Source organism: Scophthalmus maximus, chromosome 7 (assembly GCF_022379125.1).
Source record: "Scophthalmus maximus strain ysfricsl-2021 chromosome 7, ASM2237912v1, whole genome shotgun sequence".
NCBI classification, from domain to species: Eukaryota; Metazoa; Chordata; class Actinopteri; order Pleuronectiformes; family Scophthalmidae; genus Scophthalmus; species Scophthalmus maximus.
In genome coordinates, this window is record NC_061521.1 from 5,481,228 (window position 1) to 5,583,910 (window position 102,683).

Below are 102,683 nucleotides of genomic sequence, written 5' to 3' on the forward strand. Positions count from 1 at the left end.
GTTCATGAGAAAAGAGTGCAGGAAAGGCTGATGGACAGAGGTGAGGATCTGACGCTAGCAAAAGCCTTGGAAATTCCACAACAATATGAGATGTCACAAATAGATAAGAATAGTCAGAGATGATGTTGCATGCTCTCAAGTGTTTACAGTGACAAGTAAACCAAAGATTTTCAGCCGAAATAAAAAGACACGTCTTCCCAAGTTAGCGCAGCAGAAGCTATCGGCTAACTGTACAAGCCGTAGCAAAAAGTCAGACCACAGGTTGAATAAAGGCAAGTGTCCTGCAATAGGCTCAACGTGTTCTTATTGTTACAAGCCCAATCACTGGATGGCAGTGTGTCGCAAGAGTGCAGTGCACACACTGTGTGTGGAGTCAACTGCAAATGAGCAGTCAGATGAGGAAATTCTGAGCATTAATGTCCACCAAGTTGTTGCTCTAGCACACTCGTTAATTGATGACAAGTGGTCAGTGTGTGTCACCATACAGTCACAGCAGGTCTCATTCAGGATAGACACAGGTGCTTAATGTAACACACTGACACTGAACAGTTATCAGCGACCCTTACACTCAGGTGAACACTGCTACGCTCCTACTCAAATCACAAGCTTAAACCTGTTGGTGCAGTGGATTTAACAGTTCGCTACAAAAAACGTGAGACTACTGCTGAGTTTGAGATTGTGAACATAACACAGAAAAGTGTGCTCAGTGGAAGCACAGCCGGAGCTTTAGGTTTAATAGTCAGGCTTGACTCCCTGCAACAGGCTGCTCAAACACACAAAAGCAGTCTGGCTAAGGACAACACATCCGCAGAGACTGCCCCAGAAAGTTTGAGTGATTTTCCAGAACTGACACGTACTACAGGGACACTGCCAGGAAAATACACTATAAAAATAGAGCCAAATGCTAAAGGCATTGTGCATGCGGTGTGCTGGAAAACTGCCGCACTCAAAGAGAAGATCGTAGAGAAACTACAGGAAATGGAAGAGGACGGCTAAATCACCAAAGTTGAACAGCCCACTGAATGGGTCATCTCGATGGTCACTGTCTCTCGTGAAGGAAAAATGAGGATTTGCATAGATTCCAGCGATCTAAATAAAAGTTCTCAAAAGAGAACACTACCCCATGCACACAGTTAAGGAAGTGGTGTCCTCCATGCCAAGTGCCAAAGTATTCTCTGTCCTGGATGCCAAATCTGGATTTCTCCAGATTGAACTAGATGATGACTCATCGCTCCTCACCACGTTCAACACACCAGTTGGCAGATTCAGGTGGCTCAGGCTATCGTTTGGACTTAAATGTGCCCCAGAGATTTTTCAATGCATCATGGATGGTATGCTGGAAGGCATATCTGGTGCCACGGCCATCATAGATGACATTCTGATAGAAGCTCCTGATATGAAAACCCATGATGTGATACTGCGGAAAGTCATTGAGAAAGCCACAAGCTACAACCTGAAACTGAACTTCAAAAAGTGTCTCATTCGTCAAAGCCAGGTGCCGTACGTTGGACACTTACTGACAGCAGATGGTCTGAAGCCAGATCTGGCTAAGGTTGAAGCGGTCAGGTGCATGGCTCCACCCACCGACAAAAAAGGAGTCTGCCGCTTCCTGGGGTTTGTCATGTATTTGTCTAAGTTCATTCGAAACGTCAGGGAAGAGGACGCACCACTATGTCAGCTTCTCAAAAGCGACGTGGAGTTTTCATGGCAACCGGCTCAGCAAAAAGCCTTTGACAGGCTGAAAGACTTGTGTTCACTTCCACTATTACTGAAGTACTATGATCCAGCAGAGCCTGTACAGATATTTTCTGAAGCAAGCAGCAGTGGATTGGGTGCTGTGCTTCTGCAAGGGAACTGTCCTGTCGCATTTTCCACCAGGTCTCTGACAGATGCTGTAACACGCTATGCACAAATAGAAAAGGAAATGCTCTCTATTGTTCATGCATGCACCAAGTTTCACCATTACATCTTTGGCAAGCAGGTTACTGTCTATAATGACCACAAAACTCTGCTCGCAACCCCCATGCACATACAGAAGATGCGTCTGCGCCTGCAGTGGTACGATTTAACTGTCAGGTACAGAAGAGGTAGGGACATGGAGCTGCCTGACACACTCTCAAGAGCTCAACTCGCCTGCAACACACCAGAGTTAGATGGATTAGAGTGTGTGTCTATGCTAAACTATGTGGCAGTGAGTGAGGAACTGTACAATGAGCTGCAAGAATGCACAAGGAAAGAGCTTAACATCCTACAGTACATAATTCAGCAGGGGTGGCCAGAAGTGCTTTTCAGCCATACTGGGATTCGCGGAGCCAGCTAACAGTATTCGATGGAGTGGTGTACAAAGGACTGCACATAGTGGTGCCACCCACAATGAGACACTGCATGCTAGAGCTCATACATCAGTCCCACCTAGGGATGGTGAAAAGCAAGCAGAAAGCGCGTGAAGTGCTCTACTGGCCAGGTATGAGTGCTGACATAGAGGACATGGTGAGAAACTGTAGTAAGTGCGGAGAGTTCCAAAACAGACTGCCGAGACTGCCTCATAAACCAACAGTAACTCCAGAACTGGGAGGGAAAACACTATGTGGTGCTATTGGAGTCCTACTCAAAGTTCATTGAAGAGGATGTACTGAAAGACCAGCGTAGTCACACTGTCATTGAAACACTGAAAGCTCAGTTTAGCAGACATGGCATGGAGTATGCAGCTGGGGAGATCAAAGACTTTTGTGACAGCTACGGCATCTCATACCGCACGTCATCACCTCACACCCCTCACTCCAACGTAGAGGCAAGCAGTGCAAAAGGTTAAAAGACTGTGGTACAAAGCTCCAGAAAAACACCTAGCATTGTTAGACTACAGAACAATCCCCCTTGAGTCAGTAGGCTTGTCCCCAGCACAACTGCTGATGAGTAGTAGGCCCAAAAACAAACGGCCTACAGCTCAACAGCTGCTCGTCCCAAAGGCCTATGACTCTCTCAAATTAAAGCATCTGCTGGACAGGTCTAAGTCATCCCAGCAGTACTACTATGACAAGTGTAGAGCATCTAAACACCGCCCTCCGCTAACACCTGGAGAAGAGGTCAGAGTGGAATCTTAGCCTGGGAAATCAAGGTGGTCTCCAGCAGTTGTTGTTCAGAAACACAGTGCACCAAGATCGTACATTGTGGACTGTGGCGGCACAGAGCTTCGCCGTAACAGTCAGCATCTTCACAAGAGCACGGCAGTTGCAAAAAAAGTCATGTCACTTATCAAGTGATGAGCCCAGGACTGAGCCAGCTGAGGCTCCATTCAGCCAAGAGGAGTTTCCCCAGTCAGTGGTGAAGCGTCAGATTCACAGGCTGAAAGTCCCTTGGACTATGGCCAAGTTCATACTTCTGGGCATACACCACCAAACGAGGCAGACCCCCTCAAAGACTGGATTTGTGACTGTTGAATACATTAGTTAAACAAGTACTGTAATTGACTTTAAGTAAAGATACAGTAAATTTTACAGCAACAAGTTAAGCTCAGCACTTCCATTGCTTTGTTAATGTGTCAATATAATGTTTTAAGTGGTGGCCTACTTTAAGTTTCTAAGTTCATATAAGCTACTGTTAGCCTTATAATTGAATGTTGTCACATTATTACTCAGTAATTACAGTATGTCCTTTCTATGAAGAAGGGGAGATGTAATGTATTGAGGTAGCGCTGAGGGCGCTATTCTGTATTGAGTCTTTACTCTTAGCCACCGTACCCCGCTGAGCAGTATTGTTGTTGTGTTCGTCTCAGAAGCGGCTCAATAAAGTAACACAGTGCAGTTCACAGTGTGTCAGTTGTTGAATCACGGTATATTACAAAGACAGTTTTGGTAATTTGAATAACTACCCTCATTGCAACTACCTGTCTTTGTGTATGTCCGCATTTGACTCCTGAAATTAATGAACTGTGACAATTCAGGCCCAGAGAAAATAAGCTGGAGAGAGTGGTGTCTGTAGGAAGTGGGACTAAAGACCAAACCAGTGGGTTTTAAAAGTTCAAACTTGTTATTGTTTTTTATCAAGACCCTCTGATATCTCTGTTAGTATGCATTATCACTAAGTGTTGTGGCAGAGGCTTTAGTGACCACTTAAAGTACATCCTCATACTTATTGCCAGGAAGTCTATCCTCTTTAGTCTCCAGGGCAGGATTATACAATGATGACAGCCTGACAGCTTCACCTTTAACCATCACCCCTCCATCATCACCCATAAATATGTAATAGTCACACAAGTCCATCCGTATACACACAGCCATTATCACTCACTGCTGGTATCAAGTACAAATGATTACCCATAATGTCTAACATCAGACCACGCAACGTCAGCCTATCTTCCTTAAAGCTGCACCAGGCTGGTTTCATCGAAAAATAAGCCTGGTTTATCAGCTTAAATCTAAGAATCTATCTTAAATCTAGAGGAGCATGGATTTTGCACACTGATTCGGACACTGTGATATCATTATAATGCAAACATGTTGACTGGTTGGTCATGCTGCACACACTCTTTTTTTGTTTGTACTTTTTCATAATTTGAGGGTAAAAATAAATACACAATGAACGGAGAGTATCAGTTATCTGTCCATTACTTTTGGTTCAGAGCAACAAATTCAGTATTTGCAGATTATTGCAAATTGCTAAAAAATATTCTAGTCTTATGCTGTGTTGACACAGACCGCGTCACGTTATTCGTGCAAGTTTGGTTGCTGGATCATTTGTGCATTTATTTGTGTTATTCATGTGGGAATGAATGCACAAATGATCCAGCAATCCAAGAATATATGCCCATTCTTCCGACAAAACTCCTCTGAACACACACACACGTAAACATCAACTATTGAATGTAAAAAAAAGCAGAGAGGAATGCCGATGGGAAAGCCATAGCAGTTATACTAAACTTCGTGTCCAACTTCCACACTCACTACAAAAATGTGCGTTTACTTGCATTGAATTTGTTTGTGATCTTGTCACGCAAAAAAAATGCGTCACGTTCGGTGTGAATCACACCAGCACAGATTTGTTGTTGTTGTTAAAATGTTAAATTGTGACATAAATAGGTTAGAGAAAAGTATCTCATATTTCAAATAACTATTGAATATAAGGCAAAACCACTGGCTAAGGAGATGCAGAACTACTAATTATTGTCATTTAAAGCTGTGTCACATAATCACAACAATCTGTAAAAACAACACCTGAGTATGATTGAAACTGCTCTTGTACTTTGTTAAAGTGCCGTTTGGTTGGAGTGGAAAGCAAAGGTAGCAGCAGTAGCTGCTGGATGAATGAACAATGTACAGATACAGTACATTATGAGGTTTTTCCTGGCAACAGACTAAATGCTTTACATAGTATTCCACTCTTACCCCCAGTCAGCAGGTTGACCAACTGGACTGCAGCATGTATGTTACAGTACATAAATAGTCTCAGCATTAATCCACTCAAGAACACCTCTCCCTAACCCCTCCTCCTCCATTAGCATTGATGCCTTGGCTATGCTTCTCTTGTGTAATCTGCACATACTGTCTGCATTAATGATGCGCTTTGATGTTTACAGTAAACACTTAATTCCCTTCTATGTGGTCATCAGCCAAAACACTATATTCCCTAATACTGTACATGATTTATACAGAATGTAATTACATACATGTTTTATTATAACATACATAAAACACATATCATACAGTACAACAAAGCTGTTGAGAGAAGCACTACACTAGATTAACATGAATGAATCCAAGATGCTTAAATATTGTATACTCATCTCAGTCATTAGGTATTGCCAAGGACACCCTCTTGTGTCTTTTGAAATTCTATAAAAGCTTCATCCATTTGTATTGACTGTGTGAAAATTGTTTCAATTTAGTGCAAGTGAGTGCTTCATCACGGTTCAAAGAAATCTTGGCATTGCTTGAATTCATTATGGCCTTCAAGGGTGACAACTGAAAGAAAGTCAAGTTCTAATGATCCGCCAGCATGCTCTTATAAAACTGCTGACTTATATGCCGTCTTTGATAAATATTATTTCTTATCAATAACCTAATAACCTTGTAATACAGTACAAAGAGTAGAATGCAAAACTTAATTAGGGCCCGAGCGCCCACCAGCTGGAGGCTGGCGATGGCCCTCTTGTTTTTGGAAGGATTATTAGGGCCCAAGCTCCACTGACAAAGTCAGAGAGAGGACCTATTGTAATTGAGTGAATTATTATTATTATTATTATTATTATTATTATTATTATTCTGTCAAATGAATTGCTAATGTGAGGCACTTAACATGCTCCCACTTACCCAAAAATTTGCACACGCTTCACAACCGGTGAAAAATTTGATAAAATTGACATTTTAGGGGTCTCAGGCATGGGTGTGTCAAAATAGCTCAATGAAGCCCCTTACCACATTCCCCCTTGCTTTACATTGGATGTAGATTAACAAAGTTGCCATTACCTCCGACCAACAGGAAGTTGACCATTTTGATTTTAGTGTGCGAATTTTGACATTTTCCACGTCGTACTTAAATTATTATTATTACTCTCTAAGCACATTGCCCTCATTTTTGACTGCCTAAATGTGAATGTGCACTGACGAAGGCCGTCTGACAAAGGGTCACAGATTACATACATCAAATCATCCTGGACCCCAGGTCTGGAATCACTGCCTTAGGCGACTTTGTGTTGTGAAAGCCCATAAGCAACCTGGAAATATATGATATAGGTATTTAGATGAGTTGCTGTGATTAATTCTGTTTGAAGAGTTTGTTAAAGTATGATGCAGCAAAATGCATATATTTTGCACACAAAGTTAAAAAATGTCCGACATCCAGGTGGGCGGAGCTAATGGCTCTCAGAGGGGTTTTTTTTCGGGGGGGCTGGAGCCAATCCCAGCTGACATTGGGCGAGAGGCGGGGTATACCCTGGACAGGTCGCCAGCCTACCGCAGGGCCACATACAGAGCCGGACAACCATTGACTCTCACATTCACACCTACGGTCAATTTAGAGTCTTCAATTTACCTAACCCCATTCTGCATGTCTTTGGACTTTGGGAGGAAGCCGGAGAACCCGAACAGAACCCACACATACACGGGGAGAACATGCAAACTCCACACAGAAAAGCCCTGGTTGGTTTGAACCGGGACTCGAACCCAGAACTACACCACCGTGCAGCTCACCAAATTTCATTCTTCTACATCAAATTTAAAGGTGGGGGCCTTGATTTTGAAAAGTTATAGGGGGCGCTGGTGAGCCATTTTGCCACAATTAGACTAAAGAGCCATTGTAGACAGGAGAATTCACCCCCCCTCTGCCAAGTTTCAGGTAACTCTAAGCATCCCAATTCCCTCAAACACATTTGTATTTGATGGCGAACTATAGGTCGCCATGGCAACACCGTTTAACACGTCAAACGTTTCATAATATGACATCATCAGCATCTCACAACTTTGCTGACCAAATTTGAGGTGGATCTGGTGAACCTGCAAGGCAGAGGACAGAGAAGTACAAAACGTTTAACTTCCTGTATCCAGTAGGTGACGCTATATCCATGGTTCAATATTGACATGCAGATGTGTTGAAGGTGGGACTGTTATCATGCCTGAGAAATTTGGTAAAGATATGACCACATATGGTGGAGATATGACAGTCTGATGTTCACGGCGGCACATCAATGTTTGCCGCCACGCCATGCGGAGGGTCTGACGAAAGCTCATAGATTTCCATACATCACATCATCTTGGACCCAAGGTTGGGAACCACTGCCTTAGGCGACACTGTGTTGTGAAAGCCCATAAGCAACCTGGAAATGTATGATATAACAAACTAATTCCAGTTACCAGTTTTACTACTACAAACCAAGTGAGCACTAGCGTCAGTACCCCGGCAATCAACAGTCCAGCAGCTGTTTGGGCTAAAAATAATACTCATAAAACTTTTTGTATAAGCACTGTCATACAGTCTTTGCCAGGCAGGCTTCTCACAATAAAAAGAGCAGACAATTGTGAGATGAAGATGAAATCTTTTTTTGTGCTTGACAATTTTAGGAACAATTGTTCTCAACCTCTAATCGATGCCTTCCACCAGTTTGTCACACACCTTGTGTTCGTTGAGAAGCAGATGTCAGATCGGCACTGTGGACCAGTTTCACTGTTGTGTGACTACAAGTCGACATGGCAGTTGAGAAATGAAAATAATTTTCAAAATTGCCATTGCATCATGGCTGGCTCACATAAACGGTTTCTGTTTTACACATGAGAGGATGAATAAAACAGAAAGGAGTTGAGGAAGAATGTTGCTACAGACATCAGGCTTGGGCAGGAAGTTGGCAACACTATCCTCCCCTCTAATTTTAGAGAGTAAGAGAGTAATTACACACCAATTTAAACTCTAACTCCTCCATTGACTCCCTTTTGCGACTCCAACCAACGTCCTCCTGCCTTCTCCTTCTCCTACTCCCCTTCACTGCAACCCAACCCTGTCCTCCTTGTATTACCTCATCAACCACAGTGCACCTTCCCCCTCCTTTCATCTTTTATATATATATGTATCCTCTGCCATGCATTTCCACTCATGGTGGTTTCTTTAAGCAGTGAACATTCACCAATATAAATTAATGCTTGGCACCTACTTAAAATCATAAATGGATCCATCTATGGCACATGTAGCATTTGAACTTTTCTTTCTTTCTTTTCAATGTAGGAAATCAGCAGTAATTAATATTTATAAATTGGATGACTTAACATAACATAGATGACTACATAGTTGATCCACTGGAATCATTCAATTGATAGCTAATACTTGATAATAACAATGAATTTTAATAATGTACAAATGCATGACTCATTAAGTGGCTTTGATCACATCAGACAGTGACAGTGTTTTCCTTTAAAAAAGGTGGCGCTCGACGTTTGGTAACATTGAGTGGCAAAGTGAACTCTGAACTTTCAGGCTCTGTTCCAGAAGAAACATTCATTCTAACTCCCACTGACATTTGTCACATTGCAATTAAAAAAAACATTCTAAAATCACCTTCTGCAAAAGTGGATGTGAATCTGTTTTACAATATAGAGTAAAACACTTTTTCGGAAAGGCTGATGAAAAAAGGCTAAAGGACAGATTCCACTGAGTAAAAGAAGATGGAGTAACAGAAGCTAGTCTGGTTTTGACATCAGGAACATAAAAACGCTAAAAAAGAACAGACACCACCAGTGTGTAAAGAGCTAAAACACTGGATCCACTGAGACCTTTATGGGTCAATATGAGAGCTACACAAATCTAACTTCATTTTGGGGGTTCTAACAGCTGTTTATATGCACTGGTTTTAAAGCACCTTAACTAGGGGGAGTTCCAGTTAACAAAGTGGTGCAGCTATTAAAAAGCCTCAGGTTTGAATCTTAGGTTAGAATATTTACCTCAGTTTTAACAACGTTAAAGTTACTTAAAGAAAAAAGTGTATGTCAGCAAGTTAATAGTGTTTCAGTAGGGACTAGATAGTCAAAGTTGCTGCCTGTTTGAGGCACTGTATTTAGATTTATAATGGCACAACCAGATGTTTGCTATCATAAACCATGTCTACAAAGAAACTATAAGAAAACAAATTTAAAATTGCAGCAAAGATAATGTTTGGATAGACTTGTTTATCTGAAAGAGTCAGAAACTTAGTGCTGGTACCGTTTAAGTGAAACCACAAAGGTGTTGGCCTTGATGAGAAGGAGAGATGCCGGAGAAAGGGGTGTGGGAGCGGAGCTGTAATAGGTGGAACCAGCCTTGTTGCTATATGAAGCCTTCTAATGACAAGGCATCTTGGAGTTTGAAGATATAAATACTTTTTAAAAAACAGTTCCAAGCAAAACCTGGAAGGAGTCCACCATCCCTGCTTAAAATGACAGGGTGGATAGAAAGGGAGTGTGGGTGGGGGTGTGTGTTTGTGTGAGTTAATTCATACATTGGGTGGACAGTTTTACTGTTTAACTTGTTCTTTCTTCCACAGACTGCTACTGTGTCACAGATGTTTCTCATGTTTAGCAGCCATTAAACACACAAGCCTTCACTGTGTAATTGTGATGGATTTACATTTAAAATGTGTTTTCTCACATGTCTTGTAATGAATTACTGCAGTCTCATACACTTTTGAGTTTAGTTTATAATTCAATCTTTTTATCCAGAGATGTTTGCCTTCTGCTGACACAAGACTGGGGAGATGCAGTAAATGGATGAAATAACAAAAAATGCATGCACCCTTTTAGTAAGATAAAAACCCCCTATTGTTTTTTTTGTTTTCTCGATGTGACCAAATCAGTGACACTTTTCACCCAATAGGCTTGCCACTGTAGATGGTGATACTGGTGTTACACAGTGTTCTGGCACATATTGATACTTAACTTGACCAGCGGCTCCACCATCTATTTCTCCACTGAGGTGACACCACAGAGTTGTGGAGTCTTATTCAATTCAATTCAATTTTATTTGTAAAGAGCCAAATCACAACAAACAATATCTCAAGGCACTTTACATACTGTAGTAAGGTCGAGACCTCACAATGTTACAGAGTAACTCCCACAATGAGCAAACACTTGGCAACTGTGGAGGGAAAAAAATCTACCTTTCAACAGGAAGACATTTCTAGCAGAACCGGACTCAGTTGTGGCGGACTATCTGCCGCGACCGGTTGGGGTGAGAGGAGATGTGGGTAGAAAGAGGCAGAGAGAAGCGAGAGAGACAGGGAACATTTGTTTAACCGTTGCTTTATGCTCTGTTTTAATGGTTTGGAAACAACTTTCTCTAAATGTTTTTAAACAAAAAAACATCTTAGATATGTGCCTGTAGTTTTTGGCAAGGAATGAATCATGGTAATTAAAAAAAAAAAAAAGAGGCTGAACCAACTGTGTGTTAAAATTATTTTGGGACACAGCAAGACTCCAGGGAGCTATTAGTGTTCATATATGGAGCAATAGACACAAATACATTTTTAAGGGGCTATATATATATAAAGTGTTGTAAAGAACATCAATTAAGTAGAGAGGAAATAGGCAGTAGTAAGCATATACACTGTACTACATACAGTCAGTGTCCAAACCACTGTGAACCACTCCTGTACAGAAGGCTTTTCAAACCATTTAGGGTCAGTTATGTGCAAAGGCAGAAGACTGAAAGCACTCAGGGAGTGGATCGGCTCAAATACTCTTTAATCTCATAACCTCTAAGAGAGTAGCCCTTGTTAGCTGATGTTGGTCCTTGAAGACAAACTCTATACAATGACAACAGTGGGTGTGGGTTTCTTTTGATTCAACCAGTCTCAGTAAGGGCCAAAGGCAACACAACAATGTAAGTTTAAATTATAAAAATATTAAAGTGAACAGTCTATTAAAATGGAGGGAAAACCAATGATCTTGGGGCATGTCCTACTCTGACTGGAGGAAGGGGAGGCCAGGGCCAAAGGTCAGCTACACCGCAGGTTGGTTGCTCCTCAGTCCTACTCTAACCATACTTCATTCGATGGTGGTCGTTTCCGGACCATACTGGGTTATGGTTAGGGGGGGCTGGCAACACCATCAGCCTAAGTGGAGCCCAACTTCGCCTTTACACAGAGAAGCAACAGTGAATGAGAGAGCTCAATTGAATCTTAATGTAAAAAGCACAAAGAAACAAACAGAGGTGATGAGAACCGGTTTAATAATCACCTATTTACTGGGTAAGTCACATCATGCACAAAGCACATACCGGCAAACAGAGAAGCAACAGAGGCCAGTGTTGGCAGCGGTGGCATATATATCAACTTCCAGAGAGGCACACTAAGACACACCTGCATGCAATTAACCATCAAATCACAGCCATTGGCTCACAGCACGAGTCAAGTCACACGCACACACACAAAACCACTCCCAACTAATAGGCCACCGTGTAGTGTGAATGTCAGTTACTTTTTCCTTTTACAGCACCACGTCAACATACACGGGCAGTCTACAGCAACACGTTAAAATTTTGCATATACTTATGCTGGCACCTGATAAGTTTGACAAATTATTCACTGCCTCTGCTATATAACATAGAAAGTAATTAAACGCATTCCCATCTTCATGCTCCCGTGGAGATTCTCAATCACCCAGGTCATAGTTTTCCACAAGGGTGTTGAATCAGGAGCAACTGGACTTGATTGTCGTTTTGGAGTCACTTTTGTCCAAACAGGTGTTGTTGCCACAAGAGGGTACGTTGTTTTTAAGTCTCCTTGGAAGAGATGATAGGACTAGTACAGAATTATAAGTGGGAGAAAGATGGTGTCCCAGGCCTCCCACCCAGTGGGGGGAGGTGGGTCCAGGGGCTCGCTCCCCCGGAAGAAAATTTGGACATTTCAAAGTTAAATCCATCAATCTGGTTAAGTTTGACAGCAATTTAGGAGGCTATATAAGAACTTTATGCTCTTGTAAACAATTTTGTGCTGTAATTAAGAGTGAATCATAAACACGTATGTTGTATGGATATGAATGATGATCACCACCATTAATATCCTTACAATATGTGTGTTGTATGGACATTGGCGACCCACATAACATTCCAAAAAAGGGGGAAAAGTAGCTTCTTTTGAAAATATCATTCTTTGCAGAAAAACAATTACAGCACAGAACAGTTAACTGTAAAATTAACATGAAAAGTAAACTTGATACCTGCAGGATTGTTTTGTAAAAGTAGTCATTTGTATAAAATTATGAGCAGATTATTTCCTGATGATGATGCATGTAAGACCACTGGGCAAAGATGCTATGGTTAATGTGTTCTGGAAAGCAACATTATATTTGTCTTTTTTTTGTTGTTTTTGTTGATTCAATACGTCACTCAAAAGCCGTGGATCATCCAGTTGATAGTTTTTTTTATAACTTTATTTTCAATTTTGCATTTTTATAAACAAACAAACAAAAGTTGTGTTTTTGATTGATATGTTCGAAAAGTTGTTGTTTGATAGTAGTGTACTACGATGACAACTAACCCTACCCACAACCCTAACCGTAAATGAATTAAACGCTGCATTTAGATGCTTTAAAAATGTAAAATCAAAGAAAATATGTGAGATGCTAAGCCGTTGCCCACCATCTTTTGAATTCCAGGAGATGTGACAACGCGCATACGCAAGCTGTGGATGAGCTCATTTCTTAACTAGCAGTTGGTACCGTGTTCTCGGTCGCAGACTTACCTCCAGTGGAGGTCTGCAGACAGTCACCTCTCAAGATGTGCGCTCCCCTGGCCATTGTAGGTTAGCCACAAACATGTTGAATTATAATATAATTCGATAGCAGAATTTAACAGAATAAAAGAAAACTGAGCCGGAAGTGGAAAAATTTGGTTTGGTTATCAGCACACCAATTTACATGACTTAAATTTGTATTTGAAAATAAATTTAATCTCTTCGTACCAATAGTTCTTGAATGAGACCATTGAATGGAGTCTTTTTAGAGCACTCACCAGTGGCGGCTGGCCAATAAAGGATGCCTCCCACCTTTGAGCCATAAAAAACAGAAACATGATTAATAATCAAAACAACAACAATAAATGATATAATCTGTCAATATTTATGTGTTTGACATGTGGACTCCATCCAGTAATATGTTTAAAATATGATAAAAAATAATCTGTGCATGATGTCTTTGATTCCACGTACCCTCCACATGACTGTATGTCTGAAGTTCACCTCTGGAGAATCTGGAGATTATTTTATCGCCCCAAGTGATTTCTCAATTTTTATGATTGCCAATTTATTTTTTGTAATTTATTATGTTTGCATCCAGCTGTTTTATTGCACACTTTTGTACTGTTGGAAATGCTAAAAAGTTTAAATAAAATAATAATAATAATAATTGAAATGTAATAATATGATATATAAAAAACAGTAACACAATAGCACATGCAGAAAAAAAAATATGATTGTTTTTTCTGGCTGCATCTATATTATGATGATAATGATTCAATTCAATTCAATTTTATTTGTATAGCGCCATATCACAACATACATTGTCTCAAGGCACTTTACATAGTGATGTCAATATTACAATATTACAGGGAAAACCCAACAAATCCCACAATGAGCAAAGCACTTGGCGACGGTGGAGAGAAAAAACTCCCTTTTAACAGGAAGAAATCTCTGACAGAACCAGACTCAGTTGTGGGCGGTCATCTGTCTCGACCGGTTGGGGTGAGGAGAGAGAGGAGGAAGAGAGGAGAGGTGGGCAGAAAGAGGGTGGGAGGCGAGACAGGAGAGAAGAGAGAGAGAGGACAGTTGTACAACCGCCGCTGTAATCTCTACCAGACTGATACTTATAATTAAAAAATACAATTATGTTGTTGTTATTATTAGTGATGATATTAATATTAATAATAGCAATAATAATGACGGGTTTGGGTCCTGCAGCTCTGGGGTCAGAGATACACTAGGAGAGATAGAAAACACAAACAGGGTTAGTGACATGTACTGTAAACATATCGGGGGATGGGGGGGGTAGTATAACAGTTGCTTTAATTTCTACCAGACTGATACTTATAATTAGTGAAAACTGATACTTATAAATACAATGATGTTATTAATAATAATGATAGTAATAATAATAATGACGGGTTTGGATCCTGCAGCTCTGGGGTCAGATCTACTAGGGGAGAGAGAAAACAGAGTTAGTGACATGTAATGTAGATACATGGGGGCAGAGAGAGAGAGAGAGAGAGATTGAAAAAGGTGGGAGAAGGAGAGAGATATAAAGGGAGAGAAAGATGAGAAGGAGAGAACGGGAGAGGGAGAAAGATGCTCATGATATAAGTTCCCCCAGCAGTCTAGGCCTATAACAGCATAATAAAGAAATGGTTTATTAAACACCTGAGCAGTTCTAACTATAAGCTTTATCAAAAAGGAAGGTTTTAAGTTTAACTTTAAATGTAGACAGGGTATCTGCATGCCTGACACAAACTGGGAGCTGGTTCCAGAGGAGAGGAGCCTGGTGGCTGAAGGCTCTGCCTCCCATTCTACTTTTACAGACTCTGGGAACCACAAGTAGTCCTGCATTTACAGAACGAAGTGATCTATTGGGATAATATGAAACTAGGAGCTCTGTAAGATATGATGGAGCTTGATTAATAAGGGCTTTGTAGGTTAGGAGCAGTATTTTGAATTCTATTCTGAATTTTACAGGAAGCCAATGCAGAGATTCTAACACTGGAGAAATATGATCTCTTTTTCTAGTTCCTGTCAGAACTCGAGCTGCGGCATTTTGGATTAGCTGGAGGCTTTTCACAGACTTATTGGGGCATCCTAGCAGTAATGAATTACAGTAGTCCAGTCTAGAAGTAACAAAAGCATGGACTAGTTTTTCAGCATCCTTTTGAGAGAGGATGTTTCTAATGTTCTTGATATTGCGCAGGTGAAAGAAGGCTGTCCTAGAGACTTGTTTTATGTGTGAGTCAAAGGACATGTCCTGGTCAAAGGTAACTCTATGGTTTCTCACAGTAGAGCTGGAGGCCAAGGTAATGCCATCCAAAGTAACTATATGATCAGATAATGTTTCTCTGAGGTGTTTAGGGCCGAGTATAATGACCTCAGTTTTTTCTGAATTTAGAAGTAAAAAATTATAAGTCATCCAGGCCTTTATGTCTTTAAGACAATCCAGAAGTTTGTCTACCTGATTAGTTTCATCTGGCTTTATAGATAAATGCAGCTGGGTATCATCAGCGTAGCAATGGAAATTGATGTGGCGTTTTCTTATAATATTGCCTAAAGGAAGCATATATAGAGTGAAAAGTATCGGTCCCAGTACAGAACCTTGTTGTACTCCATGTCTCATTTTTGTATGAATGGAAGATTTGTTATTAACGTTAACAAACTGAAATCTATCAGATAAGTAGGACTTAAACCATTCTAGTGCTGTTCCTTTAATCCCAATGTGTTCTAGTCTCTGTAACAGAATTTTGTGATCGATGGTATCAAATGCAGCACTAAGATCTAAAAGGACGAGAATAGAAACATATCCACTGTCTGAGGCCATGAGAAGGTCGTTGGTAACCTTCAGTAGTGCTGTTTCTGTACTATGATGTTTTCTAAAACCTGACTGAAAGTCTTCAAGCAGACTATTCCTGTGTAAATAGTCACATAACTGGTTAGCAACAGTTTTTTCAAGGATTTTAGAGATAAAGGGGACGTTTGATATGGGTCTATAGTTAGCTAAGATATCTGGGTCCAGAGTCGGTTTTTTGAGCAGAGGTTTAACTACTGCCACCTTAAAGGCCTTTGGTACATAGCCTGTCAATATAGATAAATTGATCTGATCTAATATGGAATTATTAATTAAAGGTAATACATCCTTAAATAGCCTTGATGGAATAGGATCTAAAAGACAGGTTGATGACTTGGATGAAGTGACAAGTGAAGTCAGCTCAGCCAGATCTATAGGGGAGAAGCATTCTAAATATAAATTAGGCGATACTATTGGTTCAGAACCTACAGTACTGGACAGTGTGTCTGTGCCATTAGTGGGAAGAAGCTGGTAAATTTTTTCTCTGATGGTAATAATCTTAGTAGTAAAGAAACTCATGTAATCATTCCTACTTAGAGTTGGAGGAATAGACTGTTCAGTAGAGCTTTTACTCTCTGTCAGCCTGGCTACAGTGCTGAAGAGGAACCTGGGGTTGTTTTTATTTTCCTCTATTAGTGAAGAAAAATAATTGGTTCTGGCATTTCGGAGGGCTTTCTTATATGTAATTAAACTATTTTTCCAGTCTAGGTGAGAATCATCTAGACTATTGGAACGCCACTTCCTTTCTAACCTACGTGACGTCTGTTTTAAAGCGCGTGTCTGTGCATTAAACCATGGAGCTATCCTCCTCTGTTTGACTGTCTTCTTTTTCAGAGGGGCGACAGTGTCAAGTGTGGAACGTAGTGAGGCTGCTGCACTATCAACAACATCATCAATTTGTATGGGAGTAAAGTTTTGATAACGATCCTGCACTGTATCGATACATGGCAGTAGAGTTAATAACGAAGGAACTGTTTCTTTGAATTTACTAACAGAGTTTTCTGATAGACACCTGCTGTAATAGAACCTTTCTCCAAATTCAGTAAAGTTAATAATGGAGAATTCAAATGTAACTAAGTAGTGATCGGACAGAGGGTTTTGAGGAAATACTATTAGATTGTCAATGTCTATGCCATAGGTCAGAACGAGGTCGAGGGTGTGATTAAAACAGTGAGTGGGTTTGTTTACATGTTGAGTAAAACCAATTGCGTCTATGAGCAAATTAAAGGCAGAACTAAGACTGTCGTTGGCAACATCCACATGAATGTTGAAGTCACCCACTATAATAACTTTATCTGTGCTAAGCACCAACTCAGATAAAAAGTCTGAAAATTCAGATAAAAATTCAGAGTAAGGGCCTGGTGGTCGATGAACAACGACTACATAACTGGTTTTTGACATTTCCAGCTAGGGTGAAGGAGGCTAAGAGTTAGGCTTTCAAATGAGTTAAAACTATGGTTAAGTCGAGCGTTAAGCAATAATTCTGCTTGGTAGATTGCTGCTACTCCTCCTCCTCGGCCTGTGTTCCGAGGAATATGAGTATTATTATAAGAGGGAGGTGTTGATTCATTTAAACTAACATATTCTTCTGGCTGTAGCCAGGTTTCAGTCATACAGAATAAATCAACGTGCTTATCAGTTATCAGATCATTCACTAACAAAGATTTAGATGGGAGTGACCTAATATTAAATAATCCACATTTTATTGTTCTATTCTTAGGTTCATTTATAGGCTTTGTGTTGATCTTTATGAGATTTGTGTGAATTACACCTCTTTTATTTCCCTTTGGATTAGATAGTTGAAGTGGTCGCGGGGCAGAAACAGTTTCTATGGGGTTTTGTGGGGGTGACTGCTGTAATAGAAGCGCAGAGAAGCGTGTAAGACTGCAACTCTGCTTCCTGGTCCCAACTCTGAAAAGTCACGGGTTTGACCGTCTAGGTAACCGAGTCAGGTTTCTACAAATGAGAGCTGCACCATCCAAAGTTGGATGAATGCCGTCTCTCCGCATCAGACCAGGAATTCTCCAAAAGGTGCACCAGTTATCTATGATGAGTCAGGTGATGACAGTGATGGTGGGAATTTGGATAGTGGCAAGTGTGTATAAGACAATAAAGTTAGTTACAAACATGAATAAAACAGTAGAGAAAAAAAACAGCATCTCTGGAAAAACATACTATTTATCTTAACTTTTATAACAAGTCTGCAAGCTAGCAAAGATCATGATAAGGACAAAGATGCTGACATTGAATGTGAAGTGAAGGACACTTAATCAGCAACCGCCATTACTAGTTCAGGTGTTTCGCCATCTGTATTCTGTATCTCCTGTTCTCTCTTCATCCTCTATCCCATCTGGCTCATGTGTAATATTTGTATCAGTAGACACACAAAATAATTACATACATAAATGTGTCTCTATTAAAATAAGTGTCAAATAAGTGCCATGTCATCATGGATATAGATTAGAAAGAGCTGTAGGTCTGAGACACACACACACACTCACACACACAGACATACACAAGCACACTCACATACACATGCAGAGCAGAGGCCACAGCTGATAGAATTAAATGTGCATGAAATAAAGGGAACATTGTCACACCTATTATCCTTATTAAAATTCAACCGTACACGATCTGAATACAAGTTTCTATTTCACCGATCTAAGACCACCTTAATTGCCTTATTTAACTCGTTGTTAAACACACTTCATTCAAACAAATTGACAGAAACAAAATAGCTGACAGTCAAATTGTGTAAATTTGTCCCAGAGAACCGTCATAGAGCCAAATACTGATATGGTAGTGTTGTGCATTGGTAGGAGCAAATTTGGAAATTAGCAAGTTATTAATCATTATCAAAGCCAAATATGAATAGTTGTGGTGGACCTCGATTAAAAAAATTAATCTAATTAATTAGGCTTTGTAATTAATTAATCTCAATTAATCGCATATCAATATTTGACACGAGAAGCAACATTTTTCAATTTAAATGGATGTTGGTATATGACTTAATCAATGAATAGACACATAAATGAGCTTAAACAACAAAATCGTGTTTATTTTCATCAGTGAGTGTTAACATAAAGTGCAATATAATTGCATTGTTCACAATGCACAAACTTAAATTCAAGTTAGCTATATTCAAGGTTTTTCAGGACTTTTTGTAAACTTTCTATGTCTTAAACACATTTGTTTTTGTTTATTAAAATAAAAAACAGCGCTTAGTACTGTATATTCAAGAAAAGTGGAAACCTAACATTGCAAAATAGTTAGAATAATATCCTTGGCATAAAATAAACAGTCCAACAGTTAAACATCAAGTGCCCTTTCTCCCATAAACGGTTTAGAAAAACAACACAGAAACAAAAATGATCCATCAACTAATGACAGTCCCTCCTATTCTGCCATTGTCCTGAGCAAAAAATCTTTAGCCCTTTAACCCATTAGCCTGGCATCACAATACTTCTCCTCCTATTTCTCCCTCTCTTCAGCCAGTTGCTGAGACAAAAAACAAGAATGTTGACATTTTCGGAGCTGAGGGCTGCCCTCTTCTTTTCAACTATGTTACCTGCAAGCGAGAAAAGTCTCTCACAAGGGACAGATGTGGCAGGGCTAGCCAGATACTTGCGGGCCAGGACAGACAGTTGTGGATGGACCCCTGCATGAGTTGACCACCACTGCAGTGGGCAGTCTGTCTCGCTGATTGCGGGTTCTGCTCTGTAGAGGCTCAAGACCCTGTTAGGCCCCACATCATCATCTGAATCAGACTCTGACGCACACAGTAGTAGTCTCTACTTCTTTGCTGGCTCCTCTGTGGGCTGTGGAGTAGCACTTTTGGATTCTGTTTGGAGCAGTGCCTCAAGGCTGGTCAACACCCCTACTCGCTCTCCTTTAGGTAGACACTTTAAGTCCTTGAAGCGTGGGTCGAGTACTGTAGCCAACTTGAGCCATTCATGGTTGAGTGCTGCTTGACGTTGGGATAGATCCTTTGAGAAGGCAGTCTTAAACCTCACCATGTAGGCTGGGTCCTCATCAGAGACCTCCATGGTGCGATCCAGGTGGCGGAGAGCAGGTAACACCACAGAACATGAGACCTGAAGTCTCACCTCCAAGGGCACATATCTGCAATGGACAGTTAAAGAAAGGATTATTTTTTATTACTGTACAAATTCATTAAATACATTTTTTTCCTTTTTGAAATCTTAATCTTAATCTTAAAAACAATAGTCAATTCAAAAAGCTTTTAAAAGGAAAAGATGCCATCTAGTGAAAAATCCTATTAAACAGTTCATGGTGTAGGTGGGTTTTTACCTGCATGGTTCAAGGATGGTCGCAAGCCTCTGTAGTTTGTCCCACTCCGTTGTAGTCAGCATGGTTAGCTTGTGCTTCTGCTTGCAGAGAGTAGCCTTCGCAGCCTCTTGGTTCTTCAGGAGACGAGAGATCATATAGAGCGTCGAAATTCCACCCTGTGGAAACGTCCTGTATAAGTGTCTCTCTTTTTTGCCCCATGCGCCGTTTGCTCCTGGTGTAGTTCCTCTGTATTAGCAGGGCTGTGTTTAAAATGACCCACTACTTTGCGACATTTTGCCAGCGTATCATTAACCCCACTGTCACTGAGGCAAACAGTGATGGTTCTTTGCAAAATGTGAGCAACACAAGGCATCTGCACAAATGGGAGCTGTCTGGCTGCAGCGATCATGGTTCGGGAACTGTCTGTTCAAATTGTGACCTTTTGTTGAGCTCCCCAGGCTTCTGCCACAGAAGCATAGTGCCTGGTGGTCGTCTTCTGCACGGTTAGGGCGAAAGACTTAAGATGCCGTTCCCTGTCAGTGACGTCAATGATGTGTGCAGTCACACCGACGTAATTTGTATTGCTGACCGAGGTCCAATGATCCCCAGTCACAGCAACACACTCGGCTTTCTCCAATAAATCTACTTTCGCTTGCTTTTCAGTGTCATAAAGCCGAGGAATTTTGTTTGAAATTGTCTTTCTGTATGGCAGTTCATAAGTTGGGTCAGATGACGCTATCTGTAGCACCGCTTCTAGCCCCTGATCTTCCACCACCGAGAGTGGCCAACAGTCTACTGTAATCCACTTTGCCAGTGCGTTTGTTAATTTGTCAGTCGTGGACTTACTCATTTTGGCTCTGAACCCTGTCATCTAGTCGAGTGTGGATTGGCGACACTGCCTGCTCGAACTGGGGGCGTTGTTTGTCGTCGAGGTGGTAGCGGAGGCCGGAAGTGCTCCGGTGGAAAGGCAAAGTCTTTCTTGCACAATTTGCACACACCTGTGCTTCTATCCATGTTGCCACTCGGTAGTTGAACTAAAATGTCCGCCCGCTGAACCCAGCAACAACCTCTCATCATGCTTCTCATCGGTTTCCATTTCTCTCGCGTTGTGTCCTGTGCATCAGTATTACGGGCCGGGAACTCGTGCAATGAGCAACGTTCCGTTTGGAGTGCAAAAATAAATTGCAGTTAAATGCGTTATAAATATAATAGAGTGTATTAAACTTCAGCACTACTAATTCACAATCGATAGTACTTAAATAAAACATATATCATCAATCTCAGTTCTAAATTGATAAACAAGAGAAGCTACAACTACAAACATAAACTGTACACAAGAATAATTTGACATCAGTGTGTGTGTGTTTGTGTGTGTGTGTGTGTGTGTGTGCGTGTGTGTGTGCACTAGATAGCATAGACTAGGTGATGTTAGCGACCACTAATCCAACCTGATACTAGGTAATGCTACGTCTTGGCTTCCTTTCTTTGTTGTGATGTTTCTTCAGCAGATCATGTGGCATTCCGGGTTATCATATACCCACAGTGCCCGTGCACAGCATCCATATTACAGTACGTGCAGGCACAGAAGTAAAAATTGTTGAAAAAAAACTGAAGGACAGAATTTTTCACGTTTTCTCTTTGGTCTGTTCTGAAACAACAGACAACAACTGCAGACCAAGTAAACAATTTTATGGTTGGCATCAATGCATATTTTGATAAGAGGGAGGATTCAATGTCTTTGAAAGCCATGCATGCTTTTGCAAGTGGAACTGGAAAAAGGAAACACTGCATCTTAATATGCTGCAAGAATATAAGCTGCTCCGACATTGTACTGTTCTTCAGGCATTTGGCATGAGGTTTCAGGAAATGAAAACTAATTGAAAGGAAATGAACATTATTGGTAAGCTGTTTTATGTGAAACTAGCTGATGTGCCCTGAAGACCTAAAACGTGAAAATCATGGCAATCTCAGAGCTACAGTAAAAAGCTCCCTCTTCTCCAGTTCTATAAACCGTGTCCCATTCTGAGGATGTTTGCATCTCTGTTTAGAACAACCTGCAGTTCTTTTCAAAACTGAGTGTTATTGAAGACTCTGTTCGCTCAAGACTGACTGACCCAAACCTGGAAAACCAGCTGCCATCTGACATCAAACACCTGGGCAGCTAGACACTAAAGCCTGGCTCTGAACAACTGTTTCAGCTTTCTCTCCCATTCTGATGTCACAGTTGGACTCTTTTGGGGGTAACCCTGCCAGCAATCTGAGAACCTCCACTTTTTTGGTGAGGGGCATGGCATTGCCTTCACATTTTGAAATTGTTTGACCAATCACAACAGACTGGGCCAGCTGGCAAATCAGAGCAGACTGGGATTATCGTGAGGGGGAGCTAGAATAAATCCAGGCGTTTTAGAAAGAGGGTGAAAATAGGGGGCTGCAGCAATGCAGCAAGCCGTTGCCTGGATTGAAGCATCATGTTAAATTTACTTTAAAAAAAGAAGAAGATTATTATTTTTAATTTATTCTAAATTATAAAAACTGAAACATTGCTGCAAAAGGAAAAAGGCTCATCACCCTTACTCATTAACGATTTACTAACAATGAAGCCCTTAGTCCAATGATGCTGAGTAAGAATGATCAAAAAGTAATCTAATGAAAAATGAATTGCTCTCTCTCAACAGAGGCGGTCGCTAGGGTAGAGGGCGTGGCGTCGTATCTAGGCAGTGACGTCAGGTGGAGCTGTTCAAAGCGGTGTGGTGCTAAAGAGAAACCTCTCTGCTTAACTCAGTCAGACAGCCGCTCGCTCGCTCCCTCGGCTGGTCCGCGGCTATCAGCTGGTCCACCAACGCTGGATTTCGTTTATTAGCGATCAGCACGGGAGGAACCAGAAGAAGAAAACTGCCCGTACCATTTACATATCACATAAAATCCATGTGGGAGCGATTTCAGACAGGTAAGTAGCCTCGTTTCTTTCTGTCTGTCTAATGTGTCGGATCGGAGAGCAGCGGTAATGGATGTTCATATTTGCTGGCTTAGAAACCCTATTAAATCCTAAGTGATCTCCTGCCCAGTGAGATCAGTTCATTAAGGGCTGTGTAACAGCACAGAGAGCCTATAGCCCTGCTGTCTGTATAACCAGCCCGTGTGTGTCCACTGAGGCAAGTCTTTCAGCCGCGCCTAATCTTACGCCGTGCCTGCCCGGGGTAAAACCTTTGACTCATATTTGCATGATCCAATGGTCAGAGATGCTCCCTTTCCCGTTTTCTCTCTCATTTCTTTCTTCCTCTCTCTCTCTCTCTCTCCCTCTCCCTCGCTCTCTCTCTCTAGCTCTGTCCCTCTTTCACACCCGCGCGAACGCGCTCACACATAGACGTACACACGTGCACAGTTTTTTTTGTATGAATCAGAAAAGCCAGCTAATGCAACTGAAGAAAAATACGTGTTAATATTACCAACATTATTGTTATGCCATATTCTTCTATTTGTGTGTGTTCCTCAGATTCTGAGAATTCTAGACTATAACTGTATCCTCAAATGTATTCAGTTGTGTGGTGTCCAGTCTTTCAGTTTGGAATTTTCCAGACAGTGTCACTATCCATATGTGGTCATTTTACTGGTTGGATTAAAGAGAGACATAGTGGGAGTAGCCAGTTAGTGGTCAGGCTGCTGCTGGGTTTCTTGAAAAACACATACAACATCACAGCTTGTGGGAGAAAGTACAGGAGCTGGTGAATCGGCTGCTGCTTTTTTTGTGTTTTTTACTCTACAGTACATTTAGGTGTGGCCTGGTCACCTATCCCTCCTGAGCCACAGCCGCCCAAACCACATACAAACGTGTACAGATACCCTTATTTCCTTGTATCTGGGACATGAATACTCTAGCCTTATCGAGTCACAGCTCCAACTTTTGACTTGTAGTTTCCAGTGTGGGTCAGAATCCAAAGGTCTGCATCCTACATTTCCCATAAAACAAGTCCGAAACTTAGTGTGTCCAAATCATCTGCTTCTTGTTTGTGATGCAGGCTGATCTGAGACAAATGTGACATAATGTGCCAAAACCCCTTCCTTTTTTTCTAAGACATGGTTGTGATACTGAGGCTGAAAGAGTCCATCGTTTGTGAAGGTCAGCATCATGTACAAAGTCTTTTTCAACTTATCTCCCACCAGATGCACAAAGACTCACTGTGGAGTTAGATCTGCTCACATTTAAGAAATGATCTCTGTTTCAGAGTACTGTAATCATGTTCCTTTACCACACCATGTTTGTATGTGCTTCTGTGAGGTTCCTGATACAGTTTCTGGCTTTAGATCAGTCTGCAAGAGGAAGCACAAGGGTTCACAATATGTCTACATCTTGAACCCTAATCTAGAGACAAACCTTTTTAGTCTGGCTTTCATGATGTCTCCCTGTTTGATTATTTAAAGTTTCCCCTTCTGTTTCATTCTTTGATGAGCGACATTTTTTCAAGTGAGTTTCAGATCTATTATTTTGTGAAATAACAAGCCTGGGGTCTTTATTAAACCTGTGGCTGCTTAGAGCTTTTAGTGAACCTACAGTAAAGGTTTTCATTCAAGTTCAGATTGTGTTGATCACAACACTGTGTGACTGGCACTGAGTGTGGATTGATGGCTGGCCTCTGTTGGTGTCTTTTCATTTTTCCCTGCAAACCAATTACTTTTCCTCAAACCCCCCATAGCCAGTGGCCTCTGAAAAGATCAATCCCTAAACCACCTCTCTAGCCACATCCACCAAAGTGGCTCCTGGGTGTCCAGCCAACTTGCTTTCTGGTCATGACAGCTCAGGCAGGTGGTTGAGTCGAGCTGGCAGGTTAATAGGGAAGGCTGGGGTGGGGGAATAAGGGAGTTGGTTGGAGATCCTGGAGTCCAGTGACACTTGATAGTGCAGGATCTGGTTTCTCTACCTATGTGCAAGCAGGATAAACATCAGTGAAATTCGTTAATACCTAATTGTGTAGAGCGTTGGATGAGATGCAGTAATTGAGGTTCATACCAGTATGAATGCTTGTTTGTGGAGACCGACAACAAGAGGATTCTGTGAGTATGCATGTTCTCCCCTATGTGTGTTAGGGGAGCATTCTACAGCTTGGACTGTAGAATGGACCGCATTCTACAGTCCAAGCACATAGCCTGCGGGTGTGAATGTGAGCGTGAATTTTTGTTTGTCTCTTTATGTTGGCTCTGTGAAGAACGGGCACCTCGTCCAGGGTGTACCCTGCTTCTTGCCCAATGTCAGCTAGGATTGGCTCCATCATCCTCAAAGGATAAGCGGTGTAGCTAAAAGATGCATTGACATTCTTTGTCCCTGTTGATTTTCACAAAAATGTCAGAGCTCAGAGACCACCACATAATCATTCAACAGAGCCTTCACCTGGACTTTTGTAACCTCCAGCAAGGAGGTTATGTAGGTTTATTTGTTTTTTGTTGGCTTGTTTGTCTGTTTGTTTGCCTGTTCGCTTGCTTTCTAGTCTCTCATACAAGACGCCTGATCAAAAGTAACCACACACAGGTAATTCAGACTGCAGCAAATCCATCTTGTTTTTCAAATCTTGTTAAAGCTGAAATCTGTATCTCTCATCTTGTTGTAGTCCTGTGCAGCAGTGGAGTGGAATCATCAGTCATACCAGGGAGCTTATGCTGTCAATTTAAGACTGTGAAATGCCTACCATGTCTGACCCTGTAATTATAACAATAGTATAGTATATCACTGAATAATAATAATAACAACAACAGCAACAACACAGTGTTTATTATAAAACAGTATAAGGAGGTACAAGAAAAGGTCAGAAGCTGAACTCCTACACACTGACTTATTTACTGTTCACGAGTCAATAAGTCTGATTTGCCACTTTGTTTAACTTCATTCATTAAGCCTGACATTGCGTTATTTTCATTATTTGATTTCTTGCTGACTTTTCGTTTTGCTGTGTCACTGTTTTCAGCTGACACATAAGCTGTCTTAACATTTTCTTGGAGCAGAAAACATAACAAGTGTCACACTGCCCAGAGAAACATTAAATTGAGTCTTATAATTTCTGTAAGTCATCTTACAACAACTTGCGCTGCTCCATCAGCTCCAGCTCCATCGCCTGTACAGTTGTCATATTTCTGGACAATTTTGTATTGTTATTTTGTGTGTTTTTATTTATGTTGCTCTGACAGCCATGTAGAGAGATCTGGACGGTTTCTGGTTTCTAACTGAGGGAAACACCAAAGGACACAACTTCAGATGATTATGAGTGTTGAGCTGCCTTTATTCTGCAGACATCACTACCAAGAAAGATGCACACAGCAAGATGTGGTGCACTTTTCATTTTACATATTCATGCAGTTACATGGAAATCTTGCAAAAGCAGATGTGATCACAAAAGATGTAGTATGTGAAAGCATCTACTCCATTAGTAAATGAGGATGACTTGTGTTTGATATTTGTAGGGCTATGCTGTTACATGACATAAACTATTTATCATCAACAAATGTCAATGAAAAATGTTTATTTCAGAGAATAGAAAATGTCGGACAATCTTTATATACAGTCTGTGGTTTGGACAGTGGACTTTGATTTTTCCTGTAGACCCAGCTCTGGGTCCAGAGCAGGAGGCACGCACACAGTCACAAAAATGTACAAACCAAGACACACATTCCCATATGCAACCAAAAATGTATGGTGAAACCACTGTAAATGCTTAATATCCATTACTGACAGGCTGCAATAACTGATCTGTTTCCATCAAATAAAACAGAGTGAAGGTGAGCAGATCAAACAGACAGCCACTCAATGAAAGCCTCTCAGATTAACTAATTCATAGGATTGTCACCCTGATCCTTTGTGTTTTGTTCAGACGGCCTACTTAAGACCACATCTGGTCGGCATGTTGTTGTGCACTGCATAAGAAGTCAGTTAATCTGTCTAAAATGAAGGGTTCTTAAAGTCTCTTTGATTAGGACAGATGTCCTAAATAAAGCTGCTTTAACTAAACATTTGCTTGGAAGGATAGTGCTACAGAAATTTTTATTTCAAATCACTATAACAGCTTATTTCTATGTTGAGTCTCTGTGTCACAGATGTCTCTTGACCTACAGAGTCTCTCTACCCCAGTAAACACATTGAATGTGTCCAGATTGTAGCCTTTTTTTAAAAAGTAGAATCATTTATTATCCCTAACAAGGAGACCAAAGCTAGAAAACACAGACGATATTCAACACTACACACAAAGAAAATTTTGCACACATGAAGTAGCAATTACACAGACTGACTCATACATATACTCTTTCCTTTAGCAGCAGTTTTGAGAAGGTTGGACACAGAATAGGCAGCAGTGATGATCCAGCCAGAACTACATCAACATAATAACAGCAATCATGGAGACCAGGCAAGTGTAGGGCAGCCACTAATCCAGAGCAGCACCGACTCACTTGGATTGTTCTGTTGCCATCTTTCACTCTGCGCCAAACATACATGTAGTGGAACAAGCTGTCCTTCTACAGCACCATCAACTCCCGCCAGTGACATTTTCCCTTCCATCCTTTTGGTGGTCATCCAGAACTGGGCCATCATCCTGGGCCCTCAATATAGCCAGTACTACAGTATCAATATTAGGCAGGTTTACACCAAGTGGCAACCCACCATGACATCACCCATTGGTTGGTGAACTGCTGCTTTAGAGCCTTGTATTACGCATTTTCGACCAGCTCCATGTTGTTGTGTTTTTACCTGGACGTAGAATTGGGGGTGGGTCTGACTGAGAGCTCGTCCACTGCGTGCCCAACTACACCTGCCACCATTCACCGATTGGACGGACAAGCTGTCAATCACGATGTATCCATGCAATTGTGCTTTATCTTCTTTTTTCTTTAAATGAGACCACAAAAACTAATATCATGCAGACTTAGAACAGAGTTTGAGATCATAAACTCCTCAGGAAAATGTTTACTGACCGTATATATATCAAGTTAGAAGTAGAGTCATTTTCTCATAGACTCCTGTAGAAACAGACTTCGTTTTTGCAACCAGTGGAGTCACCCTCTGCTGGTGATTCCAGAGAATACAGGCTTCAGGTACTTCCACATTTGCTTAATTTCCAGAACCAGTGACTTCGTCCTTGTTTATACACAGTCTATGTTTTAGAAAAAATGTAATGCCTGGTATTAATGTTCTTTTAAAACACAATCAAACATTTGTATTGATGTAACTTCTCCCTCAGCTTTGAGCCTCAATCTCCCCACTGCATAATTTAAAAAACTGAGGTAGGGCTAGATGTGAGAGTGACAGACTAGAATTTATCTGTAAACACTATTTCCCCAGTCTCATAATTCATCTGCTCGCAGTTGATTAGAGGGTTTTCATTTTAATATAAACTGTTGACTGAATTGGCCTTGAAAGGTCCAAGATGGTTTGAAACACTTCTGGTGTAATGAACAATGTTCAACCTATGAAGTGTAATTTTTTTATAAATTTGGTAAGATATATTTAATAGATAGAGACATTCAATACCACAAACAATGTGTTTCATCACGGTACAGTAATCATTTAGTTTACAACTCAAAAAAAAATGTAAGTGTGTGGTAATTCTTTAAATGAAGTCAAAAGGAGTTTGGTCGTGACCATGATTTACTGCGTGGAACATAAAAAAATTCTGTGCTGGTGGAAAACTATGTGATGGTGATTCTATGGCTGAATCCAGTTATTATTTAAATTCTGCAATTTTCTTTTCTGAAATTGTAAGTAGCCAGCTAGCTTCAATATTTACCATCACTTTTAAAACTCACTAATTAACTATATTGCACCTCATTTGCTTTATTAATGCATTTATCAATGTAAAAGAAAAAAACAGAGCAACAGAACGTGATGTACAGTCTGCAGTGTGGTCTGAAAGCAGAACCCATGTGGTCACTGACTATGTGGCAAATCACTCTAGCCAGAAATACTACACAGAAAGATAAACAGTTGTTTGTTAAAAATAGCTCCATCACATACGTCCACAAATTCCTTGTGATTCCAGTCTTAATGCTTAGCAAGGCTAAACAAGTCCACATAGATATGGGACTGATATTTATATTCACATGTCACTCTTGGAGAAGACAGTAAATATAATTAGTAATCAAAATGTTGAGCTATTAACTAAGGTAAACCATATCTGTAGCTTTCCTGCAACCATTATTTCTGGATTTCTATGCCAAAAAAAGTATATGACTATGACATATCACTTGTATTGAGCTTTTAATATAAACAGCCCAAATTTTCTTGATACTTTATAAATGTTGCTGCTTCTGTCTTCAAGGTCTCATGCATGAAAACCCCTCTGATACCTGTTTGTGCTGTGTGTAGGACACTTGAGTTTAGAAATCATAGGGCTAGAATACTACTTGATGTGCTGTTAGGTGATGTGATTAAACACACAAATGTAAGAATATTCAACATATAAGCACACAAGAGAAATAACGAGGCTCCAACATTAAATATACAAAATACCACCTGATGCATATAATGATTAGTACTTTGGGCTATGAGAGCTCTGGGGCCACAGGGAATTCGACCACTCTGCCCATTTGTTTTTAAATGATTTGTCTTCCAAATCGGGTACATTCAAGTAAAGCTGTTTGCAGTGATGTAGAATCAACCCAGCCCATCACATAAATCTATCTCAATACAAATAAATAAATAAATAATTCTGGGACAAAGTATGAGGTAAACCGACTTAACAAGATGGATCAGGGTCAGGGATGGCACCCACCCTTAGTGAGTACAGCTATTTTTTACCAGGCAGCATATATATATATATATATACATACATGTATATATAGAGTTTATGATTACAGTACGTGACTTCTTTAGCCCTAATTAGACCCTGTAGAGCTGATTATAGACCAGACCATGTATCAACATCCACTTACAAATTTACCAATCTTCTCTCTTTCATTTCCACTTAGACTGTAGGGGCTTCACCTCCCTTTCATCCTGCCTCCATGTGGGCACAAGTCCTTTACATCTCTCTCTCTCTCCCTCTCTCTCCCCCATCAGTCATGTATGTCTGCCATCCCCCTGTCTTTTCTGTATCCTCAATCTGTCTATCTTTTCTTCTAAATCCATGTTGGCAGGTCCATGTGCCAGCACGGCAGTATGGGAGGATGTCTGCTAAACTGGATTGCTTTCAGTTTTACATTGTCCAAAGAATAGCTGCTGAATGCTAAGAGATGGATACAGCTTGACACCCTGTTCTCATGAGATGTTATTTTTCTGTTGCATCCATCATCATCAAAATGTAGTGCTTTGTGTTAAACTGAAGTTCTTATGAAAAATTGCATTTTGTGTTACATAATTTAATGAACATTCTGCTTATGAGCACTGGCTACTTAGAAAACCTGGATGTTTTTCTTTATTATTTATCATTTATTGGCACACCTATTGTGTTTGGAGACATTAAGCAAATGGCTGAAGGTAGCTGAGTTTGTCAGGCCTGTTAAGATGGAAATGCAATTGATGTATGACTTCATCATTCCAGTTATAAAACATTTATCAGAGCCAGTGATATTTTCACAGCAGAGCAACAATAGCAAGGTCAAGAACACAAATCCCATATGCCATCTTTGTTACAGATTTCAGAAAACAGCTCCATTTAACAAACTTTTCTCGGCCAAGCCTCCATCCATCTCATAGTAAACTCATCGAATGAACAGGTTAAGTTTTTTCTATTTACGTTGTTCTAAAATCTTATTCCAGCCTTGACCAAGGTTTTGTAAGTTCATGAGAGCAAGCCAGTTGCACATTTGTTAACAAACAAAATACAGACCACCCCCTAAAGCTGCATCAATCATTTTTGGACAACTTAGTAGCAGTACTCCACAACATGGTAAAAAAAAATCACATGGCTGAGACGTTAGCTTACAGTCGCTTTACACTTCCATTAACATTCATATTCAGTCATGTTTGGGACCACTTGATGGTTGTTAGTCCAATATTCTCACTCCTTTTAGCATTGTTTTTGTTTTCCACCGCCTCTCAGAACCAGTCGAATCCCTTTATTTATTATTGCAAAAAAATCCCATATCTGATACATCTCATCTTGTTTTTCACTTATTTGAGGCTCTCTCATCTTTTGCTCCTGTTACAGAAAAAAACCCATAATTCTCCAAATGTAATGATGTAAAAATCACACTGATAAGGGAAAACTCAAAGCATTTTAAACAACGGCACTCTACTTCTATTTCGTGAATGGCTCCACATAGAAGTTGCTTTTTTATTCCATAATACTCCACTTTCTGTAGTGGAGAGTTCATCATCACGTCAGTTTTAGAGCCAAGGCGGCAGCACCATCAATGGAAGTGTGGAGTTACAATAACAAGCTCAGAAGAATGGAAGGCAGATCACACCTATATCATATCAAGGTGGTGTGACTATGTCTTTCAAAGGCCGGTTTTTGGAACTGAAGACCATATTAATTTGGAATGACTTGCCCTCCCATATATAAAGTAAACATGTGTGTGTCCTTCCTCAGGCATGTTGTGTTGTAATACCGTGCCATGCTGTTCCTGAACATCATTCATAATATATTGCTGGAGGTTAAGTCCCGTAAACCGGTTTGGATATTTAGGGGGTAGCCTCAACCCTAAACCAATACCACTAACCCTCTTGTGATTTTAGACTGAAGATTAATGAGCCTCACATCTGCAAACATGACAGCTCTCATCTCTGATTTATTGCAGAGAAGAGATGGAGCTTCTCCACCGCAGGCAACTTTTAGGCCAACATCCCAAAATTTTTGCCACATTCTCACAGAAGATGTGTGTACGTCATAAATCAGCAGTGACTCTTCTGCACTGCTGATGGAGGCATACTGATAAAATCGCAGACAGACACATGATTCAAATACAAGAGAGACCCAATGTGATTGTTTGTATAAAAACGACACCTGTTGAGTTTTAAATAATCTTTACTGAGGATAGAATATGCCTGTTGATGACAGTTGATACCATCACAGCAATGTCATTAACCAGACTTATCCTGAAGGTCTCAGTTTTGGAGGCACAACACTTGTACAAGCACTGGTAAGGAAGTGTATGAATGTTATTCCGGGAGCCAGAAAATTGGTAAAGCATTATAATGATTAATGTTAAGTTTGAGGGGAGGGGTTTGCATTTTTTAGTTTGGTTTGTAATTTTCTAATCTATGTATTTTTTTCTTTGAATGATTTTCATGCCTGTCGTGGGTCATAAAATGTGTTATGCCATATTCAGAGGACAACAAGCAAAATTGAAGTGTAATTGTTTTGAAACCAAAAACACAGGGTATACTGTTGTAAAAGGAGAAAAAAAACCCGTTACTTTACTAACATGAAATGGACATGAACATAAATAAATCTTTAAAAAAAATAAGTTTCTGAAAAACCCAAGTGCCCAACTGAACTTCTTTAAAGAGACTTAGTTACAGTTTCTTATCTTATCCACTGGGTAACTAGTTCATGTTCACTAATGTAAACTGAAGGGCCTGAGATTATAGGAACTCAAATTGGGTTTTTTCTGCGGGTGGATTTGGAAAGGGAACCGTTCTTCTTTTTAATCCATCTGAACGAGATGGTCTGAACGATATTTACTCTGGATCATACTCATTTTGTTAAAGTGTGCACATCTCACTAAAGCTACATTTAGAGTGGACAGATGTGCAGTGGCGGGGGTGCATGCTTCGGTACGGGGGGTAGTTTCCCGCCTCCTGCTGTTGGCAGGTCAGTGTGAACAGACTGTGTGAACATGGAGAGATTATGTTTTCACTGCTGGTCCTGTCTTTACCTCTGGTGAAAGGACGCAGATAGCAGGATTTGGGTTTGGTTGAGTTAATCTTCCACTCTGAGGTTTAAATTTGGAAACTGTGTGTGTGTGTGTGTGTGTGTGTGTGTGTGTGTGTGTGTGTGTGTGTGTGTGTTTGTTTTAACAGACTGAATCATAAACATGCACATCATTCAGTCTATTAACCATATTGAGTGATATTCCTTTATAGTTTTTATGTATTCCATGAACTTCAACAGTTCTGTGTCTGTGGTCTGCACATGTTGGCCGCAGATGTAGTTGTGCTGCCATTCTGTCTGCCCCAGAGGTGTCCTCCCTTAATCTACTTCTTGTGTGAGGTCTGAAAGAGGTGCTTTGGGTGGAGTCATGTGTGTGTGTGTGTGTGTGTGTGTGTGTGTGTGTGTGTGTGTGTGTGTGTGTGTGTATGTTGTGTTAAACCACATCTGACGCACACACATCTGGCTTAAGTAACTCAAGGAGAACCAGCCACACACTGATAACAAGAGGAGAAAATTAACACTTACAAGGACATGTGAGGACTGCATGGAGCTACACAAGCAGGCTGTGATTACATGCATGGACTACAGGCCATGTTCTGACCTCGATAAATGTGTAAGTGTGGGAGGTTTAGAGACGGTGAGATAGGAGGAAAGGCAACATTGTGCGGTAATTAGAAAGGTTCTGATGTTAAAGATGGCGACGAGGCAGCATGCGCTGCAGCTCTGCTGCATGTTAACCTGATTTTCAACTTCCTCATTCTCTTTCTATTCTCAACCTCCTGTGTGGTAAATTCTAAGTGTATTTTATGGCTGAGCAGATGCAGCTTGTGCAGCACTGATTAGGCTAAGTAACCATTGGGTGGATTCAGAAAATCTTTCCTAATGTCTTTTCCTACACAGTAAAGAGAATCCGACTCCACTTACACTATACTACATAATTATGCAACGTTATTGACGAGGGTTGGCCACGGCGGAACTACACATTTCCGAAGATGGACTACAAAAGGCGCATATTATGTAGTCTATTTCTCCTCTACTTTCGCATTTTTCCTAAGCATTTAAAGAATTCGAACATCTCTTTTCATGGCTGCTGTTGAAATACCGGGGACTGGAACCACACCGGGTGTTGATTTGCTACCACTCTCCTCCTGATCAGTCTGTCAGGTGTTGGGTTGGGGCTTCTCTGAAGCTCTCTGTGACCTTAGGCTACGAACATACTACTACAGTACATCTTAGTTTTGAAACTCATCACTGTTGATAAATTTAAACCTGCTATCCAGAATAGGATGTTTTCAAGTGCCTAAAACTGAGATTTTTGGAAATGCTGCTGGTTTATACTGGTAAAAATTATAAATATAATAATATATAATATATAAAATTATACTGGGTTTTTTTGCATGACTGGGCATAGGGATGGCTGTTTTACCATTTCCTTTTACAGATTGAGTGATGAACTACTCAGGGAGATTGGTTTATTATGACTTATTCTATTCTCAGGAGGAGCATACAGTATAGGAAAACATTTTGTCAGGAATGGAGCAGCTTGTAGGGTGTGTGACTGAACGAATGGGGGAGTGAGCGGCGGGGGCGAGTATAGCAAGGTCTGGAGAGAACGGAATTGTGAATGTGCAGTGCCATTTCAGTCTGTCTTAATATAAGAAATGCCGCAGAGCTCAAGTTAAAAGAGAAGTCTGTGTGTGTCCTTTGTCATGCTGCTGAGGAAAATAAAGGGGTTGGTCCTGAAATGAGACACCCCTTCTGTGCTCGAGAAAGTGAAACTTATCCCTTGCTTCCCGACTACGGTCTTGAAGCCAAGCAGGAAAAGATCAACCCCAGTGTAGTGACGCTCCAACAGTAAAATGGAAATGCTCTGTCAACATTTAATAATCCGCAATGATCTATCAGTTGTGGGTCTGGGTCAAGATAGTACAGCATCTGGGTCCTGACCTGGACACCGGTCGTAGGCAGTAGCTCGAGTTAACGCGCCTTCAATCGACATCTGACCTAACTTTGGGTTTACTATTTCACCAACGTTACTTGATGTTGTGGAAGCCAATCTTAATCTCAACATTCTTCGTGTTCCATGACATGCTTTCGGTTTAAGTGGTGGAGCGAATTGTTTGTGTTGCCTCCTCCGGCAATAACTTTAGCAGTAAATAGTTATTTTGTCCCCTTTAGACTTTTAAAAACAAAATCCTACAAACTACAGAAACCCTTCCTCTCTTTGGCATAATTTCTTCGTCATCATGGTCTCTTAAACTTTCTGAAACTTCTTTTTCCAACCTGTCTATCATGGTTTCTGCCCAAGAGCTTAAGAATGCCTTGCAGCACTGAAAAGGGTCCTCCCTCGAAGAGGGTCAGAGTGCTCTTTGCCACATTCCAAACATCAGCACCGGTGTTACGGGATAGGAAAAATTCATATCATACGGAAAATAAACACTGATATTCAGCATGAACCCGTATACCGCCCAGCCCTAATTGAGACATTTGGAAACGATGTTGCATTCATCTGCATTTACTTCCTTCTTATCAGTCACGACCAGCGGTGAAGGCAGTAATGTTGTAAACAATTCCTTTCAGTCACGGTTCCACCTCGTTGTCAGTCCAAGAAAAGAAAACCCTGCTTTTTCTTTTCAGAATTTCTGTTTTTAGTTTTATAAAGCTGTTGCAAAAAGAAAACATACTAGTATGGATATAGCCTAAGTGACTTCTGTCGACCAAGAAGTTTGTGTGTTAAAGCTTAAACACAACTCTTAAAGCTGCATAAATCAATACAGTATATACACTCCATTGACAACCAACTCATGGGTACAGTGGAACATGTAGCAGCTGAGAAGACAGAATATTTTTTATATTTTTCTCACAAGTTGGTAACCCAAAACTAGCTAAAATGAGTGGGAATATTGGACTTGAATGAATGCTAATGTTGCTCCATATCAGCTAAATGTGTAAAAAGGCAACTGCTAACAAGTTCTATAAAATTAACACCTTCATGAAGTGATGATATCTTAATGTTTTATTCGTAGCTTCTCCCAAGTGATGCTGCCCCAAAATCAGCAGATATAGGTTAAATGCCACCCATATTTAGCACTACATGTGCAGGTATCGAAAAAATGGTTGCATTACAGTACATTATATCAGACAAGTACCAAATTGCTCAAACATTGCAAACAAAATTATAGCTATTGAATAGTTATAATAACAAGGAGAAGTTCAGGGCAAAAGACCATTTAAATAATCATCCATTTACAATATTTCAACTTGCAAGCAGTTGGGGAGCTACTGTTCCAGAGCTTTATAATGCTAAGTGATTAGAAAAATGAGCTGCCCGTGCTCGCTGCCTCTCATTCTCTGTCAGCTGAAACAAGCCGCTGATATCACATGTGTTAACAGTCATGGGGGAACAAGATAAATACAGGGCACCTTGCAGTAAATCACAGGCAGAACTAACGGGATTATATGTTACATAAACTCCGACATTGACAGCCTTTCATCCAAACCAGTAAACCAAATTCACCACAACCAAAACCTATGCTACGAGCTGCACTGCAGACAGGGAGCACTGCTCATGCAAAAATTAACTTTATTTGACACTGAAATGCATTTCAAGTTAAAACAAGCACTTGTTAAAAAAAACTATTTTATTACAGGGTTGTAATAATAAATATTTATTTGCATAACATTAGCAATTTTAAAAAATGTTTCAAAACTTCTTCTGAAGAAAAACAGCCTTCAGCCAGACTTTTTCTACAGATGTTAAGGGGGTTGTAAGAGGAAAGGCTTTTAGGGATGGTTACTTTTACTTTTAAAATGTATGTAAATACACGCCCTACAATTTGCAAGATACCACACTAGTTTAATTAAAGTGGGTAACATTTTAAATCAGTGTTTCCCATACATTGACTAGACTGTCAATTTGTTGTTGATTTGTTGTGCCATAGACTCATAACAAAAATATTTTTACACTTCTCATAGCAACAAAAGATCTCTAAGGTGCATTCATGTCGAACGCGACACAAATTATTAGTGCGATTAGATTACATACAAAGTCAATGCAAAGACACGACTGGACACAAATTTTTGTTTAGCACCGTTGCTTCAGCAGAGCAGCTTTCAGTCTCTCTTGCTCTGTCACTCAGCAGCGCACTGCTCCTCATGTTGTACGTCAATCATGTACACGCGTGGATAACAGACTGAGGTAGAAGGTGGTAGAGTGCCCCGATGTGTTCTTATTAATGTTTCTAGTGTAGTGATTGTTCTCAACATGTATGTTTAGCCAAGTTGTTGCTGGTTGCACATTTCTTTTTGAAACTGCAAAAAGTGACCTGGAGTAGCCTTATTAAGCCACGGTTACTGACGCCGCACTACTACACAAACATCTGGTTATAATTTTATACAAATTGCTACTTTTACTAAAAGTTCCTGCAGTAATAAGAATCAAGTTCACTATTCATGTTCATTGTTCAGATAATTGTTCTGTGCTGTTATTGGTTTTATGCAAATAATGATATTTTCAAAAGGAGCTACTTTGACCCCTTTTTTTTGTAATCACCATTCATATCCACACAACCTGTGTTTATAATTACATTCTTTACTATGGCACACACTTGTTTACAAGAGCATAAAGTCCTTCATAGATCTAGCTTCCTTTATTACTGTCAAAGTTCACCAGATTGCGGAAAATGGTGCATTTACAGTTCCATAGAACTTTTTTCCCACTGTGTTGCCTTGTGACTAATCTTCCTAAAATAAGAGTGCACCCGAAAAGGCTATTTTGATCTCCTCTGTTTTCCCACAGCATCAAATGGGTAAGAAACAGGAAAACCAATAACATAAGTCTGTAACGCTGCATAGAACAGAAAGCTAGTCAGCATTCCAAAAGGCTGGTTATTTAAATGTTCTTAATTTCATAGTCTGGAAATGTATTGGTGATTTTAAGGCAAATGTTTTTACCTACCACCTTAACATCTCAGTAATTTCAGCTGAAAGCAAAGTTTAAAGAGCATTCCAACATTCATGATTCAAGATCAATTTACAAGGTCTACAGGGAAATTTGTAAGAAATATGAATAAAGTACATACAAATTAAACAGCTTTATTTATAGCTGAAAAGACAGCTAAAAAGACAGAATACAGCCTCTATGCTCTGCGGAGTGCAACATGCAAAGTAGATAATCTTTAAATCTAAAATCAATTCAGAAAGCAACCTTTCTGTATCTAGAGGCAATAGATAAAGATCACTTCAATAGTGTCTTTACTTGTAATGCATAATATTCATAAACACTGCATCATGCTAAAATGTCCCAGAGCCTTTCAACACTCTGAATACTGAGAACTGAAGAATCAGATGAACCTCCTAAAATATAACCAACCACCAATCTTCAACTTATCTAGCCTCTACCCTGTAATATCCAGTACTCACCTCCAGGCCTCAGTATGACATTAGGTCAAGGCTTGAATCTGGAGCTGTTTGGTGAGTCATGCTGTAATTTGAAATACAGTACACTGTAAATTGTTCTGTGCTTGCCAAAATTTAAAATCTAAGATTTGGAAATGTGAGATAATTATCCCAATTTTTTCAAAGTTATTTACTTACTTTCTATCTTTGAATTCATGGCATATTCTTGAATTGATAGTGAACATGTCTGTATGTTGCCCATGGGTTTAAAGTGGACCAGAGTGATCCTGAACACCTTGTTTTAATAAATTAATAAATATTACTTTCACTTGGGCATTTAAGCTGGATGGCCAACCTCCAAAGTACTTCCATTCCACCGTTATTAAGGCCACTGTGTTCCAGGAAACCCTCAAAACTATGGTTTTATACTCTGTCCTGATCTATTCTGCACCACATTTTTTATCACTGAGTTCCTTGAACGCCTTGGTTTGGTATTTGTCCTGACATGTAGTGTGGATTGTGGGACCGAGGGGTCTGAATACTTTCTGAGGCCTCTGTAAATCACTTCATATGGAGTATTGGGCCAAATTTCAGATATACTTGAAGACTATCTTAGATCTGGGGGAGTAGCCAGCTGGTAGAAACCTCGAGGCACACCCTTGTTTAATAAGCTCCAACTCGAGTCTCTTTCAAATATGAATTGAAATGTATGCTGTGCTCTTGTGGGAGTGTGATTGGTTGATTGATTGATTGCCTGATTCATTGTTGTTGTTTGTTTGTTAGGGCATCTGGCAACTTATTACTGTATAATGTAAATGCACAACAACTTTACTTATGGTCTACTATGGTCTTTGTCTATTTGTATTTCATTTTGATGTACCTCCACCCAGAAGATGTGTTTTTTCACAGGCAACCATTTTTTTGCCAGTTTGGCTTTGGTAAATATACATTTTCCCATCACTTTCTGAAAAACCTGAAAAGGAACTCCCATATGGTTCTGTTTCCATTCACAAGTTCACATTCACAACCTGCTGTGGAATTGGAAAAACCACCTGGTTGTCAGTATAAATTCCCCACTATATTTTTTAACTGTGGCAGAACTGATTTATAGTGTTTTCATTTGACATAAAAAAAATGCAACATGATGGTTGCTCTCTCTATTTTCTGGCTGTTTGGGTAAGAGGTCAACCATAATTAAAGTCCTGCTTCATCAGAAACATCAAGCCAGTTGTAAAATTGTTAAAAAGCAGCTTGTGAATGTCAGTGTGTGGCAGCTATTTCCATGGTTCGACTCAGAGTGAAATTGTTTTTGTGTTATTGTGTTTTGACAGTGGATCAGCATGCAGCTGTTAGCTGTAACAAATGTAGAGCAAATCAATGCTGAACAATCTATACTGCTCTGTCTGCAGCCAGGCCACAAATGACGGTGTGTGTGTGTGTGTGTGTGTGTGTGTGTGTGTGTGTGTGTGTGTCTGTGTTTGTGTGTGTGTGTGTGTGTGCATTTGTGTGTGTGTGTGTACAGACTGTAAGGCTGACATGGGGACAGGAGAAAAAGGTCAGAGGTCAACAGGGCAGAGAGACAGAGATTGAAAATGAGAATTAAGAGGGAGGAGGGGTATAAGAGAAATAAGGGGCGAGACAGAAAAAGAGATTATAATATATGTAGAGGCCCATGATTGTGGTTGTTTCTGCACATATTTGTCCAACAGCTGGCCAACACCGTTGCATTACAATTGAGCTTGCAGAATAGGCCTATTGATCGTTGTGCCTGCAGGTCACTGCACTTTTCTTTCGAGGTTATTTGTGTCCCTGCTGAGATAAATGTTATCTAGCAGTGAGTGAACTGCGCCTCCAACACAGAGCAGATGAGAGATTGGAAGCAGCGCGACTGGCAATGATCAATAATAATTATGATCAATTAAAATGATAGAGTTCATTTTCATGTATCATATGATAAGTCAATAATCTTATTATTGTGACAGGCCTAATCAAGATCGCATTTATGTTGCAATATGAAGAGGGAGCCAGGAGACAATTTCTTCTACAGATTTCCTTATGTAAAACAAAATGAAAAATGAAATTAAAGTAAGAAATGCAAGATGAACAATCCTATCTTCACTGTACATATACAGTAGCCTAACAGTAGTTTTTAAAAGCAGATAGTCATAGATCATTGTATGATTAATAAATTGGTGAAAAGGTTGTAAATTACATGAAATATGATTGGCTCCTGGCAGTATATCAGAGCTCCTGTATTCCAGACATCAATGACAGGGACAGTCCTTTATTCAAAGGTGATGAACGTAGTGAATGGTCATGATTGTGATACCTCTTAACACGCCCACTTATAATATAGATTAATATGTTTATTCTGATCCCACCCTCTTTCCAAGCATGCCCCCAGTGCACAGGGCAGGGTGTATTGGACAGCTTCACAAAAAATATTGACCCACTGAATGAGTTTATTTGTCTTTTGTTTTTATGGCTATAACTAATGATGTGGCAAATCAGCTACTGCTTTATATAGCATGTTGTTAGGTTTGAATGAGCAGGATATAAGAGCAAGGCAGGTAGCGAGGATAGGTGAATTTGATAATCAAAAAGGCAGGCCTACAGTCAAAGTAGAATGAGCAGAATGATTGGTAGGTAAACTAAAAGCCCAAAATTCCAAATGTAAAAAAAACAACACAGGGGAAGAACAAGACCAGAAACAAAAGGAACCCGGAGATGAAAATGGGGAACGTGAACAGCAGAGATGAAAAGGAGCGCACAACAGATGAACTGACAAAGACAAAGGGAGGAGACAGGGACAAAGACAGTGGTTCTGTCCAAAATCACCCACTCATTCAATACCCCCTACTCAGTGTCTAGAGAATTAATGTACTTAATAGTGAACTCATCAGCAAAATAAAAAAAACTCTTTTGGATACTACTTGGATTGCACTGGTAATATGTCTTGTCAGAGTAGTATGACGTAACAAAAACGCTGGTCGTTGGACAATCCCATAATGTAATTTAAATATGTTTATTTTACACTTTGTATTAATACTCTTAGGTAAAAAGTTTGAATTGCCTTGTTTGAATGATTTGCAAATGTTTGTTTTGTGATACGCAGCTCTGCTCTTATTATATAATTTTAGTGGCAAAAATCACAGATTTGTCTTGTGCCTGTACAAAACTACAAAACCGCTTAAACCAGTCCGTAAAAATAACAGCGAACATAACCCTCTCTATATTTATTCTCATTATAATTCAAATATTTTTGATAAGAATAAGAAGAAATAGAATCACCAGAGAGAGAAGGCTGAGATGTCCTGCTGTTGCTTAACTAGCAAGTCAAAGCAAGACGTCGCCAAAGTGAAAAGATGAAGACGATGCACGGCCTGTACATTCATATTTAAAATACATATACACGATTTATGTATGTAATTGTGATGCCTATTAGTGTGTGTGTGTGTGTGAGAATGTAGGAGAGAGAGAGAGAGAAGATGCACTGCAATCTCAATTTTCTGGGTTTAGGTTAGGCAACTAACATAATTGTTTATATGGGGAATTTTGCGAACTATCAATTATCATTAATTGCAGTTCCAATTTTCTGGCTAGAATCAAGGCTTTAATGTCACTAAGTTAAAGGACCATCGCAGTGCGATTTACTCCAAACTGGACAAATAGTTAATGTTACAGCACACTAAAAAGCATAATTCAGATTTTTGGATGTTTGATGCTTTTAGCTAAAGCTAGAGTATGCTGCAATTAAACTTCAATGAATTTCATGGTGTTAATGGCCAGAAAAGTCTTCTGACTGACACTCTCATCTTATTTTATGGACATAGCTTTTAAAATGCAAGAAGTTGAAGTTTCAGACATGCAGCAGAGTTTTAAAATAATTGATCAATCTATCTACTATCTCATCACTTGTTCCCTCCTTGAGTCATCCTCATCCCATTTGTTATGAAAGAAGCAATGTTGCTCAAGAGCAGGTGGCAGGAGGTCCTGATCTGATCGAATGACCACACTGATTACATTGTGTCTCATAGTGATGGTATTATATGCTACCACTAACCAAATCATGCAACCACAATTACACAGACAAAGGAGACAGAGAGGCGGCGGAGGAGGAGAAGGGTGTGATCTCTTGATAGCTCAAGATACTTGCTGAATGAAGGAGATGCTGGCAACAAAGAGTGGAAATTCAGACCACGGCCCCTCATTTGCTGAAAATAGTTGCAAATAGAACAGTTTGCACCAACTCCTGGTAGTTGTCATTTTTGCTGTGTTGATGGATAGCTAGAGGCACATGTGTAAGTGGGTTACGGTACAGTGAAAACTAGAAAAAATAATATATTATTAATGATAGGAATATAGTATTTGCAGAGTCTTGCTGAGAAAACAGCTTGTCTCTGGGAAGTTAGTTTACAAAGTATGTCTATGCAATCACTTAAACTACAATTCATATGTTTCTTGTGTTTCTATTGTTACTGTCTACTGACTGATGTAATGTACTGTCTGTTCTGGGGGGTTTTTTGCAACTGCAGCATGGCTGCAAAGACACCATGGACAACAGAGGAAGAGGAAAAGGGACCCAGCCCAGAGGAAGCCCGGGGCCCCCGTCTGGAGCTAGGCCCAGGCGGTGGGCTCGTCGGCGAGCGCCTAGTGGCCGGGTTTGCCACGGAGCCCGGCCGGGCACAGCCCGAAAAAGCTACGTGGCACCTACCTCCTCTCCATCCTGTGGGCCCACCACTCATAGGAAGAACCGCTGGTGTCGGGTGCGCTGCCACACGGGTGGCAGTGGAGGTCGGGGACCTCGACGAACCGGACCTGGGCTGCAGAAGCTGGCTCTGGGGACGTGGAACGTCACATCTCTGTGGGGGAAGGAGCCGGAGCTTGTGCGGGAGGTGGAGCGCTACCAGTTGGATCTGGTGGGGCTTACCTCTATGCACAGTTTCGGTTCTGGAACTGTACTCCTGGATAGGGGTTGGACTCTTTTTTTCTCTGGAGTTGCCCAGGGGGAGAGGCGACGGGCGGGTGTGGGGATACTCACAAACCCCCGGCTGAGCGCCGCTGTGTTGGAGTTTACCCCGGTGGACAAAAGGGTCGCCTCCCTACGCCTTCGGGTGGTGGGGGGGAAAACTCTGACTGTTGTTTGTGCATATGCACCAAACAGGAGTTCAGAGTATTCGGCCTTTTTGGAGACCCTGAATGGAGTCCTGCAAAGGACCCCAGTAGGGGACTCCGTTGTTCTGCTGGGAGACTTCAACGCCCACGTGGGCAATGATGGAGACACCTGGAGAGGCGTGATTGGGAAGAACGGCCTCCCTGATCGGAACCCAAGTGGTTGTTTGTTATTAGACTTCTGTGCTAGCCATGGCTTGTCTATAATGAACACCATGTTCGAACATAAGGATGCTCATAAGTGTACATGGTACCAGAGCACCCTAGGCCAAAGGTCGATGATCGATTTTGTGATCGTTTCATCTGATCTGAGGCCGCATGTTTTGGACACTCGGGTGAAGAGAGGGGCGGAGCTGTCAACTGATCATCATCTGGTGGTGAGTTGGATCCGGGGGTGGGGGAAGACTCTGGATAGACCTGGTAAGCCCAAACGTGTAGTGCGGGTGAACTGGGAACGTCTGGAGGAGGCCCCCATCCAGGAGATTTTCAACTCACACCTCCAGTGGAGCTTTTCTGGCATTCCTGTGGAGGTTGGGGGCATTGAACCCGAGTGGGAAATGTTCAAAGCTTCCATTGCTGAAGCTGCGGCGGTGAGCTGTGGTCTCAAGGTCTTAGGTGCCTCAAGGGGCGGTAACCCTCGAACTCCGTGGTGGACACCGGTGGTCAGGGAAGCTGTCCAACTGAAGAAGGAGTCATTTAGGGATATGTTACCCCAGAGGACTCCGGAAGCAGTTGCAAGGTACCGACGGGCCCGAAGGGCTGCAGCCTCTGCCATGTCAGAGGCAAAACAGCGGATGTGGGAGAAGTTCGGAGAAGTCATTGAGAAGGACTTTAGGTCGGCACCAAGATGCTTCTGGAAAACCATTCGACATCTCAGGAGGGGGAAACGGGGAACCATCCACGCTGTGTACAGTAAGGATGGGACACTGTTGACCTCAACTGAGGAGGTAATCGGGCGGTGGAAGGAGCATTTTGAGGAACTCCTGAATCCGACTAACACGCCCTCTATGGTAGAGGCAGAGCTGGAGGCTGATGGAGGATCATCGTCAATTTCCCTGGCGGAGGTCACTGTGGTAGTCAAACAACTTCACAGTGGCAAAGCCCCAGGGGTTGATGAGATCCGCCCAGAAATGTTGAAAGCTTTGGGTGTGGAGGGGCTGTCTTGGTTGACACGTCTCTGCAACATTGCGTGGAGGTCGGGTACAGTGCCAAACGAGTGGCAGACCGGGGTGGTGGTTCCCCTGTTCAAAAAGGGGGACCAGAGAGTGTGTGCCAATTACAGGGGTATCACACTTCTCAGCCTCCCGGGTAAAGTCTACTCCAAGGTGCTGGAAAGGAGGGTTCGGCCAATAGTCGAACCTCAGATTGAAGAGGAACAATGTGGATTCCGTCCTGGACCTGGAACAACGGACCAGCTCTTTACCCTTGCAAGGATCCTGGAGGGGGCCTGGGAGTATGCCCATCCAGTCTACATGTGCTTTGTGGATTTGGAGAAGGCGTATGACCGGGTCCCCCGGGAGATACTGTGGGAGGTGCTGAGGGAGTATGGGGTGAGGGGGTCACTTCTTGGGGCCATCCAATCCCTGTATACTCAAAGCAATAGCTGTGTCCGGGTTCTCGGCAGTAAGTCGGATTCGTTCCCGGTGGGGGTTGGTCTCCGCCAGGGGTGCGCTTTGTCACCAATCCTGTTTGTGATATTCATGGACAGGATATCGAGGCGTAGTCGTGGTGGGGTGGGGTTGCAGCTCGGTGGCCTGGGGATCTCATCACTGCTTTTTGCAGATGATGTGGTCCTGATGGCACCATCGGTCTGTGATCTTCAGCACTCACTGGATCAGTTCGCAGCCGAGTGTGGAGCGGTTGGGATGAGAATCAGCACCTCAAAATCTGAGGCCATGGTTCTCAGCAGGAAACCGGTGGATTGTCTACTCTGGGTAGGGAATGAGCCCTTACCTCAAGTAAAGGAGTTTAAGTACCTCGGGGTCTTGTTTGCGAGTGAGGGGACAATGGAGCGTGAGATTGGCCGTAGAATTGGAGCAGCGGGGGCGGTATTGCACTCGCTTTGCCGCACCGTTGTGACAAAAAGGGAGCTGAGCCGGAAGGCAAAGCTCTCGATCTACCGGTCAATCTTTGTTCCTACCCTCACCTATGGTCATGAAGGATGGGTCGTGACCGAAAAAACGAGATCGCGAGTACAAGCGGCCGAAATGGGTTTCCTTAGAAAGGTGGCTGGGGTCTCCCTTAGAGATAAGGGTGATAAGCTCAGTCATCCGTGAGGAGCTCGGAGTAGAGCCGCTGCTCCTTTGCGTAGAAAGGAGCCAGTTAAGGTGGTTCGGGCATCTGGTAAGGATGCCCCCTGGGCGCCTCCCCTGGGAGGTGTTCCAGGCACGTCCAGCTGGGAAGAGACCTCGGGGTAGACCCAGGACTAGGTGGAGAGATTATATCTCTACACTGGCCTGGGAACGCCTCGGGATCCCCCAGTCAGACCTGGTTAATGTGGCCCGGGAAAGGGAAGTTTGGGGCCCCCTACTGAAGCTGCTGCCCCCGCGACCCGACCACGGATAAGCAGTTGAAGATGAGATGAGCATGGCTCTAGGATGGTCTACCTAAGAGGCATGAATCCGAAAAAACTGGTGAACCATTGCCTTTGCCTTTATAGCCACCAACTGCTTTATTTATAGTTCAGAGAAGAATAGAGAGAGGTTGTCGACAAACCAGAAGCTCCGTGGTTCTATCCCCTATTCTCCCAGTCCGCATGCTGAAATGTCTGTGGGAAAGACAGTTCTTTGAGAATAAATTCTGATGGTTTTGGGGAACCCTGACTTTTCCTCTTGTGCCACCATCAGGTTAAACTTTATTGTGTCCACGCTTTAGCTTATGATTAAATAGTTGCTAAACTAATTTGACGTTCCCATCAACCTAACGCAGTCATTTGTGTTAAGTACTACATTACTGTAAATAGCAAATGTTAGCATGCTACCATGATGCACTGATGTGGTGAACTTTATACCTGATATGCACTAGTATGTTAACATTGTCATTGTGAGCATCTTAGCATGCTGTCAGCATTTCACGGTACCAGTGTGCTTAAGTATGGCCTCAAGGAGCAGCAGCTTAGCTTTAGACTTGTTTTTTTTTGTCTGAAAGTCTGAAAAGATGTTTTTTTTTTTACTGATATGGTTACATTTACACAATATTGACCTCCATGTATAGATGTCCTCCTGAGACGTGCTATAATGCGGCTATGAAATATTGAGGGTAATCAGCTGCAGGCTTCGGCTGATAAGGAGTAATTTGACAGTTTATCCAGCTGAAAAGCCATGGGACTCGTTCATTTTCACTGTTCCCATAGGCCTGATTTCAGCCCAGATTGCTTTGTTTGTTGATGGAAATGTGAAGCAAGAGCCACAATTCAAAGAGAAAGCAGTCGGGTATAGTTTTGAATATATAGTAGCCCCCCTCTCTGGACCATAAAATATGAACTAAACACCTGACATGCTTCACTGTAGCAGTGCTTGTGTGTGTGTGTGTGTGTGTGTGTGTCACACCACATTACACAAATACCCTGTAAACACTTCATGTGAGAGACACAGCTGTGTCCTAACTGTGCCTGTATGTGCTCTCTGTACACTGACAGGCAGCTACACTGGTACAGTCACTAAGTGCATGTGACTGGGTCACCATGACAACAGCACTCCCTGGAGCATGCTGAGAACAGTGACGTCACTGGCCTTTGCATGTCTATGTGTGTGTGTGTGTGTGTGTGTGTGTGTGTGCATGTTCTGTTCCTGTGTGTGTGTGTGTGGGTGTGTGTGTGTACACATGTGTGTACAGTATGTGGCATTAACTGTGGGTCCTTCAGAATGTACTGGAGTATACTGTGTGAGGGAAAGAGACACAGGAAATTAAAATAGAATAGGAAGAAAGGAAAAAAAAGAGTAAGATAAAGGAGGAGCCAAAGACTGACAAAGGAAAATTAAAAGACATATTAAATGCAGAGTCTGATAATGTAGATCCGATGTTCACTGCGGCATGTTGTTTCTCCCACATTTGTCTTATTACAACTCCCTCGACATTGATTATATGTTTTTTGTGCATGTGTGTGTGTGTGTGTGTGTGTGTGTGTTTTTGTGTGTGTGTGTGTGTGTGTGTGTGTGTGTCACTCAATGGTCAATTCAATCTCCTACACAACATAAAGATAGCATTGATTACTGTTATTATCCATGCAGCCATCAAAAAACAATAAACTGACAAACAAACTCACATGAACAAAGACAAAGGTTTACAAAGGTTTATGCCTCACACAATAAACAAAACATTTACACATATACATGCACAGATATCTTACACACTCAAATACGCTTACAGAGGAAACACACACACAAATGTTGTCCATTATGTTTGGAATTGAGGGAAAGGTCATTTTGAAGTGCTACTGTTTTTGTCTTATCAGGAGACAAACTCCCACACTTCCCTTTGGTTAAAGCAACACTCATTATTCTATTGTATTCATGCTGGGCACCAGCAAGTAATGTAAAACAGAGCCCTCTCTCTGAATTCATTAGCGTTAAAAATTATATTCACAATGACTTAGTTTATCCTTCTGCATCTCTCAGAATGCAATAGAGTAATTCAAATGAAGGTATATTAAATGTGTGATCATAAAAAATACACTGCACATGAACATGGTTGTTGGTTTGCCATATATTGATATAATTAACTGTATTTTATCATATTGTGTTATTTCTAATAGTCACAAGTTACTAGAATTGAAAAGCAGGGACTAACAGCTAATAACTTTTTTCGGCCTGAATCAGATGCTCAAGCCAACAACATTTTACTTGGTAGTCACAAATGGATAATGAGCTACCCTTCACCCCAACATGGGAAGGCCTAAATGTTTTCTTTAAGTGCAATTTGAAAGACTAACATTACTAGACATATATGTTAGTGGTGGCTAGCTAGCTAACATTATGTGAGTAAACTTGCTGATAGAAAGTTGGGCTCATAAAGCTCTGACTAAATGAGTGTATGAAACAACTGTCTGGAGTTGAAACTCAAAGGGGATTTGCACTAAATATCAAGAGTGAAAACAGCTGCAACACGCATCAGCAGTGACACTTTTTTCACCTGCTTTTTATTGGTGATATCAGAAGTCCTTCCTGAGTCTGAAGGTCGGAAAAGATGTTTCATCCTTTGTCTCATGTCTGGGGCATAAACCATGTAGAAATTGATGCTCTGTAATTATCTCTCACTTTTCTTTAGTAATATTTAATTAAAAGTTGCATAAAATGTGTGATCATCACTAAAGATGCATTTGTTAGTTATTTATTTGTAAATGCGAGGGAGCTGATATATGATATATGACAGGGGGCCGCTGTCACCGCATCTGCACAGGTTCCAGATTTTTTGCTTATGTCTCTGTGTGTACTGTGAACGGTATTGCTCGTATCTTAGCATATTTCAGCTCATTGTTTTCGTTTTCAAGCGAGCAAACTTCATTCTCATCAACCTCATTTGAAAGAAGCACAAACCTATTTTCAGTGATTTAAAAAAGACCTGTAAACCCATTGTATGTCAAATAGCTATGAATATAGTAGAGTATTGCACACCTTCAAGGGATAGTTCAGTGATTTTGAAGTGAGGTTGTATGAGGTACTTATGTATAGTTAATATGTTACCTGATGGAGATTGTGATCAGCGCTGTCATTTTACGGATTTTGCGGGAGAAGTGGATGTAGCGAAAGTCAGAGCCCAAGGGTTGCAGATGGGACCACCGAAAAACATATTTTTCTGCACTTTTTTAAATGCTTACCTAAAAAGCCGGAGCTCCGCGGCCAACTGCTAGAGCCAACATGTGTTGTGACCGGTCTTGGCAGGCTTAACCTTGGAGACGTGGAAGGTAGGATGCACTTTCATCGTCATGGGGAGGTGTATTTGGACCGCTGCAGGGTTGACAATCTTTGAGATGGGTTTAAGGGCCAATAAGCCTGGGCGCCAGCTTGTGGGACTCTGGCCGGAGGGGAATGTCCTGAGTGGACAGCCCATACAATAGTGAGGTGCTGGAGTGCGACGTCTGTCCACTACCCTCTTATAGCGGCCTGACGCCTGGAGTAGTGCAGCCCGGGCCTTCTTCCAGGTAAGGTGGCACCGGCGCACTGCTTGAGCAGATGGCACAGCAACCTCACCCGCTTGTTCCGGGAACAGCGGTTCACTGGAAAGGAGAAAGCCCTGTAGCAGAAACAGGCAGAGAGTTGTGAGCATATTCAATCCACTTCAACTGACGTCATAGTTCCTCTCTGCTGGAGAAAACTTTCTGGAAAAGAAAGCACGTGGATGAACTCTGTTGTCTTAAGGGGAGCGCTGAGAGTGGACTGCACCCACCACCACTCCCAAAGCGTCGACCTCGACAATGAACTGGAGCTTGGGATCTGGCAAGGTGAGGACGGGTTTAGAAGCAAACCGTGTTTTAGGGACTTGAAGGCTTCGTCCGCTTGAGGGGTCCACAGAAGTTATGGTGTGAAGAGGGGCAGCCACAGAGTTATAGTTCATGACAAAATGTCTGTAAAAGTTCACAAACCCCCAAATTCTTTGTAACTGCTTGCGATCAGAGGGAACAGGCCAATCTGCACTAACCTAGGCAGGATCCATCTCAATGTTTCCTGGTGAGACAATGAATCCGAGGAAGGACACTCTTTGCTGGTGAAATTCACACTTCTTCGCTTTGACATATAAATGATTCTCCAACAGCTGGTGGAAAACATGCCGAATGTGCTGAGCATGCTCCTTCTCATCCTTGGAAAAAATCTGAATATCATCTAAGTACACAAAAACAAATCAGCCAGAGTTAGGGGTGCGGAGAGAAAGTGTATGACGTCATAGTGTGGCGTCCTAAGGGGAGTGGCTTATAGGGCCCGGACTCAAGTTTAGTCATCACTTTTTTATGTTCTAATTTTTGTTCAGTTATGTTATTAATGACTGTGCTTCAAGTGTCTCAGGGTTTAATTAATAGAGCCTATAGCTACATAACATCTAAAATATAATACTCTGCTGAAATTAATAATTTTTCATGGAAGTGATTGAAGGAAATAATGACTGTGTTACTATACTAATATTATCCATAATCATTATCCAAAACATCCGTGACAGAAACTATATTATTAGGCCGTCTTCATCTCATGCGGCTGTCTGTGAGACGCGCTTGTCAGATCACTTCTCGTGGCTGCTGCTCTGTCCCTCCTCATGACTGCATGTTCATCTCCACTAAAGAAAATGAAATGGGAAAAGACCATTCCCTGACCATTCCGCCACGTGTGAAATACAAAACTCCCTCATTCAGACTTTGCCAAACGCCTTGTGTGCATCTTGTAAGGCAGCAGTCATTCATTCATTGAACCTGCCAAGAAGTGCCCAAACTGTCCGCAGTAGATGACTCTCCCCTCCTTCATTCGGCACTGCCGCTCCTCTGGAGAAAGATATGTGCGTCCAAGCACAGGGGGTGCTGTAGCCTCTGCGATCCCCGCCAAACCGGAAGGCAGGTCAGACGGTGGCGCTTTGCGTGACGGCCTCCGGTGGAGCTGGTTGTTGATCTTAATTGTCAGGGCAACAGGAGAATCAAAGTCAACCGGTAAATCCAGTGGTGCCAACTGATCTTTGATGTCGTCAGAAAGGCTGTGTCAGACAGGGAGCTCAGTTCACTTCACTGTCAGCCACCAGGGTGCGGAAACGAATGGCATGTGCCAACAGACCTCGGGTTGTCTCTCTGCCTGGAGTGTGGTGATCAAAAAACCCTCCTCAGAGCTCCCGAAAAGTCTTTTACAGAGAGGCAAATGGAGGATTGTTTCTTCCACTCAGCTGCAGCTGAGGTGCCCTCCCTATGAGATTGTAAATTATAAAGGCCACCCAGGATCGTTCAGTGGGTAAGACAGGGGCTGGAGCTCAAATGTCAGGGAGAAGAGAGTCAGAAAAGAGCGGCAGGTGGAGGGATTGCCGTGATACCGTTTGATCTTAGGAGCCAGTGGTTCAGGACGAGAAACTGGCTGAGGCTCCGGTGTAGCAGGTTGTGGTTGAGCTGGTGGGGCGGGCTCTGAGGAAGGCTGAGAGGTGAGACTGGCGAGCACCTCTTGTGACTGGGCGGTCAGGTCATGGAGCTGGTATGCCATTGCAGCTTGAAGGGCATCCTCTCTGCAATGAAGCTCTTGGACTCCACCGAGCAGAGGAGTCAGCAACTGCTCATGGTCGTAAAGTCTCTTCCCCTGAGACTGGAGAGCTGCATGGAGAGGACTATCCCGCTGAGTCTGTCATGGCAAGATTGTACTGTGATGTTTTTGGGCAGAACAAAGACTCAAACGCAGAGACAACCAGGGGAAAATAGTCTGTCTGGCTACATCTAAAGGTAACCCAGCAGCTCGCCTAAATTAACATCTTGTTGGTCTATTTCAGGGTTCCCCAACTAGTCTTTCCCGAGGGCCAAATTATGTCACGCATGCAAGCCAAGGGCCAGAATGTTCAGGATTTAACACGCACACACACCCACACATCTTTATATATCTGACTCAAACCAAAAACATTTTTATTTATTTTGCCTCTAGTATCAAAAACAATGACAACAGCAATACATCAAGTAGCATTGCAGCAGGATAGGACTGAATAGCAAAGATAACTGTCAACTTTTCTACATAGTCCTGACATATGTCTGCATAACAAGATTGTTAAACAGCTTTCCACATAGACAGCTATCAGCAGCACATATACAACCACCTCAAGAAGAGAAAAGTGAGACTTTGAGCAGACTGGACACACACACACACTGCTTTGCAGACAGCTGCTTTGCATATCAAGCACCTTGGTTTAGCATTGGCTGGTCTGGTATAATAAAACAAAACGGATCAGTCCAGTCAGATTTGAACTGACTGTTTTCTGGTGAACTTTACGTTCTTTTTAGGTCTTTTCCTGCACGGCGTCCAGAGTCCAGATCGTAGTCGGGACTGGGGAAGCAGGAGAGATGTTTTGTTTCTCCAGGACCGAAGCGCTCTTTCACTTAGGACCAACCCCTTACATTCCACAACAGCGTGGCGAAAGACACACTGATACTTTTGTCACGGGGCGCTGCCACAAACAGATCACAACCTGCGCGTTTGCACACAAAGCACACACACAAAACCACACACACTGCTCCATTCCCGACAGGAGTTACACCAGTCATACAACAACAGTTATTGATTTTCTGAGAATTACTAGTCATGATGCAGGCAGTTTTACCTAGTGGAGGACGATATAGCACGCACGACTTCTGACATCGGCGATTAAATGGTGTGGGATGAGGAAGTACAGCAGTGCACACTTTATTATTAATTATGTTATGACAGATGTGTTAGTGGGTCGGCTAATCTGCCAGACAATCACACATCAAGACAAAAAGCCAGTCAGACAGTGAAACAAAATAGTCTGTCTATAATGCTACTCTGGCCTGGTGAGTCCGCAGGTCATCTCTTGATCTCTTGCCTGCATGGTCAACCAGGACATCAACATGTCAGTTAGTAGCAGGCAGCAAGTCAGTCATATTGCTAAATTACATAAATCATTACAGTACGCAAAGGTTTTGACCGTACTGAAGAAAATTATTCGGATGGAGAAGACAGTGTTATTTTTGTTGTCATAGATTCGCTATTCAGAGGATGAGTCTGTCGAACATATAGTCATATAGAAGAAAAAAGCAGACTGTTATGACAAATGGCTCACGCAGTTGTCTTCAGTTCTGTTTTTTTTTTTTCTTACTCGAAATTTCTTTTTTTTAAACAGGCTATGGAAAACAGTTAATATATGACAGCCTTTGTGTCATCTTTCCCCTGTTTGACAGTGTGGTCACTGTATCACTATGTGCAGTCAAAATGGAGGAGGACAATCTCTCATTTTAATTGACAACTGTTCATTTAGCATAGTTACTCAACAGTGTGACAGGAAACAGTGCGATGGCATGTTTCACTATGCAATGTGCATGTAACAGGTGTTAGCACTTTATGTAATATAGTGAGTTTCAGCTATGGCATTTAATAGATTATCGAGTTGTTTTGTCATTCTGTAGATGATACACTTAATTTGCTTAAAAGCTTGAGGTTGTTGAACCATTGATCTGGTGGTCTCTGTGAGGTCAGCCTCTCTCTGTGCATTTGTGTCAATCCTAGTCGTGACATGAATGAATGAATCTCTTCATTATTTATTCATACTGGTGGAATTGATTCTCTTGTGATGGTGAAAATCAATAAAGGACTATAATTTCTGGTTAAGTCATCTGTGGGCAAGAAGAAAATAAGATGTCCACGATAGTCACACTGATTGCCATGCTCTTGGTTACCATTAATTTTTAACAACTACTGTATTTTTCAAAGCCTGTGTCTTATTTTAAAAAGGGACATTAATTATCAAAACATGGTGGCAGCATAAATTCTTGGATGTAAGGGAATAGCGTTTACTTTACTCGGCAACATCATTATCAACTTTATGCAGTATGGTCTAAGCTAAGATAGCTTAGTTATTGACATTTATCTACACACATCTACGCCTGTTTTATTTACTCCAATGTAACATTAAATGCTAATTAATGAAGCCTTACACCCTTATGTTTTGTTTTGTTTTGTTTGGTTGTTGAGAAGCTTAAACCTAGTTTAAGGAAGAAGTTCTTTTGCTTGTCCAAAGCAAGCAACATTTAATCCTACTAGACTTACAGTATTCTGTTATTTATTTGTGATAATAAAGATGGTTATATTCATGTTTTTAATTAAAACTGAAAGCTAGAATTTTAACATAATGTATAAAAAGCACGAACACATAGTAAAAATCTTGGCTTCCTGCACTAAGTGTATATTTGAATTTAGCTTGTTTTTACTTGCCAATCTGTATCCGTCTGTATTAATAGAGCAGGCAGTGAAGTGTAGCAGACCAGCACTAGATGAATGTGTGTGAAGGGATGACTGTAAACTGTAATATAAAGCACTGTTCTTAAGACTACAATAGCTCTACATAAATGCAGTACATTTACCCTTCTTCTTCTTTACAACAGCCAAATGAAATCCTATCAAGCCCATTGTATTGTATTGTAAGTGAAATGTATAAAAGTATAACATGAGTACAGATAACGTTTTAAACCTTATTTTGAGGCAAAGTCAGCGAACTTTAATGATATTATAGTTGCTGTTTTTTTATTCCCAGTGGCCACTGAAAGTCCCATTGTGGATCTCCATTTATACAGAACCCAGGTCTTATTCACCCATAATAACTGTCCTGGGGAGTTGCAAAGATGGCTGCCAAGTGGCAAAACTTCCGTATAAGAATTTAAGGCCTTTTTGATACACCACACTTGTTGGAAGTATTAAGCAGTCTGTGCGATGTCTGTGTTTCAGTGGACTACATGATATTATTATGAATTCTGATTATATTACAATTAACCATTGTAATGTAATTCATCTCTGGTCAGTTGAATAAGATTTAATTGTATTCATGAAAGATATAGGCAGCATGCCTACATCAGAGCGGGTCAATCACTAATCTGCCTCTTTTGTCTTCCTTCTCTCACTCCTCTGTTTCCTTCCTATATCATTCTACCAATCTGCTCACTTACTCCAGGTCTTCAGGAAATGGTGATGTTTGAGGGCAGCCCCCTCCTAAGGTTGTTCGAGTCCTCGCAGTCATAGATCCGCCGTCAAGGGAAAAGATCTCACCATGGCAACCCCCTACCTCCACTCTATGCTCATTTACCCCTCTTCTAGAGGATGTAACTGCTGACGGAGGGGTAGTGAGACTTGAGCAAGCTTGCCTTTGAAAAAAAAAAATCACACAAACCATGTAGTGTAGCTTCTCCAAGGAGGGGGGAGGGTCTACAATTGAATCTGGTTTGTTGTTTTAATTATTATTTATGTTTCTGCTTGGAACAGATTTGTACTTGTTCAAAAAGTTTATGTGGGTGTGGACAGAGTGTGCAAGGTGACGAGAACGTGACAGAGGAAGAAAGACAGACAGAAAGAAGGAAAGACATGGTCCTCCACACCACCCCTTACTCCAGTGCCTGTCTGCACTTCCTGGATGGCCTGTCATGGAGCTTGGTGTTCCCCTGCTACTGGCTCCTGGACCGGCTCCTGGCCTCATGCGTGGCCACCTCGCTGGAGAAGCGCCAACGATCCCAGGACCCCTGCTCCTTTCTCACCCTGTGTGTCCTGATCTCTGCACCCCTTTACCTGCTCCTCCTCCTCACCTCCCTGCCTTTTGCCCTTCTTGGCTTCATCATCTGGGCTCCCCTGCAGACTGTCCGCCAGCCCTACTTGTACACATACCTCAGGTTAGTGTTGACTGGTGAGGGTGGCACACATGTTTGATTCATTTAACTACAACTGTTTGTTGTTGTCAAGTCATATAAAAATGAGACTTGGTGTTTTTCAAATTTTCAAAATTTCTGCCCTTTAAAGGTAGGTAGGATTTGCAAAAATAACTTTTTGTCATATTTGCTGAAACTGTCATTATATCCTGGTAGTAATATGTGAGACAGAACATATGTGAAAGAATCTAGTTCATTTAGCGACCCCTACTGCCTTTAATGCCATTTGCAAGAATCCACGCGCCCGAAGAAAAATCACCAATCACAGTCAGGGGGTGTCTCTCCGCTCTGTCAATCATCTGGGGTACGAGCTGTGCAGCGCTGACAGTACCTGTGCACATACTCACTCGCTCGGTCAAGATCATGTCTTGGCAACAAGGAGCTAGCAGCAGAAGCGGAGTTAGTTTGAAAATACAATGGCAGAGAACGCCAAGCACCTCCTTTGCCGGTAACTGCATATACGACAAAGACTACGAGCAAAAACAAGCTAAAAAGAAGGATGCAGATCGAGCCAGAGATAAAACCTTCGTATATATTGGAGCGGCGTTCCACAGATGAGAGAGCTGCGAGACCTAAAGGATTCACAAACTATTCTTTCTACTTGACCGGTAATTATCCCTGTTTCATTTATCTTTTATTTTATTTTCCATTTTATTTTAGCACTCTCTAACCACGCCGTTTGCAACTGTGATTTCTTTATTATGCTGCTAGTTGCTAGGTTCAAAGTGCTATGGCGTACTGTTTAGTTAGCATCACTATTTATCACCAAATGTAGCATCCTGTGCTATGCTGAATGCTAAGTAGGTGTCGATATTCCCAGTTTTGACTAGTCACATTCACGTAGGCCTACTGAATTTACAAATGCACTAATCACTGTAGAGCAGACTGTGAAATTATTTAAATTTATATGTCTGAGCACAATGAGTGTTAGAAAATGACTGAGCGAATGTGATTTGAAGCAGAGCTAACTGTAGCAGTACATCGACAGTAGTAGATTTACAGTGCCGTTATTAGTCTGTCAATAGCGCACCAGCGTCTCAAGCCGAAGCTGAAGTTCCCGTGTGTTGTTTACACACTGTTACTTTCACTGTCAAGAAAGTGAAGGCATTTGTCCTGAAGCAAGACTCTACTTTGGCCATGAAGAAAAGTACAATGCACATCTCCCCTGATGTGAACAGCATGTAATTACACATTTTGTTCGACTCAGATAGTCATGACTACAAATGATGTACTTTCCCCTTTTTACAATTTGTGGCAAGTTGGTAACATGCAGCGTATAAAGTGGATGATTTATTCCCCTGATAGTATTTCGATTTGTGATCAATCAATTTGGAATGGAGGAATATTTTTTCCTGGATCATAGTTTCACTAACTCATGTTGCTTTTCTAAAGAGATGATGACTTTGCTGGTTGAGGAAGCTGCAATTCAGGTCCTGGATACAAGGTATGCTATGCTAAGCTATACTAAATGTTCTGATAGATATGAATACCCTGTATGTGTACCAGTAGCGAACCGTGGGGTCTGGCACTGGGCCTTCAACGTCGCAAAGTCCGAATGTTTTTGGGGTATTTTTTAAAGATGTGAACAGCTCTAACATGCTGCACAACAAACTCCGACACACAGCTCCAATACACACACACGCGCACAATCATTGTCACACCACAAGGTAAAAAGCTCCGACACACAGCACACAATGGCACAGACACAGCATTGGCGTGCCTGCACACACACACTCAAACAAACACAGGCACATACAGTAATTGAGTACACCCCTCACATTTTTGTAAATATTTTATTATACCTTTTCATGGGACAACACTGAAGAAATGACACTTTGCTACAATATGTAAAGAAGTCAGTGTACAGCTTGTATAACATTGAAAATTTACTGTCCCCTCAAAATAACTCAACACACAGCCATTAATGTCTAAACCGCTGGCAACAAAAGTGAGTACACCCCTAAGTGAAAATGTCCAAAATGGGCCCAAAGTATCAATATTTGTGCGGCCACCATTATTTTCCAGCACTGCCTTAACTGTCTTTGGCATGGACTTCACTAGAGTTTCACAGGTTGCCACTGGAATCCTCTTCCACTCCTCCATGACGATATCACGGAGCTGGTGGATGTAAGAGACCTTAGGCTCCTCCACCTTCCGTTTGAGGATGCCCCACAGATGATCGATAGGGTTTAGGTCTGGACAAATGCTTGGCCAGTCCATCACCTTTACCATCAGCTTCTTTAGCAAGGCAGTGGTCGTCTTGGAGGTGTGTTTGGGGTCGTTATCATGTTGGAATACTGCCCTGCGGCCCAGTTTCCGAAGGCAGAGGATCATGCTCTGCTTCAGTATGTCACAGTACATGTTGGCATGCACGGTTCCCTCAAGGAACTGTAGCCCCCCAGTGCCGGCAGCACTCATGCAGCCCCAGACCATGACACTCCCACCACCATGCTTGACTGTAGGCAAGACACACTTGTCTTTGTACTCCTCACCTGGTTGCCGCCACACGCTTGACACCATCTGAACCAAATAAGTTTATCTTGGTCTCATCAGACCACAGGACATGGTTCCAGTAATCCATTTCCGTAGTCTGCTTGTCTTCAGCAAACTGTTTGCGGGCTTTCTTGTGCATCATCTTTAGAAGAGGCTTCCTTCTGGGATGACAGCCATGCAGACCAATTTGATGCAGTGTGCGGCGTATGGTCTGAGCACTGACAGGCTTCAACCTCTGCAGCAATGCTGGCTGCACTCATACGTCTATTGTCCAAAGACTACCTCTGGATATGACTGTGAGGATGTGCACTCAACTTCTTTGGTCGACCATGGCGAGGCCTGTTCTGAGTGGAACCTGTCCTGTTAAACCACTGTATGGTCTTGGCCACCGTGCTACAGCTCAGTTTCAGGGTGTTGGCAATCTTCTTGTAGCGTAGGCCATCTTTATTTGGAGCAACAATTCTTTTTTTCAGATCCTCAGAGTTCTTTGCCACAAGGTGCCATGTTGAACTTCCAGTGACCAGTATGAGAGAGTGATAACATCAAATTTAACACACCTGCTCCACATTCACACCTGAGACCTTGTAACACTAAGGAGTCACATGACACCGGGGAGGGAAAATGGCTAATTGGGCCCAATTTGGACATTTTCACTTAGGGGTGTACTCACTTTTGTTGCCAGTGGTTTAGATATTAATGTCTGTGTGTTATTTTGAGGGGGGACAGTAAATTTACACTGTTATACAAGCTCTTCACTGACTACTTTACATTGTATTATTTTGAGGGGGGACAGTAAATTTACATTGTTATACAAGCTCTTCACTGACTACTTTACATTGTAGCAAAGCGTCATTTCTTCAGTGTTGTCCCATGAAAAGATATAATAAAATATTTACAAAAATGTGAGGGGTGTACTCACTTTTGTGGAATACTGTATACACACACAATCATCGCCAGCAATGCATTGCTTCAAACTCCACTAAAATCCCCAAATTCTAAAACATGACACGCCGTTACACTGTGAGTACACACGTGTTAGAACTTCTAAATGATTCACCAGATGCTTTAGCTTCTAAATGTCATTACTACGGTGTCCCTCACGCTTCGCACTCACTGACCCTTCTAGATATCAGTGGCCTTCTGGAAGGCCTAGGGCGATGTTTTTAGTCCGCCCACTAAGATAGCAAAACATGATTGGCTTATTTACCCGTCACTATCTAAAGGAACACACAAGTTCCGGACTTCTGTCCCGATCATTAAGTCCTAACCAATGAGTAGGCAAGCTGTAACCTATTTTCTTCCTAGAGACAACAACAACTACTAAATCTGATTGGATAACTCTATTTTCAAGGTTTTAGGTCACTTAGACTGTCATTTCTGAAGCAAAAGTAGAATTAAAAGGCATAGTTATTATGAATTGAAATATGTTAAATATGACATTTAAAATGCTGATATGTTGGGCCTTCTCTGAAGTCCTAGAAGTCCCTAAGGGGTTCCCCTCTGATGTGTACGGTGTACTTTTACCACACAAATCTGGAATATGTTTCAATAAGAAATGTCTTTCTTCATCTATTTAGTATGTCATCACTGGACATCCATGATGATATTGATGAGGACTTCAATTATAATACAAAACTCTGTTTAAGTATATATATTTTATGTGATATTTAATATGCGGAGTCGCAATGTCTGGAAGGGGCTCAGACAGATCACAAACAACATCCCTAAAGCTCCACACAAGTTGATGTGCAAGGTATTTTTTCAGGCTGCTTTGTGGGGGTTCTGCTTCTTGGGTAGGCCTTTGACGAACCTGTCTAGAATGGAGAGAGTCGTCTCTTTGATGGTGGGGATGTGATGTAAAGACCAGGTTGTCTCCAAAACCCTTCAACTCACTAAAACACTTCAGGTACGGTTATGAATTTGAATTTTCCTTTAGGACCACTTATATTTGTTTGTTAATTGTGATTGTGTAACACAACACGTGCACTTAGACTAAATTATTTTAATAAAAAAGTATTATAACAGTTTACTCTGAATTTGCAGGTCAACTGCAGAGCTGGAGTCCTTCTATAAGCACATCCTGATGTACTGTACGCCAGCAAAAGCTTAAGCATCAGCCCTTCAGGTTATGAAGCCAGAATCTTACTGCGGCTCAAACCACAACCACCACGTCCACAGACCACCCACAAGAAGAACTGAAAGGCTCTGTCCATATTAAAAGGATAAGAAATGTTTGACAAGATTATTGGGATTTTTGATGTTGTAGTTAAATAAGTGAATATTTGCGCATGCTTTGTTTCAGGAAACAAATCCTGAAACTATATTCAAACATTAAATTTGTAAATACAAATACATAAATCTACATGAATATTATAAATATTCAACACACCTACTTTGTATTTTATTCATGTGCAAAATAAAGCTTGACATATTACATCATTGTTCAATTTGATAAACTTCTTATGCTTTTCTTTGAGATATTGCATGTAGTAATGAATCAGTGAATCTGATTACCCTAAATTCACCTTGTTGTTTATTCATGCAATGAGAAACCAATCACTTTCAAACATACACTTTATCGTAAGGCAAATACTGACGTTGCATAAATATTCAAATATAACTTTGAAATAAATGACTGAAATGAAAAAAAATATATTGCACAGCACATTATTTACATCTAGCAAAGGTCACTGAAGCTACACCCTCCTTGGGATGAAACCAGTGCACGCAGCAGGTACCAACTGGCTCATCACATGAAGATCAGCAATGTCCTTGGGTGTCGGACCAACGCGGCGACCTCTGCCCCATCCTCCACGGGCCCTGCCCGGTGTGCCTCGTAGGCGAATCCCTCTTCTGCTCGCTTGTCTACTCGTCAAAGCAGCCGAGGGGGGGGGGGGGGGGGGGGGGGGGGGGGCTCCACATCGGAGTCCAGTGTACAATCACAAACCTCTAATAATGTTATAAAATATAGATAAAAATGTCAATCATCCTGTAAAGCAACAAATGATATATGTGAAGATCAAGCTGCTAATTTACAGGCCTACCATGTAACGTTCTGTAGCTGCTAATCGGAGTCCAGTGTACAATCACAAAGCTCTAATAATGTTATAAAATATAGATAAAAATGTCAATCATCCTGTAAAACAACAAATGATGTATGTGAAGATCAAGCTGCTAATTTACAGGCCTACCATGTAACATTCTGTAGTACCTAATGTGCTAGCTAACGCTATTTATTCAAACAAGCTGATATAAACGAATTAACGGTAGCCTACATTCAAAAACACTGACGATATTATTTACACAAAAAGTCACAGGTAATAATATGAGGCATAGGTAACTAAAACGTGTTATAGTTTAGCAATGTCCACAGTAGTCAGTGTTAGCTTCTTACCGATGCGAATGCCATGTTACGTACCTGGCCTGACTTCAGTTGCCATGGTATCGTGCACGGGCAGGTGGGCTGGGAGGAGCTGTGAAGGAAGAATCATAGTGCAGCGGAGAGGGAGCTTGAGACGCTGGTGCGCTACCGACTGCAGGTTTAATGTCATTATTATCCTTGAATCCAGTGTCCTGTGTATTCAGTCTGCGACGGAGGCATTAAGGGGATTCTGCTGCCCTGATATCAATATGGAGCTCGTTCCACCATTGAGGAACCAGGATGGAAAAAAGAAGGGATTAAGATGAGCGGTGGTTTTTCACCCCTCGCATTGAGGGCGTAGCTAGCCATAGCAGTAGCAGAGAAGAAGGATGGGCTGGGGTGTAAGGTTTGACCATTTTCTGGATATAGGAAGGGCCTAAGCCATTCGCAGCATGGTAGGCAATTACCAGTGCCTTGAATAGGACTCGAGCCAGTGCAGGGTGCGGAGGGCGGTGTGTGAGGATTTTGGTAGGTTGGAGACAAACCAGGCCGCTGCATTCTGGATGAGCTGTAGAGGTCAGATGGCACAGTAGTTGCAGGGGTCAAGGCGTGAGATGACGAGCCAGCACCAATATCTGTCGCCTTTTCGGTGACAAACGGATGTATCCTCCTGATGTTGTTGTGGATGAATTTGCAGGAGCAGGTTGTCACTGCAATGTTGGCTGTGAAGGTCAGCTGTTGTCCAGTGTCAAGAAGTTTCTTGCAGTTTGAGCAGGGGTCACCACAGAGTTCTCAATGGTGATGGAGAGGTGTTTGGTGGGAGACGCCTTTCCTGGGAGGAAAAGCATCTCTGTCTTGCCCAGAGCTTCCACACTGCACATGCATTTAATAATGTACCTGATCTCAGAACAGTGTAAGCAGAGTCATTGTCAGCTTGACAATAACACTTGTCTGTTGCCAATCACCCGTCTAAGATCACAAATTTCATCCGCAATGCACATGTGCAAAAACAAAGCTGCTCTCCCGACCCCTCGACACAATGACCTTGAGCCTTTGTCAATGGGACACAGTAACAACCACAAAAATCACAGAAATGATAGATGCACGGGTTGGAAGTCATGCTTGAAACAATAACCTGCTGTGCCACAGGAGGGTGTGAAAGAAACTTCAGTTCCTTTATGAGACACAGCACTGTTATGAGATCAGATGTAAATAGAGATATCGCTTCAACTTATGTATTGTCTAATTAATAACTATTTTTAGCTTGCTGATTATCTTAGCTTGGTATGTAAAGCTTTGGAAGGTTAGCATGACTCTGACCGTTTCTTAAGTGCTCCAGGAGGGCATTTACAACCAGAAACCTTATAAGTTATTTTTTTGATGTATTAAACATATGCTTTATTCCATGGGATATTGGTGTCAAAATGTCAACAAAAAAACATAATCTCACAATGTTAAAGAAACAGATGTACCATACTTCCACTGGATTTCATGGGAAAAAAAACAACCGACCAACCGCCCAGCAAACAAACTAATGGTTGAAAACATAACCTCTAAGGTGGAGGCAATTAGTGAGCTTTATAGGTGCTTTTACAGGTTAGCTGTTTTCCCACAGCATCCAGCTTTTAATATTAAGCTAACCTTGACCTTAATATTGACCATTTTAATCCTACCTTCAACAAGGAAGTGAAGAAGCACATTTTCCTAAATTGTCAAAGTGCACTTTTTTGTTGTGTTGGGGGTGTTTGGGTACTTCTGAGCTCTGTTTAACTGAATATGATATTTCTTTCTTACTTTGTGCAGACCAGACAAACACCAGGCTGAGCAGGGCCAGGCAGGTCTAGGTGGCGTAGGTATTGGGGAATGGAGGCCACAGGGCAGAAGCTTCTGTTTCTCCAGTGCCAACGTATGCCTGCTGCCCGAATCCCTGGCCAGGTTCAACAACCTGTCAGACACTCATAGGAGAGCCCGTGAGGTTGGGAAAAGGATACGCAATGGTGCCAGTCGGCCTCAAATAAAAATCTACATCGACTCACCTACTAATACTTCAATCAGGTAAGGAGAGCTTTCTTGTGGACTCCTACTGCTTGTGTTCTAGCAGTTGTATATATGTCTTATATATCCAAGCCAAACAAATCTATCTTGAATACTTCTTTCTTTCATTCCATGTATCTTTCTGTTCCATTTATCAGTGCGGCATCCTTCAGTAGCCTTGCCACAGGTTTCCGTCATACCTCCTCTCTGGAACAGCGTTCAGACCAAACACACACCATCAACGGCCCAGCTGACACTGAAACTGAACCTTTCACTGAGTGCCCAATACACCCCTCAGGTGCTGCCGACTGTCCAGTTCACCCTGCTGCAGGAGACCAGGGCTCCACTGGATGCCCGCTTCACACAGATGGAGTAGACACCATGGCAGACTGCCAACTCCACACTGCAGGAGCTAATAACAACTCAGAGTGTCCCATTCACCCCTCAGGAGAGAGTCCAGACTGCCCCATGCATTCTACAGGGCCTCAGAGCGTACCTGGCCATCATGACTGTCCTATACATGGAGAAGGGATCCAGGCAAAATTCTCCACAGACTGCCCACTTCACACCTCAGGGGTTCAAATCAGCATTAGCGCACCAGAACCAGACCCACAGGTGGAGGAGGCAGAAACAGGGAACCATCAACCTGGGGACCAGGCAGGAGGAGACACGAGCAGCATGACTGCTTCCAGGGAGTCCCTTGCTCGTTACCATGGAGTTGACAGCGGAGTAGGGATGACCTCCAACAATACTCTCTCTCATGTTCCGCGCACGTCAGTCTTGAAGCGACCAGGACGAAAACGCCGCCACGGAGATGAGACATTTGACCATGATATCTCTGCCTTTTTCCCTGCCAATTTGGATTTCCTTGCTCTACAGGAGGTGTTTGACCACGGATCGACAACTAGACTGCGGCCGCAATTGCATCGCTACTTTCCCTATGTGCTGAGTGATGTTGGACGGTACGGCTGGAAAGACTGTTGCTCCAGGTTCAAATTCCTGAACAGTGGGCTGATGCTGGCGAGCCGCTACCCTATTCTGGATGCTCGGTATGAGTGCTACCCCAATGGGAGAGGAGAGGATGCACTGGCAGCCAAGGGGGCGCTGTTTGCCAAGGTCAGAGGTTTTACTTTATGGCTCTGTCTCTGTCCTGAAATACCTGTTGACTTCACATTATTATCAGAACTCTGTGAAGACAGGTTTCTAAGCTTTTTTCCACCTCTATAATAAAGTGTGTGTGTGTGTGTGTGTGTGTGTGTGTGTGTGTGAAAAGTGTAGCAAATTAAGTTAAGATATGTTGAAAATGTAAGTGGTATTCAAATTCTAGTCTGCTGTTTGACCCATTCATCTGATGAAAATTTTTCAATGTGTGGACTATTACTCTTTATTCTATCTCACCTGACATCTCAAAGCCTTCCTCTGTGGCTCAGGAGAAAGAGAGGTCATCCACTATCCAGAAGGTCGGGGGTTTGATCCCCACTTTTCTCAGTCTTCATGCCAAGTGTCCTTGGTCACAAACGTGAGGTAAATAGAATTGCCGTATGAATGTGAGTGTTAATAGGCAAATGTGACGTGTCCTGTAAATGCTTTGTGTGGTCAAAAAGACTAGATAAGTGCTATATAATTGCAGTCCATTTACCATTCCTGGTAGCAAGCCTTCATAGACTGTGATAGATGTATAGCAAAAAGACACTCAATACATGTACCTTTTGTTAACAGTGCAAGTAGGGAATTAAAAAGCACCTGGAAGAAAACATTAAATATTTTAGTCCTATCTACATACACTGGGGTAGAGATTGACTTTAGCCTCTTTTTTTCACAAATGAAAAAGAAAGGTCGAAAAATAATAATGATTTTCTTTTTCCATTGGCCTCTCAGGGCTTCTGTACAGATACCTTGAAATTGTGTAATATTTAATAAAGCCTAGTATATTGGTTATAACATTTTTACCTGGTCTCTACAATGACCTTACAACTATTAAACTCATTTGTGAAAACAAGACAAAATAACAACAAGGGTGTTCCCTCAAACTTTATAATGAACTTGATGGAGCACTAATTACATTATTTTATGAAGGCAAAATTGACTTCAACAAAGGTCTACTTTTTGGAGGTTTTGAAATAATAAATTAACCGTATTTATATAGCAATTGTATAGTCTTATTGACCACAAAGAGGGCTTTACAGCCATACAAGCGATATTCACCTAGAAACACACATTCATACAGTGCTGCTATTCACCACACTTTTCTGGCAATTTCTGGTTAGGTGTCTTGCCCAATTGACACATTGGCATGCGAACTGGGGCAAGCAGGGATTAACTTCAGGGAGATATAAGATATGAATATATAAAATATTTTTTTTCACCATCTCATTTCTTTTCAAATTCAGCTGAATTAGAGCTTAATGTCACCATGGGCATAATTGTATGCTTTTCCTGCAGTGGATACAGTCTATGTCTATGCTGTGAAAACTGCTTGGATCTGTTTGCGCCTAAGGCTAATCCTGTCATCTCTGATGCTGCTAACTTTGGCAAGTGGTAATTGAATATGTCCATTAAGTCTATTTTTATGCAATGAATCTATTTTACATTTGTAGAAAAGAGGATAGGAGTGTGAAAGAGTGTGTGACAGAGGGACAGAGAGACAGGTAAAATCACCTGCCAACTGTCGGTATTATTGAGTAGTGTAGGGGAAAGATTTCACTGTCCAAATTCTGACTTTCAGCTCATCGTCAATATTTATCTGCTCTACAGTTACCAAAATGCTGTGAGGAAGGATAATCCACAGTTCAGTCAGGACCACTATAGTCCAAATTAATTCAATCTAATAATCGCGATAAATTGTATTTGGTGCTGCCTGGAAAGGCCAGCATGAGGAGGTAGCTACATAGGAAAAGCCAAGTAGACAAAATTACATGGAATAAAGCAATTAAAACTATACCAACAGCTTTCTAAGGTAACAGCTGAAAATGAACAGAGAAAGCTTGGATATTGGTGTTTATGTTTAGATTCAAGGCTTCTAAAATATGTTATTTAAGTAGTCTGGCTCTAATTTGATGCAACTAATTCATTTCATTATATCTGCGTAACATTAGAATTCTCTATATGGGATTGCACTGCACCTTTTGCATGTATGCCCACTTAATATAAGAATAGGGATAGGAGTAGTAGTATATCTACCGGGTGTCACTGACATGTCTCTTACAAGTTTATCGTTTATATGACATTCTTGTTCAGAAACGTTTAGTGTTTGGCATGTTTGTTTTGACAAGAACAGACGGATATAAAAGTTTAATAAGGTCATTAATTTCTCCAGATCCCCATAATCAGTGTGACCCCCAAAACAACAACCCCAGGAAAACCTAACCTCCCTGCCCTTCCACATGCCTATGTGGAATGCCCGAGGTAAGGGGAGCACATCTCCCTACCCTTTTCTTTAAAGTTCATGGAAAGTGAGGCAGGGATACAACCTAATACAACCATGATTGGCAAACCTAACCCCCATGCCCTTCCATGTGCACACATGGAAGACTTTAAGGAAGGGAGAGCACACCTCCCCACCCTCCATGTGACAACATGGAAAGTCTGGTCCAAGCTCCTCCCCCTGGTTTCCCAGTCGATGCACTCACTGCCAGTCACTACACCCCTCACACTATAGGATTTGGGATTCGCTAACAAGTCCAAATATTCAGCCTCCTATATATCTGGTAGACGTCGGTGAGGCCTCGACAAGTCACTTTGATCGCGTTGTTGGTAGTTCACTCATATTGATCGAGTGCTGATTTGCGAGCCCCAAATCCAAGCTGATTTGCCTCCGATTTGCATCCAGGTCCAGGCGGCAAATAAGCCAAAATATATATGTTGAACCAGTCAAGTCACAGAGCACTCATAGCTTTTCGAGCATCTAAGATAGCCTTAGTTTCACACCGGAGGTAACATTCATAAGTTGTTGAATACCAGCGACCCATAAGACTGAGCGTTGATATGGGAGCTATGTAGGATGCTGTAGTTGCTGCTCCTATGCAGAGTGAATTAGCAGTTTAGTGGACTGATGGCAGCCCTCAATATAAGCAGAGGGGGCAAAGGCAAACCAGGCTCTGAAATATTTATTTATTAATTAATTAATACTGGAGCAGTGACTGCTGTGGTGTGTCTCCCTCACGGCGGCTTCCTGGGAAAGAGCGTAAAGAAGATTAAACAGCTCTCTCTCCATGAATGGATTCCTTTGCTTCAGATCACATATGCTAATAATCTATAATGCAGTCGATCTACCAAGGATCCTCATGGAGGATGGTGAGCAGTAGGGTAAGTTGAAATGCAACATAAATGAAGTGGCGTGCAGTAAATCAAGAGGAGGAGCTACGTTAAAGCAGCTTAAACAGAGTGCACAATATGAGCTTTGCCAATTGAATGCATAGAAGAATATCAGCTGAGCAGCAAGCTGGTATAGAGATCTCTATTTTCCACTGATGTGCTGCATAGTGGCTGAGCTTGACTTCATGGCCTACCTGAACTAACGCTATGCTCAATATTGCAGACAGTGTTTGGCAAATACACTTACTTACACCCACATCCATTCACCTATTACACATCTGTCATTGTGGTGAGTGCATGCAGCACAGTTGCTACAAAGCACTCAACCTTCCACAACTTGTGCTGCTGTGTGAAAAAAGCAAGAATAAAACATAGCATTACATGTTTGTTAGCAAATTTTCAAAATTCACTTGAATATTTTCACACAGTTAGTGTCCCTACCCGGGATTGGACCTCCCAATCAATGCGTCAGAGAACTAACAGAAACAGAGAGTATATTATTTTTTTTAATTTTCATAGATTTTTTATTTGATGTGATTCGTTCTGCATTGTTTTCATTTATTTATTTTGACATTTTACTTGGAGACTGAAAAATGATGCACAAAAAGTCCTTTTTTCAGGATGCCTAACAGCTGTTCCTGTTGTTCAAGTTGTCAGTGGTGATATAGAGATATGTTTCTCATTGCAGTCAAAAGCTGCTGTATAAGGCCTAAATTACAGAGTCCAAGATACACCTTTGGTAGCAAGACAGATCCCATGTAGAGATAGGACATGAAGAGAACACACAGTAGCCCACCTGTTTGGTGAAAAGAAGCAGTAGTACACAGACAACGAGCAATGAAGTGAGTAATGGATGAGTATGTCCTATTGTATGTTCTGTGATGAATGTCGACAGCCTGCGACTTCATTAATCAGCCACCTACTTTGACTGTGAGGATGTGATTCTGGAGCTGATCCAGTTCCTGCTGGGGGCAGATCCGCTTTGTATGACCTGATGTTGATAATGGGCGCTGTATGTGTATGAGCATCTATTTGTTTATGTCTGTACATACCTTTTACACATACCAGATCTCATACACACATACTCCCAACATAGCCTGCATGCAGACAGTTTCATCCTGTTAGCCCCCCTGCCTGCTGCCTGTCAGTGCAGCTTACAAGTATATGTATATATGAGGTCAGTCCAGGTCCCACTGACAAGCTGGCTGTTAGCCAGCTGGTACATACATGTGTCAATGAAAGCTGCTTACACTCCCAACTTTCTGTTGTTGCTCTGGATTTTTATTGCAAATGAGCTCCAACAAAACAATTGACGGAAGGATTTTAACTACCAAGTTTTTTTTTTTAGATCAATGGGTTTCATTAGCCACTGCATGCTTGAGCTGCAGAAGCATGCTTGTGAAATATTTTGATTCTGTTTTTAAAGATACCAAACCTAACTGCGTTGCAAGGGTCAAACTACTCAAAAATGGACACATTTGAGATTAAAATTTGAAAAAACATTGGTTTATTCAAACATCTAGAAACATCTGGTTGAATGAAGAAAGTATATTATCAATATTTATTTAAACCTAATCTAGAGTCAAGATCCACTGACTAGCGTTGGAGATCACATGCTTTAACGCATTGAGTTGCTGAGTTTTTATGGAGAAGGTCATAGTTGTCTGTTAGTTGTGGTCATTTAGTCTTTTGTTGAGTCTTTGCTGTTAAACTGGTGCAGTTTTTCCCCACAGCTTTTAAGAATGAGAATTATTTCTGAAATGTTCCCTGGTTGAATTAACTTTATTATCCAGCCCTGATGCTGAAGCCCTGAATTACAGTGCAGAAAAATTCATCGTTCGGGTTTTTACCAAACATTAAAGCAAGCTAATCAATAATGGCAGAGTTCAAACGGACATTGGGGATGCTTTGATGTGCCCATTGTTCATTCCTCACCCCTCACTGACCTCCAGAGGTCTTGGCAGATTTCCATGGCTGCATCTGGTTGTGAACCCTTGCTCTCTCCTCCATGAGCCTTTGGCCATTCTCACTCATAACGACCAGACACTCCACCTCGCTTTGCCACCAACTGGGATGTCTCATTTCATGTGATGTATACCTGATGTTCCTGATGTACCTGATGTTCACTCTACCAGATACTGTGTTTGTTTTTTCATATCAGCAGTTTCAGCACTTCCTATTTTGCACTTTATTCCCCAAACATAATCCAAAGGACACTCTAAAGTCTTTGTCTGTCTTATGATCACATAAGGTAGTTCTGTTTATTTTAAACACACTGTAGTCATCAACATGCTTTTGTCACAGGATTTGGCTTGATATTAGTACATTTGATCATAAATAAGTTGAGACAGCATCTAACATCTACGAACCCAGAAATCAGAAGAAAATGCACAGTAGAACTTTACACAGATGTAACAGAGAGACGTTTTCATAGTATGTGTGTGTGTGTTTGTAAATAGTCCAAATGCATTACAGATTAGGCCTCAAAACAGCAAGCCAAAGGATCAACCATTTAATGATCAATAAAACATCAGTCTAAGCAGACCAGTGTCCCTGTAGGATGATTTACGCACCTCAATATTTACATTAAATCCCCATGTTCAGTCTTAAAATAAGTTTGTAGTCCTCTTAAATAAAGCATGATCTTCATTTAGTAAATGATGGTCTCATTTAGAGTAACAGATCAAATAAAGCATGCGTGGGGCATGGATACAGTGTGAATGACAGCTAGCCCTGTCAATTACACTGACAGGGCAGGTATTGGTGGACGTGCATTGGACAAGCTCTCAGTCAGACCCATCTACCTCTTGTATGGCCATTATCTTACATTTAAAGGTTTTTGTGAGTATTATTACCATATTTCAGAGCAGTTTTTTGGTTAACATATGAAGCACATGATCTATTTTTTATTAGAATGAACTGATATTTATTTCAGATGAGCCCATGTTGCTGAAAATCCACGTGGAGCCATCTTTTGCTATGATGTCAAGACTGGTGTATTTCAATCGTAACCATGTTAAATGCTGCTCATCTTTTATGACTTCAGTCTCAAATGAAATATCAAATCAAGCTCTAGGCACACACCCATTCTTTTGATCATGTCCCCATGGATTAATTTACCTGAAGAGAGATAGCAGATCAGCAACATAAATCTCAACTGGAAAAGTGTTGCACTTGAGAGAGACGGGGGGGGGGGGGGGGGGGGGCGGGGGGGGGAGATATTAATTAAAAATGCTTCCCTAAAGACAGAACCAGTGCTGGCTCTATAATTAAAGCTTTTCAGTCTCAACATTTATCCCCTCTCATAATTATTTCAAACTGCCAAGTGCATGGGTGAAGTGTGTGTATGTGTGTGTTTGCGTGCGTGTATGTGTGTGTAAATTGTCCAAATGCATTACAGATTAGGCCTCAGAACAGCGACACACTCAAATCTAGGATGAATGAAAAGGAAATCAATGGGAGAATTCCCCCTAATCTACCCCTGGCCAGTAATGACCGGAAGGCCCCTTGGTTCACTATCTGGGTCAGTTTGGTTTGTTCTGACACCAATAGCTTTCCTGTTCACTACCAAAAGGACTTCAATCTGTATTTAAAAGAATCAAATCAAATCAAACAATCACACAGCATGGTTTGTCTTTGTCAGACCAACCAACTATGTTTCTTTTTTTTTCCATTTAGTAATATCAACATGAAAACTCGGGCTGATAATTAGATGTGTTCAAACTGTTCTGGTTGGTGGTCAGTTTCTGTTCATTTCTCTAATACTAACTACTGATACACAGAGCTACGGACAAGAGAGTCAACGTGGGTCAGAATTTTATGTAACAACAAATGGTATAGATTAATTGAAAACATTTAATATGAAGACATAAAATTGCATTTAGAATACAACAATAAAGAGTTTTTCATGTCCTGTTTTAAATAAGTTGACAATAGGTTGTCAAGAAGCTTTCCACAAGTTTGTAGAAAAGAAACTCAAAGCTGCTTCACATTGCTTGATTCTGAGCCAGTGAACAGAAACCTCTGTGTAAACCAAAAGTTACAAATGTAACTATGCGTCTATGAATCCTGGATGACAGCCAGAGGCAGTGCCTAACACGCATGCGCAGGTCGAGTATTAATATCAACAAAGTCTCATGTGACCTTGGATGTCCCCCAGCTCAGGTATAAATTCCCATGTCATCACAAGATCATTTATTAGGGAATTTTCTCACGTGTTGACGAGATTTTTGAGTGACCAAGAACTCTGGCGGTTGTCCAGGAGTCATGAGGATTCCTGAGTATCCACATTCTAAAGATGAAGCAGAGGAACTTGGCTGAAGAACCACAGCCAATGGATGGGGGGTGGCAGCCTTTACACTGTAGTATCTGAAGAATGTACTTGGTGATACTCATGAGCCTGCAGCACATATGACCTCTCTGGATGGCCCATGATGTGGAGACACTCCTGGTAGAGTGGCCTTTCACTCCGGGTGGTTGAGAATGGCCATTTGCCCTGTATGCGCAGGCTATGACGTCCAGGATACAGTGGGACAGGCGCTGTTTCGAGATAGCACTGTCCTCCCTAGGACCATTGTAACAGACAAAAATCTGGTCAGGCTGCCTTATGCATGCAGTAGCGTCTACATAGGCTTTAAGGGCCCACACCGGGCATAGCAGACCCTCTCCTAATGGGGGGTAAAACCGTACCAGTTGGATAGGATGATTGAGGTGCGAGTGTGCAAGCACCTTAGGGAGAAGAGCTGTATTCGGCCATAGAGTAACCCCCGAGCTGTCCGAGTTCCACCTCAAACAAGAAGTGCTCACAGACATGTCATTTAGCTCAACTACATGCATTGCTGAAGTGATGGCAACGATAACAGCACATTTGGCTGACAACCACCTCAGCTCTGCCTGTGCCAAGAGTTAAAAGGGAGGTAAACGTAGGGCATCCAACACCAGGGGCAGATCCCATGCAGGAGCACTTGGTGTGCTAGGGGGACACAATATCAGAGCCCCTTTTAAGAAGATGGACACCAGCCTGTGGCCCCCCACCTGTGCCATTGTCTGTTCTCTCTCTGTTTCTATTTTCTTCAGGGAAAAGTTTATGCCGTGAAACGGTGCAAGGATGCTCTCACCGCTAGGACAGAAGTAGTCCATCCATTCACCAAAGTGTGCTTGTGATAGCGTCCCACCAAGTTGGCCTGAGCGAGAGCACTCTGCTAAACGTAAGAAAATGACACAAAACCATATATAAGGCTAAACCTAGCGAACACGCTCTCGTTAGAGTAACTGAAGGTAACAAAGCAACACTAAGTCATTTCGAGCGAAAACACTGCTAATCAGTAGAAAAACGATATATGCAATGAGAAGGGAGTGCGTACGCACTCTTCACTGACACAATATCAATATCTAGCAGTAACATGTGTTAACCTGCATAAGCAAGATGATGAAAAGGAAACGATCTTATGATGACACCGGAACTTATACCTGAGCCGGGGGACATCCCAGGTCAAGTGACATTGTTGATATTAATACTCAACCTGTTCATGCGCCAGACAGAAGATATTCAGTCTTAGGCACTGCGTCTATCAGTAAGGATTAAATAGAACTGTCTCAGATGACCTGAGTCCAGATGCGTCATAAAATTCAAGTAAATCAGAGATGTATTTAGGCCTGAGACCATTAGTTTAGGGCAGTTTAAAATCTGTCATGGTACAGACAGGGAGCTAGTTTGGTGATTTAGGGATTCTAGCCTGCTGAAAATAAATGCACAACCAAGTTTTTCTGTATCTTGTTGTTTCGACATACTTCCTATCTTGTTAATGTAATTTGAACGATTTAGCACATTGCCAAAAAGTCCCACCCACATTCTTTTGTAGTCTGTTGAGCAGGATTTGATTGTACCTTATAGTAAGTAAATAGCTTCTAATCCTTATATTAACTTTGTAGTGGCTGCAAAAACTTGCATATAGCACCTTTGGGATTTGACTTAAATCTGTCTTAACTGATTTGAGAGTTGGCTCAGACTTTAAAGACCCCCTCCAGTCAAAAAAGTGTTTTCCTTCTGTTTCTGTCCTCCAAAATATCTGACATTGACTATAGGTACTTGTATCTGAGCAAATTGTGTAACTATAGAGGTGTTTTCACATTCCTCTCCTGGAGGATGAGATTTATGTGCACCTCTCTGAAGTTTCAAATCCAAACAAACCTTGGGCAAGCTAGATTTGGCACGTCACAAATAAGACAACCAAATCGCTGTCAAAATATTCAAATGTAGGCAACAGGGACTGCAAGACTTCTTTTTTCGGGTAAACAATGTTAAACAAAATATTAGGCATAGCAGATTACTTTTATTTACTTTAAAACATGCCTGGATGGGGTCTTCCACTGACCTTTAAATTGAGATTTGATTAATATTTTTCTGACCTGACTTAAATCTGGAGTGTCTCATAATTAAAATCCAGTGGAAAGGACATGACTTTGAGGAAAAATTTACATACTCATTAATTGACTGGAACATTGTTCAAATTAGGTAACAAATTGCCTGACAATTGCAGGCAGGATCTAAAGTACCAGACAGGATTTATATCAGCAAAAAACACTTGTCTACACTACAACTCCTAAAGATACTGCTATAAAAATGTCTCTGGGTTGCTCATCTGGAAAGACCCCCACAGATCTTCTGCCAATCTGCTGCTGTCTTCCATCTGTTGGTCATTACAATAAGTTGGCTTCTTGGTGAAGTTAAGTGATCAAACTCATGCGAGTAATGCAGGGTGAAAGCTTGTCTCACCCCTCATCTAATGGTTAAGTTAAGGTAATTAGTTCAGCACCCTTGGAGGTTTCATAATCAGGCTTTTATAACTCAGGTTGTTTTGGTTGGCTTCCAGTGTGAAATCGCCTCTCACAGCTCATTTCACCTCCGCCCAGCTCTGACACAATTGCCTGTAAAGAGAGGAAATCTTGGGCTGCAGTCTAATTGTCAATTTTGCTTAGGAAGGTTCCTAACTTAGTGAAATGACCTGGAAGTTTTTCATCTGCAGCCATGATAAGAGCTGTTAGAATTCTTTATATGCTTAGAAAAGGTGCTTCAATTGTTCCTTTCCTATCTCCTTTAGCATAGGGTTCACTGGACCTATGTGCAAAAGAAAGGAGAAATTGACGGCCCACAAGTAATTGCGGCAGCAATATTAACGTGATGCGTCATGCACAAAATTAAACAATTAAATCCGAAGTACAAGAAGAAGAAGTGTATAACCGAGAAGGGATGCAAGTCATCATGTAAGTTACCATTGCCTATTAAGCATTTCCATCTTATGCCAATGGTGGTCATAAGTTTCAGTTTCATAGTCGATATTATTGTTTTTATTTCAATTCCAACCTTGGTAATGAATAAATATTTTTCACCTTGTTGTCTAAGAATGCACAGGTTGAAGTAGACTACAAGTTGCGCTATTTTTGTAGTCCATCTTCGGAAATATGTAGTTTCACCATGGCAGATGCACGCCAGTAACATTCCCGGTCGCGTAATTACATAGTATAGTGTAAGGGGAGGCAAATTCTCTTAGCACCACTGTTGGCTTTTCTTCTATTTTATGAATCCTCCTTTACACCTTTCCTTGACCTCATTACGTTTTCCATTTAGGTTAAGGAATAGTGGTTAGGAAAAGTCGATGGGAAAGACTTTCCGAATCCACCCTTGGGAAGTTGTAGCATTTACTCCAGGCTTTCCTTCCTCATTACACAGATCATTATCTGAATTCCATCTTCTGCATAGGCCACGGACAATATAAAAACAGTGGAAGTCCATTCGTTCCTGTATACATGACACATTACATTCTCCTCAGGTCTCTAGTCAGTTTCATGGTGCACACACACCTATTGAAGCATAGATAAGCACCTGAAATATTAATACAGAGCGTGGCATGAAGATAGAGAGAAGAACAGATGGGAAACAAGAGGGAGAGAGAGGGAGCAACAAAAAAGGGAAGCAATGAGGACAGAGTCAACGGTACACAAAGAAAGAATGAGGTTATTAGAAGATTTTTTAATGGCCCCTGTGGTAAGATTTACTCAAAATGAGACAAAAAGCTAAGAAGGAATAAAAGCCAAGTAACAGAAACAAACATGGACTTTGATATTATATAATATCAACACATAGTGGTTGGAGCAAACTGACAGGGAATACTCCTAACATGTATGGATTTAATTACAGTTGGTATATTAGCACCAATACTAGCTTATTTGCCTTTTTTCCGCTGAGATTTAGATAAAAATAGAAAAATAGCTTGGCTGGCTCACTACACAGGTAAAATAAAATCAGCCTTTCAACATCTCTAAAGCTTTCTTATTAACAATTTCCTCACTTGACTAGAAATCAATGAGCGCATTTCCCAAAATGTCAAACTTTTCCTTTCAATATGGATTAGTGAAGATCTGACACTTATGCCAATAATGTATACACAGGTTTCTGGTGCAAGGGTCAGGTTATCTAATCACAGCAGCAGTGCACTGCAAAATCTTGTAGATACAGGTCAGCTTGAGTTAATATGCACATAAAACATAAGAATGGATAAACTGTGGTATCACTGAAAATGCTGATTTTAACACTCAAACGTCTTTAGAGTTTGTCTAAGAATGGAGCCAACAAAAAAAAATATCTGGTGAGCAGCAGTTCTGTTGAGAGAAGTCAGAGGAGAATGGTCAGACTAGTTAGAGCCGACAGGCTATGGTCACTCAGATAATTACTCTATATAACTGTGGTGATCAGAAAAAGTAAGAACACATCCAACCTTGAGGAGGTCTGATCACAACTGCAGAGACCATGTCAGGTTCGACTCCTGTCAGCCAAGAACAGAAACCTGAGGCTGCAGTAGACACAGACTCACAAGCACTGGGGACTTGAAGACTGAACAATGTAGCCTGGCAATGTGTTATTGCAACATTTAACCATTTTCTAATGGTGTCACAAAGTAAATGCCGTCACAAACTGGTTTCATGATCATGACGGTGAGTTCAGTGAACTTTAGTGACCTTCCCACTTACCAGATGTGAACCCAGTAGAACCTTTGCAATGTGGTAGAACAGGAGATTGGCAGCATAAATGTACAGCTTACAAATGTGCAAAAATGTGATGCAGTCCTGTCAACATGGAGCAGAGGCTCAGAGGAAATTTTCCAGAGTGGAACAATTCAATTCAATGTTATTTGTAAAGCTCCAAATCACCACATACATTGTCTCAAGGCACTTCACATGGTGAGGTTAATATTACAATATTACAGGGAAAACCCAACAATTCCCACAATGAGCAAGCCCCACAACCGGACTCAGTTGTGGGCGGACATCTCTTACGACCGAGACCCAGTATAAGTGTGGTATTAAGCACTAGTTAAGAGTAAAACTAATTTACAGGGGAAATGTGGTAGCAGCAAATCTCACATTTTTATTGTCTCACATATTCAATTATTAGAAATGTTTAGGCAGGAATATGATAATGCATTCAACAAAAGTGGACACATTTTCCTGCTCTTCTTGCCCACCCCTTCTCACAAAATACTCATTCCATCAAGAGTAATTTAATTAATATCTCAATCTTTAGAGGGAAGTGTATGGCCTCTGCTGTGGGGAGTATTTACTGTGTTTCAGTCTACAGAGATTTGGAAATAAAACCAGTCTAATTAGGCAAATGCTTTATTGTGGCTTTTAAGGATTTTTCATTAGGGGCTGTGGACAGATAACAAGCCAAAACTGTCATCCCATTATTTGCAACCAGTTTCCATTTGTCTAAATGAGTCCTCCACCATGGCCAATTCACCAGAGAATATTTCTTCATTATAAGACATGAATTGATCCTAAATTATACACATTAATTTCACTAATTTCCCTCACCAGCTTCATCACTTTAATGTGGGATGGGTTAAACCAGGGATTGTTCTCTTGGTGCTCAGAGTGCAGGATGTAGATACATTTATTAAACAAAAGACCCACATATTTTGCACTGCACAGCCCATCAGGTTGTGTCTGGTCACGTTTTTTTAAAGGGCCCATATTATGCCCCCTTTTACACAAGTTACATTGGTTTTCAGGTGTGTGCACTACATGTCTTTGCCATTCCATGTCAAAACACCTCAAGGATCAAGCCACACAGCACCCTCCTCTTTCTGTATAAACAGCCCTGTGAGACTATGGTCGATTCCAGCGCTTTCCTGCTCACTCCTCGCCCCCCTCCCTTCGTGTTCCGCCTCGTTCCTCTCCGGGTCTGCTGCGCAACTATGGCGTTGCGCTGCCATGACAACAGTCGCACGTGACAAGGCACATACATGACGTAGAGACCCGGGAGGCACAGCAAACACGTTCTCCATAATTACACAGAGCACAAGGGGCTGGGCGATAGAACGTTAACGACATCCCGGCCGGTGGAGCTCACGGCCGGCCGCGCTACGCCGGCTGGTAGCCGCGAGCTCCGCCGGCAGCCACGAGCTCCGCCGGCAGCCGCTTGTCGTCGTTCGCTTGCGGGGAGAAAATTATGGTGTAGACGCGATCTGTTTTTCCGCACTTCAAGGGGGGAGGTGCTGCTCAGGTTGGGGGCGTGGTCGCCCCAGTAGCAGGAGTCAACTTACGTCACTTGACGCCCGGGCTGTGAACGGCTCGTTTACAGACCATCTGCACGATCAACCCAAACCACGAATCAACGACTCATTGTTTTCTTTTCATTCTCCGTGGGCTGGCAGACACCCCAGATAACCAAATATACGTGGAGGCAGGCTGAAAAGGTGCCCGGAGCATAATATGGCCCCTTTAAGACTACTCAAGGCAACAATTATGCTGTGCAAAGTAACTTTATAAACATCTGAGTCATGTGCTGTTGCACGCTGGATTTCAGAGAGCAAGCTGCACTCACACTTTGCACCACTCACAGCCTAAACAAGTTTTTCAGAGCAGCCAAGAGCTTGACAAACTCAGTCCGACTGGAGGTTGTCACGGCTGAACAGGAAGCAGGACCCAAATGCAAGGGTGATGAAAAGATATTTAATAAAAGAAAACCAACTAAAGGTGTCCACAAAATGCAGCAAACAAAGGCAATCCAAAAACTGGAGCCAGGGGGAAAAAATGCAGAAACAGACAACATTAAAAAACAGACGATCCAACAACAGACAAAGGGAAGCACAGAGACTAAATACACACAAGGAGGGCAGGGCAATTAGAACACAGGTGAGACACATTAGGAACAGGTGCAGACAATCACAGGGGCAGGAGACACAGGAAAAAACAAGACACCAGAAACTAGACAGAGGACAGGAAGTGAAACAACACAATGAAGTAATTCAAAATAAAACAGGAAATGAGAACACAAGATCATGACAGAACCCCCCTCTTAAGGACCGAATTCCAGACGGTCCAAAAAAAAAAAAAAAAATCTACACAGAGCAGGGTGGATGGAAGGGGGCCAGGACGGACTGAAAAAACTGTCACTGGGGAACTGGACAGGGGTTTTGCTGGGGGGTTTCAGCAGGCGTAGCAGTTCTGGGGGAAGGCCCGGTGGCCTTGCAGGCAGGCGTAGCAGTTCTGGGGGAAGGCCCGGTGGCCTTGCAGGCAGGCACGACAGTTCTGGGGGACAACAAGAGGCCTTGCAGGCAGGTACGACAGTTCCGGGGGACCACCGACGAGGGACGCGTCGATCGGCCCACCGACTGGCGAGAAGTAGCAGAGCTCGGCTGGACCACCGACGGGGGACATGGAGCAGGCGCCAGTCGGACCACCGCCGAGGGACGCGTCGTTTGGCCCCCCGACCGGGGATGTGGAGCACGTAACGGTCGGCCCACCGAGCGGGGACGTGGAGCAGGCCTTGGTCGGACCACCGACGAGGGACATGGAGCAGGCGCCGGTCGGACCACCACCGAGGGAACATGTCGATCAGCCCGACGACTGGGGACGAGGAGCAGGCGTCGGCCGGACCACCGACGGGGAAGGTGTCGATTGGTCCTCCGACGGGCGACGAGGAGGAGCAGATGCCGGCCGGACCACCGACGGGGAACGTGTCGATCGGTCCATCGACTGAAGATGAGGCGGAGCAGACGTCAGCCGGACCACCAACGGAGAACATGTCAATCGGTCCATCGACCTGGGACGAGGAGCAGGCGTCGACTGGACCACCAACGAGGAACACGTCAAGCGGTCCATCGACTGGAGACGAGGAACAGACGTCGGCCGGACCACCAACGGATACGTGTCGATCGGTCTATCGACTGAAGACGAGGAACAGACGTCGGCCGGACCACCAACAGAGAACGTGTCGATCGGTCCATCGACGAGGAGGAGCAGACGTCGACCGGACCACCGACGAAGAACGTGTCGAGCGGTCCATGGACTGGCGACGTAGAGGGGCAGAGCTCGGCCGGACCACCGACGAGCGGCGCGTCGATCGGCGACGTAGAGGGGCAGACGTCGACCGGACCACCGATGAGGAACGCGTCGTTCAGTCCACCGACTGCAGACGAGGAGGGGCAGACGTCGACCGGACCACCGACGAGGAACGCGTCGATCGGTCCTTCGACTGCAGATGAGGAGGGTCAGACGTCGACCGGACCACCGACGACGGACGCGTCGATCGGTCCTCCGACGGACGATGAACAGGCGTCGGCCGGACCACCGACGACGGATGCGGCGATTGGCCCACCGACTGGGGACGAGGGGGATTCGGCTGGACCACCGACGGGGAACATGTCGATCGGTCCACTGACCGGGGATGAGGAGCAGACGTTGGTCGGACCACCGACGGGGAACATGTCGATCAGCCCACCGACTGGGGACGAGGAGGGTTCGGCTGGACCACCGACGACTGACGTGTTGATCGGCCCACCGACTGGAGTCTTGGAGCAGACATCGCTCGGATCACCGACGGGGAACGTGTCGATCGACCCACCGACTGGAGACGTGGAGCACGGCTGGAGGCAAGCAAGCCGCAGGCCTGCCGACATTGTTGGCCTGTTCTTAGCTCGAGCCGAATCATCCAAAAATCCCTGGAGTTCTCGTATTATGTCATAAAGCTCCTCAACTGAAATGCCACTCTTTCCCCTACCAACTGAGGACGAGGAGGAGCAGACGTCGGCCGAAACACCGACGGGGAAAGTGTTGATCGGTCCTCCGACTGGCACCGAGGAGGAGCAGACGTCGGCCAAACCAACGACGGGGAACGTGTCGATTGGTCCTCCAAATGACGACGTGGAGACCGGCTGTACCCTCGGATCCCTGATGCTAGCAGGCCTGATGCTAGCCACCTGGAGTGCTGGCTGGATGCTAGCAGGCCTGACGCTAGCCAACTGGGGTGCTGGCTGGATGCTAGCAGGCCTGATGCTAGCCAACTGGGGTGCTGGCTGGATGGCACACTGGGAGGCTGGCTGGATGCTAGCAGGCCTGATTCTAGCCAACTGGGGTGCTGGCTGGATGGCACACTGGGAGGCTGGCTGGATGCTAGCAGGCCTGATGCTAGCCAATTGGGGTGCTGGCTGGATGGCACACTGGGAGGCTGGCTGGATGCTAGCAGGCCTGATGCTAGCCAATTGGGGTGCTGGCTGGATGCTAGCAGGCCTGATGCTAGTCAACTGGGGTGCTGGCTGGATGCTAGCAGGCCTGATGCTAGCCAACTGGGGTGCTGGCTGGAAGGCACACTGGAAGACTGGGTGGGGGTCCGGAGAATTCAAAAAGTCCTTGAGCCAGCCAGGCAACAAACTCCTCAACCAAGGCCTCTGGGAAACTTCCCTGCGTGCCATGCGCAGACACCCTTCCTTGTATTCCCATCCCATGTCTCTATTAAATTGTCCATGAATACAAGTCAGGGTGTAAATTAATTCACGAAGATCTAAATCAAAAAAATCACCTGCTGGGTCCATTTTGTGGTTGGATCATTCTGTCACGGCTGAACAGGAAGCAGGACCCAAATGCAAGGGTGATGAATAGATATTTAATAATAAAAGAAAACCAACTAAAGGCGTCCACAAAATGCAGCAAACAAAGGCAATCCAAACACTGGAGCCAGGGAGAAAAATGCAGAAACAGACCGGGGCAAATAGCAGAAACAGACCGGGGCAAATAGCAGAAACAGACCGGGGCAAATAGCAGGAACAGGCAGGAACAGACCGGGGCAAATAGCAGGAACAGGCAGGAACAGACCGGGCCAGACAACATGAAAAAACAGACGATCCAACAACAGACAAAGGGAAGCACAGAGACTAAATACACACAAGGAGGGCAGGGCAATTAGAACACAGGTGAGACACATTAGGAACAGGTGCAGACAATCACAGGGGCAGGAGACACAGGAAAAAACAAGACACCAGAAACTAGACAGAGGACAGGAAGTGAAACAACACAATGAAGTAATTCAAAATAAAACAGGAAATGAGAACACAAGATCATGACAGAGGTGTACAATTTACCATTTGTTAGGATTCTTTCAAAAATGTTTCTTTTTTTTTAGTGTATGTCGTCTTTAAAATTAGAGCCATATGCCTCAGCCACTAACAAAACCAATTCTTCCTTTTCAGAATTCATTGTTTGATTAGTTTAGTGCTTGTGTGTCAGTCATTCTGTTGCATTTTGACTTTGCGTAGCATCTGTTTACTACACGATCATGGACCTTTTTGCTATCAACATGGTGGCAAATTTCTTTCCCAGTGCAGATGTGACAATATTTTCACAGACTCTGCATGATGAGTGTTTGGTTCTTTTATGGTTGGGCAATAGCAGGAGCCTGCTATCATTCATGGTTTCGTCACTGTGTTCCACAACTCATTGAAACTATCCTCATTGCAGTATTATTAAATCAAGTCAAGTCAATCAGTTAATGCAGATTTTAAGTTGTGACAAAAACTGTCACTCAATAAACATATGTGATGCATTGGCATTGATTTCCTTCATGTAATTTGGATTGTTAAATTTGATGAGACATTTGTCTCAAACCTGCCTGGGTGTCTGACCACTCCCTCTGCATTACTTATTGAACTCTATAGTAGAGCTGTGACGACTGGAGTCACTGAGACCCCTAAGACGGCGTATTAGGATCATTGTAGAAAAAAAAAATACGGGGGGGTAATATTTAGAGAAAAAAACATTTCTGACATTAAAGTCATTTATCAGAAAAAAGTCTGAAAAATGGTGCTTTAATCTGCTTCATTGTTTTATACAACTAATCTGCAATCTATAAAATGGATATTTTATTGTTTTGCATATATTCACCTTGCGTAGAGACAGGGTCTGTTTTTTTCCGCCAGCAGCTACATTTACAAGACTTGGCCAAATTCCAAGATTTGTGTAAAACTAAGAAAAAAAGTATTTTTTTTTCCTACAATGGCCCTAATATGCTGTCGTAGACCCAAAATGTAAAGGTGATGATTAAAAATGATGTTGTCATAACTGGTAGGGATAATGGCAAACACTATACAACGCTACAATACTTTAAATGTAGACACGCTTACCCAAAACACTGGAGCAACATGGAAAACCCCTGCACAGGTTCAACACAAAAAGGGCAAGCTGTTTTTCTGAAATACAGAAATGAAAAAATTACAAAGACTGAAAGGTACTATTGTCCTGTTTGTCAGAGGATTAGTCCTAGACAGCAAGCTTTTCTTGCCAGACAGCAAGCTTTAAGAACAGCAAATATAAAACCTTTCATTAATTTGATAAACAGAATGTTGAAATATTGTTGTGTTGCCGCTGACAAGTCTGGTCTATATAAAAATGATGCAATGTGGTTTCTTACTTAGATTAGGTGGCACATTGATTGCTGATACTATGACTTTGATAAAACCCCTCCCTTGAAAAGGGTGTATTCTTCCTTGTTATATCATGGGCGTATCACTTTGATTTGAAAAGTGTTGGGACACTTTTTTCAGATAAAAAAAACAACTATTATTTTACTTTAGCTGGTCCACAGTTTTTGATCCATGTTTAAGCTAACTTTAACGTCTCTTCTGTCCTTCTTTCACACTGCCGCTATCCAATTCCAATGGTCACATGACCAGTAACATTACTCGCATCACCTCTCTTCAATAAATTGGCAATTGTCATCATTGTCACAATAAACACACACAGCCTGTTAATCTCCTAACGCTGCGGCCACCACAGGATAATCATAAATTATAGTACTTATTAGATTATTATAGTGGTGGGGACAAAATTGGCCATTTCAAAAAGTGATGGGGACATGTCCCCAGCATCCCCAGCGTAAATGACACCTATGCTTGTTATAGATCAGCTCACCCAGACATCTCCCACTTCAAACTAACCACTCCACAATCACCTTCTCCCTTCCCTCTACAGCACTTTATTCCTCCTGCTCCTCGTCAGTCTGCCGCCACCCACCCACACTTCAGAGCTGCCAGCCTTTAACTCACTCAGTATTTTCCCTGTTGCTGCAGCACTAATTAACACTGATGCTAAAGGTCTCTGATTAAATCTTGAGTAATGTTGAGTTCATTGCAGCATTATTTACTCTGCTGCTCAGGGAATGGATAAATTGGGGTCTGGGAGATGTATTGAAAAATGGATAAAGTCAATGACGATGTGTTGAAAAATAATATCTTCTGCTTCGTGTTTTGCTCACACTGAATCACATGACATTCTTGTACATGTAATTTCTAACCCATTTGAAGATGTTTGAGTATTTGGATGCAGCATTACACAGTAATGAAATTGTCATTACTGTTGTTTAAATGCAGAAGCCCTATTCCTCAATTTTGTCTTTTGCTTTACAGTGGTCAGTAACTGACTTTTTACTGATTTAAAAAAAAAGTAACCATGTCCATGGGACCATGGCAGGACATGCAGGGAAGGATACACACTTCTTTCTTTATCACCAAGTTTTTTACTCTTTACTGGCTTAAATCCTGCGTGTTTTTTCAACACAACTAAGTCAGCTAGCCTTGGTAGCACTGTGAGGCTATACTTTGGCATTGTATTTGAGCTAAATGCTAACATCAGCAGGATATCATGCTCTATGCTAACACACAAATCTTGATAACATACAAAGTCATTGCAAAGACGTGACTAGATTGGACTAGATGCGAATTTCACGTCTGTCACGCCGGGAGACAAATTGTGAGAATGGGTGACGCGAATAACCTGAAATTCACATACTGTACTTTGCTTCACTATTCAGGTGATACGTTGTCTCGAAAGCCAATCAGGGTTGTTTCTCCCTACAGTACGCCCCTGAAGTCAGACATCCTTCCGTTTTATCAGAAATGGAGGATAAAACTATTCGCTGTGTGTTGGCACCCCAAGCTTTTTGACATGAGTCAACATTGCAAAGAAGGAGAGGGCTTGGCAGAATGTGAGCAAGGAAGTTGGACACTACGTTTAGCCCCAGTTAACACAACTACTTTGTGTTGGTTTCCCATTGGCATTCCTGTGCAGGACCGGCTCTAGCCATTTTGTTGCCCTAGGCAAGATTATGAGTGGGTGCACCCCCCCTTTTATTTAGACATGATTTAAAAGATATAGTTTTGTCACAGGCGACAGTGTCGTTTCTACAATCCAGTTTTAGTTTTTTAGTCATATGTACAGTACATCTTTGAATTGAAAATAACTGCTTTTTCAAATACATATATAGGACACCCTTATTTAAACATATATATATATATATATATATATATATATATATATATACTGTATAATAAGGGGTGCTATCAAATTGTCAAAGGAAATCACTAGCGCAATACAGATTACTATACATGCCCGATTTAGAATACTGGAATAAATATGGAATAATTAACAAGATTCACAACAGAGGAGGACATGACTGAAAGTGTATGTTTACAATGTCTAGTTTTAACCTTGTTTTTTACTGTACAGAGCTACAGTATATTTTGTGATTAGTAGGTTCATTGGATGTTCAGTGTTACAGTTTATTGCACAGAGATTGTTCTGACAGTTTGACTGTTTTAACTGTTCATTGGGGTGACAGCCTGTGGACAGAAGCTGTTCTTGTGTATGGCTGTTTTGGTGTTCAGTAATCTCTAGCGCCTACCAGAGGGGAGGAGTTGGAACAGGTTGTATTCAGGGTGTGATGAGTCTGCAGCGATGTTTCCTGCACATTTCCTGGCTCTGGACACGTTAAAGTCCTGAATGGAGGGCAGATTGGCACAGATCATTGTCATATCTTAATTATGTAATTGTCATAATGTCATGTTACATAATTATTACATTATAGGGATATTTTAATATGATGGACCTTAATTAAAATCTTTTCTTGTTCTCCAGATTATGAGCTGTTAATTCATACAGATGTCATAATTGCATTGTATAATATCTCATTGTGTTTTTTCACTCAGGTAAATGCATTGTACTTCTATATATTTATTATATGGTACATGTTTTTTTAATATATGTTTTCCCCCCAGGATTCACCTAAACTGCTGTAATGAAATTACAGCTGTAATGTCTCTGTACCCCCAGAGGGATCAGTGGAGGTTCACCTCGCCTTTCATTTAACCCTTGTTAAGTGGGCTTTGATGTGACTCGTTTGAACACAGTGCAGTTACATTAAGTCATGTTTGTCTCTGGTCCCCTGCAGGTTCACGTGGGCACCTCTCATCAGGAGCAAAGGGTTGTGGGATACCTCACGTGTACTCACCTCCATGCCATAGAAGGTACAGTATCATGTTCCGCATCATGTGTTAATTTGCACGTGATATTACCTCTCAGGACTGGAGAACATCAGTTTGTGTGTGTGTGTGTGTCCAGATAGCTAGATAAATGGGTGCATCAAAACCCCTTGCGTGCCTCCTCCTACTGTTCCCATGGCGACTGGTTCAAGCTGTTTAAGGCGTCACAGCCCTATTTAGAGCCTTTGGTTGATGCTCCCCTCATTTTTTACGAAAGATGTCTCCCCTCTCGGCCAGCTATTCTGATCTGCCCCTAAACTGCTCACAGGGCTAAATATAGCAGTGCTTGGGCTGCTTCTAAAAATAGATCAAACATAAAGCAGGGGGGGTTGGGAACGGGGGTCGGGGTTAAATTGTTGAAGAAAAAAGGGGGAGGAGCACAGAGACTGGATTTTTTTTTCTGATAGGAAAGTGCTATATGTGAAGAATCTGTGTGATGTGATTAAAATTAATCTCACAGTGTCTGTCAGTGATGGCACCTTAATCTGACATTACTGTGACAACACTGTCTGTTGTATTCGTCCAGTATCACTGTACTTTTGATGTGTAAGGGTTGTCAGTGTGTCCAGAGTCTCTATATATTTCTGTATATGTAATGTCATAGCAGCTTCTCGTGTGTGTAGAAGGCTTTCTTGACAAAGATGCTGGTAGTGGCATCATTAGCAGCAGACGTAAAAAGTAATTTTTTCTATAGTTTGGGATGTATCATGGCCTCCTGCTCTCTGTGGTAACCTGTGTTTCAATGCAGTCAAATTTACCTCATGGTTGTTCTTGTTTACATCTGTTATCAGACAACTAAACAAGTATGAAATGCGTATTTTATCTAGGCCCACAAACACATGTTAACAAGCAAGCTGCTACTTTGAGGCATTAAAATCCTTCTTTGTCATGATGATGTCTGACAAAACCATAACAGCTCTGCAGTGTGTTTGGCTACATTGGTATTTAGAGGCTTAGGGTTTTCTGCCACACTGCCCCCGCCCTAATTGGGCTGACTTAGGTCGTTCCTTTGGAAAAACTATGTTTACTGTTTACACTGAGACACCACACTGCTGTTTTAGGATATACTGTGCATTCTCCAGGGGCCATTTTGGAAAAAGCTCAATTTGATGGGAGAAAAACATCTATTTACACAGGATGGAGGACTGCAGCTTGATGTGGACATCAAGCTATCCGTATTATATCTGTTCTATGAATGAATCCCCATATGAATTAAAGTGATGTTTTGGAGTGGGTTTTTTTCCATACATTTTTAAACATGCAAATTTCTCACTAGTTATATGTCACTCTAAACAACTTCAGGTTATTTTTAATGTGCAATTTGGTTTGAGATTAATACCTGATCTGTGTTGCTGTAAGATTTGCCAAGTCTACATTTTAGAGCCTGTAATTCAATTCTTAAGCATTTAAATATTTGTATTAAGTACAAATCACTGATTTGTATATGTTTTCTATCTATTTCCCCATGCATACATTAGTAACTGATGTATGGGTGTGATAATTTAAAATAAGATTTTAGAAATATTATGCAATTATAATAGAAATATTGTGTCCCTTTTTTTGTCCTTCAGGGGCCTGATACTCAGATTGCATCTCCATTTCATGTCACATGTTTCTAATCATGTTAGACAATTTTTGTTCGGGAGAGGATGGGATTTGGTTTTTTTCTTCCCTGACCAGTCAGCAGCAACTGGCAGTTATGTCCTGATGGCATTTTTGATGCCATCACGGAAGCATGTGGTCGTGGTTGCCAGGAGCAGTATACATTTGTTATGACCACACCCTTCGCCATTTGGTTTGTTTGGATAGAACAGAGATATTTTTTCTGATTCTGGCCCACACACAGTTCTGATTGGCCAGTTGGTTTTACAACTGTTAGTGGGCACAGCACTGGACCATTGGAACTGGAAAAGCTGTAAAACACGAAAGCAATAATTGAAAACTTAAATGAACTGAAAGGAATTCAGAAGTCTCCTGAAACTGTACTTCCCCAGATTAAACACTGTTGTTACATGTTTCAGTCCTTTACCTGATGTAAGCCAAAACCTGTAGTCCAAATAGAACCAAACAGAAAACTGACACCATGTCATCTTTAGTGGCAACTGAAATTAATAAATGCTGGTTGTAGTTAGGGGGTCTGTGGTCACTGGTAAACAGTTACAGTCTGGCCATCCAGAATTTATAAATTATAATAATAAATACAATTTTGTATTTGATTATTTTCAAAAAGTTATTTCATGCATGCAGCCACAAACACAAGCCAGCTGTGCGTGTAAAACCACACGACTTCATGGAGTTACAGTATGAGACTTTACTCCGCAAGTGTTCCTGTGAATTTTCACACTGACTTCGCCCTTTTCAAAGTACCTCCTTGACGCCCATACAGTGGTCAAGAAACACTACACTTACACGAGTAACTGAAAAACTATGTGAGAGATTTTGACATGAAAGAGGCCATAGACAATTTTGTAAACTCGGCAAACACAAAAGTCCTGAGTGAGGAATCACAGCAAGAAAAAAAAAGCTCAGCCAGGGGAGTCTGGTAATGTAGCGGACACAGCCACAGACCCATTGGCGTCCTATTGAATCAATGTCCACAACCATTCTCGATACAGCATCAGGATGTACGCATCGCTGGTTCCTGCAGCACGGGGAACTTTATTCTGATCTAGTGTGTCTGGATCATCATAATTTCCCTATGATAAAAGCCTACCCCCAATTGGAATACCCCCAAATGCACATCAGAACATAAGTAAATGCGTCCAGCTTTACATTTGATGAAGATGCAACAGTTGAGAATTTACAGTCTCAGTTGTCAAATCTCACCACATACTTGGACAGTCTGAAAAAGTCTCCACTCAGTGAATACACAGTAAGACTGTCACAACCTATTGCCTGTAGCCTACTGTGCTTTAAAGTGGCAGTAAGCCATTTTAAATATTTCCTCACCGTCCGCTAGCTGTCGGTTATGTGTGTGCGAAAACAAAATCCAATTTTTCGGCGCAGTCTCCGGGCACTGGCTGTAGCGATAGATCATGTTGTTTGAGTTTGTCGCAAATTTCTGCATTCTGGTCAGTCTGTATGGTTTTTTGCTTTTTATTTCAACATTGGGTTGGGTTAGTGTTTGGTTTTAAAATAGGACCAGTGTGTGCTGCAAATGCCAGGGACGCTTTTTGATCCCAGTCCATCACTGCTGGTAAATACTTTCAGAGTCTGTGAGCCAACAAAAAGGATCAGCCATGGAAGCCATGTTTGAGCCAAAGCAGCCTGAACATGTTTTGAATCCCTACTTGTGAGCTCACATAGTCATTTTCACACATTATGAAGGGAAGTATCATTTATTTATATTTTTTTACAATTATTTTTGCACTCTCCTGAAACAACTGCTACCAGTTGCCCATCCTAGATAGATAGATAGATAGATAGATAGATAGATAGATAGATAGATAGTTACTTTATTTATCCCAAGCTGGGAAATTCCTGGGTTCAAGTGAAACATCTCAGTTCCTTTGAACTACTGTACTGCCAAATTCCCCACTGGTATTGTGTTTACCATACAAGGACAACTTCCTGGTTGTAAATTCAGAAATTCAGATACTTTTGACTTTTAATATTCTATTTACAACGTTTTGTAATACTGATCAACAGATACACAAGTGGCATCCTCCACAGGGAGACATAAGAAAGCTGCATTACTCAGGTGTATTTTTAATTATTCCACATATTGTCCAGATAGTGGGGGGTAGGACTGTATTGTTTTAGTGTTCTATGTGCACGCACACCTACATGGCCCCCATCTTTGGCTATAAGTGATCCAGTCGCACGAAAAGAAAACAAAAAACACATTTAATGTACTTCAGTTGGAGCTGAGAGTAATAAAGCCAAAGCCACCCACTCACAAACCAATATCTTGACACCTCTTTGTTTCTCACACTCCACTATTCAGCTGTTATTTCTCTCTCACACACTCTCACCCACCACCTCCCACTATAGACACCTCCTTCCGTTGCGCTCCACTTCCAGACAGCAAACGCTGTCAAAGCAAAACAGCTAGAAAAATCCAATAAAATGTGTAACATAACAAATCAACTTGAATACATTTCATCAAGTAAGGAAAAAACATACTGTCAGGGACAGTAGCAGTTTACCAGTTTTGTACAGTGTGTACTTTCATGACGTGACGATGTAGCAAAAATACATACAAGCTATGTGCAGTGAAAAGTGCCAGACAGTATATCGTGAAACATAGCAGCAGACATGAAGCAACATCAGCATGGGGTCATGATTCTGGCCATCGCTCTGTTGTTTGTCTCCACTAACTTCTGTGTGAATTATCTACAGAAGCTTATTTAGCTGCTAAATCCAACTGTTCACCAGCTGATTGCTAACTTTGTCTGTCTACTGTTTGGTGCTGTGCAGGTTCAATGGGTTAATCGTGCCATTTGCACTGAAACAGCTGCCGGAAACAAGATTGAGATTGACAGTCAATTTGTGAATCTTAAAACTAAACTAATGTAATGAAATCACTAAAAACAGTCTGAAGAGCTGCAGAGGAACTAACCCTAATAACCCGACTAACTGTGCATGTCAAATAGTACAGAGTAACTGATTGCCATTATGGAAAAATATTGCCATATGGTGGCATCATATGGCAATTTAATCTCCATATGATTGCCACCATATTGCGATACCAAGTTGACTGATGGCTGTACCTTGGTACTATCACATGCATCTACTATCACATTATATCTTGCAGTTACCTGTTTTCACAAACCATATCAAATTAGTGCTGTTAGTGCAGTGGTGCTTCTCATTTGTGCATTGGTCAGGAAAATTAACAACTTTTAGAGATTTATTTTTGTCATTTTAAATACTGTGTGAGGGAAAATCTTATAATAGATTTCATTCTGTAAAAGAATCATCTGTGGAATAATAAAGTTTTTTTTGTCAGCATGTATTTGAGTAGACTTACATTGTATTGTGTTCTGTTGTGCTGCATTGTGTAGTATTCCACATTGCATCATATCCTGATATATCATGTTGTATGGTTATATATTGTATTATATCTGAACATCAGTTCAGGTCACTTTAACTTTTTTGTATTTATTTGCTTCTTGTCTCACGCTCTCCCTGCTTCCTCCCTCTCTTTACTAAACACACACTGCACCGTCCACCAGGTGACGCGTCTGTACGATGTGAGCAGCTGGACCTGTTGCTCCGGTGGGGTGCAGAGTTTCGCCAGTCCTCATCCCAACCGCCTGATGGAGAGAAGGTGCTGGAAGACCTGGTTGCCTTTGATGTCATCCTGGGAGACCTCAACTTTGACAACTGCTCCTCGGGTATGCAGCATTCACAACTAAACCGCTATATTCTAAATTTACACTTCTTCAGTGTGGAGCGTGCCGGGCCACAAACTGTGAAAAAACACCACCGTGTTGTTTTTTTGTGAGCTGGCTAATTTCTCTCCCACTCTGATGTCACACTTGGACTCTTTTGGGGTAACCTTGCCTGCAATCTGAGAATTCTGGCGTTTTAGACAGAGGGTAAAAAAGCATGTAAACCTTTTCAAGTGGTATCCCAAATTAAAAGTATTAAAGGGATAGTTCAGTGATATTGAAGTGGGGTTGTATGAGTTACTTATGCATAGTTAATATGTTACTTTAAGGAGATGGTGATCAGCAATGTAATTTAACAGAGTTTGGAGGAGAGGTGGAAGTAATGTAAGTTAAGAAAAATGCATCCTTAGATGTACAATTGAACAGATTTTTTTTTTAGGTAAGCATTTAAAAATGTCACGGAAAATACGTTTTTCGGTGGTCCCATTTAAAACAGTGGGACTCTACTTCCATTTCTACTCCAAACTCCATTAAATGACATTGCTGATCACCATCTCCATAAGGTAACATATTAACTATGCGTAAGTAGCCCCACACATACAACCATGATTTAAAATCACTAAGCTATCCCTTTAAGGAGGCTTCCTCTTTCAACATTTCTTCTCCAAGCACAAAATACAAGTCCCTAATGTACAGAATTGATATCACAGTTACTGAATGATAAACCATTGTCTTTCCTGCTACCGCCTCTAAATATGACTGGTGTTAACTGAAAAACCCACCTCATCATTTGATGTCCTGATCAGTTACACTTACTTACTACACCTTTTTCCCAGAGTTTGGTTTGATCTTATCTCATTTGATCTAATTTCGCTGAAATGTGTTTTGCATCACAAGGTGCACGCAGCTTTCCCCCCATGCAACATCTAGCCAGACAACAACAAAAAAAATAAGCACACAAGAGTACACAGCACGTGACGGCTGAGAAAGAAATGTCAGTAATGTGTCGCTCTTTTGCCACATTTGGACCCAAACTGTTACTGTGTGTGATATTGCTGTGTGTGTGTCTTTCCAGAGGACAAGCTGGAACAGCAGCATACACTTTTTACTCAGTACAAGGACCCATGTCGCCTGGGGCCGGGCGAGGACAAACCGTGGGCTCTGGGTAACAACACACACATCCAAATGCACAGACAAACATAGTTCCTCATGCACATAAATACAGTCACAGATGAAAACTGTCAGAGAATGTACATCAATACCACAAACTCATCCTTAAACAAAGATGTTTTGCTGCATTATGATATACAGAAGTTGCTATACATACACATGAACATATATACATAACCTCAGTTGCCCAGGAAATCTTGTGATGTATACAGTGCATGCAGAGCAGAGTATAATCGGGCTCTGTGGCTAAATCAAGATTCAACCACTGTGTGAATTAAAATGTACCCAGTACAGCATGCTGATACATGGGCATTAATGACGTCCAGACTGCAGGGTTTTGGTCCAGATTAATTAGGCCATCGTTATTTGAGGGACAGGTGTGGGCAGGACAGAGTGAAAGGGCTTGTGTATAGATGGACTTGTTTATTTTGACATGGAAATTTGCCAGGGGGCCACATCCAACTAGGTCGCTATTACAGGAGGGGAAGAGGGAGAGCAAGGAAACAGAACAAAATAAATAAAAGAAGAAATGAAGGATGATCCCTGTTCATAAAGCTTATGCAAAGGAGATTTGACCTTAATGAAAACATCAGTGAGCCGAGCAGAGAGGCTGCCAGCTATGCAGTGTGTCGACAGATTTCATGAGAGCAGAGCCTGTGCTGCATTTAAATAACTGAGAACTACGCAAAAAAGAACTTGAAAGTATATCATAGAGTCTTTTGATGGTGCATTCAAGCTCATGTTTAATGGCAGAATAAACATGTCCACCACAAACCCAAACCCCCCAGAAGTGTAGTTTACTGGTGCTTTCTGTGTATTTTAGGAGTTGTGTTATAGAATGGTGTGAATTAACATTTCTCTTGATTCCCACATGTACACAGTATCGGTGGTGATGCAGGGATTGATGAGGAAAAAGATACTGGGCTCATGTTAACCAATTGAAATAGGGAATCTTGGTTGTCATCTGCTCGATCCCAAATGAACTGAGGGTTACACAGCAACCAGACAGCAGTCAGTTTGTGCTTATAGCTGAGTTTGACACCTGACCATCATTGATTCAGTGATCCTAAACATGCTTTCAGATGTGAGAAAAGTGTGGGCTGCACATCAGGCGCCTACTTTTAATTAAAGCTGCCAAAACTACAGTAACTCTTGAGTGATGCTTGCTCAATATGGGCCATTTTAAACACTTTTAAACATTGGCCTCCCATCATCCCATCATTGTTAATTTAAACCCTTTGAAAGTAGACTATGTTCGTTTTGGTAAAAAAAAGTACTCTGTATTAACAGGGAAATATGCATGGCTTTATTTTACAGTCCTAGAACATGTTAAGTACACAAAAAGTAATAATTAAGTACTGTGAAAGAACATTACACTTTTGAATTGATCAAATCCAACCCTTTTAAAGTAGACCATGTAAACTTAGTCAGAAAGTACTCTGTTTTAACAGGGGAATATGCATGTCTTTATTTTACCGTCCTAGTATATGTTTTGTACACAAAAAGTGATATTTAAGTATTGGGAAAGAACATGACACTTTGACAGTTCATTAAGCACCCATGACTCATCATCAAGCCAGAACGTTAAATACCAGGTAATTAGTGGACTATAAAATAAAGGGTTACCAAACACTCTTCATTTGTCATTCCATAGAACTGATAAATCATGGATCTCCACAAAGAGAAAGAATAAGGAGTGCCATCAGTCACACGGTTAAATCTTTAAAAAGACTGGACTATTTAGATGCCCTTTAAGAGTTCTTGCAGTCATTTTTACATAAATCCCGCAAATGACATTATGAGGCTCAGAAAAAGACGAGAAGGGTGACCCTTGTCTTATGAGGGTATTTAGAGAGACACTGAAAATGAGAGATTATTATAAATGAACAGAAATGTGTGTGAATGTTCAACAGGTACTCTACTGGATCCCAGTGGCCTTTATGATGACGAGGTCAGCTCACCTGAAAGTTTACAAAAGTAAGTCACGCACAAATACATGTTTAGTTTTCTTTCGGTTTTTTCCCTAAGGAGAACACTGTATGATTACTACTGAATCATACAGTGAACTACTGAATGATTTGTCCATCAAGATCTGATGTGATTTAAGTGTTCCCTTCATTTTTTTGAGCAGTATTAATACACACACCCACACACCCACACACACACACACACACACACACAAACACACACACATTTGTCATACTATTCTTGTGAGGACTAGCTCATGAAACATGCCTGCTTCTAGCTGCAGGTATAGCACACAGATATAATATTTCTAACCAAAACCCCACTCTATAGAAATCTTGGTTAAGTCTTTAATATTTCACAGCAATATTATACTTATTCATTATCTTAACTGCAGTGTCAATTATTTATTCCTGTATTTTTTTTTTAGGTCTTTAGGTTTCTATGTTGTATCAGGCTATGCTTATCAACACAAGTCACACTCAAATGTAATAACAAATGTAGTAACAAACAGCCACCGTCTATTCATGATCATTTAGTCTCTCTTAGTCGGACAGAGGTCACTGATATCTACGACACAAGTATGTTCCATGTGATGATATCTGGGTTTAAATGTGCCCTATTAAGGACAGCCTTCAAAATTACACAGTGTTGACTTGTACCCTTGTCTCTTCTCCTCCATGCATCAATCAATGAATTGTTTCTGCTAAAGACATCTGGGTCTCCCAAACCTTCTTCCAATAGATTCTCCATCAGTGTTATCTCTTACTCAGGTTATTTATTAGACAGAAGTTGCTTCCACCTGTTCCTCTCATAGATTGTGTATAGAGATGGACAACATTAAAGATCCCCAAGAGTGAAGCCAAATTATTTTGCCCCCTGGTGGCTGGCTGCAGAATAGGTCATAAACCTTGCCTCCTCCATGTTAGTGGATGGGCTATGGACCAAGCTAAAAAGTAAAAAAAAACATTTTCAAATAGGGTTTCTTTAATTTAAGATAGTATCACACTGATGTATGTCCAATTGTTCAAGTTTTTAAGTAAGTTTGGTTTTAATCAATTATTTGATGCTATAAAAATGAGGTGAAACATCATGATTGACAGCTGAGACTGACCCACAATACTGCGGCTCCACACCATGATCACTATTGCGCAGATTGGCTCCAAATAATTTCAAAAGCCCAAGATGGTGGCATCCGCATTCAGGATATTTTAGCTTAATTTTTGTATGACGGAAAGAAGTGGAGTGTGGCCAAACACAACTTACATGACACAGGCATTGCAGTAGTTGTAGTTGCATTCTGCCATGACTGAAAGTGTAGGGATTCAAATCAGTACCTTTCAATGTTCTGCAGGAAATTATGGTGGAAGCCACCAGAATCTAACAGCGCACCCTAATGGAGAAACAGGCAACAGTACAGTCAGTTGCAGCTTTCAGACAGTACGAGGTTTAAAGGAACTATGAAAAGTATTAGTTTACAGTTATATTATATTAAAGTAAAGTCCCAGATAACCTTTGACCTGCATACCATACTTCATGACTTGAGATTCTGCGGTGTGTAATTTTCTTGGTCTTGTTACTTTAATTTCCTTACATTTTTCCTGTATTTGGACTGTGGCTAAATATGCTGAGAGCGACACTGTCTTTCTCTGTATCTGCCTGTCTCTCTGTCCAAACTATACTACATCTATTGATGTGTGTCTGTCAGAGTGATGGAGAACGAGGACGGGAGGAAGGAGTACCTGGTGTTTCCTCCCAGTAAGAGCCAGTGTCCCGCCAGCAGTCAGAAAGGGAGGAAGATCCCACTGAAGGGCAACGGACGCCGGATTGACTACATGCTCTACAGCGATGAGGGCCTGCAGCAGGACTGGAAACTGGTATGATCCAGTGAAAAAGACCACACCCCACATTGATAAAGTCTGTGTATCCAAAGCCTGATATATCTTATTCTTCTGTGCCATAGAGCTCCATTGTTGTATTAGTAACACATGAGTGAACCTCACTGCTGCACTGTGGCATGTTCTTCTTTTACAATATGAACATAAAAAGATACTCCGGCCTTGTCCTTGAAATCATCTGAAATGTAACGCAATTTGTTAGGTACAATTTCCACCATGAAAAATTACAGGTTTCATTTTCATCAAAGACATAAAAGTGTACAGTGTATACAGCAAGTATTGTAGTATATGTGTGACCCCTTTACGTTTACTATACTTTGTCATATTGTAGCCTTGTGCTAAATTAAAAATAATAATAATAATTTCCACTCATCAATCTACACTCAATACCCAATGCAGAAAGCATAATTTATCAAATGCATTTAAAAGAAAATACTGAAATATCACTTGGACACAAGTATTCAGACACCTTGCTATGACAATTTGACTGGTGGCCAACTGTGCTAAATTTATTTGATTGGACAGTTTGGAAATGCACAAGTTAGATTTTCCTATACCACAGAAAACACAAGGATTTAGAAAAATGACTGTCTGTCTGTGAGGATTGCAGTTGATTGGAAAACCAAATTACTCCCTCTGTCTGTCAAACCAAGTGTCAAAATTAACATTCATCACTGACAGATGGATTAGAGCAGTTAAAAGCAGCATATAATGGAATAGGTGACTGAGAGATTCACATTCTGTCTAGATAAGGATATGGTTCTCTTAAGCACTGTTGACAACGAGATTCTTTACTACAATGTTGTGTTTTAAGTGGTGCAAAGAGATCAGTCCATGGGCTGGTACAAGTCTACATTTCAAAATTGGGAAGAAAGATGCAGTTTAGATTGTGGATTGTTCTTGTATTTAAAAAAGATTGGGATATGAATTGTGATATTTTTGAGTGCCCAGACTAATGTCAATCTTTACTTTAACTCCCACTGATGATTTGATGACCATGATTCTTATCTCTGCCCCCAACAGGAAATCGAGGAGTTCAGCTTCGTCACCCAGCTGGCTGGCCTCACCGACCACCTGTCTGTGGCCATGCGATTGGCTGTTTCCACCGGGGAAGAGGAGCCTTAGATTGACCACCTAAGCTTTAAACACTGCCATGGAGGAACAACAGACGACCAGGAGGAGAGAAAGGGTTAAGAATTTACAGATGTGGAGCTCCTTAAAAGAGAATTATGTACGTCTGTGATGCTTGGGAGGAATGAATCAGCAGAGAATTGCTCAGTGGATGAATGGATATACAGCATGAACACAAGAGCAGCAACAAAGTTGTTTTGTATGAGTAGAAAGATTTTGGAGGAAAAGAGCAGGGAATTCAGTCTACAGTAGATAGACAGAGACATTTTCATCTTCCTCAGTAAACCACACACATGTACGCACGCACGCATGCACACACACACACACACACACACACACACACACACACACACACACACACACACACATTCTCACACACACACACACACACACACCAAGATCAACGCTTTGACTGTGGAATATCACCTGGCCTTTTCATTCCTCTCCTTCAACAATCCCTCTTGGATTCAGAGAGATTTATTTAAAGTGAATTGTTTCATGTAGCCATGTTACACATACTTCTTTTGTTGGATCTGTTTTAGCTGTAGTGTGAGTATGATTTTTTTTATGACTACCTTCAGGGACAGTTCGATCCTCCTTTAGTGACTATGTAAAAAAGAAGAAGAAAACATGATTTAAGTGATGAAAGTGAAGTGTACAGCAGCTGACTGGCACTGGCACTGACCATATATCCTTGTGTTCTGCTCTCACTCATTCACCTTACTACTCCCACATCATTCCGAAGAATCTCAACAAGTGTCTTTTTTTTTCAAAAAACAAACAAAACAAAAAATCTAAAAGTAGTCTTTCTGAAAGCAGAAAAATAATATGAAACGATATTTCTATTGTCACCACATTAATTTTATAGTAAGTTTGATGCCTGTTTAATACTATAGTGTATGTTTCTAACAAGAGGTATTGTATAATGGAGTGAAACTGAAGAAGAAAGTTGTTTGATGTAATGCAACACTTATAGCATGTTTTTTCAGCCATGATTGGTGAAAGTTCAAAAAGTAAAGGACATTTTTGGTGTGAACTGAGGATTTGCTGATGCATGGAGGAAACGGTATAGGTTTACAACGTTAATAGCGGCTCGATACACTTGCTTGCTTGAGTTTGAATGCCTGACGAGTCAAGAAGCATCTTGCACATGAAACACGCTATGTATGCCAGAGTGGCATTTGTGCATGTTTGCACAGAAACATACTGAGGATTTATTTAAAGCAGAAAGCACAGCCAGTTGCTCTAGCCATATTGTGATGGCAACTACAAAACCTCATCCTTCAGAAACCTGCTGCACACACTCTATAAAATGTGCCAAGTATATGTATACATTTTATGACTGTCCCAAAACTCAACACTAGCCCACCAACTAATTTTCAGCGCTTTTCTAGTCTTATCGACAATTCAAAGCTCTTAACAGAGACAAGTCACATTCAAACACATTCATACAGTGCTACGCATTTTCTGTCACATTTATATACAGTCAGAAGAGGTAATTTTAGGGTAAAGTGCCCAAGGACACTTCAACATGTGGACTGGGGGAAGTGGGGTTCAAACCGCTGACCTTCTGGTTTATGGACGACTGTCTTTACCTCCTGAGCCACAGCCACACACAAGTCACAACCTTGGGAGTAATTAAATTCATAATCATGCTACTGTAGCATAACATTAGCATGAGCATTCAACTCCCAGAGATGCATTGGCTCCGGTGCTCCCGGTCAACATTATTGAATGTGGAAGCAGGCCTAAACCAGAATTCTGAATAAATCTTAAATGAGGCGAGCTTTAACAGTTCTGTTTAGGGAGAAGTTTAGAAAGATATCAAACTAACTCAATAATGTTCTATATACAGCAAAAATGTAACAAGTTTACTTAAGCCAACACAAACTGTTGTATAGTGTATTACAAACCGGTAATACAAGACCAAATATGGTTGCAGGAAAAACTCTGAGTGAACTAAATGAGTAAGTTTTGTTTTATTTTATTTTATTTTATTTTATTTTATTTTATTTTATTTTATTTTATTTTATTTTATTATTTATTTTTTGGGGGGGGTAGCTTTTAACTTGTAATCAAAATGTTGAGTAATTTCTTTTTCTTGAACATGTACATTTAATTAGTTTGTTTTAGTAATTTTATCCTCCCCATGGCTAAACACATGCTTTCGTGTAAGCAGGTAACTCCAGATCAATACTGTACCAGGAATACATGAGTCATGTTGGTGTTAATGATGTCATCAGTCAACAGCCAAAGTCAGGCTCTACATTTCTTTTAAGGGTGCTATTACTAATAGCCAACATTAGCACTAACAGCTGTTTAGCAGATACATTGCAAGTCCATCATCAAACGACATTTTTATGCCAAAAGCTTTCTCCATAGGCGGAAAGCAACATTGTAAAGTGATGTTTTGCTGCTGTTTCTATCACTTTTTTTTCGTGTACTAAAGCATGCTAACAAGCTAGCCCTGGCCCCAGCCTGTCTCGCAATACCACTTTGCACTGTAGCACAGTGAAGAAGTCGAGCTGCCAAAGATCATTTTTTAACCTCTTGTCTTGCAACGGTGAGACTCATGGCATGTAAACAGCAGTTAATGCTAAGGTTAGCACCTTTTAAGATGCATTTAAAACAAAATAAAAATGACAAATGTAGAATCCTGTTGAATAAAAACATGCATTACACCAACAGTTAAGAGTTTCAGATACAATTGGATTTTCCATATCTGCTTGGTGATCAATGTTTACAACAGTTTTTGTTTTCTTTTTGACTCATTATGATTATTCTTATTACAAGTGTTTTTATCTATCCTTTTACAATTCAAACTTCACCATGTTTTTTTATGTTGAGTCTGTCAGATGTTTGCTTCTTGTGTGAAGGTGAATTTCAGATGAGATCAAATTCTAGGATATGTTGTTTATTTGATAAATAATAATGTAAATAGACAATAAGTCTAAATTTCTGTAAATGAGTTACAGAAAGTTGCTAACAGTTTCTCTGAGAATATTCTCTTAGTGCAAATAATAGGGTATTGTTTGGGGGGTACAGCAGTAAGAAATATACGTTTATTAATAATATTTGCATTTGTCCTCTTCTATGACAACATCTGTACACTGCCGAACAGTTCATTAAGAGATACTTACTTGTAAAGCAAGCACCCAGTAGGAGTTGTGCTACATTTTCATGATGAAACTTCACTTTTGTGTTATTTTCTAAAGTTGAAAAGTGGAGCTAATGAATTTAAGAATTTGGAATCTTAGCTTTTATGTTTTTTTTCTGTTTGTATTTTTGCATTTATTTAATAACAAATTGTAGAAATTGATGACAAAGAAGCAGGTGTGAAGGTCAAATGTGATGGTGTAAAGGCAACATTTTGGTTGGCGTGGGTGTTGGTGGTGAGCCCTATAGCCGAAAACAGGGAAGCAACAAATTGTGGGACCCTGACATTTTAGTCAGTTAGGCATATGTTTAAGTTTGATTCCTCCATTAAAGCACTCTGTTTTGGTCTCACCAGTCAAAAAAAAAAAAATCTGCCTCTTTAACTGCTAAATGCTTCATTGTGTTTGCTAGCTAGTATCTAACTAGATCGGTTTGATCTATACTGGGGAATTAGCTAACAGCAGTTTTGTCAAATTTATTTCATTGACTACTGCTGCTTGGAAGGAAGCTGATGGGAACAGTTAGACTGATCCAGAACAGTTGGCGTTGTTGGCGCTGAAACGACAACAATTTGCCGAATGGTGCTAAAATACTCTTTATGGGTTCATCAACACAAGCAAACCCTGTTTACCTCACAAAGTATTTTTAGCCAACATTCATGTTGAAATATTGATCAGTACAGCTTTAATTGCAGATACTGCACAGGATTTTCAGATGTGCACTAGTGGTTGGAAGCTGTATCAAAATAACATTGCTTATAAAAAAAAAAAATCCAATTAGTATATCTTATTCATGTTGTTTGTAATTTAACACTTGCCTGATGTCATTATTATCAACCTTAGCAGTGGCTGAGAAGACTGCCCTTACACATTTGTTTACACCATGTCTGGGCTCTACCATGTAGCCATTTAGGGTTGTGGTAAATATTACAGCCATGAATAAGAGCTAGGTTAGTAAATAAATAAGGAGCATCACAGTGTTCACAGAACGCACCATCCTCTATTTGTCACGAGACTGTAATGACAATCAAGCAACCAGAAATAAGCATTCACAACCACTGAATCATTTGCAAGTTAACAAAAAGCCCTCCGACCTGAATGACCATTTTGACC

General features: G+C 41.5%; 1 protein-coding gene and 2 long non-coding RNA genes across 9 annotated transcripts; 2 read left to right on the forward strand and 1 right to left on the reverse strand.

The window, feature by feature from the left end:
• Positions 1-23,096: 23,096 nt before the first annotated feature.
• On the forward strand, positions 23,097-101,996 carry smpd3 (sphingomyelin phosphodiesterase 3). 4 transcript variants are annotated; one of them, XM_035642816.2, is made up of 10 exons: positions 23,097-23,286; positions 55,322-56,030; positions 63,724-63,975; positions 64,113-65,070; positions 86,825-86,900; positions 92,093-92,254; positions 93,327-93,416; positions 95,335-95,398; positions 97,095-97,263; positions 98,308-101,996. In XM_035642816.2, the coding sequence occupies exons 2-10, from the start codon at positions 55,729-55,731 to the stop codon at positions 98,407-98,409; spliced, it is 2,175 nt and encodes a 724-aa protein (XP_035498709.1). In that variant the 5' UTR covers positions 23,097-23,286; positions 55,322-55,728; the 3' UTR covers positions 98,410-101,996. The 4 variants fall into 4 exon arrangements, with proteins under 4 accessions (XP_035498709.1, XP_035498712.1, XP_035498710.1 ...); XM_035642817.2 differs by lacking the exons at positions 23,097-23,286; positions 98,308-101,996 and adding exons at positions 46,266-52,094; positions 96,741-96,826 and having other exon boundaries at positions 97,095-97,231; XM_035642815.2 differs by lacking the exon at positions 23,097-23,286 and adding an exon at positions 46,939-52,094.
• LOC118315496 lies at positions 56,064-61,342 on the forward strand. Of its 4 annotated transcripts, none has more exons than XR_007030993.1 (4): positions 56,064-56,674; positions 57,162-57,510; positions 60,325-60,465; positions 60,603-61,342. It is a non-coding gene; the product is annotated as an uncharacterized LOC118315496 (long non-coding RNA). The 4 variants fall into 4 exon arrangements; XR_004794870.2 differs by having other exon boundaries at positions 56,064-57,247; positions 57,459-57,510; positions 60,603-61,339; XR_004794869.2 differs by having other exon boundaries at positions 56,064-57,510; positions 60,357-60,465; positions 60,603-61,339.
• On the reverse strand, positions 82,552-86,637 carry LOC118315497. Its single transcript, XR_004794871.2, has 3 exons — positions 86,483-86,637; positions 86,279-86,372; positions 82,552-83,789 (listed from the first exon to the last, which is right to left on the reverse strand). It is a non-coding gene; the product is annotated as an uncharacterized LOC118315497 (long non-coding RNA).
• Positions 101,997-102,683: the final 687 nt, after the last annotated feature.

What these genes read in the sequence shown, in the direction of transcription:
- smpd3 (XM_035642816.2), top strand. Translation starts at nt 55,729, where the DNA reads ATGGTCCTCCACACCACCCCTTACTCCAGTGCCTGTCTGCACTTCCTG. An exon ending in TCACCTCCATGCCATAGAAG is followed by an intron (nt 86,901 to 92,092) that starts GTACAGTATCAT and finishes ACCGTCCACCAG; the next exon opens with GTGACGCGTCTGTACGATGT. An exon ending in TCACCTGAAAGTTTACAAAA is followed by an intron (nt 95,399 to 97,094) that starts GTAAGTCACGCA and finishes TGTGTCTGTCAG; the next exon opens with AGTGATGGAGAACGAGGACG.